We start from the raw sequence: 128143 nt of genomic DNA on the forward strand, positions 1-128143 counted from the left end.
GTGTATAGAATTTGATGTCAACTTTCATCCTTAATCGGATTTGCTTACTAGAATTTACAGGACACAATAAATGAAATGGTTTTTTTTTTTAGTATTTCCTACTCACCCCTCGACTCACTTTTATACCCTCTATACAAATTTCTGTATTCACTCCTGCATTATTCACTTAGTACAATTTAATAGATGGAATTTGATGAATGCTCGGTATGAAATATTAATGCGTCATATGGAAGGTAAATAGGGATGTTTGTTTATTCTTTTAGGGCGGGATTGTACACTTAGATGTTTGTGCTTCCTCTCATATATGTACATATATGAATATACTTATTTAACTTTGTGTGTTTCAATATAAATATACCATATAAATTTCAAATTTTGAAAGAAATTAAAATGCCACATATTGTACGCTTTCGTGTATAAAAACAGAATTTTGCATAAGTAATTGCTGCTGAAAAATGCTTTTCATCTGTTTATGCTGCCAAACAAGGACAAAATTTAAAGCTACTAAGGAACTATAGTCAAATACTGATGACGCTTCATCATTTTTTACTTTCCTTCTACCTAGAGAACTTTTAGTCCTCACCCTCATTACATATTTTTCGGGTAAATTTGAAAGCTTCGAGCTTTCCTCTGTCTTATGATTTTATATATGGGTTCACGAAAGTGTCTTTGAGTGATGTGGTCTTCTATCCCTTTTTCCCGCCTCACCACAGCTATTCTTTTAACCCTCGGAAAAGTGTTGAAATGATACAGTTTCAGAAGCAGCGAATTCATCCCTCGACTGTCCTCACCCAAAATTTCTTCCACTTTGACAATATTTAAATTGTTGAAATTGAACTCACGTTTCAAATTTTACTACCAAATATTTCAATTAGGGAGACATAATAAAAAAAAATCCATATTTCTTCCTCAATTTGCATGAAATTATATAAAATTTTTTCCATGAAATTTTTTATTATCCCCAATTTTACATAAAATGCGAGTCTCTCCAATTTTTTTTCATCAAGACACTATGTATTCTTCAAGAGCAACCCTCGACATTTTCCCTCCAATTGATTCTCAATCCAGTGAACTACAGTCGAATGGGAATCAGGGATTATAGGTGGGGGTTGCGTGTAGAATTTTGCACGAGAGTGTGATTTGAATAGGTGTGAAAATTCTCGTGGTAAAGTCTAGTCTTCACACCATTAAATATTCAAAACATGTGCATATGCTGTGAATGTGTGTTGTTTAAGGGAATCATCTCATTGGCACTCTCGAGATGGCTTCGCTCTTTTTTCTTCACCTCCATCCACACCGCGGATTTCCTTCCATCAATTTCCCTTTTGCCCGTCGAAGACGTGTTTTTGTCGGAGACGCAAGAAACTTCCGGCAAGAGCCGCACACTCGCCCACATTTTGGGAGTAGAAAGACACGGAGATGAAAAAGGGGGAAAAGGAGGAGATGAGGCAGCTAATCTCCGAAGAAAGCTGATTTTACAGACTCTCTGAGATGTATTTTCGCGCATAGGAATTGTGTACCTTCGCAAAATTGATGCCCACCAGGCATCTCGCCTACCATGTCATATTTTGCCTCATGGCCATTTATCCTCGATCGAATTTCACACAATCTCCGGCAACGATTTTCTACATCGGCTCAATATGACTCCACTCATTTGTTGCTGCGCGAGCTCCAACTGTATACACTCTGTATCATGAATATTCAGACAAGTATAGCAAAATGTTTGATCACAGATGCTAAAAAGAGACATTTTATGTCGTGGCACGTTGGAAAATATGTATTCATCCCCTCAAACTTAGAGGTTTGCTCCGTTTGCTCACACAAATTTATAATGTGCTCCCTGGAATAAACAAATCCTCCCATTTTCCCAGAAGGCTAGCGGAATTTTACCAAGATGCCGAGCAAAAACTCATGTTATTCTTGCTTTGTTGAATTTCTCTTCCTTTGTTCAGTCGCCCTGAAAGCAGTTAGCTTGACGACAAATCCCCAAAGCTTCTTGCCAGACAAGATGAGCTTTTGATATCTGTGAGACTTTGACAGGCTCGCAAGGATATTAGATGCGTATTGATTTAATCCAAATTGCCAATATATATTTGATTTCAGGAAGTTTCACCCCACGAACTTTCTCAAGTGTCCAATAGAGACTTTTGGTAAAGAATAATCATCGCCATCGGCAAGCTCATTAGCTCAACTTTAATGCTTTAAGTTCATACCGATGTAGTTTGAGTGATTGCCTCAGCAACGGGCTTAACCTATCGCCCGCAGCCCCCACAAAATCCATGCCCCAGAGAGCATTGCTGGTGATTCACAAAATGTGGCAGAGCGAATTTATGCGGTTTCCTGACATTTCCTCCAGCGTGCAACAAGTTCCCCAACATCCAGTGCACCGACCTCACAGCCCAGCAGAGCGACACAAATTTATTCAGTGCCAGATCAAATTTCACCTCCCACAGCGTCCGCCACGCTTTCCTGCCCCTGATTGATCATTTTCCGTCGTCGATGCTATGGTTTTGCATTAACGGCCAATATTTGGATTTTAATAGCTTTATACCATGCCAAAAATGCTAATCTCTGTTGCTGTGCAACGCCCCGAGAAGCTGTTGTGTTGATATCAATATTGGGGCCGTCGGAGTTTAATTTACTTCGCAACAGGTGGTTGATATCGATGCAATTTACAAGTCCTCGTCTTTCTGGGCCTCTGCAAACGCGTGAGCTTCCGTATGCCCGGGATGGTGGTCTTGCCAGCGCTCTTCACACAGCACAGAATGCCCTCCCGCCGGGATGTGTGCGTGTGAAATTGGGAGAGAGAGACAATGAATCCCCGACCAGAGGCGTCGTCACCACCCACCGTCATCCACCCCCAATTTAGTCATTCACCCTCGCCCTCCGCCCCAACTACACAGCCTTTCCTCCCTTATATTGAATTGTGGGTTAATAATCCCCGGATAATTGGATCTGAAGTGTGGATTCCCTCGTTTACTTTGTAACATTTATTTCTTGACACTCGCAACGTGGGATAAGATGGTAAAACATGATCTCCACCCTCGCCCAATATATATCCTTTCGGAATGCAGGTACGTGACGGAAATGTTGAACTTTATATTAATACAACTTCCATAGTGAATGATGTATGCTCGAGATTTACCCAGAGTTTACTGCTCAGTTGACCTTAGAAAGAGCACACAGTGCGCTTGGGTCTCATTAAAATCTCATACATCACACATTGAAGATAACAACTTTGCAGACTATACAAATTGTTTCGGATAAATAGAGTCTCAATATCACTCAAACGCAGATGTTTTGTACGCTTTTACACCCTCATTGAATGGTTTCGATCACTCCGTGGCTTTGCGTCAGTATTCATCACAGTGTCCTGTGAAGCATCGTCACCCAAGGCAATTTCGCTTGCAATTGAAAAAGAATTGCATTAGAAGACGAACTGCTCATAATCCAGTTACGAGTATGCAATTTAACAGCAGCGTGATGGAGACAAAAAGATGCTGAGAAAATATTTCATTAAGTGGTATTTTCCCCTCTTTTCAAGCCAATTAAAATGCTGCCATTCCGTCGAAAATATATTGTGCGAATGTATACAATAAAATTGGCTCAATAGAAAAAGACTACAGCGTGGTATAGTAATGAAAATTCCCTCCCCAGCTCTGACTAAATCCAACATACACACCCTCAGATTTATTATGGAGTCAATTAATTTCCTCTACGAGGCTTTTAGGGATTTCTCATTCTCGTCCCACACTCTAAAAAATCTCTGTTTCAAATCTAAAAGCTCTCGTCATTGGGAAAAAAGTGAGGAATTTGTATTGTTGAACACATCCCACCCAATCGATTTCACTTGTATACACAATGCCACTCCGTCGCTTTTGGTCCTCTAAACACTGCCGCAGCTAAGGAAGTCTCTTCGCCTTTGCCTGCGGTTTTTAAAGTACGAGCGCGCCAGATTACACATTTGAATGCAAAGCCGCAGTGAAACGAGGGAAGGCAAAAATAAAACACTTTAGTATTTTGTCAAGTCACTCTTCATCCCGAATTCATCGTCTATCCGCCTTTTTTGTCATCACCTCTCCCCCCCGAAAGACAATTCCCCCGGGCCGCAGTCGGGGTGGAAATAAAGCAAGACAGCCATTCAGGTAATAGGGAAAAAAGAGCCTCCGCAAAGGACTAATTTTGAGAGTTTAATTTCGCGCAAATTCCACATTTGACATGAAACGCGCCGTGGAGTGAGGGAACACGCAGTATTGGGTGAAAATCAGTGAAAAAAGTTGCTCTCCGAGGAGTGTGAGGGTGCGGATGGAGTGGTGGGCGAATCTGCTTTGGAAAGCACGCACTTTTACCCCCAACCACCGCGTGGAAGCGTGATTGAAAATTCGAGTGCGCCATCTAATGCTGTAAAAGTTGAAAGCACATCATTATGTACAATAATACATACATTATCGTATAAATTCAAATTGTTCCCATACTTTTTTTTCTATAGTGATTCGACAGGAACGTGAAAGTGCTCATAAAGATGTGCGGAGAATTGAAGGGGGATGAAGAGAGACACATTTCGAATCGAGCAACAGATAGACATGTTGTATATATCGCTCAACTTGTTAACCCCCATGCAGAAAGCATCTTCACCATCTTCACAATTGTGCGGAACTTTCACAATCATCTGGCATTATATTTGAGTCTTCAGTGCGTTTGATATTTCCATAACAATGTGAAACCATTTAAAATCTTTTCAGTACAAATTTAAATACTCGTAATGGAAAAACTTTCAAGCGCCAGTGCAATAAATCATTGGAAATTGCATGCTTTTGTAGGATTTTCCCTTATTTTCACATTTCCCACTTTCCCACCCTCTTTTTTCACTCGAATTTTGCATAACAAGCGAAACAGGAGATTAACAATAATAATGTGTGGATTGAATTCTGTAAAAATTAATACCATAATAGAATTGTTCATTATTTATTAGCATTATTAGACACTTTCCGGACTTCCAAATAACTCCATAATGCTTCATTTCATTTGTATTCTGACAAATATTTCATTTCAATATTATTTTTCAACACAATTGCGCAAACCTCCCTCTTATTGTTTAAACTCAAAATGTGATGGGATCAAAGCAAAATATTCTGGACATGAATTCTGCATGGCAAAAAATCCATCAAAACAAAGGTGTCAATAACAGGGTCACTCTAGCATTTTTAATATACTTCATATTCATCAAAATATTCTCGTCCTTGCTCAAATTCATTTTTCGTCAAAATGCTTCATGTAAAATATAGGGCACAAATCAATAATGAAACAGTGACAGAAAATTGATTCGTTTAGTAAGTTAAAATTGCCATCAAACTTTTTTATCCACCCGTGTTTTGGTATATTTGGGATTTGAGAAAATTTCAGTAAAACATATTCTCTGAAAATGCTGCGACTAAAGTATTCCGTACAACTTAGCATAAAGGAAAATCGTGACTGTTTTATCTCTGTTACGGAAAGGTGTGTTTGACGAGAGGGGCGAAAGAACAAAACTTTTCACATTCTTACTACGACACTGCGATGGGGGAGTGATTATTCCAATCATTTCTGTATGGATTCGACGAGAGTGACTCAGGCAAATGCTGCTCAAGTGGAAAAATCATGATCTTCATCGAGGGACAGGAAGGAGAAGGTGTGCAGAGTGTCAGAAGGGCATTTTCTCTGGAGTCATGGCGTCAGTGGAAAGGTGGAAGCAGTGGAAAACAGAGTGAATTGAAAATTTCACAGGAATTTCTGTCTCTATTGAAAGGCACACAAATACAGAGTGCGGCAATGAAAGTGCAACACTATTAATCATGCTCATTTACCATTTCACAATCGCTTTGGGGTGTTTTATACCAATTATATTATGATTACGAGAACTTATATTTCTCTCAAAATTTACAATTAGTGATTGATTGAGGGAAGTTTCCTCAGTCAATTCAAACTTTGTTCTGAAATTATCCAAGCGTTATTATGCATAATGTAGTAATAATATTATTTATGTGTTTCTGCAATTAAAATACGTCTTCTCAAAGTTTCCAAAATAAATTGATCAAATTGAAAAAGTTTAAAAACACTGGGTATAAAATGAAGAAAAACACAAAGTTGCGATCAAGTTGTCACACTCTGTATTCATAGCATTTTCCATTAAATCTAGGTTGGAATCTGAAGTGCAAAAATATGGAAGAAACGCTTACTGCAATTACTCACATATGAACTGATGCTCCGGAAAGCTCCGCTCGTTCCTACATCACTAAATCATATATTTGTCTTTTGTGAGTTTCGTCGCCTCGTCAAACTGATAACAAATGTGAGCATACGGAAAAACAGCTCCTTTGCATGGGGGCTCTCCCGCTCTGTCCTTCGCTTGGTGGGAAATTTATTGTGAAATCCTGGGAAATCTATTTTCGTTTCGCACACACACTGTTTCGCCGTCATCCACCAGCTAAATAAAAACTTTCACTGCTCTCCCGCCAGGATGAGAGGCACACGCTCTTGCCATATACTGAAATATGCCACCACTAGTTGATTTTCCCCCCGAAAAAAAGGCAGACACTCAGATGGAACGGAAGGAGGATCATTTCCTCCATGTTTCGCCACCCGATTATTTTGCACATTTTTCCCTCGACAGACAATTACTTCAACTTCCTCTTGACATTTTTTTTCCATCGCCCTCCAAATTTTGCGGGGACATCCAAAATATCGCGCACAATTTAATTTTCACTCTTGAGAAATATATTCACTCCCCAGTAAATGCCACGGGCCATCACAGTGCCCAGTCATGAGCTAAAGGAACCTCCCGAATTTCCCTCATTTCCGCACTGAGCAGAAGAAGAAAAATGCAGAACAGAAAGTGGCATGAAAATGGAAAATAAATTGAATTTACAAATTTCACAGCTCAAAAATGCAAAAGAAAAACTTTTCCCAAACAATTCTCTCAACTACAATTTGAAATGCAGATGCTTCACAAAAGAATGTCGCCATGTAACTGCACACTCACGAGACGGTACAAGGAGGCGTGAAGGGCGCAACAATTCTCACAAGAATCACTCCAATTAGCAAATCACTAATCCTCGAGTGTCGGCGGAAAAACACCCCCAGCGAGAGCTCAGCCCGTGATGCCAGGGAGCCAAGGCTGTCCCGGGAGAGAGACTTACGGATGCGAAAATTACCTCTTAAGTGCGTTCTACCGCTGTTCGCACACGACTAAAATTTATTGGAAATGCTGGAAAAGCGCGCCAGAAGCCCATTCGATTGATAAGCGACATACACATTGCGCGTGACAGAGACGACGAGCTTTCACAGCCCACCCCACCGCCCACCCGCTCTCTCGTCTACGTGCTTTCCACTCTGGGATTCCTCGCTCTGCTCGCGCTCTCTTTCCCGCCGCGCGCTCAACCACGTCAACCGAGCGCCAACTGACAAAATATCCCTTTGATTCTTTAACATCTCTTCTGCTCCACAAATTATATTTTGCATGCCACGGAATACCTCATTAAATTACAATTATGTCACAGGGTGTGTGTAGTGAAACTTTCTCTCTCACGCCGCTCTCAATGAAGAAGGACTTTTCTTCGCAGAAAGCGCGCGCGGAAGTTCAAAGGAAGGTATATCATGTTTTGCACATTATTGTGTTAGAAATATTCACCCATTCACGCTGGTCGATGGGCATAAACGGGGAGGGAAATAGTTGAGAGTGTTTTCAATTCTGTCTCCAGAAACTCTTTAGAGCTGAAGTGCTTTCACGGAATTTATGCGTGGTCAGGCGTTGTAATACAGCTTTTTATTTATTCCCGATCTCGTGTTTTTTATTCCACTGCGAATGGTGGGAAAAAAAGCCCTGATCAAAAAAGAGGTTGATATAGAGAAATACTCTTTGATTTGCTGAAAGCCACGGTGCATCATTACTTAAATTAAGCAAAATAGAGGCAAAGAAACAGAAGTGAAGCACTGTAAATAAATTTAAATACAGCCAGGCTCACAAGAAATATCTTTTCTACCCCCCTATATAGACATATAAATTCAGTATTACTTACATTTCTCCTCTTTCACGACTCCTCCAGAGTCGAGCTCACCCAATTTGCTAAATTGAGACTCGAAGGGTAGACGAGCAGCACTGCAATACGTTCATTTCCAAGATTCCATCGTAATGAACTCCTGCGAGTATCCCGTTGCAAGTGTTGAGTGGAAAATTGACGAGATTTTTCAATCTCTGCCTTTTCATCGCAAAAATTCCAATATCCGCTCTACCAATTTCCCCGGGAGCATAAAATGATGTTCACAGCAATAAAACTTCCTCACATATTTCCGCTTTTGATTACCGATCACACCATAAAAATCCATTTCATTACCAGCAACAGACCCTCATTGTGCATCGTGCGCTGTGCTCTCGTCATAATGCTCTTTTTGTCCACACTTTTCGAGGGTCCCTCGATAAAACAATCGATTGACAAATCCAAATAATTACCGCCCATTCAGACAGTCGACGCCAATTAAATGCACTTGTGTGCAAGCATGATCTCTAGAACAATGAAGGTAATGAGCGGTGAGTAAAATTATTACATTTATTTCGGTGAATAAAATTAGCATGAACAATCACATAAACATGAATAAAATTAAATCAAGGGGAAACTTTACTCAATAGTCATTTTCATATCTTCAACGGCGATTGACGAATCTTTATTTCACTAATATTTCCAACTCATGCTTGGTTACTTACTTAGGATTTCGAAGGACTTTCCACTTTGGCATGCGCTCGAGTCACGCGAGCAGGCGCTTCTCCGCTGTCCTCGTGATGGGCGAGGTGCTTCTTCAAGCCACTCCGGCAGGTGTACGCCTTGGGACAGTGCTTGCACTTGAAGGGTCTCTCGCCCGTGTGCGAGTTCATGTGGATCTTGAGCGCTGAATCCCACTTGAAGCGCCTCAGGCAGATGAAGCACTGATAGTTGGCCTCAGTGGTGTGAATCCTCTGGTGGCGCTTCAGATCGCTGGACTTGCGGAAGCCCATGCCACACTCCTGGCACGTGAATGGCCGGATGTTGTAGTGCATCCGCTTGTGGATGACGATTTGACCCTTTCTGGTGAAGCGCTTGAAGCAGATGTCGCACTCAAAGCGCTTCTCGCCCGTGTGGCAAATTGTGTGCTTCTTCAGACAGGATTTGTAGCGAAACTCTCTGCCACAGATCTCACAGGCGTAGCTGGCGGACGGCTCGCCGAATCTCGCTCTTTGGCAGCACAGCTGGCTCGAGCGATAGTGTTCGATGATCTGCTCGGTGGATTCGTGCGTGAAGGAGCATCCAGAGCAGCAAAGCAGGGAATTTTTTGGCCTTTCGTGGGTCTCGCCAAGATGCGCCTTGAGAGTGTCCACAGTGTTGAAGGCTCTGGTGCAGAGGTAGCACTTGAAGACTTCCTCAGAAGTCCCCGCGGCGTTTTCTGCACTCTGCTGAGATGTTTTCATGCACCTTTCCGAGGTGATGTGAATCCTCAACTGCTTCAGCTTGATAAAAGCCACATTGCAGTGCTTACACGAGTACACTTTGCCGATGTCCGACGTGTGGAGCATCATTGACTTGTCCAAGGCGTGCGTCCGGAGATGTCGCGTCAATTTGCTGGGAGATTCCACCAAAACGCCACAGATCGTGCACTGATGCCTCTTCTCGCGGATTCTCTTCTTTGGCTCCATTTCCTCATACTCCATCAAGTACTCTATTTCCTCCTCCTCCCCAAACTCATCTTCCTCCTCCTCATCCTCCTCTTCCTCCTTCTCCTCAACTTTAACAGGTTTCTCACTCAGGTCATCCGACACGTAAATCTCCTCCTTCACCAGGACCATGCTAATCTCCGGAATCGACTTCTCTTTCTCCACTCTTCCAGCCTGGGATTTGCTGCTTGTCACGGTGCCCAGGAGAGTTTTGTACGATGCCTCGCAGCGTTGCTTGAAGATGTGAAAATTCGTGAGTTGCGAGGCGCACATCCGGCAAATCGACTGCGGCAGCCCATCTTTGGGAGAGTACTGCAGCCAGGAAATCAAGAAAACCGTGAATTTCTAAGCATTTCTCGAGCATTCTCACCAATATTTACCTTTATGTTCGCAAAGCCAACAGCAACTTGCCAGTATTTCGTGTCTTTGGAAAGCTTGTCGTCCAAGTGAACATCCTGCTCCTTTGTGAGGCATAGTCGACACACTTCATCACCAGCTGAAGATTTATTGGTCATTTTCCGCTTATTTCTCGTGGACTTTTCCATTTTTCACAAAAACGAAACACGCAGCAGCCAAAACAAACCTTCCCATATTCGACGACTTCGACTTGCCTGTCAGTTTCCCCTCCACTCAGCGCCATTTAGACCACTTTCCACTTCGTCTAATAACGAAGTTTCCATACACATTTATGGCATTGTGATTTTCCTTGTTTTCCACCCCAATTTCTTTAACTAATTGATGTTTAACTCTTCTATGATCAATCGATCTTTGATGCTGAACAGAAACTATATTTTTTAACTCCCTCTTTGGTGTTTTTTCTCCTTTTCTTGTTCTTTCTTCTCTCACGCGCCCTAGTGGGATTCGTGATTTCCAAAACTCTGCAAATTTCCATCTGGCAATACTGCGCTGAAGCGTCAGATTCATTCGGAGTGTCTGCAAAACAAGTCATGAATTCCATGGTGTTGAGTGAGAAGCAAACAAAATTTTTGATTCAATTTATTAACAATGAGCCTTTATTGTGGAGAAAACCAGATGTGTCTTCCGGGAGAACAATTGAGCAGGAGGAGAAGTGGCAGAATTTGGCGACGCAGCTGAAATTAAGCGGTAAAACTCTTGTTCAATTACAAAAACCAATCCCAATTCGGCTGGCTTTTCGGAGTTCAGCTAAGATACAATATCATAGTATTCTATTAAAACCATTAAAATATACTTTCTTTTCAGTTTTGCGAGTCAAGAGCGAGTGGATGGCATTAAAGAGGTCCTACTATAATAGGAGGTCGAAAGAAAGTCTTAAGAGATACGTCACACGAGGACGATATGCATCGAAATATTTTGTATTCCATGATCGCCTGTCGTTCCTCGATGAAAATTTGAAAGAGTTTAAGTTAAGGTTTGAGTAAAGCTTGCTTACTCTTTTCATTCTTGGTGTACTAATTGTAATTTTATGTTTTCTAGACCAAGCGTCTGTTTTGGGAAGCAAAACCAGCTAAACAGAGCCGCCGAAGGGCTTTCAACGGTTACTGAAGACTCCACCTCTCCTGACCACCGAGGAGCTTCCTCGGGACCGTCTTCTGCACCACAGCAAACTATAAAATTGGGCAAGAGTTCAGCAGACCCAATTGTGACCGTGCGTCCAAAGGATTCACAGAAGTCTCTAGCAAACACAAGTCTTGGGAGACTTGAAAGTACTCAAAATTCTTCCAGAGCTTCTCTGAGGAGTCTTGATACCACTTCTAATGCAACAACAAGTGTAGGAAGTCAACGTGTGGCACAAAGTGGTACACCAAGGAGAAATCGTCTCGAAAATCGAAGGCATATTAGGAAGATTTTCGAAAAACTCGATAACGTCCTGGATTTTACACAGCGCACACAAGAAGCTCTTCTACGTGATGTCAGAGATTTGGAGGAGAACGACGGGGAATCTCCCAGAGACTCAAGTGTAAAGCAAGCGTTCCTCGAGTATATACGAGTTTTCATAAAATCTGTGCCGGATGATAAGTTTTTCGAATTCCAAGACAAAATCATGAGTGTTTGCAGAGAAACAATGCAGGAAGAACAGACTGACCAATAATAAAAGTTGCTGAATCTTCACGTGAAAGAAAGAAAAAACTGATATAATTCATATTCATAATACCTCCGTTGTATGAAGGCAAACCCCTTTATTGGTAGTTTAATGATTATTACATTAGTGATTCTAGTTAAATAAGGATGCACATGGTTTTTACAATTCTCTCTTTCCCCTTTTGCAGTGCAAATGCATGGTAAAAGCCGCAAAAGAAGAGCATAAAAAGTCACTAAAATTTCCACTTAGAGATCAAATCCGGACGCTCGCGATCAATTGCAAACCTCCACTTCGCCCTCGATGTCCGGATGGTTGGCGTAGTGCTTGATCAGACCGCTGTTGCTGGTGTACGCCTTGGGGCAGTACTTGCACTTGTACGGCTTCTCGCCCGTGTGCGAGTTCATGTGGCACTTGAGCGCCGTGGGCCACTTGAAGCGCCTCAGGCAGACGTGGCACTGGTAGTTGGCCTCTCCGGTGTGAATCACGCGGTGCCGGATGAGATTGCTGGACTTGCGGAAGCCCATACCGCAGTCCTGACAGACGTACGGGCGCAAATCGAAGTGCAGTCGCTTGTGGACGATGATCTCGCCTTTCCTGGTGAAGCGTTTGAAGCAGATGTCGCACTCGAAGCGCTTCTCGCCCGTGTGGCACACGCTGTGGTTCTTCAGGGAGGATTTGTAGCGGAACTGCTTATCGCAGATCTCGCACTTGAAGCGGTTGTCCTTCTCGCCGGATCTGGCTTCTTCGCCACACGATTGACTCACGCGATAGTGCTCGATCATCTCGTCCGCGGACTCGTGCGTGAAGGAGCAACGCGTGCAGCAGAACAGCGGATCACCGACTCTCCCGTGAACTTCCTTCATGTGAGCCTCCAGGCTCTCCAGAGAAGTGTGGAATTCGAAGCAAATGTAGCACTTGAAGCTCTCCGATTGCTCCTGATCGGTCAATTCAGGCGTCTCCTCAACTGCCATCATATCCACCACTGCAGGCTCAGAGACACTCTGACCAGCGACTTCCGAGGGCGCCTTGTCCTCCTCCGGCTGATAATCCTGATTGCCCGGCATTCGCTTGCATCTGCCGCTCAAGAGATGGATTCTCAGCTGCTTCGTCTTCAGGAATGCCATGCCGCAGTTCTTACAGGAGAACACCTTGCCTATCTTGGAGCTGTGCAGCACCTTCTGGTTGTCGAATACGTGAATCCGGAGATGCCGCGCCAATTTGCTTGGCGATTCAACCAGAACGCCACATTCGTTGCATTGGTAGTTTTTCCTACGGATTCTCTTGCCTTTCGGCTCAGTGGAGTCCTCCTTCTTGGGCTTCACCTTCTTCACCGGCTCCACAGGCTTCATTGGCTTCGCCTCCACAATCTCAATCAACTCCTTGTCGTTCAGGATGTCCTCGTCCGCGCCATCGCTCTCCGGCAGGATGTCTCTGTCGTCGAAGTGGTCAGAGATCATGCCATCCTCCTCCTTGACTAGGATTGTGCTGAATTCAGGGATAAACTTGTCCTCCTCGAGGTAATCCACGCCGAGGTCGTTGGCAAAGTTCGACATCAGAGTCTCATGAGATGCTTCGCAGCGCTGCTTGAAGATGTGAATATTGGACAGCTGCGAAGCGCACATCCGGCAAATGGACTGCGGCAGATCGTCATGTGGAGAGTACTACACCCAGAGACGCAGAAACAGTCAATAAAAGAGCATTTCGCGTGGAAAATATTTCAAGATGCTCACCTCAATGTTCGTAAAGCTGATGGCGACTTGCCAATATTTTGTGTCTTTCGCCACCTTCTCCTCCAGAAACACATCCTGCTCCTTGGACAAACACAGGCGACACACCTTGTTGCCCTCAAGGGAGCTGCTGGCCATTTTTCTGGGAGTTTTCACTGGGTTTTTCGCAGAGAACAATGCACAGTACCAACCAAAACAAACTTTCCCGTGACACTTCGCTATAATTCCCCTCCATTCCACTTTCGACCACTTCCGCGCTTTCAGTGCGTTCCAGACTGCAGGGGAAATTGGAAATTGTCAAAATAAACAAAAGGGACTGTCAGATTGTGGCGTTTTTTCAGGACGAATTTTCCTGGCTTTTTCCCAGCGAAAATGGATAGATTTGCTAAGCTGTGTCGCCTGTGCTTGTCCCCGGAACAGGAGGTGTCACTGTTCTCCGATCTCGACTACAGCAACCGCAAGTTCTACGAGGTGGTGATCTCCTTCGCGAATGTTCAGGTTGGTCTGGCAAGTTCCACCCCAGTGGAGCCTCTCTCAGCTCTAATCGCCCCCATGGGGACTCAGTTCTCCGTTACAGACGGCCTGCCACACATGATATGCAAGATGTGTGCGTCCCACCTCACAAATATCGATCTGTTTCGGCAAAAGTGCGAAATGTCGCAGAGGAAGCTGCTCATGGAGAGCCTGTCGCTGGCCAAGAGTGTTCCGCAGCAGGAGAGCCAGACACTTGATCCGCTGCTGTTGGGCAGCCAACTGGGCGGAGAGTTGCTGGAGGAGGATGCACAGACAAAGCCGCTCTACGAGGCGACGTATTCTGAGTCGAGCAGTACAAACTACCAACTGGAGTCCGGAGAGGTGAAAATAAAGTCCGAGGAGGTGGAGGCCAGCAAGCGAGTGAGACAGAAGAGCAATCCCACGCTGCGGGTGCGCCCCAAGCGATACAAGTGCATGCAATGCAACAAATCCGTGGAGTCGCCCAGCAAGCTCGTGAGGCACATGCGAACCCACGAGATCCAGACGCACATCATCGACTCCCATCGGCTCTACACCTGCAACTACTGCACCATCCGCTTCCGGAAGGTCAAGGACATGCGCACCCACATCAAGGCTTGCTCTCAGGCACACGGCCAGGACTTTCAGAAGCTGCTCAAGGCGAAACCACCCGCCGCGGGGCCCCCCAAGTGCGACTACTGCGATCTGCAGTTCAACAGCGACGTGGAGCTCAACCATCACGTGGAGAGCTTCCACGCGGATCAACGGGGCGGAGGGCAGCAGTAGTCGCCGGAGGAATGCGGCCGGGTAATTTTATTAGTCAATAAATGCTGCCCGCGAGATTTCATGCATTTTGCGCCTTCGACTATTCGCCATATTATTTTTATAGCAAATTGGCGGCGTTTTCCAGCGGGCACGAAATCTGAAACATGCGTGTTCACCACTGGAATATGTCGAAACATGTTTGATTTTCCACGATTTTCTCATGTTCATTTGTTGTGCATCGTTTTCTTTGTAATTATGAATGTAATAAAATTTTCAGAGCTTTTCAAGCAGTGCATTTTAACATATTTCTTCTATGTTTCACTCTTGCTGCTTCGTAGAAAAGCGGCTCTCGATTTCGCATTGACGAACCCCTTTGTTTCTGGGGTTTTGACTGTCATTCGGGCTGAGTGCTGTTGAAAATTTCTCGGGAGTGAAAATGGGCTTCGGAGACTATCCTATTGAGTATAATCCCAAGGTGCACGGTCCCTACGACCCGGCGCGCTTCTATGGAAAGCGTAAGTTAGCAAACTTTTCCTGGGAAGATGAGATTTTCTTCTCGGTGTGATTATATAACTTCACCGTCCGGGAGTTACTCAAGACTTCGTGGCCTCTTTCAGCTGACACTCCGTTCGGGCAAGTGAAGCTCGGGGAGCTGGGAGCATGGCTCGGGAGGCGCAATAAGTCTCCCCAGGCAGTGGCCCAAGCCATGAGCCGCGCCTGGTGGCGATGGCAGCACAAGTACGTGCAGCCCAAGAGGACGGGAGTCGCTCCCTTTTTCCAACTCACCGTGTCTGCGATGATCTTCTTCTACTGCATCAACTACGGAAAGATTAGTGAGTATCGCGCGTTTTCCTTCGGCCTCTCGTGGTGCTCATTGAACTTTTGGTACTTTTCAGAGCGTCATAGGAACTACAAATACCACTAAGTGGGGTCTTGGCCCTCAATTTCCCTCCCGGAGTGGCGAAACAGGATGGGCAATGAAATTTCAGTGAGTCATGTGCTTAGAGGAGGATGTAAAATGGAATAAATAGATCTTTCCTTGCGGGAAAAGCAGTTTTTCAATTTCCATCTACTGGCCCTAACCTCATTGGTCAGTGTCGTCATTGGTCGTCATAACCTCACATTTGGAGCAGGTGGAGGATTTGTTTGGGGAAGGAAATATCCAGGAAACCACAGTAGTAAGTGCTGCAGTCAAGGATTTTGTTTGATCAATAAGTCTGCAAATCCGTCTTTTCAGTGTCCACAAGATGACTGAGTCGTTCTTGGGTGATTTACGTGCAAAACTCGAGCAGTTTTGCACGGCGCTCACGAATCCGGACAGGAGAGTGCGTCAGAGGGCTCTTCAGGGATTGCTGGAGTTGTGCCAATCGGATGAAGTGAATCCGGAGAATGCCACAGACGTCTTCGACTACATCTATCTGCACATTCTCAAGTGCTACAGCGATAAGTACGAGAGTTGTCGCACAGTGGCAGTTTCTGTGGTCTCGGAGATGCTACAGAAGCTTCCGGAGAATGAATTCTATCTGTCCTACGTGATTCCCACCATTGCCAGAAGAATTGGGCAGAAGGAATTGGTGGAGGAGTCTGAGGAGTTGCGTTTGCAGCTGCTTGAACAAACCACTGGAATTGTCGGGAAGTATTCGATGCGAAATCCTGCCTTCGCCGGGAAGGATCCTCTCCTGAAGGCCTACAATGAGATTGTGGACATTCTCCTAAAGACCCTCACGGACTCCTATCCAAGCATTCTGCGTCAGAGCTGCGTTCTCATCGGAGAACTGAGCGTCGCCACGCAGAGTTTCCACTACAGAGCGGAAGTCTTGACGAATCCTCTGCTGGCACTTCTCAAGCATCGACACTCCCCCATCCGGACAGCAGCTGTGGAGACCCTGGGAATTGTGGCACTACATATCACCACGAATACCGACTGCATCGTGAAGATTATCGTGGAACTCAGCAGATTCCTCATGGATGACTCCCCGAATGTTCGTCGGGAGTGCGGCAGAGTGGGCTGTCGCATGCTGCTGGACCTCCGGGATCGCTATGGACTGTTCGACAGGATCCTGCCACTCGTTTTCGGTGGTCTGAGCGACGAGAGTCCCGAAGTGGCACTGGAAATTGCTGAACTGTGGGAAAAATGCGGCCAGAAGTTCTACGCTGAGAATGAGAAGGAACTCATGAGGATTGCTCTGGTCGATAGTGCTGGAGAAAACTATCCGGAGGAGTGGAGAAGACCCACGTTGGGATGTCGAGCCATTGCCCAGCGTGGCTTCAAGATGATCAACATCATTCTGCACGAGATGGAGGAGTGGAAGGAAGAAGTTCGTCTGCACGCCACACTCTTGCTCACCCAAACTGTCCTGCATGCTGAGAAGGCCATTCTGCCGCACCTGTCGGACATCTATCCAGTTCTGGCGAAGACGTGCATGGATGAGAATCGCTGGGTGGCTTCAGAAGCTGTGCGAGTGGCTAAATTGATGGGAAGTCTTGTTGATTACAGCGATTGGAGCTCCAGAGCGATGGAATGTCTGGAAAAGTGGCCAAATCTTGGGTATCTCAAGTGCTTCATTGCGATGTTTGTCGGCTCTGGGCCAGAGAAGTGGCAAGACACAGCTAAAATCGCTCAACTTCTCATCTCTCTGGCTATGAATCTCGACTACAACTTCCAAAACCACCTGCTGATGATCACCGAAATCCTCGTGAGAGAGTATCAAGTCCGTGGCCAAGAACAAGCTGAGATTGAGAGAAGTTTGTATCGAACTCTAGTCACAATTCTCGCCCTCAGCGAAGAGGAAGCCATCCAGGAGAAGATCGAAGATGCCCTGGAAGCCTTGGCGCAGCCATCTCAAGGGAATGTGAATGTCTTGCATGTGAAGCATCTCGAGAGCGTTGTGTCATCCATCGAAGATCTCGACAGTACAAATTCCGAACGAGCTGAGCCCATTCTCTGTCTGTACGGTCTTCTGGCGCACTGTGGCTTCCACATCCCAGCCTTTTCGGCACTCCAGGAAGCCGTGGAGACTGTGATGACTCTTGGATCTCCAGAGGCGAAGGTGAAGATCCTCTGTGGCGTGTCCACGGCCATGTTGAAGTGGCGCGAAACGATTGTCACGAGTCTGGAGGGAAGAGTGGCTCTGCTGAGGGGATTTCTCGACACCAACATCGTGCCTGGACTCGTGTGGAAGGCGGGATTCAGTGCGGAATCCATTCGTGCAATGTGCGTGACTGTTGTGGCTGCGGCAGCTCGTGGAGCGGATGAGGAGTGTTTCGTGATCATTCCTGAAATCGCTGATCATCTCATAGCTCTCTTGGATGACAATCTCGTTGTGATTCGGAAGTACGCTTTGGCTGCCTTGATGGCATCTGGGCCACTGCCTTATGAGCCACTGAGACTCATGGCTTTCGGCTTCCTGGCCAGATTCGATGATCCCAGTGCGGAGATTCGATGTGCCGCAGCTGCGGCGCTGACGACGTTGAAATTAAAGGCGGGATTGGAGATTGGTCAGGCGGATGCGTGGCGAAAGGTGGTGAAGGAGATCTTTGCGAAGATTCTCATCCATCTGGATGATCCGGATGAGCGACTGAAGGCTGAATTATTGGGTGAGTTTCTTATAAGGTTTTTATTTGATAAAATACATCGTTCTTTTTGCTCTTTAAACATAAATTTGTGGATTATTGAAATCACTTTACTTTAATTTGTCACCTGCAGAGACGGCGAAATCCCTGGGGAGAGATCACCTGGCGGAGTTCCATGAGGTCTTCGGTGGCATTCCAGAGAGCTGCGCTCATGCCAACGAAGTGAACGACCTTCGTGCGGCGATTGAGAAGTTATCACTGGAGAAGTGTGCTTGACATCGTGGTTAATTTGCATAATCCTCCCATCTGTGTTTGGCAAGATCGGTGGCAAGAATTACTGGGTGGTCTTCAAGTAGTCATTAATGGTGAGGATGCGAATGTCTCTCTTCTGGAGTGTTGTGGCGCAGTTTTCGTTCGCAAACTCCAGTCTTATCATGTGAATTGGCTCCAACTGAATGTAGCCATTCTTCGACAGCGAGTAACTCTTGATGTCTGGATTGTTGATTTGGATGTAGACAAAAATCGCCGGCGCTCGAGCCTTGACCTCGAGAGAGATTTGGCTGACGGAGAAGCTGCATCTGTTGGACGCCACAACGACGTCAATGTGTGGATTTACGATTCCCTGGGCGTCTCTCAGCTTCTCCGGGAAGATGAAATTAGTGGAGATCAGTCGACCTGAGGCGTCTTCGAGGAGGAAATAGAGAAAGCCGGATTTTTCCATCACTTCTGATCCGAAGATATCCACAAAGTTGAGAGTGTCCAGAATCACTGCAGTGTTTTCCTCCTGGAAGAGAGATTTAAATGCATTCGTCAAAATAGTGTGTTGAAGTTTTGTGAGTTTTTTGGTAGGATTTGGGGCAATTCGTGAGATGAAAATGCAATAGAAGAGTTCCACAAGTTAGGAATAAATGGAATTGAGAAAGACATTTGATGCATTTTTAGATAAAAGCGTGTGTGAATGAACAATTGATTGATAAAATTCCTGCGCTAATGAAGTTGTTTGATTGCCTGTAAATCGACATGTTATCTTTCGAGTGGTTTTTTTCAAATAAATTACATGACTCACTGAGAGTCTTTGTTGAAAGAGAGTGATCATATTAATAAAGACTAGAGATTCAATTAGAAAAAAAAATCGTCTTCACTTACCATGTCCAGTGACCATGATTTCTCCAGTTTCACATCGAATCCCGCCCAGTGGTGCAGATGCAATCTCACCGTCAGCTTCTGCGTCTCACCCAGAGAGTCTCTCACCACGTAAATCCGGAGGTTCTTCCGCGGATCCACCAGCGGAATGATGTGCAGCGGAGCCATGAATTGCTTCACCCAGTGCTGGAGAATCTTGTAGTTGCCGTTCAGCTCGATACTGGACCACGAAGGCGCCACCCAGACGTCGTTGAGCTGCCAGAAGAGCGCCCCCATGGTGTTCATGGGGCCAATGCGACCGGCGCGATACACTTCCGTCTCTGTCTTCACGGCCATCGCCTGACTCACTTGACTGAAGAAGATGTACGCTTCCAGGACTTCCTTGGGATCTCCGGATAGAGTCTCCAGCGGCAAGTGGCGCTTTATCAGTCCATCAATGGGAAAATTCCTCAGCGGAGAGTGTTGCCGATGATTTATCATCTCACTGATGTTGTCCTTTGGCGCAAGGATGCTCTCAAAGGCATTCAACGAGGGCAGACTCTGGAAGCCGTACTCGGAGACGAATCGAGGTCTTGGGTAGATTGAGGGATTCCACGCGTCCAGGTCGTAATTGTAGTAGTGAATATCGCCAAAATGCCAATCCTGAGGATCCTTGGATATCCAATTATCCGCCTCTGTCTGGCGTCCGTTTGACGGAGACGAGCTGAGACACTCTCGCCAGGGATCATGAATTTCCACCTCCTTCTTCACCACATCGATGTACAGCTGACGATATTCCCGCTCAAATCTCTGCCGATCGCCGCCTGTGTGATACCAATTCTGCACCAGAGCCACTTCATTCTCATTGTTAGTCGCCCAAATGGCCACACTCGGATGGCTCTGAATCCGGCGCACATTCTGACGCACTTCCTCTTGTACAGACGCCAGGAAGTCCGGGAAGACTGGATACATGGCGCAGGCGAACATGAGATCGTGCCAGATGAGAATCCCATAAGTGTCTGTCAGCTCATAGAAGCGATCATCCTCATAGAGACCTCCTCCCCAGACTCTGATCATGTTCATGTGCGACGTCTTCACGGCCTTCAGGAGATGCTTCACGTGCTGCATGCTGAAGGACTTCTCCGGCAGAATGCTGGAGGGAATCCAGTTGGTGCCCTTCATGAAGATCGCCACCCCATTGACGCGGAAGTAAAAGGACAATCCCTTGCCGCCATTGTCTGGCGTCTCTTCCTGCACCAGTTCGATGGTCCTGAAGCCCACCTTGATGCTCTTGGACACTTGCTCCTGCTGTAGCTGAACAATTGCATTTCCTCTGGTGCGTGGAATGTTTCCGGGATCGAAGATCGCTTGGAGCACATACAACTTCTGTCTGCCATAGCCATTTGGCCACCAGAGCTCAGCATCACTCCTGGGAACATCCAGAGAAGCGGTCAAGGCCAATTCTCCACTCGCATCCGTCTTCTCGTCCACCTGGAAAGATTTCTCGCTTCCTGGAAAGTCCACGAAAGTCAGTTTGAGCGTTCCTTTGACATCATTGACTCCACTGCCAGCCTCCAGATAAATCACCAGATGCACATTCCACAGATCCTGGGCTCTGTCCTCCTCCAGCTGCACTGTGATGTCTCTGATCACCACTGAGTTGTAGTACTCCAAGACGACGGGTCTCCACAGTCCGGACGAGGGAACGGCTGGTCCCCAATCCCAGGAGAAGCTCGCCTGCATCTTCCGCAGGAAGTTCATGTGGCACTCACCGTTGTACACGTTGGGCGGACATTCTGGAGGAGTTGTGGGATGTTTCCCGGCCAAGTATTTCGCATAGATCACAGGAGATTTTATTCTCACCGTCACAGTGCAGAAGCGCTCGAAGATGGATTCCACCAGCAATTGCTTCACATCGAATCTGTAGCGTGTGAACATGTTGTCCAGCTGAACTTTGCCATCCACTGTGGCTAATTGAAACCCATTCAAGTACACTTCAGCCACAGTGTCCACTCCGTGGAGGGTGAGGATGATGTGCTTGGCGGCCAGAACTTCATCGGTCACTGTAGAGAAATGTGAATGGGTGAAAATATCCTTCGATTGAATTAATCTGTGAGAACAAGAAACTTCCATAAATTCATTTCCATGTTATTTTCACCGGTTAAATGGAAATTAAATTAGGTATGACCATTGAAATTCCATAAATAGCTACACCACTTCATCATTCATTTGACCTTTCGTCTAGCAATCAACGCTTATGTGTTCTTTTTTGCAAGACTCACCTGTGAAATTGACTGAATATGCCCAATTATCCATCGCAGCCCACCTGAGCTGCACATCATTGTACGAGTGCAGGACGGAGTTGGTGTAGCCGGCATCTTGCAGTGCCGAGTAGACACCGGAAGGCAGAGAAATCCCATTGATGCTTATGCCTGCGAGTCGAGAAAGAGAGAGAGAGAGTGGGAATTGATTCACTAATAGGCGCATTGAACTTGAAGGCGCGCTTCTTCTTATCGCCCACACTCAATTCACTCTTGCACTTCAATTAATCCCCCCCGCGACAGTACTTTTCCAGCTCTGCACTCACTTGTGTTCTCGCTGTGCAGACTCCAGCCGGTGTTGAGGACGATCTGGCTGGAGGATGTGGACGCCACCAGGTACAGCACCAGCAGTGTCATCGTCGCTGCGGAGCTCATGGCCCCAAAATACCAGAGGCACGACATTGGGAAACTTCACTCCTTCGCCTTTGCCGCACAAGTCGCCACTGAATCCACGCTCTTCTGCCCATCGAGAGTGTCTCCTCGGCCACTGGAGCTTATCACACACTCCCTCTTGCGCTCTCTTTCTCGCTCTCTCCACTCACGAAGCGCGCAAAGTGATTCTCCGTGGGCATTAACACACTGCAACCAACGAGAACCTCCGCCGGCGACCCACACACAGCACGCAAACCCATCGGAAGCACAAATTCCCAGCTGTGGAAGCTCTCTTGCATCTGCCGAGCAACCGAAGGGCAGATTATATCGATTGTCCACCACCTTGTTGACACTCTATCAATAAACACTCCGCTATACATTGAATATATTTGTATATTCTCTCGCTCTTCGGCTCGCTTTCTTCACATTGCTCAAATACAAAGGATACAGCAGGCATTCTCCGCCCAATATTTGTTTCTTTCCATTATGAAATATTACGAAGATTTAGTGGTATTTAATAGTGATACAAAAAATTAGCAATTTTCTCGCTATTTCTCATTATTAAAAAATTATTAAATTTGTTCTGAATATATTGTCGGCATTGTAATTCCCTCTCAATGTTCTTATCATACCGAAATGGCAGAATCGCCGTATCTCATCTGCTCTCATTTCTCAACCTCTTTCGCGTGATAATCGTAGAAAATGGAAGGAAGGTTATTTTTGAAAGAATATTGTCGAAAATTTCTATGCCAACAAGTTATGCGCGCTTTCATCGATATTGCTCTCAATCTTCTAATCCAAGATTTTTGCTTCTTCTTTTTTTCATTTCACAATTTACAAAATATGCAATTACAAATTATCTTCTTTTTGTTTCAAATGTTCAGGCACTATTTGTAATCTCTTTTCAAAGTGCATCGCCTCTAAGTTAAAAATTAAGTCAAGAAATGAACAATTTTACTCTCTATCTTGTCTTTTTTTTTATCAACTACACAACAATTTGGAAAAAACGCTCAATTTTTCTTTTTTTTCATCAACTATTTGTTTAACATATTTTTCACTAAACCTTTCTTTTTTTCAGACTAAATTTATTCTTTTAATTTTTGACTAAACTCTTCGCGGTACTTCAGAAAGTGAATTTAGATAACGATTCATTTGCTCGAAAATTTGTTAGTTCAAATAGATTTTTATCAGTTTATGCGTCTATCGTAAGCGAGAGTGATTTAAAGGATTATATCGGAACAGTGTTTCTCAATCTCTGTGTAATCAATGGAGAGTCGCTATGATGCGAATATTGAATGAGTGAAAAAGTTTAGAAAAGTAATGCGATCTTCTAATATTTATGGATGTAGAAAACTAGAAAAATATATGCTTAGTATAAATTCTTTCATTAGATTATTATGTGATTTAAAAGGGACGTTTATTCGTACGTGACTAGCTTTGACAGAAGGAATATTTTCGGTATTCCACAGATGAAATAGACTTTTTCTTAACTTTTGTACGCAATGTGTAGAAAATTGATTAACTTTGATCCGTAATTTAGAAGGATTGATTGATATTTTCATAAATATATTGTCTTCAAATTCCTTTACTTTAGTCATACAGTGGAAATGTTTTGCCTTGCGCTTATTTAGATGTTTAGATGGTTGTTTAAATGCTGTTTTAGCGATTGACTTAGAAAATGTAATTTCAATATTTGATTAAAGTAATGTTTTTAGCAAATTGCTTCTTCATCATTCGCATTGATTGATATTAAGTCAAATATAATACTTATATTTTCGAAAATATTTGGCGTTCAAGAGTTCTTACGAATTTCTCACCACACATTCCAAAAGACAATTTCAAAAAGGAGTCGCTTAGCTACTGCTTCTTATCACTATTCTTAATCTTTGTATTCTGAATGAGTCCTAAGTGAGTCGGTAATGCGGTTGCTTTTGTAGAAGAGGTAAGGCCGTTTTTCAAGCTTCTTACAGTTTCTGCGACGCACAGTTTGAGAAACACTGCCCTCATGTGATTCGTGATGACGAAGAAAGTTCTCTAGATGATATGCATTCAATGTGAAGATTAAAATGTCCTCTAGATACATTGTTAGAATCGTGGTGGCAGATGATATCTAAATCTCACCACTTATTGACTATAAAATAGAAGATTATGAGTAGAGAAATTTGCTTATGAATCATTCTAAATATATAATGTAATTCTCTATTACAAAATGCAGAATATATTTTTTCTTGTATTTGTTTATCATTGCAGAGGTAATATTACTAGGAAATTGTGAATTTGATTAATTTGTTGAATTATAAACGCCTCCATCTCATATTCTCCTCCTTTTTTTCCAATTAAAATCTTGCGTATTTGTCTCCTCCTCAATCATTTAAATACCAGAGAATATATGAAATATTTTTCGTCTACGAACAAGTGATTGTAGCTGCATAAATTGTTTATAATGTCTCTCACTCCTCAGTACAGGCGAAAAATTATTTCCCTCCAAACAACGTGAGCAGGAAATGCCTATGTAAAGTGAAAATATTTCCGGCTCACTTTTTTCATCTTCTTCTTCCATCAAGTAGAAAAACAGAGAAACAAAACAAGTTTCGCAATTATTTGGTGTGATAACACATTCTGACCATGATAATGCTCACAAATTTTGTACACTGGTTCTCATTCCCTCACGTTTCACTGTTTCCCAAAAACACTTGTCAACACCCTAAATTCTAGTGAATGTAAAAAAAAGGAAGAGAAAAAAGAATAATTCTTTAAACTTAAAATCACTTACGCAGTCGCTTTGAGACAACATTTCACAGATGCGCGCATTTCTTAAGCGATATACCTCTCTCTTTCTCTTGCGGGAGCTTCTGGCCACGCCAGCATGACTGGTTGTCCTCCTCAGCGCTCACAGGAGGACTAAATAAGAAGTTCTTGTTATAAGTTCGTCGAATCCGCCGCGATGCTCGCCCGCGTCACGGCAGACGGTGGCGGCGGCGCCGGGATTTGCGGCCGCTTGATCTTCTGCTGCTCCCCGCGCGGCGAAGCCGGCACACCCGATCCCTCGGCGTCTGTCGGAGTGGATGGCTCTGGCTCAGGATCCGGCTGGGCGGTCGTCTTCAAGTGGCGTCCGTTGTTGGCATCTCCGCCAACGTCAATGATGGCCACTTGCTGCTTGTCCACATTGTAGATATGCGTCCTCTCGAGCGTCGTGGGATCTTTGCCCGTGCTCAGCCGGAAGCTCTGCGCCTTCTTCACGTCCGCCACATTGGCGCCCCCAGAAGGGATCATGTTGACCTCCTGAAGAGAGCCCTTGAAGCTGATGGGACGCATCAGCGTGGCCGGTCGCTCGGGAATGGCCGGCTTCTCCCCATGACTATTCCTGATCACAACGTCGTCCTCGTCGCTGCTCTTGCCTCTGCCCACCTCGCCCGATCCATTCTTCGGCGTCGGCACACTCGTCCTGGGCAGCGCGACGGGCTTCTGGGGCGTCACACCGGCCGCCACGCCCGCCTTGGCGCACTTGTACGCCATGCGATTGAGTGTCTGACACTCCGCCGACATCACAGGCCGCGGCGGCTTCTCGGGCTTGGCCAGGTTCTCCACGCTGCCCCGCTGCTGACTCTTCACCGCCGACGGTGGCGTCTGCGAAGAGCTCTCCTTGCGACTCCTTTGGTGATTGCTGTTCTCCGAGCGCTGGCGCTCCGCCCTCTGGTCCGGCGGCGTCGGCGCGCGCGGCTTGTTGTGCCGCCGCCGCATCGGCAACTTGGGACTGCCCTGCGGCGGACTCGACTGATCCGACAGCGAGCTGTTCGACTGGCTCCGCTTCACCTGATCCCCTAACAATATTAGACTAGTATCGTGACTGCTGCTGCGTGAGTGCGACTGGTGACCCGCGTTGCTTCCCACGCTGTTGCTGTTGATCGCTGCCGTTGCTGCCGCCAGAGATGTCGCGTTCATTGACTTGGACATGTTGTCCATACCTGGAAACACACGGACACACTTGTGAAAGTCACCATATCGTCATTTTTCGATCACTTTCATTGAGTGGTCATTGCGTAAAACACACTTTTTGGCACATATGGGAAATATTAGCATTTTACGGTTGCAATGCGACTTCGTAACCGTTTGCCGGCCGTTACGAACGGTGCAGTAATTTGGAAAGCCAGGTCAATTGATTACATCTGAATTAGGACGACGATTGAATTTGCAAATTACCCAGAGAAAGAGATGTTCGTGTTGACATTCTAATTACTAATATTATTTCAACATGGTGAGTTTATTGAACAAAACACACAATGTGAAAAATTCTGCTAGAAGAGCACAACTCACAAAGCATAACGAAAACAAGCACAAATCGCATGGGAAATGGGAAAGTGCCTTACTGAATTGTGTGAGTGTTGAGGAGAAAAAATCAATACAAGTTCCACTCAATTGAGAGATCCCTGAAGTGATACGAAAGCAATTATACTTCTTCCGCACTCACCTGAGTTCAAGACAGTCGCGGGCGCCTCTCGGTCACCGGCTGTGCCGCTATTCTCCGGGAATAGGTCATCCTTGGACATTGAATCGTAGAAATCGCACTCGTCGTTGAAGAAGAAACCCCAATCGGACACCAGCAACTCCACAATTGTATTCACAGCCGCTGTGCTATTCACCTTCTGGGCATAATCCGTCTCGTCCGTCTCTCTGGCCCACAGCAGATTCGGCGACATCACGATGGCAATATTCTGCGATGACATCTTATTCTGGGCATTCTTCTGCGCCAGACACGACAGAAATTTGGTGAGATAGAGCAAATTGTTGCGGTGACCATCGGGCAATTGATTGATCGCATTGAGAATTGCCTTCTTCCGCTGCAACTCCGTCGGACGCTGCGCCGCCGCCACGAAGTCATCGTAGAGACGAAATGTGAGCAGCGGATCCGGCAGATCGCGCAGGTATGACTTCAGCACGCCGGCAATCACATGGACATCTTGATACTCACGCGGCAGATGCGGTCCAATGACATGAGCGTCAAAGGCCGATCGCATTCGCTTCAATTTGGTGTTGCCTGACGAAGAGAGTGAGAAGAAATATACAACCATGAATGAGACTTTCTCACTTTCAATCTTGCGGAAGGTAAATAATAAGTGGAGATACGAAGAAGTCAGAAAGAGCTGAAGTCAATTTATCTGTTTTGATAAAGCTGCACACATAATTTCCTACAAAAAGCGCGAAATGAGGCACACACACACTTGAGTGGCATTTTCAATTTCATTGAGTGGTCAACAGCGTTACATCATGAAAAAAAAGGCCGTCTGAAGGAAAAATCATGACGCGCGCTCTCTTCAACACACATTTTTCACAAGTGTCGAGACATTGGAGAAGCTTAATTGTCTTCTCTGCGGCTTTGAGAAGGGGAGATAAATAAATTAATTTGGAGGCAAGCGAAAAAACTGAGAAAATTTCTGTGTGTATATACAATATTCCAAATGATATGTGAAACACTCATTTTCACACTCGAGCATTTCACATGTTGCGCTCGCTCTCTCAATCTCATTATTGTGATTATTGTGATTCACAAACAATCCAGACACTCTCTTAAAATAGAATGGGAGATGCAAGGCAAAATATTAAAATACATATTTCCCACTTCTCTCTCTTCGCCTGCCGTTTGCCACAGTTGTGATAAATTAGCGTTTTGGCTCTCAGTTAATCTCATTTATATGTGACTAATCCATCGCTTTATCAGCAAATGCGAATTGTAATTCCTTTCGAGATCGTTCATTGGTCGAATTCTTATGCATCGTGCTCTATGATAACGATTCTCGGACTTCTTCTGGAAAAATACGCCTGATAATGAAACACTGAGTAACTATATTTCTCTGAATTTAAATAAACTATCACGTAAAAGAGAGTTTAAGATTATATTCGTCTTCTAGAAAATCATATGTTCTACTGAAATGGGATGACTTTGACACACAGCAGTAAGTCAGAAAAGATCAACATAGTCAATCTAGTGTTTATGCTAATCTACTGAATAAATAAATAATCAATAATTCTGCAATTAATCCCTCTTTGAAACCAGTCAGCAGTTTTATGCACTATTATTTAGTGTCAGAGTGATTCATTGGAATAAATCTCGTATCTTTGCAACTCTTTTGAGTGGGTTTTGTACATTTTTTTTGCATCTTTCTCTCTTTTTAATCCTCTGCCCCGAGAGTCATTCCATTTTACACAACAGAGCGCCGAACAACTTTCAAAACTCTGTCTTGTGACGATTGAAATGAGTCGGTGAGTGCACTTCTTCGAATTTCCCACGTGAATCGCTGGGAAATGTACAATTTTGCAATGTTTGCCCACATGATTTTGGCACAAAATTTTTGACGAGGACGCTTCAACATTGAATCATTTTGCTTCTTCCATTAGCCATGCGAACCACAAAGGCATTCCCACAAGATTTTGTGCAAATGTTTTGCAGATTGTTTGATGCGATGTTTCGGCATGTTGGATTTATTTAGGCACAATGTTTGTTTAGATTCCGGCAAATCGAGATCAAATTGAGTCCATTGAGGTCAGCGAAAAATAGACTTGTGCACTTGGTTGGAAAAGAAATTTTCCCAATGACATCACATGGTATTTTCGCCGAAAAAGCAATAAAACATGGTCAATTCTCTCCTATCGCTCTCTGGCATGATTTAGAGCGACAGAGAGAGGGAGAGTGAATGATCTGAAAATTGATTTTATACTCACTACATCCCACTCGAAGCAGCCCCTCCTCGTAGAGCCCCTTCTCGAGCAGTGCACACACGCACAGCTCGATAACGTAGGAGATTTTTCGATTTGTCGCCGCCAAGTGCTCCTCTAGCGGTACCCTGAAGATCCGTTTGTTTTTGTTGTCTTCTGCAGAAAGAACAGGTGAAGAGAGAATTGTGTTAATTAGAAGCATTTTCGGCTTCGCGCGCTCAGCGACAGTTTTTTTTTGTTTCAGCACAGATGACGAAATGATGGTCAACCGAGTGACTTACTTATGAATCCATTAAAATCATCCAAGGCTCTCTCAATCTTGCTGAGGGCAGATTTATAGTACAATTGCTGATATTTGACGTAGTTGATGATACAGCTGGCAATATTCTCCTCCTCGGCGATCAATTCGAACATCTCTGCTGCCCAGATGTCGCGCTCCTTGTCCAATTTCGCCTCACACTCCGCCACATCCTCAGACAGTTGACTCGCCTTGGTGCTGTTATCATTCATGCGCAGCTTATTCTTTCCCGACTCATTTTCCTGCGTCAACTTCGTCACATTCCGCTTGTGCTTCTGGATTGAGGTGAGATTCGTCTCAAGGATTTCATTGAGACGCTTCGTCACCTCCCCATCGATGTTCGTCTCATGCGACACAATATCTTGGGCGATGTTCTTCTCCAAATTGGCTATAAATAGACAAGGAAGGCAAACACACAATGACCACACTTTAGCAAAATCGGTGTTTGTGGCCGAAAGTTTAGCACACTCACCACAATTCTCCAGGACCTTCTTCAGCAATCCATCGTCAGGCAGATTCTTCACGGACTCCTCCATCGCCAGCCCCAATCGGTGCTCGTGAATCTTCTTGAGGCGCTTCTCCTTGTCCGAATCCTGCACAAGATTCTTGCTGATCTTCTCGAGCACATCCTTAAATTGCTCCACATTCTTCTCCGCTTTGGCAAGGTCATCGGTGCTCTTGTCGGATTTATTCCATCTGCAATGCACATCATCTCCGGTCATACATTTGTGCATTGAGTGCATCTCGAGGGAAAATCGATAAATCACAGATTATCTCACTCAATCAATTCCCTCTCGCTTTTATTGCCTCTTTTTTCTCTCTGGTGCGTTTTACGTAAGACAATGGCCATCCACGATGGTCGTGATCGCAGTAGCGGAACAAAATATAAACAACTTCTTTCACCACCTCTCCACACACCCAAGCCACTCAGGGGCCTTTCTTTCACGAAACTTCACGCAGCGAAACTTATGAAGAAATATTCCATCTAATCAATTGGACGCGGTGCTGCCTAAGCCTGGAGGTGTGACTCTTGAGGACATCTCAAAGCGCTATTTCTCAATCAAATGCATGCCACATTTGGATCAGAACTAATTTAGATGGACTGGATGAAGGTTGAAGAGATTTCTCATTGCATTGAAGAGCTTATAAGACACTTTGTCGCCTCTGTCAGGTATTATTTGAAATTTAATTTACTTGACGGGGGGCAAAAGTGCCTTCCGTGATCCTGAATAAATCTCACAACACCCACTGAAATTGCCTCTGTTTTCCCAAGAAAATGATTAAGGCATAATATTTTTGAGTTAGTGGCAATATCTGTAGCTCAAATGCACCTTATGCTATTCACATAATGTACTATAATATCTATTATTACACTGCATTCCTCAATATTCAATACCGCGGGCATTATCTTGCACTCTCATGGGACAATTGTCTTATCAATAAGCTGTTGTGCTTTCCTTACTTTATCTCCAGTCTGCCCGGAAATAAATATGAAGCCAGAGAATTGAGGCTCAACAGAAAGAAATTCCCCAGAGATTGCGATAAGATTGATGGGCGAGAAGAGTGGGAAAAGTTTCACTCAACATTTCATGCAAGACTTCAAAGCCTAAAGTCAGCACTTCCATGGTTCAGGAAATTAAAAAACAAAATTGAGAATTTTGATTTCCTCAGTGAGCAATTCGCCCAGGAATGCTGGGAATTTTCGCCAATTCTGGACTGCTGAACGCCCTGAACCATGACCCGAGGCGCCCTGGCTCAGCGGGAAGCTGCATCTGAAGCGTGTTGATGGATCTTTTTTCTTGTCGCGAATCCGCGATTGATGTTTACATTGAGAGAGTCGCCCAGTGATTTGCCGAGCGAGTCTCGCGCATTAGTCATCAGGCGAGAGATATTCATAGAGTCACATCACGGCGATGGGACGCGAGATGTGGTCGTGACACGCCCACGGGGACCGTGAAAAGGGTCTCCCAGATGCGCTCTTTACCTTGAGAAATGGGTTAATTTGATCCTGTTGAACTGCTTCTTCATCATTCCCTGAACGTTGGCCGCCAGCTTGGTAGTTTTCACACACTCTCACTCCACTGACAAGGACACTTTATCATCTTCTCCTCCACCTCCTCAGCTCCCGGACGCCCTGCTGGCCAGTGCTGCGCTGCGCCCCCGGGACTCTCCTGCTGTGACTTCTGAGGACGCAACGAGACGGCCCACCTCAGGCGAAAAGATCGGGGCGCGCACAGAGGACAGGATGTGAAAATTGCAGGCAATTTTAGCTGCCAGATAATTCGGGTGAAGTCATCCAGTGATTGGGGCTCCACGGAGGTGACGGAGAAAAACTGCGAAAACACTCACTTTATCCGCGAAAATCACACTAGATTCACACTAAATCTACACTAGGCGCGAGTGGTAACGTTATTGGAGGTGTTGCGACTTTTTAGGTCAAGTGGAAATGCTGAAAATTGGCTCTTTTTTCACTAAAAATTACATTGCGTAAAAATCCTACGGACGACCAAAAATCACTGTCATATTTCCCCACTGACTGTGCTAAAATATACACTGAAGTTTCATGACATTCCGCGCTGAAACACTCTGTTTCATGAAACATTCGAAACATGAGCATCAATTTCATCAAATTGTTTTCTTTGCATTGAATTTCACACAGTCAATTCTCTGTTTATGGCAATACAATCAGATATTGGATGTAAATAAATATAAAACATTAGAAAGATGGTGCAACAATTAATTAAATAGTATTTTTCTACTCTTTCGCGATGAATTACAGCTCGCGCCATTCATCCCCTCTGTTCTACGGCGTGAAGTGTGTCGCGAAAGATACTTGCATGCGAGCAATAAACTCATTCAATTCCAAACGGATTTTCAACAACTTTTATTCCACAAATCCTTGCAAAATCCCTCTTCTCACACAAATCCACTCCAAATCCCTCCGTGCGCATCGACGATTGTAAAAAAATAGATCAGGTGAGAGGAGAAGGAGATTTCTACAAATGGAGACAATTGAGTTTAAGTACAATTATCAGACAATTATCACTTTGTGTGGGAAGGAGTCAAAGGCACAAATTCCCCATATTCTCCACCCCCTTCTGTGGAAGTGGCGCAAAATTCCCCGACACCGAAGCGAGAGTGAGTACTGACATTTTTCCACAATTTTCACTTTCCGCTCAACTCCACATTAGTGGTGAACACACAGCAGGAAGTGCTTCAGTCAATCCTATAAAAGGCACCTCGGGAGAGCGACTGATTTAGTTGTGCTCAGTGCTTGTTGCTGTACCAATACCCAAAGGAGCTGGTCCACAGAGTCTTCAGACATTACCAGACAGAAACCTTCCCTTTGACTTCTGCACTTCTCTCTTTCAAATAACAGCGATTTTTCGGGATTATTCAGTGATTTTTTCAGAGGACAAGGCTGAAAGTGTTGAGTGGATTTTATCAACGACAAGTTGAGAATTTACTTAAAGTAATCTGTAAGTAAAATTGTGTATTTATTTTAAAAGAAATCTTGAGTGCTTTTGACAGTGGAATTTTTAAGAAAAGGGAAAATCTGTGCTTTTGTTTATGTGTTTCAACACATTTTCCATAAAAGATTCAAGAATTTTCAGACTTTAATAGTGACACTGAAAATGGCACGAAAATGTCACAGAAACACAATTTTTTCCGTCACTCCTCATTATGATATTAGTTGATGGTGTTAAATTTAATGGTATCAACATTTTTATGTAAAAATCATGTCATCGCTTTTGCAACAATAATTGAATTACTAATAACATGCACCGAAATCCATTCGATGCAGCTTTCAATTCCGCCCCCAAAGCCAGAACTATCGAGACCTTGGCGAGGGGGTGTAAATTCTCAGACTTTTGCCGCGAAGATGAGTGAGAGCAAATTGGATTTTGCAATTTGAACCTTTGTTTGTTGTCACAATAGATGAAGGCACGTTTCGATAGATGCTGCGACACCACAATTATTCCCTTCGAGAAGTGGTAAAAAGGCACTTTGCACAAGTGCGAAAAAAGTCTCGTTGCGCGACACGTGAATATGCCTTGAGCCTTGTGTAAATTCAATTCTTTCATGTGTATGGGGAAAAACGAGGGTGAATATCTCACTGTGAGGATAAACATATTACTTGACGTGATAGTAACATAAAAGAGGGATTCGGGCAATTTTCCACGACATCCAGGAAGACAGTGTGAGCCAAGGCGGAAAGGCGGAAGAATGTGGGGCACAAGCTCAAGTTGTTCATCCCCTAAATGCAGCCTTTTTCCGCACATTCTCGCGCCACGGAGGAAAGCTGCGTGGCAAAGTGCGTGGCGGGCTTTTGAGGGTGTGTGAACCCCTTAATATGAATGTACTGTGTGAGCGAGGTGTCCCGCTGCGCCAGGATAAGTGTTTATCGCTGTTAAGCCCTCCTCCATATAATTAAGCCTGATAATAATTGCCACTCGGAGAGATTTATCACGTTGATTTGCCTCATGAATTCCTTTCTGCTGGCCAAACTTTAACCCATGCCGATTGCCACACTCGAGGATGCAAATCACACGACATGAATCCATCTTTGGGCTAAACACGCTCACAAGGGAGTTATTCTTGCCTTTGATACACGCCCTCAGTGTCTGAAGGAATCTATTTTCCTCTCAATCAGACGCTCAATTTGCTTTTCATCTGATGCATAAACATTTCATGACAAACTCTTCGTTTTCCTGAATCAACATCTTAACATCCTCATATGAAAGTTGGCAATTCGATATATATCAGGTATTTTCTACCCACTTTTCCTTTTCAAATAATGTCAACTTATCGCAAATATTTGCATTACCGCGGGACCGTTTCTTGTGACGATAATTTCCCAAAGACATTTTCGCGTGGGCCAGCAAATTGTGCGCAACTCAATTAGTTTTGCAGGCTTATTATTTATGAAAGAAGAGATTGCCTATGTTCAAAATCCTTTAATTTTCTTTTAGATCAATTTCTCTGTAGAAAATGAAATGATTTTGTTGAGTAAAGAAATAATGAAGAATAAATTAGTATGCAATTTATTCGGAATGGCAGTGTGAAAATGAAGCCCTAAATAATGCCAATAAATGTAATAATTTCTTCGTATAAATGCATACACATATTTTATAAATATCTGCACTTTGCGAGGCGCGAGTGTGATTATGCAACATTGCAATTTCCATCTTATAATTACACAGATATTCTGAGAAGTGTTCTCATTGATTGCAATCATTGAAATTCACTTGAAAATCGATGAATTGTGGCAAAGGTAATTCGTGTAAGAATTCAATTATCAAATTAGTGAATGAGATTGTTTCGAGTCATTCATTAGCGATAAATAAATTATTTGGGACAAAAGTTCGATTCGTCACGATTTCTTGATAAATTGAACACAATTTGCACCTCATAATTGTCTAGAGAACATAATTAATTCAGCATCCTTCCTGTGGCGCAAAGAGAAAATTATTATTTTCAATTTAACTCTTCCTGTTCAATTCTCTCTTTTCTTTACTCCTCAGCTTGTTCCCCTTCTTTGCCGTCAAGAAACTGATGAGTATGTCGTCTGCAACGATTTTCTGCGTTTTATCAATCTTCTTTGCCACCATTTACATAGTCCACGGGGGCGTTATAAGTCAAAGGGTGAGTAGATGTGGGTGCTTTTGAAGTGAAGGCAATTAATGGAATTTATGGTTTTCACCTCTTTCCAGCAGGATCCACGATCTTATCACGCTCAAAATTCACCAGACAACAAATTGGAGGTGAAAAAGCGACCCTTCTGCAATGCATTCACAGGTTAATTGCTTTGTGTGGTTTTACATGTGAGTTCTTGGCGCCAATGCGAATTTCTTTCGGATTGCAGGATGCGGAAAGAAACGCTCCGGTTCCACTGGCCCTCTGCTCTCGCCCATATCTTCGCGACACTTGGACAACCTCAATGACGACGACCAGCCGGACAACAGCTACTTCGACGACAATCTCGCCACTCTTCTCGATCTGAACTCCGAACCAGCCGTGGAGGATCTCATGAGGCAAATCATGTCCGAAGCCAAACTCTGGGAAGCCATTCAGGAAGCCAGCCGAGAGATTCATCTGCACAAGAGTGGACGCTCAATGTCCAACAACCAATTCCCTGTGGCTTTCAGTGCCCAGTAAGGCTTCTAAACTGTAATATTTAAAGTTCAGTGTCAAACTTTATTTCCGCAAGATGCCACACACACACACACATTATACATTAACATTGATTTATGTTAAATTGATTATCAAGAGTAAATTCCAGTGGGTGGAAAATACCTTTATCCCTTTCCATTTTCAATCTCAATATGGATGTTTATCAATTATAAAATTATAGTGAATACAAAATTAATTATGTACTGTGAAAATGTCATAATCGAACCTTTATCTCTTCCAGCTTTAGCCAAACAAATAAAGTAACATATTTTAAAATAATTAATCCTTTGTACCTTACAAAAAAAAACCAAATTAAAATACAATCCCTATAATAAAGATGTAATGTATGTTGGAAAAAGGTATTCAATTGAGTGTTTGCAAAGTTGCAGAAGTGTCCAACAAGAGAAAGATCATATTTTAAGTGTATCGTTCAAGAAATCATTAAATAAACCCATTAAATAATATTCCAGGCATATCGTGTACATTTCAACTCCGTCCTTATTCGTCCTCTGCCCAGAATTCTGCGTCGGTGGACCCAAAATACTTGAAAATGAATATCAACAGTGCCAGCCACAGTGTCAATATTTATTCTCATGCCTGAAGTCTGGGAATATCGCGCAGAACATTATTTACATTCCTTCCACTGGCTGCACTTTAGGCCTCATAGAGACGGGCCTGCTGTCCACTGTCCGTGTCCTCGAGAATTTTGCTCTTATGCATCGGAAGATTGTCCTCGTTGTGACCATCGCGACGTCTGAAGATTGCTGGGCCATCCCGCAGACGTCCGACGAATCCTGGTGGCAAATCGGACACAAAGGTATCTCCAAGATCATCATGGGCACCATCATCCATTCTTGGCCACAAGAGATACCTAATGTCTGACAAGGAGTCTTCGGGGATTTTAAGGGGCGGAAGAGAGCTCCTTTTGCGCTTCAGATAGTTAAAACAGCACGTTCTGCAAGTGAAAGGAACAAATGTAATCAATAACTTTTCTAATGATGTGAGCACTGTTTCCAAGACTGTTTCTTTATATTGGCAATGAACACAGAAATGTCTTTGTTAAAGTAAATAGTTACTTTTCATATCAGGGCAAAAACTCGATAACTTTTGCTTTAGGACATGAATAAATATCACATAAATTCTCTAATTGTAACAATTATTAAATTGAAGAATCTCTTGTGATTTTCTCTCAATAAAATTTCGCGTGAAATTAATATTGTGCATCTTGCGGATGAACTATTAGAAATGATTGAAGCGATAAACATATTGCAATTGGGTATTTCGCAATTTTTATCGTCACGAATCAAATTTGTTCTTTGATTAATTAGCACTTTTATCTTTTTTGTCGAGTTCATCGAATTGACTTTTTCACTTCACAGTTTTTCATTATAAATATTCACTGATCTTTTAAGGTTTATTGCTACACTTGATGGTTTTGCCTACCTGAAGTGCCTGGTTCCGCAAGCGTTGGCACACTCTCTTCCGCATGAGTCGCAGGACATTGCAACGGGGAAGGAGCAAGCGACCCATATAACGCAACCTAATCAATTATACCACCATGAGATTTTCCAGGAAATTTATGCAGAATGTATTCGGTCTAGACGACACAATCACGTCAATGGAACAACTTACATATCAGAATCATTGTAACGTAAACAGTTGAGTGCATGAACAACTTCATGATTGCGTATTTCCACAAAATCTGAACCAGAGGACTTCTCTCCTCTGTGAAAGGGTCGGAAATCACACTGAGAGCGAATACCCAGAATCCCTGCTTCCTGGGATGATTTGTGCTTCTTGGATCACCTCTCGAAGTCAGACTGAATGTGTGGCGGAAGAATCGCGCCAGATATATACTCCTGGCTCACCGTCCCATCCTCTCCATCTCACACAATGCTGAGCTTACAGGCAACAACATCAAAAGTTTTGCGGCAAGTTGCGTGCGTGTGAGATGTGGGATGTTATCTCATCGATACGCAGTGGTTGTAATTGGTGGCGGAGATAAGATGACCCACACCACATTCGCGGGAAGCCAACGCGTCTGCCAGAGACCATTTTACCCGATTCAGGGCTTCCATCTCATTGAGGATGCACATCCTCGGCAGCAATCTGTTGCGGTAGTCGTGGCCAATAAAAATGCAAATCTCCCCGTAGTATAAATGATCAAAGCTGGAGAAGATGAACGCAGAAATAATCGAGCAAAGACATTTGAATAAATTTCTCCTCCAGTAGGCGGGTATCATCTTGACGCCACAGCGAGAAAATCCCACATCTTCAAATGCAAAATTATGAATATGACAATTAATCCGTGGTGTTGAGACTCATTTGCAATACTCTCACATATCGTTCAGAGTCGAGATGCAATATGTTTTATTCAATGTGAGGGCGAGGCTCGAAATGGGGTCCATGAAACTTTCTCTCCAATGGAATTATTTCATTATCTCACTCGGCTTCCTTCGGATCGGTATAGGACATATGAGCAAAACTCTGTATTTGTGCTGTGCAATGAGGACCTTCTGCCGAAAAAAAAGCCACGAGAGAGATTGTGGACACTGGAGGACGGAAAAGGGTGGGTCGCGGCATTTATGATACAATCACGCGCATATCTGGATTAACTTTTCTGTTTACGTAGATCATCGGAATACCCAGAGAACAGGCGGTTATCATAAAAATAATTGGGTAATTGATTATGCTTCAAAAGTTATGCCACCAACTTTTCTGCTGCCCACTCACGTTCCATGCGAATCCATACCATGGATTCACATAAATCCGCTGCAGATTTAATTATTTGCTTATTAGTACCTTGCAAATGATTGGTATTTAATTGAAAGCGACACTGCACCCAAATGGAGTCTATTTCTAGTTTGACATAGGAAAGAATTATGGATTACTCTGATTGGCTCTGTCTATTTTTGTAGCCCCTATTGATCTAATATTTATTAGCGTTTCATATGTTTTGAAGCTTGAGTGGCATTTATAGCAGCAATCTTGATAGGAGGATTTTATTTCACCCATTTATCTAGCCATTCAGCAGTGATCAAGTGAAGACACTGCTTTAGAATCCCTGCTGAAAATTATCGATTCGGAGAAAGGAAAAGTAAAATACACAAATTGCATTGTATCAGTTTTATTATTTTACTGTAAAATATTTCATATTTTTCATTTTCTTTGTTCACTTTTCATTTAATAACTAGTCAAAAGATGATACATTTCATTATTATTCGAACAATTTTCTTTATGGTACATTTTGGATGCATATCTCTTAATGTGGTTGTGTAATCTTTCAGGATGATTAACACAGCTACTAAATAAATGTATTGTTTTTTTTTTCTTTGCAAAAATGTCATGAAAATCTTTATTTTCCTTTGAAATGACTCCCCATGTGTTGCACATTATTATAAGATTAACCGTCTCACTGGGTATCTTTAAGATTGTATTTCAATAAAAAATATAATCTAATCTGAAGTTTACAAGAAAAGTGGCATTCACAGAGTATTCACAAGTATACGCTCTGCGAAGTGCAGCTTCGAGAATTTCCACCACTGTTTACATATAGATTTCACAGGGATTGTATTGTAAATATCTAGGTTAGTTTCGAAATGAAAAGAGTCAAAAACGGTAGAGGAAAAGTAGAAAATAACGACAATTTAACACAACATTTTCACATTATTTTCGTTCCTTTCCGTCGTTCCATTGTGTCAAGATGCTATTAATTGGGATTCAAGGATATGCACTTTGAGGTAGGATTTGTGTCTTGCTGATGTGTGAGTTTCTCTGTCTAATTTTTTTTTCTTATGTCACGGTCTGTGCATTTGTATAGATTTCATGGAAGGAAGACAATAGAGACAGTTTTTCCAGAGAATGAAAATAGAAAAATCTCAACGACACAGAAGAGCAATCATTTTCTACATTTCCACACACACATTTGACTCACAAAATCACAACAATTAAATTTTTAAGGCGATCAGTTGATTTCATCAAGTTTCTTTCTCTACCGTCAACATAAACACTCTATTTTTATTCTCTTGATCCATTACAACGCCCCGATAAACATTTTTTTTCTCTATTTTACAAAAAATTCTTTAATAACACTATTCAAATATTTCAAATATTGGGCATCGGTTAATTCAGGAATCGCCTTAAGGATATATATATATATATATATTATAATAACATTTATTTCTCTTTTCATATTTATTCTTTCATTAAATTAAAAAATTAATTTAATAGAAATTTATACATAATATGTAGTTAGGTGTATAACATTAATCTCACCATCTTCAATTCTTACACAATATTAATATTAAAGACAATTCTAACAAAATATATAAACCTTTTAATATTAGTTAAGATATCATTTTAAGAAAAATTTCATCTTGACACAGTGATATTAGAAAAACATTCTGTTAATTACATAATACATAATACCTAAATACATCTCCTTTGCAATAATTAATTTATAGTACATCTTGCTATTTACGTTCTTTCCAAAAATGTCTCTTATTTTCTCACTTCGACTATTAGATTTGTTTTAACATGTAGCATAGCATCTCTCTTATCTTTTGGTAATCTCTTTATGAAGTGATACTTCATTTTACCACACTATTAACACAGCGTTTAAATTTTCCACCTTTTTTTGTATCTATTTATTTTAAGAGGATTTACATTTTTAAAATCTTTATCTTATTATATTCACTAAACTGGAATGAATCTCTGAATTTACTATTTTCTCTTTATTTGTTTATCAAATAGAAATCCAATATCTAAGATATTTTATTAAATTACTTTTGATAGTTTTTTTCTTTCCTTTTATTATGATTGATTTTATTGTGGTTCATGGAATTTTCCAAGTAGCTTCATTACATTTGGACGAAGATGAAGGAAAAAACTCGATAAGAAGTACTTGTTTATTCGAATGAGAAGTTTACAGCATTTTTCTTTTTATTTTTAAATATCTACAAGTGTCTGTGAGGAATGAGATAAAACTCTAAAAACATTTTCGTCGATAGTAATAAAAAGAACTTTAACATATAGTTTCATGTTTATAAAATTTTCAAAACTCAACAAAGATCTCTCGTTAATCCTTCATGCGGGTAATGCATGCATTCATGTTGGAGTTTGATCGACTAGAAATTTAGCAAAAATATTGAGAAGTAAAGACAGACCTCTGATACACATTCTAAATCAACAACTATCTAGAGATAACACAACATATTTCGCATGAGTTAATTGAAGTACCGTGATTGAGACTTAAGATAGGTATATAAATTTCCCTAAGATTATGTTTGTTGAAGGAGATACGCCTATTTCTGGTTTACAATAGAAGCTTGATTCTCTTGATAAGTCTGATAGTGATGTGATTTGATTGAAGTTCTTTTCTTATACCTTGTCTTTACTCTATTTTGTAACGTTAGAGCATCTCATGCTTCGTGTGATATTAATGCATTTATATCTTTTCTTTTTAAGTAATGGTTTTCAATTTTACATTCATATTTAATACTCATACGATAGTTATTTTACTTTGCATCTTTCTCTTTTATAAGTACATAACATGGTTAATGGCAAAATGTCCATCATTCTAAATAGATTTCACCTCTTTTTACACAATAATTCATGTTGGTCCAATTTATTTAATATGTTTACATTTTCATCGATCATGTGAAGAGGATCTGCATCTCTAATAAACTGTTAAATTTACACAGATGCTACCAAGTGGCAACTACCAGACGTAGTAGGTATTTTTTTTATCTTTTCAATGCTCCAAAAAATGAAAAATAGAAAATATGTCATTCCACAGATGCATTTCATGTACTACAGCATCATTTCATAATTTTTTTTCTCTTTTAATTTGTAACGATATGATTAGTTAAAGCTATTTGAATTGCGATGAGATACTTCTTTAAAGTGGAAGTTGTAGGCGTCAAATAGTGTTCTTCTTAGTAAGAGATATTTTACTATTTTTGCAATTTATTAATTATTAGAAATTTTTTATTTATTTATTATAAATAGTTTTTCTTGTGTGTGAATATTTATAGTTACTTCTTTCAGAGATTTCACTTTTCTGTGTTCAGCGCATTGACTCTCTGCATAAACACAATTTTGATATTATATTTTAATTTATATCTGTTTTAATTCCCTTCAAAAAATCTTTCTTATGTTGTGATTTTTTTTTATTTATTGTGGTAAATTCGTCAATTCCATAATTCAAAGTAACATTACTTTATAAGTGTGATAATGTGATTTTCAACTTTGTTTTTGCTCAGCATAAACTTACAAAGTGTTCTTAATGTCGTGTGTTTCATCACTCTTTTGTACAAGAAGTGAGAATTTACAAATCTTTTCGCGAAGATGGTTTAACAATAGTCGATTTTTAGCATGCTTGTCTACAATTTAGCAATTGACTATTGAAATCGAACTTGAAAATATCGCGGCGTCTAGCGTCTAAAGAGAGAAAGCGTATCCATATTGGCGAAAGCGACTTGCCTAGATCCCCTGCTTGAAACTGAATCCCCGCTCTACGAGGATGCATAGTGCAACACTCAGGTTTTCCAGGCTTTCAGCTTTCTTATGGACATCTTCTTTAGACGAGACACCGTCGACATCAAGTCCGTTTCCTTGATATCGTCATCACTGAGCGTCTCCCCCTCCGAGTGAACCTCCCTCTGCCTGGGCCGAGGACTGCACGTGGGCGTCTCCTTCTCAGAGTTGCCCTTAGCCCTGAAAATGCCTCGACCCATCTGAGAGTGGCCCGGTTCCTCGACTTTGGAGCGCGATCTCGATGTTGTCGGATCGCTCAACGCTACTTGGATGGGAGATTTGTTACTACTGAGAACTGCGGCTCTGCTGATGCTGAAACCTCTGCTGATCTTGTCGATGGCCAAGCGATGTCGTCGCATCGACGGTGTGGCCACACTCTTCTCCTGCAGAATGAACCGTCCGATGGTCTTCCAGTTGGCCTGCGTCAAGTAGACATTTTCATCATCGTGCAGCGAGCGCTGTTGTGTATTGGTTGCCGTTGAGCTTCCTCCGCCGCCGTACTCGAGCTCCTCCACCAAAACGAAATTGTTGGGGTTTTCCAGGCGTCTCGCCTTGATGAGAGCCTGCGCCAGAACATCCTGCGCTGTGGACCCTATCGGCACCTTCAGTATGGCATAGGGGATGTCCGGAGACACGTTGTAAATGCACACGAGGAAGTTGTCAGCATCGTCCCACGATGAAGGACCATCTCCACTCTCGCATATCGAACGCCTCTCACTCACGCTGCGAATGGAGGTGAGCCAAGCTCTGCTGCTGGGATCGTCCCCAATGCGCTTCAGGATGAAGCGACCTTCACCTTTCCAGAGACCTTGCGCCTGTAGCGGCTTCTCGAACATGTCTAACACGCGCTGCGTCGAAGGTAAGTCACGGTCCTTCTTCTCCCACCCCCGCCGCACCTCCTCCACAAGGATGTAGTCATTCACGTTGAGTGGCGACTTGCTCGCTTTCTGGAGTGCTTGCATGATCACCTCCTGCGTGGTGCTCTCTTGCGTGATTTTCAGTATCGTGTACGGCTCGTCCGTCACCACGCCATACACCATCAGGAAGAACATGCGCCGCTTCAGGGGTATATTGGCACCGACAAATGGTGATGACTCCACACGCCCGCCACCTTCGTGCACGCAACTCAGGGCGCTGTCGTCGTGGCAGCCGCTCATGAACTCCGCCGCCTCGTCAGAAGTGCGCTCTAGCGATTCCTCCTCAACACGCGAGTACACGAACAGGCTCGCCATGCTGAGCGGCTGGTTGGTCGGCGAACGCAGTCGGACATGCCGATAGCCCGGCCTCAGGCACTTGAGCGGAATGACTCGCTGCGACACCAAGTGATTGGAATCTGAGTCGAAGACACTGAAGCGCAAGAAGGCAAGGTCATGGAACATGACTTTGTAGAAGAAGGTGTCATTCCAAATGGGATTCAGAGCGTTCTTCTTGATAGTCTTTGTCTTCTTCTTACTGCAATCCACCGGAATGCCGATCATCTCCACTTCGACGTAGGTGCTGCACAGTAGATTTCCCTGACAGACGTACTGTCCGGACACCACGTTGATGACAATTTGCGAGGAGTGCAGGCCATCGAACTCCTTGTCCAGTGGATTGAAGCGCCTGTACATGAGGTGGGACTGATCCCAGAGCACGTCTGGTTTGCACACGAAGCCGCAACTGCCGTTCTCTTCGAACATTGCGGTGTTGATGTGCATCGGTGGGTCGTCAGTCTGATAATTGAGCGCCACCATTTGGATGCCGAAGGCCCAGAAGAAGGTGGGATTGAAGTTGGACGAGTCGATTCGCAAGCCCGCCGGATATGTCCGCATCAGCTGCGTCTGGGTGTGCGCTATGACGGCCAGCGGGTGCTTTCGGCACAGCTTCTTCGTGCTGGCCTCGTTGATGGATGAGCACTGGTAGCACGGATGGTTGACATTGGCGTGCATCAGCTTCCTGTAGCTGGACGATGTCGTGTGCTGCGATTCGGTCTCGGAGCCCGCCGAGGTGGAGTCCACGGAACTCGAAGGCGGTCCTGAATTGCCTCCGCCGCCACCTCCTCCACCGCCGCCGCCGCCGCCGCCGCTCTTCAGGATGCTGCCCACCGTGACGAGGGAGGCACTGGAGCTGGCTGTGCTCGGCGGCTGCTGCAGGCGAACAGAGTTGTGCGGGCTGATGGGATTGAGGCCACGGAACTTGATCGCCTGCACGTATATCACAAGATCGGAGAGCTCCCGTGCTATCTGGCTGCTCCGCTTCTTCGGCTGCTTGTCGTCAATATCTATCCGACGTGTTGGTGTCACATTGGAGAACGACGACAAGCTGTAGCGTGAGGATTTTTCATCGGTCGACCCGAAAATACTATGGAGGGTTTTCTCTGCAATTCCCAAGAATGGGCCGAGAAAGAGAGACAGAGAGAAAATTAGCGAAATGTCACGAGATTGTCAGGAAATTTGCAGTGCAAAGCAGGAACTTGGCAAAGGACAGTACGATAATTTATAGTTGTGTGATTTAATGCTGCTGCACGAGATGTGGCATTCCTCTGCATTGTCGCATTAATTTCCCGGAGAAAATTTCTGATTGTGTCGTAAATTTTGTGTTTCTCTTTCACTATATTAAATTGAATAAATACATCTCAATCCATTTTGTGTTATTTTTTGAAATTCCTATGACAAGGAATAGTAATAAGCCATTTTAAAGATCATCTATTAAATATTCTCAATTTTTTATGCATGCATGAGAGGCTTTGTGATGAAAACATGGAATTCATAGGAATTTTAAATGAAAATACTGCATTTGTTTCAAAAAGTTTTATATGTAACTGCGAATGTACGTGAATTTCAATGAAGGCACCGATTTTACAAATAAATTTGGTGTTTGGAAACAAAACGAAGCGTGACGTGAATAAAATGGATTGTAAAAAAGCTCATAAAATTGCAGTGAAAGAATATTTATAGACTAATTTTTCCATGTGTCCTTTTTTGAATGTCTCGTAATTGATTATCTATATGTGTGTAAAATGTCGGTTAATTTGAAATTCTCCTTTGCGTGTTTCCGTAATTATCTTGTTAGAATGTGCTGATAGAGTAGATATGTAATTTATCATAGAGGAAATTACCATCGATGTTATCAAAGTCATCGTCATCCTCATATTCATCATCACTAAACTCCTCGTTGACAGAACCACCACTCACGTTGCTGATGATGGAACTCGTCCTGCCCGACTGACTAGCCTGATGCTTGAGGCCCGCGTTCGTCCTGTTGGCGAAAGATCTTTTCACAAATCATAAAATTACATCAAATCCCAGCGAAGTAATTACCTCAAAGCCGGATTTGAGATGGTTGACGGTATGTCAACAATCAACTTCTTGTTCTTTATCAGAATCCGATGCTTGAGCTGCGACGGTGACGGTAAGACGGGATCCTCGCTGTAGTCCACATCATACAGAAATTTCGCCACGAGTTTCTCCCCAAACACACTCTGGAATGCGAAGGAAATTCTCAGTGTGTGGAATACTCAAGACCTCCCACACAGATTGTGGGCGGATTCTCACCTGAAATATGTGCGCCATCCTCGCCTGCTGCTGAACCGAGCAGTGATTTTCGATGGACAGAATCACGGGGTAGGGCGATGCCACAAAGGCTGATTTATTGATTGCCTCCACGACGGATTTGAAGGGGATTTTTGTGGTGAACGTGTGGCCATGGTAGATGACCGGTGAGCCGTCATCGCCATCCCAACAGTCCAGCTCGACACAGCGGCAACCAGTGAGGAGAACCTGCCAATCACACATGTTGCAAACCTCTCAATTGACTGATACTCGACATGCATATTTTCAATCTAATACCCAATGCACACTAACCCAATGAATCATTATATCCATTATGCAATTACTTCATATGTCACGTTTCCCCATTTGCACTTCACACAATTCCACCTCATGGATAATTTGGAGCCGCGAATTCGCGGCACAAAGGCTGCGCCCAGAACAATAGCGCCACTATTCTCCAGAGCTCAAATTTTACTTCTGCACACCCTCAATAATTCGTTCCAGATGAAATAAGGCAAAGAAAGTGTGCTGTATAAGCGAAGCTAGTGTTTATACATGAAACTTTAAAGAACTGGCAAAATTCTTGAAAACGCATTCAGAGAATAGATTGCAAAATTCTTTCCCAAAGGAGGAAAACGGAAAGTTTCGTAATTATTTTATTATATTGAAGGAAGAAAGTTTATTGTATTTTTCTTGGTATGAATAGGAAAAGTCAAAGTAATTTCCCACAGTAATAAGTTTAATTGGAAGTATTTCAATTTATAAAGCACATAGAGAGGTTATTACATTGCATCATTAGAAGAATGTATTAAAAATTCAAATATAGTGACTATAATTATGTGTATTATCAGTGACTCCTATGCAATTACAGCGCCTTGTTGAGAATTAATGGTGATGTGATGCATTTTTAATGTCGTGCCCACCTGTCAGATTCACACATTCTCAATTTTTGCACATTTACTGAGGAATTGTGTGACAAAGAGCTTTCGTTTCAACATTCACAATTTGATTGCCCATCGCGACCCATTTTTCTTCTATGAAAAATTAAATAATTTCGTTCCGCTGACTCACCTGGCTGTAGAGCTCGACGGAACTTTCACCCTTGAGCTGGTGACCGGTGAGGTATGTGTTGTGAGACGACGCCACGTAGTAGTGGGACAGCGGACGCTCCATATTGGACGTACTCTGAATCACCCTCTCGTTGACAAAGGCGTAATTGTCCTTGTCCATCATATACCTGGCGAATCCCTCGAAGCTGAGACAATTCTCCGCTCTGAGAGTGGGATCAGGCTCGTGTCGTTGAATGATTGCAATAACCTCGTCCTCGGTCTTCACTTCCATCTGGCGAGCCTCTAAGTACTTCCTCAGCGTGGACACGGTGATGACCTGCGTGTTGGACGTATCGATGCCGGCACAATTGGCCAGAATACTGGATGCGGCGATTGCGTCGAAAATCTTCTTCTGCGCACTCTTGGCCTCGGTAAACTCCAGGTCCAGCGAGCTATTGCGCGTCAGAAGACCTAGAACATGCATTTGAGCTGTAATTGTAAATCAAATGGCAAATTTCACTACACTACGCAGCATTAGAGGGTTAGGGCGGGCAAGCTAGGCGTGATGGTTTACCGATTTTTCGTTGTCTCACACCACTGCACAACTCGGGGGCGCTGCGACTCTTCTCCGGATTGAGGGTGGACTTGCTGCGTCGCGCCACGGAGAGCTGATCGAACAGATCTCGCAGGTCCTTGCGCGCCAGAAGACTGAAGGAGCGGAACAGGGCGATAAAGTCCAGGAAGGAGAGGTGCGTTTCGTATGTGATCGAACCCGCCCGCAGGTGCTTCACATTCTGCCACAATTGGTCACTTGACTCGTTGCGCTCCTTCCGCCGGTCCATGGGCTTCGTCCGCACATCCTTCGGCGTGGCATCCATCTCGAGGGATGCTGGCCCACTGCTCGAGGCGCCGCCCTGGGTCAGCAGATTCACCACGGAGCGCTTCTTCTTGAACTTTATGGACGCCTCGCGTCGCAGGGCGTCCGCCGCCTCGGCGGCCTGGCTGCTTGTCATGGTGGTGTTGCCCGAGAGCGCCCAATCGCGGCCGCCGAACACTCGGATGGCGTCCGCGGCCAGCGGTTCGTCGCAGCAGCCGTCCTCGAAGTACAACTGAATGTACTGCTCCTTGAGCCAGAACATGGACCGATCGGCCAGTCGTTGTTGTCTCTTGATGCCGCGGATGATCCAACTGAGTCCCACATACCACAAGCTGCAAAGAGCAGAGGCACTGATTAATGAACTATGCATTGTCCAATTGGGTCATTCTGCGACGGATTTGAGGGTGGACTTGAGCCACCAAAGCCTCTCCTCCCTTGTCCCGACTAATTCAATGATGAAAAGGTAAATGGATAGACTATGGCAATTCAGTTTCGCCCACAGAAACCACACACAGAGTTTCGGCAGACATAGAAGTTTTATCAATAGCAATTTCATCGCACAGACCATATAGAAGCTAAAAGAACCTCCGTCACATGTGCTCCAACTTCTACTAATTAATAGTGATTGCTCAAGTTTGCATATAGCGATGGTGCGTTACTTCGCGCATCACGAAGAATAATTATCTCGTATTATCTCATGAGATTGCCTGATATCGCAATGTGATGGAGTGAAATTCCCTCATGTTATTAATATTGTCTTGTCTCACTTCTTTGCCTCACATCTGCGATGATGAGCTCTTATTGCGAGAAATCATTAGTGGTATGAAGTTTGGGTGTAAGATTTTCCAAACACACACTCTTCACCACGTCGTCACTCATTGAGATCACGTTGTGAAATCCCACACAAAAATGATAAATTGCACTCAGCGATTTTAATAAAGTTAAGAAGCTCAAGTCTGTCAAATCTCAAGAAACTTTCGAGACATGGTGAAACTCTTGGGAAAATCTATGTGGTTTTACAAAAATACACAGAAGTTGGCGATTTCCCAGAGAAAACATCGAAAGAGAAAAAGGTTTAGACTTGTCTAAGGGAATTAGAGGAAAGTTCAGGAAATGACCAAGTTATTCAGTTTTGATGTTTTCTACAAGAAAAACCTCATACTTTTTGGACTTAAACATAATCTCAATCCGCATTGAGGGAAGATGTTTTTCGACAAAAAAAACTTTGTGCAAGAACAACCAAGATAATTCAAAGTTTATTTCAACTTGTAGTGAAATATGATGCATTTTCAACTCAAATATGGAGCACTTGTTAATATTTGAGAAAGATTATATCTTTCAGCATTCCTCGTAAGTCCTTTTTAATAAAGAAAAACATATTGCACTGCCAGAAAATGCTTACTCTCTACCCAATAAGAGTGCCTCTGCAGTGAAACACCCCCGGCATACTTCTCCCAATTTGCTGAGAAAGTCAAATATATTCTTACCGGCACAGCATTGGTGGGCAGAGGAGACACAAAACCCTATTGTCGTTGAGTGTGTTGCCGTAAAGAATTGAGACGCAGCACTCGACATGCGTCAGGCCGAATCTCTTTCCAGCAGCCAACAATTCCAAATCATATTCATGGTTCCGTGATCCCATTGTGATTTCTTTGACCAGCGTCAAGTCCAGAAAGCCCTCATCCAGCGTCGGATTCTGGCCCTCGATATCCATGGCGCTCGGCACTTGCTTCTGTGTCAGTCGTGGCGAAACTAATTCTTCCGGATTTATATTCATGTTGAAATCTGCATGAGAAAAGAGAAAAGTGGATGGCTCAGAAAAACTCCATATTTTGCATTTACTCAGGGGAGATTGGGTGGATCCGGTGCACTGAATTGAAATTCATAAGTGGGGCTTTTTTTTATTGCAAATTGCAAACCTTGTTGTGTTCTGAGACGTCGCCACGCCGGTTTATGCCACGTCACCATTGAACATGAGCGCTCCAGGCGAAAAAACACATAACAAGACCTATCAGATGGCGTCTCTGGCTCCCACAGAACAGATGTCGTGCCATGATGCAGGATCTGCTCGAGAGGAGAGGGATTTCAGTAAGACTCGCCCAATAACAAGGCGCCAGAGGTGCAAACCTGAAGGATGTGGTGGTCAATTTTGTGGTGACGCGACGAGATGGGAATCATGCAAATGCCATGGTCGTGAAAGAGTGGCTGAACGGGGTTGTAGTTGCCAATCTCCACCTCGTAGTCCTCCTCGAGCTCCTCAATTTCCGGCTGGTACGTGCACGCTGCCGCCATTTGACGGGGGCTCTGCGACGCCAGTCTCAGGTAATCTTGCAGCGTCGCCGCCGAATCCTTGCACAGCGTGTGATGATGCTGGTGGCATAGATCAATGTGATCCATCACGGCCTGAGTTCGATAGATTTGCTCCAGATTCCCCAAACCCGTTGACCCGATTTTGGTGAAGTAGTGGTCATCACCATTGTAGTCAGAGATGAACTGCAGCAAAATCGGAAAGGCAATTCAATTAAATTCTGCCAGTTTGTGATTCAATTAAAGCCCTCATTAAAACTGATTAAACAAAAACCATGCACATTTTTTCCAATCAATAAACCCGCCACAGGAGGTACATTTTTATATTTTTAATGCTCACTGAGCTCGCTTAATTGAATTGCGTATGATGGAAAAATTTCATTACTTTACCACCAATGTGAATATTGAGGTGAAAATATAATATTTTCCTATGCAAACAATACTTAATGATTGATTACTATTCTCCTTTTGTTTCCGGGACAAATACGTAATGTATAGGGACGTGGACAAGTGTGTATACATCTGGGGACTTTATGGTGAGCGCCATCGGGACATTTTGCAGTGCAAAAAAATCATTAAAATATTCCCATCAACGGCCGGAAATGTGACACAATTTCCAATCTGGCGTTGTGGGGCATCTATCTTGATGTCGTGGTCCTTCTGGGGCGCTGCAAAGACTCAAGAGCAATAATGTGAGCAAATTGATGTCGTGCTGTGGTGCGATTGAAAGTCAAGCGAGACCGCAATAATTGAAATTCTCCGAAATGGCCAGAATTGTTATTCCATTTGAAAGTATAATTAATTCCACTGTGGCTCTCCATTCCCCAAATACAACATATTCGCTGGCACTATATCACGGGCAAACAGCATATCGATCCACTCGGCGACCCACTGTAATTGAGGCGGCCCAATTATTTATTCACAAATACACGCACACGGGGACCACCTCAAATTGGAAGCGACGCCTTCATCTTCCCTCATCTCTTGAGCGTGCCACTCGAAAAAGGCCCCGAGGGGCGGCCGGGGGCGGGCGGCCTTTGAGTTGTGGCCGGAGCCAACTGTCATCATCTTTCCATTAATATGAAATGCTGGTGGATTTCAATGGCGCCAAGAGAGCCTTAATAATTGAAGGGTGCGCTTTTATGCATATTGTCGTGGATGCCACCGCCCTGTACTACACATCCACCCCAACATCAATCTCCCCGGCCGCTCTCCAGCACGCCCGGGAGGGTTGCTGATGAGTTGTGGGTGGCAGCTGCTCGTGAAGGGCAACCCGGGGTGTCTGCATACATTCAATAATCAGAGAGGGCATGTATAATTCAGCCAGCATCCAGAGTGGGATTGGGTCAAGGTCGGTGAGCGCTTGCATTTGAATATGGATTGCCATTCAACTGAGTAATGCCCGTGAATCTGAGTTGTAAGGAGATTAGCTTGATTAAAAATCCGGACGAAACTTTCTGCGGGCTGAACTAAATCCGCCAGGATTTTCAGTCAACTGCCCTCCTTACTTATACATGCTGTTAAATGATGAATGGCGCACATGAGAACAGCTCAGTGCACTCAAAAAAGGTGTAAAATCTCGTTAAAATGAGCATGGTGCAAAATCCTGTGAGATGATTTCAAGAAATCCAAGCTAAGCGCATTAAACCACACCGGAAAAATCTTCTGCTCAATTGGACACACTTCAAATTTCCACATTTTGATCCAGTATTTTCTGCTGTTGTGTAATTTAAACTACTTTTTGTCTGATCGATCTTAATTTAATTCTGTCTGCGAATGAAATTTTAATGTAAATGTACTGGCTGAATTAATATTCTAACTCTTCTGACATGTACTGAATACAGAATTGTGTTAGCCAGAAATCAATTCAATTATATTTGCAATCGAGAGTTGAGCGCATATCATAATTCCACCATCATGATATTTGTAATTCAATTGATCTAAATTTTGATTAAAAAGAGTGCTTATTTGAAATTTTCGCATCAAAGTGATATTTATCGTTAAATACTAACTAATCCTTTAATAACCAGCTATTTTAATAATGCAAATTATCGCAATTACACCGCTCAAAGTCTCTTCTTCATCTGGCAATCCCTCAACTCGGGGTTGTGCAGAACTGAGGGGGAAAGGGCGGCCGCTGGGGAGATAGCTGAATGATTACTTGAAACATAGTGGGAGACAGAAAAATGCGGAGGGAATGGTAATAACGAACCAAACAGGCAAACAATTGACGTGAATAAATTTCAGTAGCATTATTCGGGGGTTGACAGGACACCTCCATCACGCTCGAGTGGTGGAGCTCAGCGTCTCCGAGGACGCCGCCTCGAGCGCCCCGCGTGCGCCCCAATCGCAGTGTATAGAGATGTGTGCGGGAATATTGAAAAGTCTCTCTGTCACCCCTGTCAAAATAACTCTCGAAACGATAATTTTAAATCACCTTCTGTGCTTCTGTGCGTGTTCTGTGTGGAACACCCCCGAGGCCACCCTCATCGCATATTGATTCCACCCTTTCCACCCTCGTGGAGATAGCATCGGCGATACAGTAAATGCCACGGTGTCATGAGGTCGACGATGGAGGCAGGAAACTTGTTTGAATGCCACCTACTTCACTACTCATTCACTCCATTCTCGCCAACACACACATGGGGAATCTATTCTCTCGCCCGCATAGCTTGACTCCGGAGCGTCTCTGCGCCTCATAACTCTTTCAGACTGACCCCAGGTTTCCGTGCAATTAAAACTCACCACCTTCCGCTGGGGGCACTTGCCACCAGTCGCCGCGGAGACTTCCCTCCTCTGCTCTTGCGGGCTGCGCACGGACCCCGTCTGGACGCCACGGTTCACGCTGTCCACGGTGCTGGTCGTTGTGGCCGTGGGCGCGGTGCTGTTGCGCCCCACCGGCTCGATATCGATCTGAATGGGGTCGCTGGCCACTTGTGGTGGAACGCACGAGGAGTGCGGCGGCACCACGGGGAAACCTGTTGACATTATCTCCTTCAGCTCGCCGAGGAACGCCTTGAAGCACGGAATCACGCGACACTCCGGCATCGCCTGTGGGAATTCACAAGCATGATGTGAGGACAACCCTATCACTAGCACACTGCAAAGTGCTATGATCACATATCCCGAGCATTGTTAAGTCACATTCCGGACCGGGATATTCAAATGAGACTCACCAAGCCCCTCGCTAGAGCCCTCTCGTACTCGACAGACTCGAGGGCGGCCGACAGGAAGTCCAGCACGGGATTTTTGCCTTTCTCCACACTCGATGACCAAAAGTGTTTCGGTTTAATGGATCTGCAAGAAAAGGAAGGAAGGCGATTGTTGTCAATAATGGCCACTTGGTGAATCCCCAATAATGAGATAGACGAGCCCCTCTGAATACAGCTTTGTCCTCCCAACTTCCTGAGGCTGGAAGTTGGGTGGATTATGTGCCATAAAAATATACGCAACAATATCGCCACTGCCCAGAACAGCACATCGAGAGAGCGAGTGGGAGCTTCAGTGGCATCGACCGAGAAATGGGACGCCTCAGAGGTGAGCATGGGGGAGCTATTGAATCATATTTTAATAACCATTCTCTCGCTACTCTAATCACTCCAGACGATCTCATTTTGTCGACAGGAAGAATAAAAATAAATTCTCGCCTCTTCGGTCGCCGCCATTTGTTCCTGTGGCCCATCGTATTTTTCGGCGAAACGGCGCTATTGTGGGTGTCAGAGACTCTATGGCCGCACAATGCTCGATGTTTTGCGCTATTCTTTCTCGCATGGAGCATCGCCACCATTATATTGTTGCCTCTCGCATCCATAATTATATTTCAAACGCAATTTCGTTTGCTGATATAACGAATAATTCAATTTCATGCGACTTTGACTTTGAGAATCGTTCACCCCGCAGCTCAGGCTGGCATTTCAGCCACCATTGCGAGCTACAGTGTGGATGAGTGTGGCTTGATTGAATCATATTAAGATAGAGGCAGATCCAATTGAGTCTTTAGGTAAGTTTATTGATTGATTTGTTCCACCCACGCCATTCTGTGCGACACAATGGCACAAGGGAGAGACACTCGCATTGACTCCAATCATCCATATTTATTATTAAGAACTAATCCCATGATATGCAATCAATTTTTATGTACCCTCGATTGTATACTGAAATAAGGGCACCAGTGGGAGGGGCGCCCCGAGAAATCGATAGAGAACCTTCAAGGAATTGTCTTTGGGATTTATGAAAATTTCCTCCAAGCACAGAAAAATTCCGACTGATAGTGCTATTAGAAATTTGATGACGATGTTTTAATCTAGATCAAATACACCCACAAGTTCAGCAAACTCAGCCGCCGTCTTGGGGGCTCCAATTTAGCCCCAGCAAGGGCCGTTGGCAACACAATGGAACGTCGTTTACCCACACTCTGCATGCTCATATTTCTTCAGGAGGCACTTTTCCGAATCACATGGCGAGCATGTCGTTAAAGTGGGGCCCACTATTGTCGTGTCACTAATAAAATGTACATTTATTTTTGGAAATATCCGTTTAATACATTGTGGTTGAGAGGAGGGAGAGGGAGAGAGAGAGGAGAATTTTGCGATAAAAATAAATCTGATGGTCTCACGATATAATACTATTTAATAGGGATTTAATTGCATTATTTATGTAGTGGAGTTCATTTGCTGTTCAATCACACGACTCCACTTAAGCGGGATTATATTGTAATGCACTAAAATTGGATTTCTATGAGGTAACAAGAGAACACGCTGTAAAGTGTGATTGTTTAAACCTTTAGCTCCTTTATTGGATTTGTTGGAAAGGGTGTTGAAACATGAGGAAAAAATACAGCATCTCGCAAAGTCCAACATCTTCAGCTCGTCGGCGGCGTGTCTGCAGATGATTCACAATCTCGGGCAAGTAGTTTCCGCCGGCCTACAACCGTCCAATGCTGCTGGAGGCCGAAAGAAACCCCTTCCCGTGACCATGAGAGTCTAGCGCTGCTCCATTTCGTCTTCCCTCAAATGCTCCGTGCTTATAATTGAATTACAGAGTAATTTGTATGTCGGCATTGTTGTGATAATCTCGCCGATAGTGGTTTGGGCGCGGACTCGTAATGGTTCCGCTCCATCACCAACGATCGGCAATCAACGTAATTGTGGCGCGTTTGCGTGTCTTCCCCGGGTTTTTGCCCACAAACCCCGGAAGGATACATGAGACAGACATTTGCGGCGGAATTGATGGTGAACAAGGAGTGGAATAAATCGCTATGTGGCATCTATTGGAAGTGTCTGAATAATTTCGTATATAAATCGATGGTGTTGGCTCATGGCGTCAATATTGACAATGCTAAATTAAGCTCCGGGGAGAAAACCTCCTTATTCACTGTCTTAATTGACCACACACTTTCACAGTATTTTATTTTAATCCCAAATTGATTTCACCCCCGGTCGCTATGGAGAAATATTTCCTGCGGACAGAAAATGCTGTTGGGCACGAGGACCAAAATTATTCGATTAGAGAAGGACCTTTTCGATGTGGCTAATCAAGAGAATTTTGTGCTTCATTCAACAATAAAATCGCTTTCATCCCATCCTCTATTTTTATCATCTCTGTCTCCACATATTTTCTCTCCCTCTCCTCATGCCTTCCATCAAGTTCCATTGGAGTGCCCAAACTGGCTGGATCGGTTGTGTGACTGAAGAGTATGTCTCTTTCAAGCTTTCCTGCCTACACCAAGCTCTCGATATTATAAACTGTGAATATGAATTCATGCTCGATAGAGTAGAGATTTCATTAGAATTCCTTTTGATCGTCCCCACTATATCTGTCGTTCATGTGTAAAAAGGTGCAGGAGAGACGAAAAAGGAGGGACTAGGGAAAAACATCAGCTGACATTTTCATCCTTTCCCGAACATGTGTGTCGCTTCTGCCACATATAGTTTTCACTCTGGTGCGAAAGTTTCCAATTCATGGAACATTTATGCCCGATGTTTACGGCAGAAAAAGTCGAGGACCGCCGCACCCTTCCCACCCCTCCGTCCTGAATTAACCCTTACGCCACAGCATATTTGCATGGAATATTACAACATTTTCTCCCACCCACGCAGCAACGCCAAATTAAAGGTTTCTTGCTGTGTATTCAATCCACAAAGGGCCTCCTTGTCGACGAGAAAACATTATATTCAAGAGATAAAATTATATGGCAAAAGAAACATGAAGTCTGTAATTCAAATTCGCCAGTCTCGATGGTTCACCTATTGTTCAAGGGTGTAACAAATATGAATTATTCATTTTGCTTATTGATTTTTTCTCCTCTTCTTGAATTATTGAAATTTTCCCCGTGATTTGTACGTCAACTGTTTATCAGGTATTCAATTCGTTCTATTTGGAAGCACTTCTCGCCCTTCTGACAACAGCGTCACTTTAGTCTTGAGCTCCATTTATTCATGAGTCATCGCAATGAGCAATTTCGCACTGAAATTCTCAACTTTTTAACAACCTAACACTAAATTTATATTATATTATTTAGAAGCAATCAGGACCTTTTTAGTGATAGCTTTTGACGGGTTCGCCGTAAAAGTTGTAATATTGAACGCCTTGATAGAGTTATTAAATATCAAAGTGACATTCTTAATTCTTGGAAGTGTTTTCCCTGAAATGCTAATGAAAACACGTGCTTACATAAATAATTCGATTATGTACAGCGTTTCCGCTTTGTATCTCCTTATATTCTCCCTCACATAATCGCTTTTGCATGCAAATCCTGCTGCAAATTCACGCATATCCTTGCGCATCACCATGGGAAGAAAATTTATCCTTTGATACACTTTACATCAACGCCTCAGGTTTTAAGTTCAAAGGATTTCCTGTGCATTTTTTCTTCCCCAGTGTCTTGATGTCAAAGAAATATGTTTTCTAATAAATTATGTGGAATAAAATGCGAATTCTTAATTATGTCTACACGAGAATTCTCTCTAAATTTATTTATAGTTTTATTAAGTTGAATGGTTTGGCTAAAATTTTACTGTCTCTCTCGCCAGATAAAATTAATTTCGGAATGACAGTGGCAAAACGATGCTGTATAAAAGTCATAAATATTTACAAAATTGCAATGAGAGAGACTCAAAAGAATCCTCGGAGTGATTTTGTATTTAAACATCGCACCCCAAATTCCATTGTGAATTCAAATCAACAATTTTCTTTACAAAGTATTGGTGAATTCAAACACAATGTTAATAAATGAGAGTGGAAAGCGCCGAAATATTTATTTATCTCTCTCCAAGTATTGATTTTCATTGCGATGATTCTTGTGAAAGTACCAAGAGGGGACAAAAAAATTGTTATGAATAACAAATCTAGTAAATTGTTCTATGTTTTGAATCAGGATTAATATTTGTTTTCGTATGAGTTGAATTACAATATTTATTTATTGGAGAAATATATTCATAGAAGGGTTGCAGAAAAAATGGGATTCTCGTGTGATTTCTCGGAAATAAACTTGAAAATCCAGAGTCCGATTAAATTCTTTGAATTGAAAAATGCTGTAATCAAGATTAAGAGCATCCAGAGAATCACGAGCTCATCCCAGAAATATTTCATTACACCTCTTTATCACGAAAGGAGCTTTAAACACTTTCCTCGGGTTTTTCATGGCAACTCCTTCCATATCTTATCCACAGGAAATTTGCGGAGGAAATTGATAAGACGACAAAGTTTCTACTTTTGCCTTTGTCTCACACACTACACCCTCGGATGATGGGAACTTTATACCACTTCCGGATGTGGAATTTGATGTTTTCACTGTCGAACGATTACCACGAGAGGTTTTTAATCGCGCACCATCCATCGGAAGCGGATTGTCCAGTTTTATGTGCGTGTGGCAGACTGTCTTCTGTTTAACGATGCTGGCTTTTATAGACTTCATGAGTCACTTGTGTTGAGTCGCTCCGCAGCTCCAACCCGAGGCTAGGTGAAATGGCATTAAAGCCACAAGGGATATTCAACAAAGGCAGCACAGGGATAAATTGTTATTTTTCAGGGTGCTGCGCCACATGGAAGCTCCGCGATTTCGGGCTTGCCGGCGGTGTGGGTGGAAATTTTATGCAGATCCACCCACAAATTCAACATTTTCTGAAGTGGAAGAGCCACCTTGTGCTACGTCACTGCCGTGGAAGTGACGGAGGTGGATTAAAATCCACTCTTGGCCATTTTCTAATTTATGTAATGGACATTCGCGTGCACAGGGGTTGCTGGCACTCGAGATATGAAAAGTATTTAATGTCCACTTTCGCTTGAGTCCATTTTGAAATGTATACGAGGATATGTGGGTAATAGGAAAAGGAAGATTTTATCATCAAACTCACTCGCGCTGACCGCCTGACTGCCGTAAAAGGTGATTAGGTCGTTGGACAACTTCACTGGGCAGCTTCGAAAGTTCCTTCATATGTAGATGTTTGTGCGAAATGTGACACTGCGAGGATGTTATATCAATATTTTCCTATTATGCTAATTGCGGTCGTGGGAAGATGATATTTTGTATCTTCCGGAATTTTCCACTAACATCGGCAAAAGGTAAGATAAATACAGTGCAAAACCACTGTGAAATTGGAAGTTCCCCAGTGAGGGTAGATGAAGTTGCCAGTTTAAAGCATCATTTGACATTGAAGAACGGAAAGTGTCATACAAAATGTGTCTTCCTATCAATCTTACATGGATCCCTTTTCCAAAAGCATTCAGACAGCAGGAAAGAGGTCAAGGACTAACCTATTTATTTTACCTTAACACCAAATTTAGCACTCCTTGTGTACAGAGAAGACATAGAGAAGTTATAAAAATACGGAAATACTCCAACCCTCCTGTATTTAAAATTCAAATTATAGGACATTTCCATTGTCATAAACCATTTTACGGAGCATTTAAAAGCATTTCACAATGTGGTAATGTGAAAGGGTGGCTCTTTTATTTTATTAAAAATTTCATAATTGCCATGATGTTAGCAAGAAGAGCGCCAAGCAAGAAGGTTAACAGCACTTCATTACCATATTACCAGCGTATATGAGAATGTCGGAATATAATTGAATTACTCCTTCAATAAAAGGGAAATTAGGTATAGAAACCAATTTCATCATTTCAGCACTGTTGGCGAAAATTTTAGTTTTTGGCATGGGGAAATTTATAAATCTCTCGACTGAACGCAGAGCGACAGTGTTTATATTGAGCCATTTGTTATTGATGGATCTCATTAATTGAACCAATTTCGTATTAATTGCTCTGATAAATCACACAGAAGTGAAATCGGGGGTTGAGTGATGAAATGGCAAAACTATTTCTTTCTCCGCGCGCTGGTGATTCAGTGTCAAATTGTGTGTTTCACACAAAGTTTTATCAATTTCCGAGTGAAAAGGAGCGACGGATGGGGATTGAGAGGTTATAGCTTTGCGATGACTCAAAGTTTTCTCCCTTGGAAAATCATTCGGAACAATTCAACTGCGAAAGTGTTTAAGTTTGAGAATTAAAAGTTTCTCTCTTGACTTCAATTTCTCCCCGTGGTTTTGCTCTGGCAGAATGTGTGGATGATGGAGGACGTCATGGTACCGCAGAAGGCGACAAAATTCACGCGAGAAAGCTCACCTCCCCCGCCCACCAACTTTGAGCTTTTGCCAGTGGTGAAGGTGCATTGGGAAGAGCGCCAGCGGAGGAGGAATGAAAACCGGACAATAAGCACGATATCCAGTCCTAGTGTAATTTATGGCCACCGAATGTTGGTGGGCGAAAGAAGTGCAAAAGAACGAGGTTTTTTCCCCTCTTTCGGAGCATAAAAAAGTTTTTTCATCATCAAATACGCTTTATAGTGGTTTTGTGCCAGCATTTATGGCTATGCGAGGCGCACAAAAACCCACTGCCGCTGCGAGTACCGAGTAAATGCGATTCTCAGTTGATAAATGATTGTATTTGGTGTCAATTTAAATAGAAAATTCATCAATATCCCGCGAAAACTGCTAGTCCATGCAGAAATTTCACATCACTGCAGAGCTTCCTATGTGGAATTTTCATGTGAAAATCATTTCATTCACGTACAAACCCCTAATAAAATTGCACGAGAAGGGATGATATCGATGATTCAACAACAATTGAGATAGGTGAATTTAATTTATTTCCCCAAATGGTAATCCTCTTCATTCATCTCATTTGCATGTGACCAGAATATTTCAATTTCTCTCCTGTTGATATGAAGTGTCCCTGCAATGGAACTCATTGACAGTGGACGGATATGTGGAGTGCCACATTTTTGAGACAGATGTGGTTTTGAGTTAATTATTTTGTTGTAAAACTTTCTGTTGTCACGACCAAAAATGCTAAAAGCCAGCCATCGAGCCAGAAAACCTTTGCATAAAACATTCGATTATGATGAATATGATGAAAATGCATCTTACATTTTACCACCTATATTCCCTCAAAATCTCCCCCTTCCTGTCTATTGTGTGCAGATGCATTTGGAGGTGTAAGAGCTGAAAGTTTCTGAAAACTATTCTCATCTATGATAAAATGGAGGCGGAATATTAAATTTCCTCAGTGGCTCACCAGAGTCGAAATTTAAAGTTCTAAATTATACCCAGAAACACTTTTGAATGCATCCTACAAATTGTGGCTCCGAGTTGCCAAACTTTCATTCAATTCGTACACAAGGAGACGATCTCTATGAAATAATATCTCCATAAATTCCTTTCCTACCGTCATTATTTGTTCTTTTTCCATTGTATAGACTTTTGGAGTAATGCGATATTCGTATAGATATTTAATCTGACGTACGAGCCAGAAAATTCCACTAATTAGTGCAGACTTACTAACGTATAACGAATTCAATAGATAAAGACAGGTGGAAAATGATGACAAATTTTCAATTAAAAATTTATCGTTGATACACAAAAATTATATAGATAAACATGAAGTGAATTTTACACAAATCCCTCTCCACGATATCTTTCGCGAACTTGTGTAAAATGTGTCTCCATTAATAGAGGAAAAATTTATTTAATGGACATCAATCAATTTTAATTACACTTTTCCATCCGCTCTTCAATCCTCCGCAGGCGCGTCTCCTCGTGTTGCCATTCCAACTCATCCCCTTTGGCAAATATCAGGGTTCACCGTGGAACAACCCCATGGTTGTATAATTGGGAACAATGGCTGTGCTTCAAGTACAACAATAAAGTAAATGCATAAACCCCTAGAATGGTGTAATCAAATCAAAATACTATTAAAATTTATGATTATTTGCACACCCACAGATACACCAACAATGTACAATGTAAACGTTCAGAAATGATTTAATACTCTTGATGGATTGACGCTCAAAATCACATTTAATATTAAAGTATAGAAGGCGAAAGAAATTAAAGTGCCAAGGGTGAGAAAAGTGATTCGCTGGGAAAATCCTGGCAAAAAATCGAGGGGTTCACACTGTTTTTCTCCATCTCACAGCGTTCGCCAGCACATTTTATGACGAATGGATGAATCACTACTGACAGAGAAGCCAAAAAATACAGGTTTTCCCCAATGATGACTCCCCAATTGAGAATTGCTCTCAAGGGGAAGTGTGTGTGAATATCTTATTATTTCTCCGGCCAAAACTCACACGTCCCTTCTCGAGTCCTGATCGTATGGTTAAGCATCTCCATATATAATTCAAATTACTCAAGCCCAGTATCATAAATAACTTATTTACGTGAAGGGAGTTCTGAGGGAAGCTCGTGATACTTCTTAATGGGGTGGGACAGGGAGTTTTCAGCACACACGCACGCATCGTCCTCTTTCATATTGCACGATTTATGTGGGAGAATTACTTGACATTTCCCATCAAAATTGTCCCTCATCATCCTTCGATTTCGTCCCTTTCTGCACTGCAAGAAATGTGCTCGCACCCCGATAGGATGTAAATAGGAAGATCGTCACAGGCTGTTCGCATTGGATTGATAAGTGTGAATTTGTATCAGTGTATTTTAGGCGCTCTGCCCGGTGATTGTCTCATTTTGTCACCAAAGGCACTTCATCAGGACTCGCTTCACTTGCTCAAAAACCCCTGTCACAGATTCTCCTCGTGGAAAACAGGTAGGAGATGAAATTAAATTAAACACAAGTCAAGTTTCTCGAATTTTCATCAGCAAATATTGTACCTCTCTGTGTTTCCGCCCACATTCACTCCAGCGTGGAATGTTAATGAAATTTTTTTCGGACAGAAATAATATTTATCAGTGATGGCAATTCTCACGGGGCTAAAAGGTGTCCGTCTGCTGGTGGAGGTGCAAAAAAGTGGGTGGAAAATCGGCCAATAAAGACACGCGGGGCAAAAAGCCCTCACAGTCAACAACCCGCGAAGTTATGGTCCCATTTTATGTTCGAGAAAGGTACAACATAGCAATAAAAAGCTACATAATAGACTTTTCATTGTGATGGCAAATTGAGTAAAATTCAAATTAGTACTGTCGCGACCTACATTTATCTCACACACTCAACTTGAGCCACCCCGCGAGGGGTGGATTGAAATTCCCTCATTGCCGAGTCGACTTATTCATGCTTATTTATATGATTTATGACACCCAGCTTCATACATTCAATTTATATGGAGACCCGTAAAATTTAATAGTTCCCTCTCAGTCGACGCTTTTCCCACCATTCAACCCACTCAAGAAAGGCAAATGCTTCCTCTTGGCGCGCACAGTGAAACGCACTCAACTATATTTCCATACATTTTCACAGTCACACTCCTCTTGTATATCTCTCCAACATGCTGGCGGAATGTGCATATAAACTTGTTGGCACTTTACAAATAAAATAGGAATTATTTTAAAAGAAAATTCATATCTCCTGATGATTTCACGACTGCCTCATATTGTAACTTCACTTCCATTATTTTTTTCAACATCTCTACCCAGAGCAAAAAAGTTATCCGCGCTCTTTACGCGCCACTTCATTTTTTTCTCTCCTGCGTGAATAATACAGGCATGATTGCAGTCCCACCCACGCTTCCTCCCCGTACTGATGGCACCCTGTTCTGAGGATGGGGCTGAAGAGATGAGCCACAGACGGTGGAATGGGGCGGAATCTGCTCCGGAGGAAGAGGAAGATGAACTGATGGTGGAAAAATGATGTGAACGCGCTACTGGAAATGCGAAAAAATTTCCATCCAAATATACAACTTAAATTCACATATTTCCCAAATTTCAAACCACGTGCATAGAAGAAAACGAGATAGATAAACCGCGTTTCAAATAGAGCGGCAAATCAAACCGTTGTGCTGAATTATACTTTTGGTGCTTGGAAACATGTTCATTCGGTATTGTCGGGCGAACGAGTAAAAATTAATAAATCTAGAGAAATGTGTTTATTTGAATCATTCTACAACTTCTGCTGTGTCTATGTTGAGCTCTTGAATGCGGAGCCAATAATAATATTCATCTGTGTATAAATATTTTTGTGTCTCACCTAGTCTAACTGCCCCACTTTCCCCTATTCGAGATTGCGAGGGAAGAGAAGTGTCTGAGTCATATTCCCACGTGTCGAGTGAGTGAGTTTTTGGCGAACGAACCCCCAAATAAGTCAATTGCAGAAACAAGGATAAACACTAATCCATTGACAGTGACAGTGAGTCAGAATTTCAGCGGTAAAAGCTCGCAAAAACCGTACAAGGGCCAAATTGGTCGGGAAAGCAGGTGAAATTGTGTAGAAATAGAGTGTCTCTCTTGGAGACCTAAAACCACAATTGGGAGTCTTCGCGACTTCCATCTCACTCCACCAGTTTCTCTCACTTTCCGCCCTCCCACTCTGAACTTTTCCATCAGCGAGCGAAAGATGCCGGAGAAAATGGGTAGAAAATGAAAATGTAATCATTTTCAAATTGTTCTTGACACATAATAATAAAATGTATACGATGTGCACATAAAAAGACGAGACACACAATTGAATTCAATTCAAGTTGTGTGTTTGTCAGTGACAACCAATAAGACATCATACAGTTTTTATTGCACCACACCTCACTTGAAATCACTTTCTGTGGCAACTTCTCCTCATTTAGAGTGCAAAACTTTTGCCAAACAGCGCCTTGGAAAGTGTGACATCTTCAATAGACGAGCGAATAATATCAATTAAAACTGTCAATTAGCTACAGTCGCAGATTTCACCCCAGAGAGAGAAAGAGAGAAAAATGTCACTGAAATCCTCAGCGAAAGTTTCGAGACGAATCTTCCAATTGCCAGCAATGGCACTTTGCGCGGGAGTGGTTTGTCGGTTAATCCGAAATTTCGGGAGGGAGAAAGTTTTCGATTAACTTCCATACAATTTCCATCTCCACTTTATTCAGATTTCACCCGTTTTGCTGTCGCCAAAACTTTTCCACCCGATTCATCATGTTTTTCGGTGGGAAGCGGCGAATGAACTCCGCAAGAGTGATTTTTCTTCAGGGACGCCAGAGCGAAATCACCATCAGCGCCATGTAATTGGGGAAAGAATCATAAATTGCACTTTACATTTGCCATGGACTTGCACCGCCAGTGCGCCAACTATTTATAACTTCCAGCGTGATGAAGACCTGCTGGTAGTGAATGAAATATTTATAATTCATAGCTCAATATTACAAATGACGCTCACGTGGAGGTACAACGACCACCCGAGATGGGGTGAAGGCAATGACTTGTGTCTTTCGATACACAAATGACCCATAAAGCGTCCCAACGTCCATTTGCATCAAGTGCGTCTAATATGCTCAATTACACTCCTATAAGACACCCACCATTGCGATTACTTTACAACGAGCACGGAGACTCAAATGGGGTGGTCGTAATAGTGGCGGTTGAATTTCATGGGAAAATAAACAGACGGTGATGGTTTCCCCTCGTCACTCCATATCGGATTGAGATCACAATTTTCTCCGTATAGTGCCTGATTTTCCACATGAGCTGCTGGCAATATTTCACAAAGAGCGAGAAGCTCCGAAAAACTGTCAGTGAATGAATCACATGAGGAACCACGTGGACTCAATGAAGCAATAAAATATGTTTAAACTCGAGCCGGAAATCATACGAAATAATCTGATGATAGGAAGATTGAGTCAGTTCTTATATTCCATCAGCAGAAAGCTTGAGAAAAAGACATCAATTGCTTATGCATTAATAAAATTCACACGCGAAAAAGGAATCTCAAAGGATAACATATTTGATCAATCCATCAAATTTTATTGAAGACACTTCCTATATATGTGTATTTTTACAGTCTTTGTCAAATATTTGGTGATATTAAAACATTTTTGCGAAAATCTAAAATTGTGTCTTGGCTGTTTTGCATACAAACGAGCTTTCTTTTTTAAGGACAGAAAGTGGAAAAGAGCCGATAAATTTATTGCTGCGCCTGAGGCAGTGCTGCGAGGCAGGAAAAGCTGCTCTAAGCAAATAGAACATGAGGTGAAAATCTATCTGAGCCCCCAGTGAAACTCCATTGTACCCAAGGTGCGGCACTTTTCTTCACTCCGGCGCTACAAATTCACACGGATTGGTGTGAAAAATAGAACATGCCTCTAAGTCTTCCCTCCTCCAGCCACACGCCTCCCCAGCCCGGAGGTAGAAGGGTATTTTGCACATAGTTTAATCCTCACTCGTTTCCTTCCACTGCTGCCACTTCGGTGAAAATAAATTGCGTGCGAACATGTAGTCACGTCGTGTGATATGATGTACGTTGAATTTGGTGCTACATATTTGAAAATCTGCCTGCCATTGTACGGTGTGCTCGAAAATATTCATCGCATTTATGGGTGAAAATGCGAATTTAACTAAAAGGAGCTTTGGCAACAAGAACGCCTCCCGATTGAGCAGACAGTCACCCCGGCAAGAGGATCTCATCCCCTTGAGGGTTGAGCGTGATGTATTAAAGTGGTGGAGTCCTTGAAACAATAAATTCAACCATCCTCTCCTCCAGTATTTGTGTCTCTATGCAAATTACAATGTAAAATTGTTTCGGATTCAATTGAAATAATTAAGAAATCTCCTTTGTTCACGAGCCTCGCTCGGCGACAACAATGAATGAATTATCACTCGTAGTTGCTACCGCTAATATAATTTTAAAAGCAAACGACAGGGAAGATTGGTACATCTCCGCTTCAGCTTCCTCTCATTGTGCTAGATATATACGTGACTATACAAATGCGAGGCAATAATTCAAAATTCTGCTCTGTCCCGTACTTTTCCTCCGGCACACATTTTGACATCTCTTTCGCACTGTTTATTCATAGTAAATACGTATCAAAAGAAGAGAAAGATTTAAATTGTTCCAAAACAATCGAACGAACATAGATTTTTAGTAAGAAAATATTGAGATTCATGAGCAATTAAACTCAGAAATTTAGTTGTATTGATGCAAAAATAATATTCAGTTGCTTTTCTTCTCATCATGCAACTTGCTTAAATTGTCGCATTTCCCCCGGAGAAGTGCTTTTCCATTAGTCCTATGATTTTCTCATTTTTCTACACTTTTCTCCAATCTGCCTTAAGCAGGAGTTTGCGTTTTTCTTTCTCTCTCAGAAAAATCCTTTTGTGCGTCAAATTCTGTGAGTGATGATATATTTCAAATTGATTTATGGTAAAAATTCCCAGTACGAGAGCGTCTTTCTCTCCTCTCCATCTTGTTCAGTTTAATTTCGGTGTCAGATTTAAATCCAATCCCCCAGAGATTCATGCACGGATTCAGAGTTCCACAGCGATAGTGCATGCACTTAATGTGAATTGTAATTCTTGTCTATGGAAATCTGGAACAAAGCGTGTTACGATGGAAGATGGGAAAAAGATTTTCCTTCTCCTCCGTTGTCATTATACAGTAATTGAAGCTGGGGCGTTCTTAGAGTGCTGCACAGCGCAAAATACAGGATGTTGAGCAAGTTGCAGGCGCGAAAATAAATCTGTGCGATAATTTAAAAGTTAAATTCAAATTCATAGCCCGCCTCTATGAGTGCCCATCAGATTCATAATAATCTCCTAATCTCAAAATAATATCACTCGTCATACCATTAGTCTCAATACGACTTCCGCCCAAACCCATACCCAGGCACGTAATGATGACCAGAGTCTATTGAGAAGGCGGAAAACGAGAGGAAAAATCATGGGAAGAAACGTGCAGTGGCTTGAGTGGAAAAATCAACAATTCCTCTGGTGTTTCTCTTCTCGGTCAAACAAAACAATTGAGATGGAATTGCCAGAGCCCACGTTTTCTCGCTCCTGCTCGGTCCGGCTGTTTGATGAAAATTGCGAAAATCCAATCCGTCAGGAGGAGAACTTTAAATCACATTAGAAGATTTCACCTTCACACAGCGTACACCCACACACGTGCCATGGCTTTCTCTCCCAGTGGAAATATGATTTTCCAGTGAATAACAGCCAGAGAATGGAATCTCACTCACTGAGTATATTTGTGTGTAATTTGCCATGTAGCTTCATTAAAATTACAATAATGAGCAGTGCGAAAACCGTAGCTAAGTGCATAAGTAATAAAATAGCAGAATCACAAAGTTTTTTTTTTAACTATACACTCCGAGCGCTTTCACTGAGATTAAAGATTTTACTGGTAATGAAAATACCTCAATATTAAAGTATCCTTTATATGAATTTGAGAAATTTGTCTCAGTTTTGAAAAATTAATACACTTCTCAGATCACAAAAATTTCCATCATTCAACTGGAAACTATTTTCAGTGTTAGCAAACACCTCTAAAGGTCGACAATATTGCCAGGAAATTTATCTGACACTGCATTAGAGTACATGAGGTACAAAGTGGATAAATAAGTTGCAAATTATATAGAGAGTCACCCTCGAGAGCTCTGCATTTGACATTATGCCGTGCGCATAGGATGCTCCTTGGCATAGTTTATGTGCAAGATATCAGCGACTTCATGAATATGTGTGTCATGTGTAATATTAATGTGTAAAAGTTTAAATTTAATAAATGCACATAGTATTAAGCATCGCAGCAAAAACACACCACCAGTGAAGTTCTGGCAAACTCTTGCGCATCTCAGGCTCATTTTTTCCAATATCGTCATAATTTATGTAGGAAATGATATGAGAATCTTCAGGCACACGCTTTTATCATTTCCACCTCCCGCCCTCTTCCCTTCTGCACAATCACACTCTTTCTCTTTTTCATCCTGAACTCCCTTTTATCTGGGGTATCTCAGTGTTGAATTTCACTCCGAACAGAACACCTTGGGTGATACTGTGTGAATAAAGAACACCCTCAATAAAATACCAATTTCAAAGCCTAAGTACTCCTCGATACTCAGAAAGTTCCATATATAGGACCTTGGTAGGCATAAGAGGTGAATATTGTATTAAAAGAGCACGACTGAGAGGCGAAAAAGTGTGAAAGAATGGAAAGTAGAGGTTGAGTTTTTATTTGCAACATCTCCATTTTTCTCAATTTTTCCGCACGACACCCAAATTCCTCAGCAAATTGTCCTTCCTTTATTGGTCATATCCCAACAAGGAATTTCCTCACAATTCCCTAACGGGTCACTTTTAGTGCCAAAAGGTACAGATAGACTTCTCCTAGGGCTGCAATATGTCTAATACAGTTGCCACATCCCTCTATGCATAATGATTATATATCCTGAGTGAGGCGAGAAGGGAAAAACTCCTTAATTTCTTCATCTCCAAATTCTCACCAAAAGCTCAAGGGCTCTTTGCTCTCTCGCCCTTTGTCTGCGGCTTCATCCACTTACTTTGGTGCTAATACATAGCAGAGATATGTGGATTTACCTCTGCCTTTGTTGCCGCAAAACTGTAGATGAAACACACAGCACAATCCCTCCTTCAACTCTCAAACTTTTCAACCTGATTTACAGGACTGCGGTGCTTCAAGTATATATAAAGCATCTTTTCGTACAATTTTTTTTCCCTATTGCCACACTCCCGAATAGACTCAAATCGCATCTTCAATTTGCCACAGTCTCATCTATTTTTGGCCCCTCTATGGAGGGCTTAGATGAGGATCACGGAGTCTCCCGTGAAAAGCCACCCAGAGGAAAATCTCCCGGAAATCTGGGTGATGGGAAAAGAAGGTCACGATAATGAGAAATGCGTGGAAATTAAAGATTCCACTGCTGTGGGTGTTTCCCTTAGGCAATTTTCGTGCATTTCGATTATAAGCAGATTAACTTCTCTGCAACTTATCTCGCTTATTATAAAAGGATTTGCCATAATGACGCCGAGTGAGTCTCAACTGATAAGCCAACTGTATACAAATTATCTTCCGCCCCATGCTCATCCATTTCCGGCTGCAAACGCCTTCCCTTCCAACTCCCCCCATTTATTCCTACACGACCATCGGAGCACTCTCCTGGCATGTCTAACTCCCGATGTGCTGACTGCTGAGAAGTTGCTTCTCGGTTGCATATAAACTATTTTCCAAAAACCACCCCATTCAACCCCAGCAGCAAAGTGTGGAACTGATGCAAAAGTCGTGTCACTACAAAACGTGTCTCTTCGGGAATGTCTCTCTGGTATTATTTATTATTCGTGCGAGAAAGACTTTCGTCACACTTGGTTTAAAAGATATACACAGAATCATTCCTCCTGTCGCCATCTATTACGCCACATGACTGACAATACATTTATCTGCATTCATTGCTTGTTATCCACCCATTTTCATTTTTCATCGCCTTCCGCATCTACTTTCTCGCACTTGTCGGGTGGATGTAATCGAAAAAGTTAAGCTAATATGACTGTGGGTGAATATCTGTAATTCATTCTGATTTCCTTCGCTCTTTTCTATATTCCAAATGCATTTTGCATATAAATTCAGTACTATTCTTAACCAACCAAAAAAAAATATTGTAATCGTATTCCATGTGAATCTGCTCGAAATTCGTGATTTACCAAACACCTCTTGTGTCGCTCTGTCCCATTTCCCATCTGTAGTTCCCTCAGCAAAGCGCGCGTGATCCCTGAAATCACTATTGTCAGCATTTTGCCACATTTTCGCAATTTCGGCACAATGCAATTGGCAACTTTTAATCATCACATACACGTTTTCACACCTAAAGGGATGGCAAAAAAAAAGTCCACCGCCCTCCAGTGTTGAGCTTCTGATGTGCAACTCTTCCTGTCCACTTTAAATTCACGTGCAATTTGCTCTTGCCACAGAACAAAAACGCCCCGCACACGCAATGTTACACAACTTTGGGGTGGGATGATTTAGCAACACTGGCAATATGCAAACGGGGCGGGGCGGCGGTGGTATGAAAGGAGAGAAGCAACTCACCGTAGTCCTGTTGTAATTTCCAGAGCACCATTGAAGTTGCCAATGTTCCAGCATGTGAGAGCTGCACGCAGCAGGCACGCGAAAGCCGCTTTGCGTTCATCCTGCGAGCTTTGGGACACAATGAAGTGCGCCACCCATGAACAGACCTGGTGCAGATGAGAAAATATGTTATATAGTGTGTGCTTTATATGCTGATTTGCAATTTGATTGCAAGAGAGGTATTTGTGCGACAGATCTTTTATGAGATAGTTTGGAGATCATAAACGCACGCCTGAGAAAACAAAGCCAGTTTATGAGAATTCCAACACATCCTTAAGTATACACTAAATACTCCAAAGTGTATTGTATACTATGTATAATACGCCCTTTCTCTTCCCCTGCCGCAGTGTTGGGGCTGAGAACACGTTTTCGAACAATGTCCTCATCAGTGTCACTTGTCCGAGGGCTCTTGGTGGTGGCAAGGAGCACCGGAAAGGAACTCCCAGTGGTGCTGTGCCAGTGTATTTTCTCTGGTAATTTGACTCCACGACTATGTGGCCCACCCATTAGAATAATTTAATGCCACCTTGAGATCTAATTAAAAACACGTTTAAGCGCAAAACCATGTGGACTAAATGGCAGGAATATTTCTTGCGCCTGGCTAAGATACTCCCATGTAAATTCCATGCTCGATGGTGTATCTAAATGGGCCACTTGAAGTGCTCTGGCGTTCCTCCGGGGGGCGGCAGAGGGGCGAAGGACGCCACAGCCGTTTCCTGGCCGTTAGCATGACGGGGAAAGGGAGAAAAGTGAGGCCTCGATGGGGACGCCGGGTGGTGCGTGTCGACCGAATGATCCGTAAAACTCTAACTCCTGTTCCACTGTGGTGACTCTCATTCTCTCCCCCGAGGGGGAAAGTCTGGCTGGAATTTGTAAAATCGCTCACGTTGGTCCACCCACTCGCTGCTATATACACTGTCACGTTGGCGTGGGAAAGTGTATTGAAAAATATGCTTTCACCCATTTATCACAATAAAAAGAGAATCAAATGCGTGGTATAAACGGCATTTTGCCTTTGATTTAGGGACAAGCTGTGAAAGTCTAGTGAGAATAAATGACCAATTCCTCGACAGTGCTGAGATATTACGTAGATTTTAAAATAAATGCCCCAATTAGAATTTACTGAAACACCACCAATACATTCCTTTCAACCTTTCTTCATCTTGACTTTAATTCTCGTTCACACTTGCACAATAAATTCCGCAACGCAACTACTTCAATTTAACCCAATGCCCAGAAGTCTCGAGATTTTCCTGACTTTTTCCCAATAGAGGGAGAAGTATTGCGTATGTGAGATACACAATATACGCCCAGGATATTTATGCGCCCCCAGAGTAAGTGTTATGTGAAAATAGTCGCTCCCCAAAGCCACCCATCATCATCCTCCGAGCGCCACTCTCTCTGTCTCTCTCTCTTGTTGCGTTTGTTTTATATAATCGCACGCGGGGGCGGGTTGGAGACAAATGGAAGTGGGTGTCCTATTGAAATTCACAACGTTATACGGTTTTCATATCGCACACACCACACAGTATTGATCCGTCAAGAAGAAAATTAATAAACATGGGGCTCAAGTTTCAAGAGTTGGCTAGAGATGGAGAGAAAAAAACTGGGTGTATAAACAAAAAATCCCATTATGTATATATGTGTTTATGTGGGGAGAGAATTATTTTCCATCACGACTGAGCGATAAGGGCTGCAGAGGGCGGGGGAGGACGTCATCCTTTGCTGGACGACATGATCCGAGATATAGCAAGTGGAGGAATTTCTTTATCACTCACTCTCGACACAGCAATTTCGGGTGTTACTCTCGGCGTTCACGGATGGATGGAGATGAGGTGAAGATGGACAAAAGAGTTTGTCTAAAAATAAACACCTCTCAAGCAGTTGTGATCGGGGTATCTGTTGAAATTCGGCACATTCCCACAGCGTGACCTCTTAACCCCACGCGTGTCCACAAAGAGCCGCTCCGCGAGGGGCTCAGCGTTGGCGGCAAGAAAAGGCCAAATATGTTAATTTTGCTATCGTGAAAGAAACATGTTCACTTCGTCTTTGTGAGGGAAAACAGAAGCCAAAATTTTTCTAATAGATCGTGACAGTAAATATTGCGTGTCTACGGCGCGTAGCACGTGAATAGATGAAGGCATAATTTACGCACTTGGCAATATGTATACATATCCAGAGAACGGCTGGAGCAACTCCGAAAGTTACATTGTGTATTTGTGTGTGCGTGGAAAAAGTCTGATAAAGATTTTGATAGAAGACAGAAGAAACACTGGGAGAAAACCTATGAAAATGGGAATGTGCTTGAAAATTGTTTGTACTCTCTGGAAAGCAATTTGATTTAATAAATTTGTGGCCGTGAAGAAAATGCCAAATCTCGACAGACTCTGAGGCAAAAGTTTTCCCCAACTTTTTTAGCAGTGCATAGGAGAATAACAAAAAAATATCACAGCTTTGGTATCGCTTAACCGGCGACATGTGTTCCAAGTTATTTCGCACAATGCCAAATTGTTTGACTTGCTGAAACTTTTCCCTGTGTTCACGTTGAGATTCCTATATATATTCTCAATAATATATTACACACACACACACACATATTTCTCTCCTACGCTATGGTATAAAGCATCACACTTTTATTTCTTCCTCTCTTATTGTTGAAAGAAATGGTAAAGTGCAGAAAAGTTTCCTTTTTTTCCTCTCTTACAAGAATATTCTTATGGATATTTCGACCAACTTTCACTACTTCAAAAGGCTCGAACTTTCTCCCTATTTGCGAAAAACCGCATGAAAAAGATGTTGAACACAGTAAAAAAAAACGCAGTGTGTCTTTTGTTAGTGCCTCAAAGTCTGAATATCAAATTAATAAAATAATGAAAAGGTTAATTTATCTGAAAGACCGCGAGGGTGGTTTTCATGTGAAATTGAATTTTCGCAATTACCAAAGTTGAATGACGATTCATTTGAATTCATTGTGGACACGACAAAAGAATTCCATGAATTGCAGAGCAGCTCTCAATGAATTGAGTGCCCTGAGTGATTCGACACCTTGTGGAAAAGCATCCACAGGAGACACATTTTCACCTCTGGCACTCCAAGAGCCACACCGCAGAGCTTGAATGAGAAATGCTGAGAGTGGTGACATGAGACTGTGTCAAATTAAGTGTCACAATTTGTATATAATAAACACATTTGCGCCATTTGCGAGATTTTCACAATGAGAGAACTTTTTTGCAGTATTCAATGAATAAGCAAATTCAATTCAAACTATTTAAATCAATTTAAACAATTTAGAGAATGTTTTGACTTAACTTCAATGCGCGAAATCAGCTCTTAAGAGAATTTATGTATTTAAATTAGAGAATTTAAACAACATTTAAGCAAATGAAATACTTTTTAAATTAATTTGTACACGAAGTATTTAGTAAATGTTCAATGAGCTTTTGTAAACTTTTATCAGTAAAAATTAGTGCACTATAAAATTCTGTGTGAAATTACACGTTGACATAAGTTTTTCCGGTATTTTATCAAATTTTCATATGAATTAAGTATGCATTATCAGTGATAATCGTTTGTGCAATTTTAACTCGTTTCAGCACAGCAAAATCCGATTAATATTGCAAATTGTGAAACACTTGATGAAAAATATAAACCGAGATGGAAATCGCGGGTAATAACGGAAGGTTGTGAAGCGAACAGCTCTAATATTTCACTGAATTAATGATTGCAGACTGAAATGCTGAGGAGAAGAGCTTCTACTCACCTCATCGAATCGCTTTTGGAGGCCTCTGATTGACGATCGTGGCGGAGGTGTTGGTGGAACCGCAGCAGTTTCGCCTTGCAATTCTAATATCACATGTTTGAAGTATTCTACGGGAGGCACCTGAAAGAGAAATTGTCCACAGGATTGAGCAAAAGTGCCAGTGTCATCCCCGCAATAAGTCACGCAGTTAAGAATGTATTAATTTCACGTTCAACCGAAAATTGCTGTAATGCTATATTTTACGTGGGCTGATGGTCGGATCACGAGTTCTGGGGATGGCGCAAAATGCTGTGGAAGATGTGGATGGGGCGGTGTTTTCCGCACTGTGGAATTTGTATGGCATGTCGAGAGGAAAACAGTCTCTTGAGAAATGATAAATTAGATCTTGGGTAGCTTTGCCTTCTCACCCTCCCGCCCCCGAAACACGGGACACGAACACTCATTATTAAACGCCCTTATACGCTTCCTTCCACGCATACACTTTTTCGAGTGTCTATTTATTATGAATTTAGTTAGTGTGCACGTCAGTTGATTTCTATGTCACCTCCTCCATATTCGGCACTTTTTCTTTTTTTATTACCCATCTACAATTCACGGATGTGGAGCTTTTCTTCTGAGAGAGGGCAAAGTTCAGTTTGCGAAGCTGTGTGTTCTTTAATTACTTGCTCGAGTTCACCGAAGCTCTCTGCCAAATATAGACCCTCGAGATTACTTATTAAATCATATTCTAAATTTAATGGGTAAATATTTGTCTCATGGTGCGAAAAAATAATTTAAACGTCCCAATTCAATTTCTCGGAGAAAAGTTCGTAGGGTGTTTTTTTCCCCGTCAACAAGGAGGGAAAAAAAGTTTTGAAGATTTCGAGTAAATGAGGAAGTTTCGAAATTAATTTTTAGGATTTCTTGTTAAATCTCAGAATACCAATATATTACACGTTCATTCATTTCACTAATCCAGCAATCCTGAATGTACAGAAGCACTTTCACTCTCTGCCGAGGTGCGTTCATCCGTGAAACGTTTCGGTGTTACTTCAATTTTCACATCCGTAAGAACATAATCCGGAGTGAGAGTATTAAAAATGGAGATGGTATGAAAATTGTCTGACATCATCGTTCTGTTTAATATTGTATTTATGAGCTTTCTTGAGTGTTAAACTTAATTTTTCCACCCTTGGCAATTCAGCACTTCACTGCAAATGGACAAAATATACCTGATAAAATAGTTGATATTCCGCATCGGTAATTCTCAGTGCAACTTCCTCTGGAAAGTGTAGGACATGCTGCAGTTCCTCCAGATCTCCCGGATGGGAGGGAGCATAGTTAGTTGCCGTGGCACCGACAGATGTTTGTTTAGAATTACCTGCAAGGAAGCGAGAATTTTATTTACTGTGAAAGATGAGAGAACTGCAAATTTGTGTGCAGAAAAGTTGGGCAGAAAGTTTGTGACAAGGACGAAAGGGGTTATTTTCTCTCACTCGACATGCTAAATAGGCTCGTCCTTGGAAAATTCATTCATGGAATTGATTATCTTGTGCGGCTATAATGTTGGTCATCATCTCATCGAAAACTCTCCCTCTTGTTCTGTATATTATGTACACACACCCATGATGAAAGGGCGGGGATTGGAGAGAAGTGTGTGCTTGGGGAAAGTTCAACAATTCACTTGTCAAACTTACATAATGTACAAATCCATCCCCCAAATGGTATCCCGGAGAAATTTCCGATAGATTGCCCTCGCCTAGTGTGTACGCAATGCTCACACCCATCGACTCTTATGGCTTCTTCGAGGCCAATATTGGGACTGTTTTGATATCGGAAGCGTGGAGGGTGGAGAGGGGAGAACCATCCTTGAAAAAAATTGGTAAATTGTCGAGGTGTGTGTTGATTGTGTGCCTCCACGGGCCATGGAGTCCGTGACATCGATATAATGGAATTCTCTCTGCACAGCCACTTTATTTGGTGATCATTCCTCCTTTGCTCCCAGGTACGAGGGTCTCGGCTGTATTTCATAAATTCAATGATTTGCTACTTTCCAACCACACCCCAGCCGCTGCAATCTCACCGTGGGATGTGGAGTGTGTCCTTCTCTCGAAAAAATTTCCTTTTTTTCACACCCTGTCCACACGTTCTATATTAAAATCCCAGCGGGTGTAGCACTGTGGACAAGCGAACGAGGGTTCTTTCTTGCAGAGGATTCTCTTAGCGTTTGTGCATGAATAAGAAGTCACATATCTTGTCATCGAACTATAAGCGGAGTCAAGGACGAAATTCGGATATGGATTTTTTTCTCGAGGACACAGAAGAACTCATGAAAGTCTAGTTGTATTTATGATTCAAATAACAATTTTGCAAACCCTCTGTTTTTTTCAATTATCAATTGACAAGGATATGAAATAATAACAGAGAAAATTCTCGCCTAATCAGAACTCAACAGCTTAATCACGAAAGTCAGTGTCATCTCAGAAGAATCACATGCCTCGCAAGCTCAACAACTCATATCACTGATTTCTATCTCAACTTCTCTCCATTGAAAAGACATAACTTCACAGCCATCATATGAGGAATAATAATAATAACATGAGAGATAGAACGAGAGTGTTTGGAAGAGCAGAAAAAGAGACGATGACGATGTAAACGGTAAAAAATTTGATATTCTTCCACAATGACATTTCTCTATCTCCTCGCCAACTCAACTTTCTTAGAGCTTTTTCACTCCTCGTCCTCGAAAGCTCCTTCCTCTTGTCACATATAAAACACACCATATATCATCACTATACACAATCTATGCTGTGGAAAGTGACAATGAGTTTTCCACCCACACGAAGGAGAGCCACACACTATCCATTGAGAGGCATTTTTGGCGCACAGACATTTTTATTAATGAAAATTCCCAGAATATTTCTCTAATATGCAAAATGTCTCGGAATTTCCACTGTTGAAAATTTAATTTTGTCATGTGGGATGACAAAAAAAGTCAATATTTCCTTTCCATTCCCAGCATGTGTTCTAGCCAATAATGCACACGAGCAGACCCTGATCTTGCCTCAGAGTTGCCATCTCTCACACCTCCTCTCGGGCTCGACTTTGACACATTTTCCCACCCACGCGGGGGTTGTAATTTCGAGGTTCGTCCTTGCATTCAGTGGCCTCGGGATTGACGGTGAGTGCGCGCCCAAAAGACATGGACCGTGCCAAACGTGAAAAGGTTCAGTCAGGAAGATGTGATAAGTTGACAAGGACACTGATACACACACATTTCCCGGGGTCTCACAGAAGTGGTCTGAGCTCATTTTAGAGGATGAAGAAGAGCGGCAGCATGAAAGAAAATCTCAACTCAATTACATTAATGTCATTTCGCCTTTGGAACTCACCCCGGAAGCACCCACTTGAATGTGCGCGACAAAACAACGGCGAAAAATCATTCAGGACCTCCTCAGCCAACCTTACCTACACATTCTCCAGAGACTCTCCAGAAAGCCAGACAACTCTTGAATGTGGGATAGTGAAATTTATGTGGATAATTCAATTTAACACTCACAATGCACTGAACAAATTGATTATATCGGATATACTCTTCACTGATTCCTTTTTTGCTCATCGGAATGGCAATGAATGAGGAATTAATTTCCAATTGATCCGCCGGATACAACAATGGAAAAATCAGCTTTTTTCCCTCTCACTCTCTTTCTCTCTGAAAATATTCATCAGAATATGGAATGATATTTAAATTAAAGTCGAAATAACATTCCAAAGTCTGTTAAATTTTATCGTGAATATTTCATACGAATGTTTAATAAACATCCAACTCTATTTTGGGCCATTATCTGTAATTTGATGTCAGAACAAATTTGGATCGCCACACAATTGTATCTCTTCATAATTGTGAATGAAATTACTGTGTTTTCCATTTATTTTTAGTACATCAGCACGTCTATGTAAATCAAGTCACACCTCGCATGACTGAGAGGTTGATAAGCTTCATTTCTTTGAATGTGCGCGAGAATTTCTCTAAACAAAACCCAAAATTCCATATAATCACATGGAAGAGTGAGTTCTCTTGCGCAACAACACAGAGTCAAAGACACCTCGCACTCCTGTGTAATAATGATTAAGTGGCATTTCATCCTTTTAATAAACATTCAGCAACGTGTTTTGAAAACTACCTTCTCCGCATTTGAAAGACTAATGATACCACTATACTACCAATTTGCGGGATAAATATTTCAGTGCGAAAATGAAAACAGGGAAATAATATTCTCTGGGAAAAATACCTCAACAAAACATTAGGAGATTGTGTGAGATGAGCATGAGGTTTGATAAATTGCTGATATTTATCGTGGTGAAAGCTCAGGGGGAATTCCCGAAAGCTCGCTAGCGAATGAGTTCCCGGACTCAAGTGTCTTCTCCACAAGACGCTGACATGGATGGTGGGAGTGAAGCAAAAATGTTAATTATGATAATTCAGTTTGTGTCACTCTGGCAAGCATGTTAAGTGAATGAGGGTCTGAGTGTGGAAAGCCAAGTGCAGCGAAAGCTCTGAGAAGCTCCATAATGTCTCTCGTCATTCACACTATGTACAAAACATAATGTACATTATGGAGAAATTAGGTGAAAGTGATGATTTTCCTCTGTGTGGAAGCAACAAAAACAGCACCGAAGGTGACAACAGTAACAAAAATGAGCGCCTCACGCAAGCGGAAGTGTTGCTTGTTTGCAATTAAGGGGGTGTTTTTTTACGACAGAAAGCTAAGATATTGGCAGAGCGGGGGCCAACCTGGGCTCAATCAATTCCGTCGCCTGAAGAGGGTTGCAAAAATATGCCATACGACATAAATTTCACCCCTATCATGGCCAATAGGCGGTGGGAATGCGTCGGCGGAGGGTCGTGTAACAAAATATCGGGGTATAAATTTTTCAATGTGGGTCCAGGAGAGAACACATAAAATTAAAACTCATAATTTTCCATACATATTAAATTTCCAATTAAAATTCCCACCCCTGACGATAATTTGCCGCCATTCGTAGGCCAGTCTGGTGGTGAACATCTCTCTCCTCGCCCGTCTCCTTTGACCTCGAGCGTAAGGAGCACGAAAAATTGGGTAAACAGGCAATGCTTACGTGATTGTGGATTCCTCGAGTTACCATCTGAGGCATATCACCAGAGAAATACACCTTTCGCAATCCTTTTCAATAGGCAGAGCCGTCGTGAGTGCGCTGCGAGAAATCCCCAAAGTAAGAACTCACAGCAATCATTTTCTCTCGCCCCGAAGCTCCTTTTTACTACTTTCTCCAGTTACAATCCATGCAAATACCCTGGGTAAGTCTCCGACAGTCCCTTCTCTTCCGCCGCCCCCTTTCACACCCGAAGGAAACAAAAGAGAATTTTGGGAGGCCAGAGCACAAGTTTCCGCTACTAAGTGCCAATTTCAGGAAATTAGATTTCTAGTCACATACACTTTCGCCCATCAAAGGGAAAGAGCGGAGGAGCACAAAAAATACAAGGGGTCCGAAAAGTGGGCAAAACCTCTCCATGGCTCTATCAGAGGACGAAACAGTGCGCCCAAGTTGGGGGCATGGGGGGTGTCAGGGACCAAACCATTTACTCTCTCACGCCTGAGAATTGCCCCATTCTCACCCACGATGCGCAATCACCCTCCCACTGGGAGACAGAAGTGAGTGGCCAGAGGACATACAACCAATAAAATAAATCACATTTGGGCGATTGCAAAAATTATGTGATTTGATCAAATTACACGGCCGTAGCAGTCAATCTCATGGGGATTTACTTTGCAGGCAGAACAATAGGAATAGCCACCCCTAATCACCGTATTTCACCACCCCACGACGCCCTAGTCCAGAGCCCACCCATCCTAGGCGAAGCATCGTGGCGCCTAATTAAAATTTCATTATCGCAACCTTGGGAAAACAACAGTGACCTCATTTTTCCACATTAAATTTTCATCACACACTTCCTCCAACTCCGAAGAACACCCACATCCTCCGCACGCACTCACAATTTCGTCATCGTACTTTATTGTACTATTTTTCAACATGTCACAGTGTCATGATGGGGCGTGTGTGTGTGTAACTTTCTGCATCTTTTATAAATAGCTTTTCTCGAGTCGACCACAGAAAAGCAATTGTGGAGAAACTTTTCTCACTTCCCGCCATACCATCTGCCGAGCACGAGATTTTACAATTGGAGTCAGAGTTGAGTATATTAGCAGGATTTTACACTAGATCTAATGATTGGACAGATTAAATTGATGATTAAGGAACTTATTAAATTGAACTCAGCCATTGACACCAAATATATTGTCATTTTTAAGATGGGTCAGTGAATTTATCAATAAGAAATGACTTTTTTTTATACCAATTTTAACATCTAGAAAGCTTTACTGCTCTCGTTAATTGGGTTTATCTATTCAATTAGCAGGGAATGAAATTAATCTTAAATCTAAAATTTTTAAAGAACATAACGAATCTCTGTGCGGAAACGGCGGAAACTTATGCAAAACCCTCGAGAACATCTGATTTCATCTGTTAAATGGATATTTCATACGGGTTTGGATATTCCATAATACGATACGTGAATTTCTCAACTTCCCACAATACTGTAAAATGCATTGTCTTTGAATGCGCGCGAGAGGAAATGTGAGGATCTCAAATTTCCCGGGCGCTGCATTGCTGCTGTGAATCAAATATTCATCCTTCACCGCCCAGTGGAGGATGATGAGACAGGAGATGAGGACTGCAATTATCGTGTTTGCGTACGAAATGGTGATATATCGTAATGGAATGTGACATAAGTGGAACAATGGTGATTCCTATTCCCAATTTTCTCATTCCTGGCGCAGCGCACGAAGAAGTCAAATGACCCGTTTACACGAAAATTACACAATTCCGTGTCCTCTATTTGCCTTTTGTATTCATCGCGCGGGAGAAGTGGCAAATACCATGTGAGCAAAGCTGCTTCTGTAAATCACTTCTTTAGCCCACCCACACTTTTCACCGACTTTTTTCTCTCCATTTCCCGGCACACCGTGTTCTGGGGTGGCTCTCGAGCTTCCCGTCCGAGCCATACATGAGGGGATTTTTCCCAAGTGAGCGTCGGCGAAAAAAGGCACTTGTGCATGTGTGAGTCGTGAATTTTCATTCAGGTAAATTTTCCTCCATTGGAAGATTGTGTGAATAAATTTGCAGAGCAAGTGTGTGTGTGTGTGTGTTATGTTGGAGAATGATTATTTATTTGTGCCATTTATGGGCGCTAGTGGAGCAGCCGTGGAAAGGAAATGTGACTTTGAGAGCGCGGAAAAGGAACAATGACGCATTTGACAAACTCCTGGCAGAAAACACCCTCAACCGCCATTTCAAACTAAGCAAATAAGTACCACTCCATGCTATATTGAGCGGTGGCACAGTGTCGAAAAGTGTAGTGCTCGGCACATTACTCCCAGCACAAACATTCACAAATCACGTTGATTAAACCCACGAGGAGGATAATTTACAATAACAAACTTAATTTGAGCACTCTATGGCTTTCTCATCCCTCAAACTGTGGCCCAATACCGAGTGTTTGATCCCCGTGGAAATGGTGCGAGGCATCTCCGGGCCACTGGCTTTTGCCATGGCAATATTGCTCCATTAGATTGTTTGTTCTTGTACTCCAAGGGTGAAACTTTCCCCAACTGTGACAAAGTGTCGAGAATAAATCATGGGCTCTCTCATCTCGACCACATGCAAACACACACACGAGCACACACGTGAAATATTCGGTAAAAACCCTAATCGCCACAATGTCCCTCATTTCTCCACCAATTACACACGCACTGCCTTCAAATTACTCTCGCCAAACACCAAAATGTGCGACGCTCAATTATATATCAGGGAGTGAAGAGCAAATTTACTTCTCGATGGTAGTTTTCAATTTCAATCAAATGCGCGTCCATGAAGCTGCGTAGCCGCCAGCAAATTCATATGGATATAATTCGATCGTCAAATATTTATGGAAACAATCGCCACAGCTATGCTGAAAATCAACAAGGAAGCGGAAAAATCGTGCTTCACAACATCATGAAATCTCAATTCACTTCCCACGAAGTATACTGCCCAATGACAAAAAGATGATTATTTATTTAAAAAGGGGGTAATTTGTGAACTTTACGAAATATTTATTGCGCACTTTCAATTAATTTTATTCCAATAGAGAAAATTTTACTGGATGAAAACCAATAGACACTCAAAAATATCACTTTCCCTGCACAATTTGCGAAAGTTTCGAAATTAATTTTGAAGCTACGCGCTGAGAGAATGTTAGTCGGTGCTATTAAATTACTGTGCTAATATATGAAAGAGATTCCTCAGTGAATTCCGGATAAATTGGTCCCTTCCACAGAGATGCGCATTACAATGGGAGATTGGCACCGCAGAAATTTCCGTATCCAGCGCGAAAGCGATCAGTGTGAAAAGCCATTAATTAATGAAAGTCGAGAAAGCGATACGCTTAGGAAATTACAAGAACAGACCCATTGACTTCTGGGGAGGTGAAGTATCATTTACAATTGCCAAATTGCGTGAGAATTTTTGCCGGGCGGCTGGGGTGGAGTGGATGGGAAATCGATAGGGCGGCTGATGGGAGAATGATTGGACTCACCCTCAGCAGTGTCACAGATGGCGGAGGAGCCGTCCAGGGGGGTCTGCTCCTCTCGGCTGACGATGGTCGCTGTGCTGGCACTGCTCGCACTGGAGGCTGCCTGAGCGGCCGTCGCGGCGGACGACGATGAGGACGCCGATGAAGATGACGTAGCGATATTGTCGTGTTCTACCGTGCGATCACATTTGCCGTCGCGGCTGTCTCTATCCAAGCTCGGGGAACCAAACGGGAGGCTCGGGAAGGCCTCACGCATGGCCCCCTTGGTCTTAGGGCCGTTATCTGTGGCGCCGGTGCCCCTCCGTGGCGAATATCCCAATCCGACAATATCGGATGCTGCTCGACCCGGTGGAGCGGCCGATTTGCCGCGCTTCTCATCAGCACATAAACTCTGCAACAGAAGGTCAGGACAGCCACACATCAGCCTCTCTATATCACTTGATACACCCCCGAATTATGCGCCCAGGACCCACAACCTCTCATACATTATTCACCGTTCGACGTCGGGGATGAGCGTCTCAGTGAGAGAGAGAGAGAGAGGGAGAGAGAGAGAATGGGCAGGAGATGCTTCCCACTGGCAGATCAAATTGATTTTTCATATTTATTGCTGCCCAGCACTCGGATCGCCCCACTGGGAGCGAGGGCGCAGCGGGCGGCGGCCGTGGGGGCGGGATAGGAAATAGGGCAAAAAGCAAAAGGGGGTAAACCTAATCGGATTTGCTTTAGCCCATTTTCTTGATTACTTACATCCAAATATAATACATTGTCTTCTTAACTGTGTGAATTTACCATCTATTTTTCCAATCCTTCAGCTGTCTTGTGGCCACAGCTCTTCGGGACGCAAGACATAAATAATTCTCTCTCTCTCTCTCGGCACAGGAGAAAGGCTCAAGGAGAAAATTTGAAGTGACTCGTATTTAATTCATGATACCATATTAATCGACTTATTTCTCAGCCACGCACAGTAAATATATTTCTTCAGCACTTTTCCCACCGCCATGTAAGACGCGAGCACAGACTGATTACGGTAAGTACAGATTTCTGTATTGTCATGCTCATTACCTGCCGACACAAATTATTCAATCGAATTACTCCTCAGTGAGTGATTACAAAAATTATTATTCTCAAGTGCTTGAATTTAACCAGACTTTTTGTGCCTGAATTTTCATATAACTGAAAAATTGTTGTTTATTCATCATATGGTTAATTGAATATTGTATATCCCAATTAGTCAATAAAAACGGGTTTCACACCGAAATATTGGAGAATATTCAAAATTTTCCAGTGGTTTTTCACCCCAATATGGAGGGTTATTTGAAACATCAACGCTATTGATATAAATGGAGTGTTTCATGAGCAATTTAATGTCAATTTGTGCATATAGTCAATGAATTAATTAGCGATAATTAATAATATTTCATTTCTGGTGATGTAAAATGCAATTAAACTATAATTTGATTAGCTGGAAGAATCGTTCGGTGTATGAAACAATATACAATTTCCAGCCAATATAGCAAAACATTTCAATCTGAGGGAAGACTCAGAGAATTGAGTCATCAGGGAAATAATAAAGATAATACAGAGAAGTACCAATAGCGATCAAAGCTTCGATTAGTGTCCCATTAAATCGATAGCATCTGCTAATAGTTTGATAATGGAAGCACAAGTTGAAGGTGAAATAATGCGAAGTTATATCGAATCGTGGACACAAAAGCTGAAAATTTTCACCTTAAATGCTTTATAATCAGTTTTGCTGAGGTGAACTTACGTGAGACACGACTTGAGGGTATTGAAATAGTTGGGAGTCATCAGTTGAATGTGAATTTTAGTGTGTAAAACTTTTCACATCTGCACTCGTGAAGCTATTCGCAAAGTTTGATCTCATTGAGAATTATTACATTGCTGGCAGAAAGTGGATGTGAGAAGAGGGTGGCTTTTGAAGTTCACGGTATGTGCAAATGGAAAACACTTCACTTACACCGCATTCACTTCATCTTTAAACACTCCACGCGAGTGTAAATTTATTTGCGTTGTTTGTTCAAATTTAACATTAATTTACTCCACATAATGTTGAAGGATTGCAATGAACTTGCAGATAGTTCACGCTCGTCAATGTATTCAATCAAACTATGAAGTATCTGTTGAAGTAATTCATAGAAGAGATACTCTTTGACTGCAATGTGAACAGTATATTATATTTTAATTTAGTCTCTTCCCAGAATTTTCACAGATATGACGGAACATGACCAAGAGTTGACGATGAATAATTCTAAAAATTAAATCTGCCAACAGAGAACCACGAAACCCCGCTTTTATGGTCTCCGAAATGATATCTCGACAGCTCAAAACAATTTCATTCTACTTCCCTGAATAAATTCACTTTGAATGAAATTGTTTGCATATCCGTAAATCCACTTGTTCACGATGAATATGTTATATTAATTTGCTTTGATGTCGCACAGTTTAGCATGTGATTCATTTACTCCGCGTGCAATTTATCTTGCTTCACTGAGGCAATTTGCCAAGGAAGGAGAGTAAGTGATTTATAAAAGAAGCACATTTCATCGAATTCATCCCGCGAAGTCTTGCACCGAAAGCTCCGCATGGAGTTGCAGGAAAAATAATACAAATCATTATTTATAGACAGAGAGGAAGCACGAATGATACAGATAAAATGTGTATAATGTCTCGTTGTGTATTCGCAATATTATTTATTGGCTAATGTCTCACTCTCTGGGCCAAGCATAAAATTTGATGTAAATTTTAACACTCACCCATCAGTATGTTTATTGGTGTTACCCTCCATATTACACACAGCACGCTTCGGCCACATTAATGAAAAAGTTATAATGCGAACTCTGGGTGACTTGTGTGTGCAGTAAATTAAATATAATTTAGCCACATTTCAGCTCAACTTCAGCCAAAATGCTATATTTCAGTGAATTTTTCATCAATTGCCCGTGACCCAGTGCTCATCGTGCGGACGCCTGGTGGGCAGCGCTGCGCGGCGGAAAAAGCTCACGATGAGTATGGATATTAATACAGGAGGGAAAAGCCACGCCTATAACTTCCTTCCGCTCTCAAAGTCCCCTTTATTGCATTAATATAACTTAATAGCCAAGTCCATTTGCTAAAGTAAAAAATATTGAGGCAATTTTTCATAAGAGACAGCGACGCTACCACGATTGATGCTAGCAAATGTTGCAGGTAAATCGGCTTACAGGCCAAACTGGGGATTTTACAGTCAATTCTGCACACTACTAAAGTGTCCATTTCGACAATGAAATTGAGTAATACATAATCAAAGCATTCTAAGCACTATTTCAAATTTAATACCACCAATGCATTGAACTTTCAGTGAATAATTAGTTGAGGAGTAGAGGATTAAATAGCTGTTATGTTCAACTATTCCATTGTATATGGTCAATTTCATGTTTTCACACTAAATTCATCTATTCAAAATCAACAGGACCTTGAAACTATGGATGCACAGTTGTGAAGCCGCATACAAATAGCAAATTATTTATACTATATTGCAGTTTAAACTCTGAATCATTGATCAAAGTGAAAGTTATCAGTTCTGCATTCTATTTTCCAATAAATTCCCATGAATTCTCCCGAGAACTTATCTAATTTTATCAATTTTCACTTTCTCTCTGGATCACGATTCATGAATCATTTGAAAGTTTCCTCTCACTTGTCTGGCGAACTTTGTGAAATCGAGATAAAATTCACTTCTCAGGAGGCGCGCGCGCGCTCTTTTCAGTAGCATTGTGTGCTTGATTGGGAAAAGTTTGATTATTCCAAATTTTCGCTCTATTGAGCAATTTAAATGCATTCAATTAAAGAGGCAATATCGCCCTTTCTCAGGTGCTCGCATTTCTACAGGCAGCGACTGTGAATGAAACGATATAGTGGTCGATAAAATTTCAATGAACACACACTATAAGTGGAAATTATATCAATATAGACTCCCGTTCTGTGCCACCTTCTAAGGTCTCATGGAGAAATATAGTTAATAGGGATACATATATGGGGGTAATTGAATATTTCTTGTGATCTCGCTTTCGCTCTTTTTCGCCACGCCGCGCCGAAAAACTGTGTGTGTGTCTGTGGGGCGGGAAAAACACGGTGGTGAGGAGAAAAAAGGAGGGAAAGAAGTGGAAACTCAAGTGTGGTTTTAGAGAAAAAGTGTGATATATACATTTTCTTCGCTCTCTTTTGGGCTATAATACACCCCAGTGCTTGAGTGAAATAAAAAAATATGCTAATATCATCACAGTGTACCACATCACGATCATACAATTGTGAATTTCCGACACGAATTTCAATTCGGCTTCCCGTATCATGGAGTCTCGTTGTATATGTGGTGCCTGGATAAAAAAGGGATGCTACACGTTTGTCAGTGGGCTGGAAAATTCAAGGCAGAGATAGAATTCTCGAGTGAGAGAATAAAACAAATAGTCTTAAGCCCTCCACTTAATACATGGCTTCAGATGTTCACCATATATAACCAGGGTCTAGTGAGAAATTGTGTCGCTCTCTCCCTGTTCTCAATCTAGGGCTTCTGCCGTTCTTGTATTTCACCGCCGAGCTGTATAATCCCAATACCCTTTATCGCCTGAAATTTTGCTTATCGCATAAAAATCATTTATGTCTCAGTAAATATTCCGGACGCACTGGGAAGAGCTCACGCATCGGCCCCGAAGATTCGCACCCCATCCACCGCATCTAAATACACTTCTCATTTATTTATGTAAAGCATTACACAATATAAGAATCCCTATTTATATCGCCATACATAAAATGTGCCGAATATCTCGTGAATATATTCTTCCTCTATCGCACTCAATGGAGACGAAGTGATGAAGCTAGCGGCACAAAATGAGCCCAGAAAAGGGCTTCTTGAGATGAGGAGAAGCCTTGAAAAAATCCACTTGAAGCCCAACAGACCCATCAAACCCAAACTATAACAATTGCAACTCCACGCCAAAGCCCACAGTGTCAGCTCCAATCCAATTCAACTATATTTGTGTTTGGCATGCAAAAAAGGGAGAGGAAGTGCTCGGAAAACACAGACTCTGCGATACTGGGAATGATTTGGTGTAGTCTCGCAAAAATAGACTTTTATGTTACTGCAGGAGGGATTTGTAATTGTTTGAACATCACTCAATCGCGAGAATGCTTGTCATTCAGTCCGAACTCCAAATATTTGGCCAATTGCCAGAAAAATTCACACCATCATCAACTGCACACGCCGCCGCTTGCATTAGTACCTCCTCCTCCTCCGCCCTTTTCCCAACCCCCTCTCGCGCTCTTTTCCACCAACGTCTTTGCTCGTGAGTGAAAATCGAATTTCCCATTAAAAAGTTTCACGATCAAAATTGATGTAACACGGAATGTGTGTTTGAATATCAACTATGGATGACTTTTTGAACCCCATCCGAACAAGAGACATTTTCACGTCAAGAGCACTCTTTAAATATTCACTGGGTTTCTTTCTAAATTTAAAACACTCCAAAATGTCTCACTTTCTCTCGCCCAGTGACGGAAAAAGACACCCAAGTGTATAAATATAGATGGAAATTTTGAATGAATTTTGTAAAATACCAAAGGGTTTCGTCTTTTTCCTCATATAATTCCACCCCGCGTGATATCAATATGTATTTCATGGTGTTCCAGCAGTGATAAGGAGAGCCGAGTGATGTTTCTGTGTACATAATTCATGAGACTGAGCCATGGAAAATTAGATGAATTGACAATTCTTGGGGTCGATACATTGTGGCTAATAGATGCTTCTATTTCGGTAAAAACATCTACTATAATTTATTTTAATACGTGCTGATGCTGGGATTTTCACTTCCCGCTTTTCACACGGATTTTTTTGCACTCCTAACGAATCATCAGTCATCGGGAGACCACTTAAAAGTGACACAGATTAGTCGATAGCCCGCGGGGAAATAACCTGAGACACTGACGTAGTCAGAGCGTGGCCAAAAATATGGCTATAAATTCTTAAATGCGGCCACCATGGATTCAACTCCGCGCCACTGACGCCAGACGCATGAAATTGACCTTCAATCTTCAGTCCAGCACGCGCAGAAGAATTTCATAGTAAAAATGTGTGTTAAGCCATCAATTTCGGTCCTATCAATAAAATTCCCGCAATAAATTATCATCTAAATTCGCGAGTGGGTGTAAATTGTGGTTTATCATCGTTGTATCCTTTCCGCCAAAAAAAATTCTCATCATGGGGCTTCCTGGCCGTAAAATTTCACTGCATGTGTGCGCCTTTTACGATCCCGACTCCAAATCATGAGGATTTCGGGCATGGGTGGGCCCATAAAACAATTACAGAGTCTCCAATGTCGAGGGTGAATCCCGCACTGTCATCGGCAGAACACTCGCAGATGGAGGCGCCTGGTGATTCATTGGGCCGGTAAAGAAGTATATGTGGGAAATTAGTTAAATTGCGCCCCCGCTCCTTGGCTGCAAATCATATTTCATCGCAGTTGATAAATTGTTGGCATTGTGGGTGCCGCTGCCCTTATAGGCGCCTGCACTGCGTCTCCCACCCCCTCGACGCGTCACATTCAATTCACCCCACATGCAGTGCAAAAGGTGTATTACATAACTCTTAAGTGTTTTCTGCCAGGAAAGCACATCGGGAAATTCAGTGGAAGCATTTTTTCTCTTGTCTCCATCTAACATCGTTTTCCATTTCGCCCCACTTCGACTCCTCGAGACACTATCACACTTTTCAATTGCATTTTCACCCGCACATTTGTCCCATTTTTCCCTGATATACTTTTACAGCCAGCGCTGTTCGTCGTGAATAATGGCATATTTCATAAGAAAACCTTTTGTCTTGCAACACACTCTCACGCCCAGAACCTGACAGCATGAATCTGGCAATATTTTATACATTATTGCAAAATTGTTTCTCATAAAAATGTATGACAAATAAATTGGCGAAGAAAATTTCATTTCAAACCCGAATGGCTTTTTTCCCGCGAAATTCCCATGCAAATTATTCAACATGGATCATTTTCACCCCCAGAAGTGTCTTAGGCTCTCTCTACTGATCAATATTCTATGCGTGAACCACGTGAATTTGCCTATCTCTCATTCAATCACTAATATTTTGCTGGTTTTACTCCAAAAAAAGAGTATCCATAAAATCACAGGAAATCCCTAAAATTTCATTTCTTTTAACATGAAAAAAAAATCTACTCACTCGGCAATATTTTATTCTCCACCAGTACGAGTTGACTTAATATTAAAAGTGATCGCTGTCTTGCAACATATTGCCTGATATGGTGTGATAAAGTGAGGAAGTGTAGTAGAGAGCGAGTGTAGGGCAAAGCACCTAAAAGCCTGCCATTGTGCGGTGGATTTAACCTGTCATCGGGTATTTGTCGATGATTTATGCCAATTGTGAGCGAGGGCAAAATTCAAAATAAGCTCCCTCAGTCGTTATTTTTGCAATCTTGGGAATCTTGCGTGCTGCAGAAGCGACTGAGTGGCCCATCGATCGCAAAAGTCAGTGGCGAGAAAGCAGACGCGAGAGTCATTAAATTTAGATAGGAAACTATGTGAGCCATAAAGTGGAAGATGTTCGCCACGAAAGCGCGGTCCATGAGAACGTGGAAATATGTTTTGGGCCCCGCTTGAAGGAGCACAACACTTGAAGCCACCGCACGGCAAACTTATCGCGACAGTCATCTCACCAGCTCCGTGCTCACTCTAGTCAGGCACTTCCCCGGGTGCTCCTGGAGTGGAGCAGAAATACCCCAGAGCTGGCGAGTGCTGAAGTGGCGATATTCAACAGTGTATCTCATTAGAGCGACCACATCTCATTACTGTAAGCACTCTCGACACGTCACAAAGGTGGCAGGATGGACTGCACACAATTGCCGTGTACTATTTGCGTCATTCGCACCACTGAGGCTCAGGTGCGAAGTGGTCATGGCGAAAGGATGGAAAAGTGCTCAAGTGGCCACACATGACAACCAGCACTTCCTCCGAATTTGCACACAGCCCAGAGTGATAGTACGGAGCTCGGTTCGGAGTGATGGAATGCAATTCTTTTCCCACTTTTCCGTTCAGAAGCAAGCGACCAGTGGAGTTTCCCGTCCGAGTGCTTTTGTACTATTTGACTTCACTTCTGCATACCGCGCACTGTTCATTCTTACACTGACTGGTGACTTTTATATACTATGTATGCAAATATTCTAGCAGAAACTTTGACAGTTAGCAAGCTTTTTAAATACTAAAGCGTGAGTATATTTTCTGTAAATTCACACAGTTATTAATCAGAAGAAACCGCTTTAATTTGAATTCATTCTCGTCAATTTCTTTTTAAACACCAAACGACACGCTCTTAAAACTTTAAGAGCGTGTGTTGCGAAGTAACTATTAGAATTTATCGTCGATGAACTGCCACGGCAGATCTCTGCGCCAGCGTGTAAATTTGAGAGACATTTTCCAATTACAAAATCATTCACTCGACTCCCTGTAATTTTCCATTTCAGACGCCGACGTGAATTTTCTCCTTTTGATTAATTCCCGCTAAAGCAACCTGAGAAGCGCGCTTTTGAGCTCCAACTCTCGAGGGATTGGGCAATCCCGACGATTTATGCCCTGAGTGCAGCACTCTTCGTCTCTCAATTAACATGACAATCCACCGCGGAGCAAACATTTAATGTAATTAAAATTGCCAGCAAGTGTGGAACAAAAGAAAGGAGATGCTGGGGATTTTTTTCGCTAATGATGAACTAAATGAAACTTGTAGTCTGCTTTCTTCGGAACAAGCACTCCCACTGGAGGGTATCAGAAACTCATCAAAACATGTAATTGAGATATTAATTCCAGACGCAGCATATTACAGAACGGAGCCATTTCACATTTACGACTCTCCGAATAGATCATGGGTACTTCTCAATTATTTTGAGTTTATTTATTTAAAATTTCTTTAATGCACGCGCTCTGCTGATTTTCTTCTTGTTCATCGACGCTTTTGATGTTTTTAATTGCATCTCTCTCTCCACTCCTTGGACTCTTTGACTCACTTAATGGCCGAAATAATGGCTTGAGAGGTAATCTTTGGGTCCTGGCTGCAGTTTTTGTGGGTCAATTGGCATGATATACTTACATCTTGGGATCGAAGGTGACAATGATGTGTGGCCAAGTTGTATGTCTTGAACGTAAGATCCCGAAAGGTGGTCAAGGAGTGGTTCAACTGAAGAATTTTATAAATGAGTGTTAATGCCTGCAAAGAGAAAAGAGAATCCAATTACTCCACAATCATCTATTTGATTTCCGCTCAGCGTAGAGAGAAAGACGCTGTGGGAAGGCGAAAGAGCAAACATTGGCGCAGAAAGGAGTGCTTAAAGTGAAATCACATTCGGTCGAATAAATAAACATGGCCGGAAAATAAAATATATATTATGGTGAAAGGAGAAATAATATGAAGGAACCCCATAAAAAGAAAAGTGAAAATCCACTGGGCGGTACTTTTTTTTTGTTCATTTCTCTGCGGCGCAAGACAGAGGAGAATCTCACCATTTCAAAAATAGATGTAAACAAAAAGTCCATGGGAGATATGTCCGAAGCACTTTGTGTCTGACGATAACCACCAACGAAATAGCACCCAAGTTCAATGATTTGTTATTTTATGGGATAATGGAATGGTCAATTTCGAATTTCGTGGCTGTGCATTCCCTTCCTCTCACACCATCAATTACTGGGCGCGTCTTCTCTATTTTTGCAACACTTTTCTTTCTCTGGCCAACAAGAGAAACCTCCTCCATTATTTACCAGGACAAATTTATCGCTACATAGTCAGTTGGTCAAGAACCTCTCCGTTCTCCGATTTGACATGGGAATTGCATTGTTGAATCAATAAGCGATAAAATGACCGTCACCATGATTTTAATGGACTCGAGATATTAGCAACTATATCACTTGGATATCGTAGAAAGTCATAACAAATAAACATTTCGTCCCATCGAAGGCGACACACAGAGATGGAAGAAATGCGAAGGAACACACCAATAAAACTCACGATAATGTCCCAATAAAATATATTCAATATTTTCTCTATTTTCCCCAAAACATCCCCTTATCATCATCAGTGGAGGAAGAAAGAGGCAGAAATGGGGTAAATATTGAAATTAGGATTTTCACATGGAGTGTGGGCGACTTTTCAAGACACCACCACCAATGAGAGTGGCGACGAAGGAAAAAAAAGACCCCCGAAAATCATCTTCCATGGGATGAAAAAAAGGCTTTCGTGAGAGGCAAATGTGATGCTGAATTTTTTTTGCTTGACTGACATTTTCCAAATTGAAAGATTTATGTGTTTAAGTAAATTTTGTAGCAATATTTCCTCAATGGGAGAGCAAATTTATGAGCTTAAATTTACAACACTCGCTCATACACACAAATATTCATTCTTTGCGGGGTTATTGCTTCTTGAACGTCCATTCAGGTGGACTAATTCAGCCAAATTAATCAACAGAGAGATAATTTACACATCAACTCTCGTAACAAAGAACTTTCGGATCGGAGAATTTTACAAAGAATTTTCCTCCACAAGTAAAGACTTGTGCAGAGATTAATGAAATGTGTAAGACATCTTGCAAACTTCCACTCTTAAAAGTTTTGGTGTGTATTTTGCTCATTTACATAAACTATAAATTTTTTTAAAAGGTTTCCAAGAGGCTGAACAGTTTATGCACAAATAAATATTTGCGTAGATAATTTGGTTCACTGAGAATCTCGAAACTTTCCTTCAAACTCTCCCCCATAAAAATGTTTGAATTATAGCTTTGTACTTTATGTTACGTCGCATAAGCGCATTCTTCCTGTTTTCCCAATGCATTTTTCCAACCCGTATAAATTGCCTTCGTTGGATCACTTCAAAACTTACAAGACATAATTCTGGATTAAATCTTTGCCTCCAATTTTCCCTTCATAAATTTCCCCCATCTTAAAGCCCTGTTATTCGTGTTGGGAAACTATTTGGCATGAGAATTTATGAACATGTAAGAAAAATCGTTTATTTTTACACTGTAAAATCCTTGTACAACATCAAAACCTGCGAGTTGGCAATTGTTTCGTTTATTGATTATCATAAGTTAGCTTGAAGTGGTTCAGTTCTGCCAAAATGTATACACACACTAGAGCGCAAACATTGTTGCAAGAAGAGAGTAAAATATCATAAGCATAAATTATGTGGGACACGGTGGAGTGGGAAAGTGGTGAGAGATGGGAAAGTGCATGGTTGGAAAATGATAAGAGCTGAGAAATCTGAAGCCACAATTAGTGAAGGTGGTTGGAAGTGCTTTTAAATCTCCGCTATTAGACTTCAGGGGGGAGAAGAACAAATGGAGAAGGTCGCCAGTGATTGTGAGCAAAGCCATTTGGCTTCTGGTGGGGCGTGAGAGTGGAAAAAGAGCTGGAGGGTGAGAGCTTGGGAAAACATCTCTGATGATGAAATAGTGATGGAGGGGAAAAAGCACTCTTTGTTGGCTTTGAAATTCAATAAACCCGTGTGTTTTGTGAGCTGCTGGCGCTCTGAGACTATCCTTTGCACTAATTGTGTGTATAAACGAAAACATTCTTTATGCCCTCAACACTCCACTTAGCAATTTCCTCTCGCACTTCCTGCATCTCATTTGAAATTCCATTCGGCATGACCTTTGAGTTGCAATTGAAGTGCTTTCTTGCGGGCGGAATGGCTCTGTTCGAGCTCAGTGTCACGGAGTAATCCCCATTTTTACGATTTCACCACCGAACCCTTCGTGCTGCCTCTCTAGAGACTCGCTTGTTCCATGCGGGTGACGCACAATGAGGTATTTGATGGGGTTGGCGCCTGATAAACACAAACTGCTCCAACGTATGAACAATTTGTTGTGTCGCCCAGCCATAAAAGGAGCTTTCCTCCATCCCCAGTGCGACAGAATTTGACTGAAATGCTCGTGCAGCAGGAAAGCCATTAGGTAAAGTCTGTGAAGAATTTATTTTTCACTTAGTGTGTCTTCCGTAAAAATTTATTTATCTCAAACTTTTATTGTCACTCCGCACACTCACAATTTTCATGTCACACCCATGGCGAGAGCGCTTAAAAAGTGCATTTTCATGGGGGGTGGATGGAAAATCACTTTGTCTCCGTCGTGTGGAAAACTATTCAGCATGTCTTTGACGCTGTTGCCATTTTTACATCTCTCACATATGCCATCAATGTTGAAATCTCTCCTGTGGAGACGCTTAAAATTGTTTCCTCTCCTTTTATGCTGAAAGCCACCCCAAAAATTCCTCACATCTGGGTGATTTGGGATGCAATAAAAATCCAATTACGCCGTGACATATTGACCCAGTGAAACACACAAAGCAGGCGCACAGCATGCTTCAGCATCTTGCGATAGAGAATCACATGCTTGCACACTTGAGAAGGGAGTTGAACATAATTTTTGGGCGGAAACTGAATCACTCACAGCACCAGAGAAGGTGAGTAAGTCAGGTCTTGACCCAATTTGCTGTCAAGAGCAGATAGTTAAAATCTATATAGTGTGGTGTTTCTTGAATATTTTATGCTCTGCAAAGCTCATTTTCCTAAGAAGCTCTCCCAAGCCAAACTTTGGTCCTGGCGCTGTCGCGAATGCGATGCGTGCTCCACAATACAGTTTAATATCAGAATAGATTATGAAATTCCCGTGGTTTCAGTATCGTGTGTAAAAAGAGACCATTAACGAGATCAGAAGACACTAATGAGCTTCTGCAGAGAGTTTACACTGGGCGCTTCCTCGTGCTATAGCCAACCTTATAGGATGTTAATCGCACCCATAAGTTGCGATACACCTCAACATGGTTTCTCTTGCACGCCAAAGCGGAAGATTGCTCAAAAGTGTAAATATTTATGAATTAAATGGTTAGAGGGCAATTGGGGGCTGGCAAGTCTGCTGATTTTGTATATTTACACAAGAAATAACTATTGTTTACAGTGTTCACATGGGGACGCTCACGAGAGTGTGCGAAATCTCTTGGTGCTGGTGAGTAGATAATAATTCAATCATTTCAGCCTCAATTTTCTGACACTTTTATGACTATGTGATAGAGTTATGAGTCTATTGGTTGTTGATTGAAAATGTTATGACCCAACGCAGCGCATAAAAATCTCTCTATACGACACAGACCTCCATAGTCCTCAACGCATCTTCCATTAAAGCGATTAATGTGAATCGATAATTGAGTTAAAAAATGTTTTCCCATCTACCCTGCAAGCCGTCCGTCACCCTGACACTCTCTTTATGTAATTTTCAGCGTTCTGTCGAGAATTTCATGGTTAATATCGCCCAAAACTAATTACAAAAGCTGTAGCACACTGTATAGTCAGCATAGACATAGTTTATGCGTGATCGCATGAGACAATATGAAGCTTTTTTTTCTGCCATTCAACCGATGTTTTTCACAATCCTATTATGACAGTCTATGGCAACTGTCGGGGGTTTGGGTGATGATAATAAAATAAAAACACTCTGCCATATTTCATAAATCCCAGAGTAACAAATTTTGTGTTAATGTATCTCTCTGGAAAATTAATTAGGACACTGATAAAATTCTCAACTGTCAGGAAATAATTGATAAAACTCACTGAATTGTGGGTATTCATTCACGAAAATCACGATAAATCCCACACTATAGTTTCCCAATGGGAGAAAAGACCTTAAACACACACACACAGACAGTGTGAATGCATGGAATTCTGCATTGAATATTATTCATACGATGTTTTCACAGTAAACACTATCACTTCACAAATTCACAGACGTGAAAATTTGTTATTTTTCCCAAGAAATCTTACATGGAACCATCGTGCAAAAATAATACCCTCCATCGTACACTTTTCCACGTGATGACAAAAAGGAAGAGTAATGTAATTATTTGAGATATGTGCATAATTGGGAAAATGTGAAATTTCTCAACTACGGCGACATCGAATACTTTATTAGGTGACGAAGAAAAGGCCGAGAAAGCGCTGATGGGAGAGAATGTAAATTTTAATTACAATTAACACGCAATAGACACTTGTCAATTTACACCTCGAAGCTTGAAAAGATTAATTAGTGTGAAAATTCCGAGAAATCACCTTGCAATCATTCTCCCCTCAACACCATCATGGTCTCTCCTTGAGGTCGATGTATTATAAGCACCACAATTGTGGTCACAATAACTGAGAATGTAGATCACATCAGTTAAATTTGAGGGAAAAAATCGCGAAAATTCTGGAATATGCAGATGAGAAGTTCCAATCACGCTGAAATCGTGCACCATCTGTTCCTGATGGAATTAAAAATTCCCCAAAAAGCCTCAGACGGCAAAAGTCTGTGAAAACTTCTCATCGCATGGCACTTTCCTAATTGCAATATCTCCAGAGCTCATGGGAATGGCGGAAGTGTGTGCAAAGTGTGTCACATTTTGGGTATGTGCGATAAAGTTCGAGAATCGCTCACCGCAATGGAGATGACTTCATGTCGATGAGTGCGTCGGGGAAAAACACCAAAGCCTCAGGGGGTGAGGACAAAGTTAGGGCGCTCTTTAATATTCATAAGCTCCACAGTGAGGCGCGTTGATTAAAACCACTAAAACGTGCTCAAATCTAAGCTCTGGATAGCGAATGTATTAGACAGATTAGAGTTTGTACACTTATATAGGTCACAACATCAAAGAAGCCAGGCTGAGAATGACACCAGATGAAATCAACACATCGGAATTCACTAATTTGTCCCAACTCCTCAGCATAATCCGCTATATGGAGCTTAACACAGGCTGTTACCATGGAAGAAAACAATAAGATGAGTTTGATGAAGAGAGAAAAAAAGCCAATTTTCGAGACATTTTCCTGGAATTGATTATTTGGTTGGAATTGAGTGCGAGGATTTATTCATCAAGGGAAATCTATTGTTGTGGAATTCATCAAAATCCACAGAATCCTTTCCGCACATTGCAATATGTTAAAAAAAAACACTGTTACCGAGCTTTTCAGGTGCAATATTACGACAGGTTCATGATTAATATTGCAGTATGTTTCATTGGAAAATATACTTCATAGTTTTTTAATGAAAATTCCAATTAAACAACTCGTTTTTGCCATTACCTCATGTTTCAATGGGGAAAAAAGTCTTTTGCTTTTAATTAACTCTCTAATTAATTAAACAAAAAATGTCAAATATTTTTCATAAGCAAATGTTAGATATTTCAAAATAGAAAAATATCACACATTTTACGTCACTGTAAACAACACTTCCCAGACTCTATAATAACCCTAAAAAAAGAACTGTCAATTTCCCACAATAGACCATCCCTCTTCCAGTCACAGTACTTTTCCTTCCCCTTTTGAAATTTCCCTGACATTCCTCTCAATATTCTATTGATTTAATAGTGAAAATGGATATGGTATTGTGGCAAAAGAGCACACAAAACTGGATGGATATTGGAATCTCTGTGTATGGAATTCCGCAGACAATTCGCCGTGTGCTTCGCAGTCTTTCGCCGTGTTGAGCGTTGCAAAAAAGCTCAAATTGACTTTCAACTCACAGTGTTTGACATGATTTGAATATATCAATCGCATTTTGTACTTTCTTGCGCGAGGGTTATATTTATTTTTCCATTTCATTCCTCCTTTTCATCTCTCATTCAGCGTACCCACAATGTGTTACCCCATTGATTCATCTGTGCGGCTTTGCAGCCAATGGGAGCTTCTTGCGAGCTTTACGACATCCATGGAGAAGTCCTCGGGCGCCGCCGGGGAGGGTCTTCTGGGGATTTTCTCGGATCACTTTTATTCCAGGCCGTGTGATAGATTTCTGGGACGAGAGGCCTCACCGAGAAGGGTTTTTGTCTTTAAATTACTTGGGCGGAGAGGCGGAGATATCCGAGAATTTTCATATTTCGTTGTTTGGGAAATTAATACAATTCCATTTGGACTATTTGGGTTGATCGCATTAAAATTCAATTCATCATTAGACTGCTTTTCACGTCATTAAGCGAAAGAGAAAGTTCAATTCTCAACTTGATAAAACATATCAAATTTAATCCAAATCACCCTCGAGGATTGCGCTCCCTCTCAATCATCCCTTGTGTTCCCTCAAGTGCTTCTCAATTAGAGACTGAGCTATATGAAATGAAGACATTTTCTGTGACTGTAGCAGCATTCATGGCGACGCAGTTCTGCAATTTGTAAAGTTAATTTCATAGTGATGAATTTTTAACTCCCGCTCTCACACTATCACTAATGCTGACGCCACTTTCCAAGGAGATTTCAGAATGGAATAAACCCACTGGGCAAATATTTCACTACAAGAAGAGACGTGGAAGAAGCCATTTTCACCCTTATGCGAGAGGGGATAACTTTCAAATCAATCAGATTTAATTTCAGTCCTCTTCCTCCGTTTTGCACGCCCCAAATCCTGCACCACATGATTCACCCCTAAACCCCATAAACTAGCATGGATTTGAAATGTTTTGATTGTACCCCCTATTCGAAGCTCACTGTGCAAAGCCCAAAATTGATTAAATGGACTGCATTGTTGTTGAATGGCATAAGAGCTCCCTATTTGACTTTATAATGAAAATGCGATTAACCATACAAATATCCATAGTATTAATTCAATTGCCCATTATTCGACCATAGTTGAGCTTATTTAAGCGATACCTCCAGTATTTGCGTCGGGAAAATAAGCGCTATAATTAATTCTTTGTGTTCGTTAAACTGCATTTTTTCACCCCATCTAATCGAATGGAATTTAATACATCCAATTTAAATGATTCGATTTTTGCAGATGATGAAATTTATTGAAAAATTATGTTTTAAAAAGGGGTAAAACAAACAGACTTTCATTTTTGCACGGAATGCAATAAAAAAAACACTCATTGCAAGCTCCACAAATTCCATTTGTTTAACAATGCCGAGAAACTCAATAACTTGACGCTTTTCTCTGCAGAAGCGAGAGGAGAAAAAAAACTTCATTCTATGATAAACACACTTGAGTTTATTGGACACAAAAAAGACTGAGATCTCAAGGATAATCTCTTCAGTTGAATCATCAAATGGGAGAGCGTTTTATTACAAGCAAACGAGTGTAGTTTAGTATACTGCAGAAGCATTATTAGAACCTCTTTCCGCCGCCTCGGTAAACAAGTGATGGTGGAAGTGTTTTGGGGGTGAGTTGAAATATTCTCCGTCACGTAAAAATAGATTTAGTCTACAAATAGCAATTTAATGCAAACTTTGTACTTCCTCAACCAACCACTGAAGTAGTGTTTGCCTAAGCGGTGATTGTCTCTTCCGGGAAGTATGAAAACGTGGAAAATTGAGTGCTTTTATATTTGTGCGGAAAGCGAGAGTTTCCCAAGCGTCCTCCTGAGGAAAGAGAGGTAAAAGCTCTCTCACAATTATGTAGACTAGTCACATTGCCCGGACTATTCCAGGAAGCATTTCCTACACAGAAATAGTTCCCCAGTTTCGACACTGTTTAAGCATATACAGAAATTATGCTCAGAAAGAATTCTATATTGAATTTTTCAAATGCTGTCTGCCTTGCTACCGGTTGAATTTGCATTTTGCTGCAATTAGCCCAAATGGGTAGTCATTCTTTGTCCCATCACGTCCGACGGGGATTCCCAGTTGGAGAGATAATGAGAATTGTTATGTGAGAAAGTGCAAGTGTTGCTCCCGTGTTGGAGAGAAAAGCTCCGAGTGTGTCTGAATTATCAATTAAGCTGTCTCATTCTTTATCATCCTGTCCTCCGGCGCTAAATTGGCTAGAGAAAGGTGGAAGTTCATTTCCTTCCCAGTGTATCACACCGAAATGAAACACAGAGTATATGTAAATTTCACCGAAGAGCTACAGAGCGACGAGTGACATTGACTCCTTCTTGGCCTCGGAGGATGTGCGCTGCAAAGACGGATCACATTGCTTGGCTGATGAAGGCTGTGTAGAGTATTCTAAGCATCACAACAATTCATAGGATGTCACATTGTTCTGCATTCATCCTTCAGGGAGAGATGTCATAAACAAAATTAAGCGCAAAAGCTTCTTTTTGCCACCCCCTCATTGGGGGCCGCATTGTATGGAAAACAATCTCCCGCAACCGTGAAGACGACAGCAATATTTTACGCGTCTGAATAGAATATTGCAGGATGTGAAGGAGAAAAATCCAATGGAAACCCCTTGAGACAACTCTGCAAGCCAGTGCCAAAGCGTCAGTTCCCCACAGATTTGCAGCAGTACTTGAGAATCATCCACTGGAGCTTTCATCGCTCTGCAATGGTGGTTTTATATGTGCTTCAGAACTTTCAATTTGTGACACTGCAACACGTAATTCATTTACTTAAGTTAAATTGAAATAATAATAGACAATCTCTGCTGAGAAATTGAATTTCACATGAAGCTCCTTTGAAAAACAAATCATCCAACTTATTCGTGGAAGAATGGGGAATTTTTAAAGACAGCTTCATGACGAGACGTTAGTTGTGTTGTTAGATAAGATACATATTTATTTAAATTGATATCGCGCTGTCTCAAGGAGTGTAACTTTTGTCAAAAAAAGGAAACTAAGAGTCTCGTAAAATTACTCGTAAACAGAGTCATTTAGCATTAGTACAGTGAAACCTTCCTTTTTGACACCCATGCATGAGAGAGAGAGATTGAGCAGAGAGTCTGTTACACCCCCGGAAATGAGAGACTCAGGCGGAAATAGGGTGATCTCAAGAAGGCGGCTCAAAAGATACTCTCCTATTGTTGTTGACTTGAGGAATTTTCTACTGACTCGGCATTCATATCACATCTCGTTGCGAACTGTGATCCCCAGAAGCATATAAAAAAAAATCTAATTTTAAAGAATGAAGTCAGCAAGGTCCCAACAGGTGTTCCCGTCTCTTTTACAACGCCCACATTTCAAATGAGAAGAAAAAACCATCCTCCTGCGCACCTTCAAACACGCTGTTATTAAATCCTAACACGAAAGTGTTGTTTATGGCAATATTTTATGTTGTCTGAATCAAAATAGCAAGCAAAACAGAGGGTGAAAATCTTCCATATGATTTTCCTCGTGTGCAACTCCGGCTGCTATACATGCGTTGTACATACAAGTTAGGGGCGGATTGACTCTATGGGAAAAGAAGAGCGCGTGTCTGTCACTGAAGGAATTAATTAGCGCATCCCGAGGATAGTGCTTCAGCAGCTAAAAACTTGAAATTCTCCATTAGGCACCATTAATCATAGCACTTAGAGAGAATAATTATGCCGTCATACGGATAATCTCCCACATTGTAAATATGCCGCGCTTCTATATAGGAGAATCTGGAGGAGATACGTTCCACAGCGAAATACACTGAGTGGCAAAAACATTAGAAAAAAAAATCTCCGTGAAACTCAACACGTGCTATACTTTACCGATTTTCGTTCTTTACACCTGATTAAGTTTGCAAAATTTGCTATGATGCACAAGCATTGGACTTCTTCATTCAATATATTTTTGCACTTGAGACTATGCATAGTAATTCCTGAATATATTATCTGCTTAATTGACCTCTTCCACATGATTGAAATGTAAATTCGTCATGACTATCAAATTACCTCACACACATTCACTATTAACATCGCATTACCTGAACTGAATATGGGTGAATTCACAATCACGATGAAAGGGTGAATCTCATGGGTGTCCATCGTTGGATTGCATTGCGAGAGTTTGCCAGTAACGAGAAAACTTTCCGTGTGAAATTCCAAAACTTTAAAGAGCATAAATAGCAGGTTTACGAATGAAACTGAGTTTTCGAAAGGGGAATAATTGACGTTATCAGCGCAATTTACCACAAAGACTGCACTAAAGGCCGCTCAAAGTGCATAATTTTCTAGCTTTCCACTCACTATCAAACAAACTTACAATCTCAACCAACACATTGCGATCTATTCTCTATCACATAACTAAAATATCAACCTAATAAGACTTGATTTTTCCATTTTGCGGCTTCGACTTTGTCAACCTAACAATTTAGAGTGTAGAACTGTGATGTGAAAATTCAACTAATTTGAACACACAGCATTTTCACATGGAAGCTAACGAGAGTCGTATCTTTGTGTGGAAAACCGCTCAAGAGATTTTCACGTGAAATCACAGTTGAAACACTCACAATGATGGTTTCTTGTTCACTCTGTAGCCCCGAGGAGATTGTGCTTTTACATATAATTTCCTATTAAATCACACAAAACAATTTTCATCCGGGTATAATTAACGAGAGACACCCCTTCTTGAAAAACATTTCCACGCTCTCTCTCTCTTGCCATACTCTTCCGCGATTTCACTCTCACTCGGCGAAAAAGGAAACTTTTCATCTTAAGCGAATTTTCTCCGGCACTCAAACTTTGGGCAATTGGATTAAAAATTGCCGCAATTTCCCTTTGTTGGCCGCCACACGAAGCTTTTTCCGAGATGTTCTTCTTTCCATCCGCGGAAAAATCAAGGGAAAAGAATGTAGAAAACTGTTTCAATATATTGAGCACATAGCAGTGAATTCTCAGAAAATTATTCACAATCAAATGACTCCAAATGCAATTGTGTCACAGTAAATTGTGCTCAATTTCGAACAAAGAATCCAATCAAATGCTCAGAAGCTTTGCATGTAGAGAGAATTGTATTGGGAATTGTCATGAATTGTGGACAAAATTAATATCCGATTGCCAAGCATCAGCACTATTGAGACAAAAACGACCAATTATCGATCACCCCGTTACGAATCACGGCTTTGCCAAACTTTCACCCTTGGAGTCAATCCCGAGGGGGAGAAATTCAGTCACGTGTTGTACTTGATACAATTGAAAATGAAATTTTTCATAAATATCTAAACGATCCTAGATGGGTTTTTTTCCCCACTTTGCGGATGGTTAAAAATGTACGAGTGAAATGTGGACAGTGTTATGTGTAAAAGCTTCCGCTTTTTATGCAATCAACAACTCTATTTTGTTGTCTATAATGTCGTCGAACGGACGCTTCATGAGATTTAGAAAGCGTACACGTCACTTCCCAACGATTCTACCTATGGATGCTCCACCCTAAACTCCACCAATGATTCACATAGACTGTCTTTTTGGTGGCATGAAAGAACGAAAGGATGTTTGTTGTCGGTCCCAGACATTTTTCCGTCCTCGTGTGACTTTGCACAATTCAGTGAAATATCCCTGTGGCACGATTTTGTCGGTCGGATAATAAAACACGCGTCACATTATTTGGGAGGGTTGAAATGAAAAACGCCGCAAGAATATCGTATTAATAACGAAATGATATACTCCATGTTGAATGGCATTTTTGTATGCAATTACTGTTGCCAGTGACTCTTGTGTGTAGAGAATAGAGTGCGCCGTAGACGAGTGTGCACACTCAAAATTGCACTCCCACACCCATCATTATATCCAGCCCAAATTCTTGGGCTCCTGGCGTATTTACAATGTGCTATCGTCATGATGATGGCATGCATTTTGCCATTCCGAGCACAGATTGAGGCACATACGATATTTTGTGCATTTCATCCCACTCGCCCCTGGAAATTCCTCCTCTCATTTTCATATATGGCAGAGATGGAACCATCAGACCGACCATTTATATGTGTTGCAGATAAAATCCACACACAATACATTATATACATATCTTCCCATGCACCACGAGAGCCTTGAAAGTCAATACACAGAAGAGTATCGCATAGAATGGAACAGCCTCGTTCAACAAATCGATACAACTTAAAAGCTCTTTCTCTCATTTCTGGGTGCAGCTCGCCAGACATTCTTCTGCACTTTCCCCCAATGCTTTTGGACCATGCACTACACTCTCCGCGGGGGTGCCAATGCCCCATCAGCCCCTCCGGCTCCCCCACACTAAGTGTGGAGGTCGTGTGACAAGGTGAAAAACCACGATATGTTTACATTACAAACGGAACGGATATGCTGAGATATTAATATCGAATGATCCTTCCGAACAGGTACATTTATATTTGGCTGAATAAATATTCAATGCCTTCTCTAATGGGATTTTCAGTTTAATTTTCTCAAAGATACACACTTTCCATTAAAGTCCCCGGAGAGATATTTTCAGCTTGCTGTCACACCTAATGTGTCGGTTTTGTAGGCCTCTCTACGTTTTAGTGGCGGGAATTTTATATTTGTCATCTATTCTGATATAGTTTATAAATAATTAAAGGGATTTTCGAATGGAAAGTGTACAGCATGTGAAATATTGTTAGAAAACTTTTACCACAGCTTAGTGCATAAATGGCAGGATGAGGTGAGGCAACAAAACTATACGTATCGCTATTTAGAACACACCTGACTATAACTTCAGAGTTGATGATTTCTAATCAACACTCACTCCTCGTGCGGTATTCTCCCCTTCCTGTTCTGGCTCTTATTTACAGCTTTCCCAGAGAATTTCACTAAAAATGAGACATCCCCAGAGACTTCTCATGCTCAGACCAACGCAAAGTGACAGAGCGCAAGAGGACGGAGAAAAATAGGATGGTAAACTTTTGCCAATGTCACTTTTTTGCTCTTCTGCATTTTTGATAATTTAATATTTAAACTTGGAAAATTTGTTCTCGTGAAAACATCAATCACACCAATTCATCGGGCGTAGCTCAGGATCGCGAGAAGTCCACCACCCACTTTGGGTGCTCGCGGAGGCTCAAAAATATTTCCCTGTCGCCTCGTGTCAGGTGAAAACACACTGAGAGATTGCTACATGGAATTATAATATGTAAATATGTATTTTATGCTCAGTGTACTGCGAAAAAGTGTATTGAAAGAGGACAGGAGGGGGTGGAGAACTTTGCTCAGCACACCTGCCTCCATCGGAGGTCTGAGACCCAAGTCTCGAGGCGACAAGTCGAGGATGAAAGGTGCAAAAAGTGGCAGAATTGTCAGTGATAAATAAAAAGACGACCGCCGTAAATGTACAATTTCTCTTTGGAAATCCCCTTACATTTCTCGCCTTTTACTATGTATTTAATTATGATGCCAAAAAGTGATATAGCACGCACCACCGAAGAACACGAAGAGACGCAATGACTCCAATTTCTTTTCAGGGTGGAAATAGATCGTTTTGCTATTTATGTTACCCATTAATTTTCCTCATGCTGTTCTATCATTGAAGTAAACCGTGTAAAGTTACACAAATATTTGAAAGAAATATCCCTGCGATCGAAGTGAATTTATGTAAGAAAATCGACTCTAGGTAGATGCACTTAAAGTGAGAAACAAGACATGTATGACTTTATCAAACAACTCCCTGGTATTCCACATTGATTGAGTGTATGCTTGAAACATAAAGGAATATTTCGAGCAATCTTCTCAAAGCACAAAATCCTAATGATAAGCTTTTCTGTCTTCACAACATTCTTTGAAACATTGTTGGTGATTTAAAGGGGTGTCCTAAGAAAGTGGAATGGAATTTTATGGTAGCACAAGTGCTATATATTTTCCCAAGAAAACCAAATCAATGACCAACAGCAGAGCCATGAAACACATCTGACTAGTTCCCTTATCACCTCGTGATATCTCACCCAAGGTAATAGAATTTTTTTCCCCACAAGAAGCATGAGTGAATTAATATTCTAGTCTGTATCACAATAAAAAATGCACATCAAATTAAAAATGCTGCAAACCACCAGAATAAATGAAATGCTTCTCTTCACCCACTTTTACATCACGCCCCGGCCACACCTTCCACCGCTGCACGAAGGAGAAGCGAGTGGAAAAATCCACTCGAGAGCTTCCTTCACAGAAATAGTGAAACTTTCCCACCCAACGAAGTAAGGCATATAGAGGAGTTTCCTGCTTTTTAACTGTTGCTAAGATGATGGTTTGTTGAGCACTTCATAGCTTTGCTTTACCATCAGATCATGACCTAAATTTCTGATAAGTGAAATTAAAGATACACTACATATGCTGCTTAATAGCCTGAAAGTGAGGGATATTCATTATAATTAATAAGTGTATAGCATCTCCATATCATCTTCCGCCATGGCATTCAAAGCAAATTTACCAAATGAATTCCTGGCGACATTAATTTTCTTGGCAACATGGAGAAAGTTAATGCCAAAATCTATATACAATAATACCCTTATCAAAGATTAGGCTGAAATGAGTGGGACTTATATGGGTATTGGTATCATCTGGGTATCCGTTTAAAATCCCACCAATTTCACTAAGATGCGTGCGAGTGAGAGCGAGTATTTCACTGTCACAACGGAGCATCTCAATCCTCACATGGTGCCCGGGTGGATGGCACCCTCCCAACTCGCCCCCAATGACAATCACCCCGAGTATAACGTTCCATTAGGTGATGTGTTCTCATGTAATTTCATGTATGTGGCTGCGTACTCTGTGAAAATCCACACATTTCTGCGTGTGCGGCAAAACAGCAATACATTACGTACACTTTCAGCCTATACACACCAGTATATACATATTTATAAAGTTTAATAGAAGGCACAGCCACGTTTATGAGAATCTTACACGGTAGTCACACACCAGTTACCTTCTTGGCGGGATTACGAGATGTGGGGAATAATTAAAGACATTGGAACGTGACAGTGGCACTGACTTATATATTTACTTCATACGAATTCTGAGAAAATCCATTGGCGGAATTGCAGAAAGCCACCCGGCCACCCACTCTGGCTGATGAGGGATGTGCGGATGGTTAAATGCGTGCTACGGATTGGCGAAATCTGTCTCTTTGACTGCCTAATTGTTCTTCCATGGCGAGTCATAAATAAGGCAGAGATTGAATGTGAATCGGACTATAAATATCACCATGATTGATATACTGGTTTCAAATTTCCAAACTCTAAGACACACGCCAGTCGAAAGTCTTCCCTCATCTATATATCATGCTGGTGCTTTTTCGGGAGAAATTGACATGATATCCGTTTTTCCTTTTAGCCTATCTGACATTCCCAGAGTCAGTCAATTGGAAAGGGACTTGGAAGGACTCCAGCCATGAAAATAGGAAGTTTAACCCTTGTTTTTGGCATCGCCACTGAGCGCCTCTTGTTTGTCCAACTTCTGTCTGTGGAGTAATTAAATTATATATGCCACCAAAATAAATCCCACTCGTAATTCGCAATTCTTAATTGTACCAACGCAATGTGTAAGAGATTAACCCATTGAAACGTGATTTCGTATCCTCACCGTTTCCAGCCATGTCACTCAATATACAAACGATACACAAACAAGCTTCCTTGGAAAGTGCAGTTGCTCTATTGAAATTTTCACCCACTTGAAGCATTTGTAGACTTTGTGAGCTTCACCACAGCCCAGAATGTTTCTCGCATTGTTCTAGCAATTGTGCCCCAACAGAAGCATCGTTAAATATTTGTACAAAATACTCTAGTGGACTTAATAAAGCCCCTTTTGGTCTCAACTTGTTTGGCATCGAGAAAAGGCACAATGCTCATCGTTAATTTGCATCCTCGTCACTCTGTCAACAGGCTTCAACATGAGATGGAGAGCCTGTGAATATATAGTGCAACTCGTGCAATTAATACCCTCTTAGACGATATTACTCTTGCCTTCACCATTCTGGTAAATGCGAATAACATATGAAAAGAATCTTACATGTTGTACAACGCATAATTCTTGAAAAGGAAACAAAAGCGTTTTGCAGAGTACAGTTAAACTTTTAATTACACTCTCTGTGACTTTTAAGAATATCTTCCATGGAAAACTACAAATGCACATGTGAGTTTCCAGCATTCCCACAATTTTCCACTCACGAAGAATCCTCGAAATAAATTTCACAAGTCAAACGAAACACTTTCAAAAATGTTTGAGTTTGAGCTTTCTCACTGCAGAAGATGCAAAATTACCCACCATCGCAATCATGTCGATTCCTTATGCAGTTTCTGTATGTGTGTGTGCGCGATGAAAAAGTTTACCCGCATAGATAAGAGGAGGGATTAATTAGCTGTATAAGTAACAATCTATTGAGCTTTTGCTGGGCACATTACGCTCCTGGCAGGTGAAAAAGCACAGCATAATTCTTAAGCTTCACACCAAAAACCCAGTGCAAAAGAAAGTTTCCTCTTCAATGCAATAAATTTCCCGAAAGTTTTCAAGATGAGAATCCTATGTGAAAAGAAGATAAAGTGAATTGCCATCCTGAGATACACTGAGACATTATTTTCAATTAATTATCCAGTGATAAATGATTTTGATGCTGCTCAATGGTCTAACGTAATTTCTTCTTACAGATAATTCATCGATTTCGTGTGTCAAGCACTTCATGTTGTCTCTTAACTCCATGAGACATTTTATTCGCTACCCACCAGCAGCACACCACCCCATCATCAACTGCACCCACTCAATGCGAAAAAGCTCCCAGGATTACATTGAACAAGTTTTGGATATGCGCCAGTTGCAAGAAAATTGCTTTTGTCCCTCATCGTCCATTTGAGAAACTTATCTTTATACGATGGCGCGCTGCAGCCAAAGTAGTTGTATCACAATTTCACAAAGTAATTTGTTGCAGAATGCATTGACTTCATGGCGCAAAAAGTTCCCTTCTGTTAATCTGTGATACGTAAAATTTGAGGTCAAAGTTAAGTGTTAACGTTTAAACTTTCCCCAGAATACCATTTCGATAAATCGATGTGAATGTTAGAAAAAATCTTGTAAATAATTCATCCAAGAAGCTCTCATTAACCTTAGCTGTACCCTCTCTAATTCAATTACATTGACGAAAACTTTCCCGTCAAGAAATCTACATTATCCTTATTCATAATTGAAGCCTATTTAAGAATTAATTGCTTGACATTTAGACTGATGGAGACATTCGGATGGAGCAACAGAAAGAATATGTATAGAGAGCATATATAGAGCTTATTGCTCCGCAGAAGCCCCCGAAGATTGAGTGAAATCTCACAAGACACTTTCAGCTCAACAACTCAAAGTTGTGCTTCACCAAGGACCTTCTTCGATTTTGTGCAACACGAAAAACTCTTGAGAGAGAGAGTCGAGCATGTCCTCCACGTAGTGGCGCTTCTTCAAATAAAAGCTGACAACCAAGAGATGGATGGAGTGTGGGAATCAATATGGAAATGGAGGGCATTTTGTCCAACAATAGACGGTCAATGTGGTAATTATCTTAATTAGATGAGAACACCAAATAATTGATGGGAAAATTATATAGTGGCCAAGAGACTTAAATTCGATACGCCAGTGATTAGACCGAGCAGAATGTCCATCTCACGTGCCATTGAAAACGAAATCGATTCCACAGTGGCAGAATTGGCCGTGACGAGAAAATCCTCCTCAGCACTATTCTATGCCATCTCGGCCGGCTGAGCTTGGAGTAATGTATCAAGAAAGTGGGGAGCACGATGGGCAGAGAGGACAAGTCACCATTATCTCCATTCCTGGCTTGTCGCACAGATGAAAATGGTCTCCATGAGAAAGGGTGACTGCGCCATCCATCCAATTGATATTTCGCCCCCCTGGATGGCAGTATAAATTAGATTTGGGGAAGGCTTATACAATTTGTTACATGGCGTATGTCATTTGTCATGCTCTAATGTTGTAAATGGTGTGATAATTCCTCCCCTTTGGTCCATACCTTCTACTCTCTTCACAGGAGAAATTGAGATGTGCAGAAAAGTCACGTGTGTTTGAGGGTTTCACTGAGGGAAATTTTGACACTTTCCCTTGCCAAAGTGTCTGCGAGACTCTTGAGGTGGAAACTCAATCTCTGCCTGTGGAGAGGACTTTTATTCAAATTAGGTTGAGGAGCCTTGGTGACTCCGATCAATAAATCAAAGTTCCTTAACTGGAGCAACTGTCGTTAACCAGTTAGATTGGTCGCCCACGCTGGTAATTAAGTGACAAATCTACAAACTTCTTCGGCTCGTGATTTGCCGGACAATATTAATGGGAGGCTTTTGCACAATTAATCATTTGAACTATTAAACACGCGTAAAAATACATAGAATTTCAATTTCGGCTTCTCAACAAGGATAAAATGTGCATTAATCTTACCAAAATCGCTCTTTCGTCAACAGTTTTCAATAGGATTCAATAAAGAGAAATCTTCCTCTGAACATACCTGCAAAGATAGAGAAAGAAAATAACATTTATATAAATAAAAAAAACCCTTAATTTGGAGTTCCATTTAAAAGTGACAATAACACCTAAAATCACTTTTCTTTTAGATTCCGTCACAGTGACAAGAAGTAATCTGGCAAGTGACGAATGTGGGTCAAATTTATCTAGGCTCGACATGAGAATTTCTGTGGAATTTTTTTTTCCCATTTTCTAGTAACCCCTATTTTTGAATAAACCCCTATGCATAGTCCATAAGCACCTGATGCCTCTTTAGATATCTTTCTTTTCACCCCCTTAAGGTACGATTTCTTGCCTTGCACGAAAAGGGAAATTCCTCACCACCCACAAGTATCCCTCTTCCGTTTTTTCTTCTCTCCTCCGGATCCCCATGAAATGGCAAAATATCTCTTCGTGTGCTTGGGCAGAGATTTTCCCACGATGAGAAGAGAAATGTAGATCAGGGTGTGGCACAATTTCAACTGAAATATTCCATCAGCCAATTCCCCGAAACTTCCCACCGGCCAAAATCCATTTAATTTCAATACGAAATTAATTGTGAAATTAGTTCGGGCTTCTTGGCATGAACTCGAAATTGGCCAATCCCTGCCGAAGCTATTCTGTGTTTTTGGGATCTCCAAAAATATCTCCCAACGTGCACTCCACATACTAATTGTTGCCGGTGATACGGCAAAGTGCCTTCTGCCAGATATTGCCTCAACTTACACTTTCATTCACAAAACGTCCCTCACTGAACCAGCCTAATCCTCAGCTTTCCTTCTGGGCTCCGCATCTGAGGGACACAGCGTGGGTTGGGTGGGAAAATGAGGCGAAAAAACATGAGAAAGGATTTACAGAAAATTCTGCGAAATAAGCATTACATAACACCATTATTTCCATAATATCAATTCGATTGTGTGTCGTTTTGTTCTCCTTGACTTCAGAATTGCCATTCGACGCACAGATAGAGAGAGAGAACGGATGAGATCGGAAGAATATGAATGGGCATTTCAGGGGGAGGAACAAAAATCGACTTTCACGTGTGACTCACATTATGTATTCTGAGATACAGATGAAGAGGGAGTCCTGTTCGTGAGCTTTTTTCTGTCGTCCAAGCTCAATACATGTATGCATTTATGCTAGTGTGAGGTCACGAAGTGTTCTAAGTATGGGGAAAGCGGAAATTTTCAATTATAATAATTTAGCATAAAATGTCGACATAAACACACCATTTACAAGTATTTTTATTAAATTTGCATGGAGAGCCAGTGTGTGCATATCAAATTTTGTATCCGAGAGCTTTTCTCTTGGATTCAACGCGAGGGCTTCAAAGACAATTCTCGTGTGGGTTGTTCTAAAATATAATCTCGCCCACGCTATAAGGTACTTAATAAAATTCTCCAGAAACCCGCAGGGTTTGTATTTTTTGCATAACTATATATATGTATGCAAGCACAATTGTTCGCAGCACAGCGAAGCCTCGTTAATGCAAAATCTTGCAGACGCGCGATATGTATTTAAATATGAATCTTTATCAAAGCCCAGAGAATGGCTTGAAAGGAATTAACGCTGATAACATAGCAAGAAAACAATGGAAATGCTATCTCACATGTCGAAATGTAAAATTATTATCTTTACTTCATCGTCTTTATAATTCCACCAATCGCGGTCTGACTGTACAATTAAAGGCTTCACTACATATAGTTGTGCTGAATTACAAAATCGAGCTATCTTGTAATGCCTTTTACACCCTCAATATTCTATGCCCCCACTCTAGCCACCAATCTCAGAGTTACGTCTTCAATTGAATAGCAAATTCACCTGCGGTTTGCCATGCAAGACGCACATATCGAGTCAGCAGGGCTCAATGGTTTTCCAATGTAGCTGAACTTTCCCATAAAACCCCCGAATGGCGCACCGTTGGATTTATTTATATCGCCTTTTGCCCTCTCGACACGATAAATGATAAACAATCAATAAATTCGTTGGTCTCCAGCGTGATGGCAAGTGCGTCTCTGCAGAAAGTCTGTGACAAACGTGAGGCAGCACACGTGTGATCTCTCGTGGCTCGTTACGTGATTTTCACGTTCTGATGGTGATACAGACATGAGACATTTATGCCTCTTTTCCCTTTCAATTTCAACTTTTGCAATTCTCTGCCTTATTGCCTGGCAGGTGCAATAAAATGTGAGGATATTCGGCGGCATCATGGCTGTACTTCAAGGTGATCATCTATGCTCTTTGGCGCACACATGAATTTTATATACCCAGCCATTATGCTGTACATATTCACTGGGCCACTCTCATTCGCCGCCCACCTGGGAACGGCCCCGAGGGTGGCGCTGAGAGGGAGGAATTCGCAGGTGAAGGTGACAAAAATGTTCAGGATGTGACTGCCTATTGTTGGGACCAAGGAAGAATGTGCACAGTCCTCCAGCAGTTTGATTGAAGGCTGGAGCCATAGTGGAAATTTTCACGAAAAATGTCACGAGAGAATTTTTCAGTAAATTTCAACTGAATGGCCACTTTCCTCTCCATTTTTATGTGATATGAGCTGTTATTTAAATGGAGTGGAAAGACGATAGAGAAATTTCACATGATTTTATGCATGAAAAGGACTTTATATGAATATGAGATGAGCAGGAAATGTCATTAAAATGAGATTCAAACTTTCTTCCTAAAGTATTTCAATGAAAGTTTATCAGGGTGGAGATTTTATCAGGAATTATCGATGGTACAAATCGATTTTACTTCATTGGGAGGGCATTGAAACCCAATTACGCGTGAACTTATCCGGAATATTTCCCAACAATCTGCAGGTTTACCAAGCAAAACCGTAGCGGCACCACTTGAGTTTGTGTGAATGCTCGGAAAAAAAACATTCCTGGCCCCCTCTGAAGCTCCGAGCCTAATGCAATATTTCATTGATTTCACCGGAATTCCATTCATTTACGCCTCGAGGCAACAATAGTGAATGGAAGCTCTGTTGAACTCATAGTCTATCAATTGAATAAAGGTGTGAAGGAGCTAGAGAAAATGGAGTCCTCGATCGTAATTTATCCACCTCAGTATATGATTGTGCGTAATGAAATATATTCAGGAGGTGTGAATAAAGAAATTATTTGCCAACAAATATCCCCCAGGTCATGGAGATTTATTTATTTTGCAACACAAACATGCCCCTTGGGGTGCTCCCAGCCGCCCCCATCAGCCCCCACATAGTCCCCAGTAAAATTTCCTCTCCTACATACACTGCCACGAGATATAAAATGTAGATATTTGCTTTAATGTGGTGTTTCACTGGGGTGTATGAGTTTGATATTAAACCTTCGCCCTCCGATTCATCTCCCAGCGCTCACTGATGTCTTTCCCTTGTGTACGACACTGTCGAACATGGGGGACACTCTGAGTACGAATACATGTACATGAACGTGTAAAAAGAGAGCCATGGGGGGTGGCACACACACTAAATTACATATAGTAGACGCTTGTTTACATATCCAATCGATGGCCTTATTTTCTATAGTTAAATTGGTTCAAACTGGATTGGACACCATTCCATTCTCATTCACTACACAGCTAGAAATCGTGAAGCTGTGCACGCGCTCTCGAGAGTTACATGTGATCAATCTTCGTCTACTCTTGCAATAGATCTGTGAAAGAGCAGGACAAACTTATAAAGATTATAGTCCAGCACAGATGCTATGTTTGTCGATTCCTGTGTACGGAACAGTATAAGTTTTATGTGTATATTACTTTCAAGAAAGATTGTTCCTCTTCCAGTTATGACGCGCTTAGATAACGCTTAGTGTAATGTGTCTCAACACGGAATTTCTCATCGTGCACTGAATGTGCTGATGCTGAATGGAGGGATAAAAGCTCCCGTGTGGGCCTTCCCCTTCAATTCTACACATAAAGCTCTTCATGTAAGATTTCGATGGTGGTATGAATTGTTTCACTGGAGCTTATCATATACTCTTTTGAGTGGTTCGGTTACTCAACTCATGCTTCCGACACATTTGCCACCCGCCACAGGAAACATGTGCGCCCCAAAATCCACCCACAGACACAAACACACGCCCAGCACAATTCATTAATATCAATTCAAAGTGAGGCATCTGATTGATTGATTTTCAAATACACCACATCTGGATGGCTTCGGTGGGGAGATTATGGACGTTGGCAAAGTGATAAATATTGCACTTGGCTTCGTGTCTGCGCACAGCAGCCCAGCATGAAAGCTCTGTGCTCAAGAACAGCGAGCTGATTTCGGGTGATCGTGGATGGATTTAAGCTCCTGCGGATGAAAAATTACCGTCTTCAGGCCTGGAAATTGCTTTCGTCCAGGCTCCGCCATCGCCCGTTTGAGAAATTGAAATGCTATTTATCGCACACCAATTTTTCACAATCATCTCACAATTTTCTCCGTGTACGGAATAACCCTGATGATCAGATGCTTGATGTTGGGGCAAAATTGAAAACAATTGACTGCTAATTTGTATCAGAGAAAGTATATATTGCTTCTACAGAACACGCCTAAATAATTTAAGCAGGTAAAAAGGCTCTTTTATTGAATTTTTTTTGGTTACATGCTTTCCGCAGGAAAAATGGAATTGAAAAGGTATTGTGCGAGAACCACTCAATCAAAAACTCATTCACGGCGAGCTCTTACACTGCCTCTGATCGTGGTGAAGTAACTCAATTTTGAGCTTTTAATTGACCATTGGCAAACAATTTGCTTGGCAAAAGTTTGTCCATTTCATTTGGATTTCAATTTGAGTGGCTTTCCCCCGAAAAGGATATTTTGATTAAGTAAAATTAGGAGGTCAAACAGAAGCTTTCTGCGCCACACCAGAAAACCTTGATCCGATGCTCTATCATTTTTCACGTCAACCCAGGAAATTGCCAGGCTAATTGTAAGCGCACAGCAAGGACACGGTGTGGTCGGTTAATTTTTCCAGCTCAGAAAGCTTAAGCACTTTTGTCTCAATTCAGATGCTCAAAGTTGCGACTGGCGAAAGAATGGTCATACATGAGAGAGGATTAATGTGTAAATCCTGGAAAATATATAACCAAAAGACATAACAAATCCTCTCAACTCGCACTCCCCCATTCTCAACACCCTCAGAACCTTTTCCCAGTGAATTTGTTGCCACTGTTTATATGGGTGTTATGGAATAATTAAAATAATTTCAGAATTTTGCATTTTGGGTCTGCCCTCCCTCGAGTGATATCTCCGTCACGGGAATTGCGGGGGTGTGGAGGGTTGGGGTGGGCATTATAGGGGCAATATTTCATATAAATTTGAATGTATCACCACTGAAACCCACCTACAAACTGCCGTATCGCATCCGCCGAAATTCGGCATTTTATTCTGCACATCAGCATTTAATCCCTTTTATGAGGGAAATTCCCCGGAAAATTGATGGCGCATGCAGAATTTGGGGCGCTCGGAAAAAAACATCTTCATCACTTCCTAAAGTACCTCAGAAAAAAAAGAAGATGTGAAGGAGGTTGAAGAGAATGCTTCATGATCGGGAATGGTTTCAAGATATGAGAGACCTCCATGTTGAGAATGGTGTATAATGTGTACAATTTACATTATCTCGAACTAATGGACACATTCAACTCACACGTAGAATGCTGGGCCACTCTGTACCACGAAATTGCTCCTCAGCAGAAATCTTTCTCACAAGAAGTGGGAGGAAATTTTCAGCGGAGAAATTAAGCAAAAGAGGTGAGAGGCACAGCAAACAGACGCAGAAAAATGCTGACTGTTGATGTTTTCGTGAAATTAGGCAAAATCATAATCAAATAGACAAATTCGCCCTTAAATAAACAGCATTAGCAATTAGCATTCACGTCAGATATTGCTCACCGTGTACACATTTTACCTCACACAACTTTCTTGCGTATTTATCTATTAAACATGGTTACATCCAAATGGGAAACAGTATGAACTATGGCGCATTTGGAACGCATCACGCACGAATTTTCTATTTATTGCGCGAATAAATTAGAGGGAATCGGGATAATTTTATTAATGCTGCCATACATTCTCCCTTTCGTGACTGAAATTCCAGGAATGAGCAATGAGAAATGTACCGAGATTGAACTCATTACCATAGATCTGCACAATATCTCCAACCTGTTTAACATCCAACCATGGTGTGGATGGCACAATAAAAGGGCGAATGACCAGCAGAAGTGGCGAAAAGAACCATCGAGAAGCGACACAGTGAGTATTTTTGAAACTCTGTGGATTTCTCTTATTGCTCTTAAGCTCGCCACATTGAGCAATAAAAAAGCACAAGACGTGGGGCAATGTGAAGAAGTTGGGAGAAAAATGACTTTAAGTTGTGAATTAATTCGAGAAAAAAAAACTGATTTCATGGCTCAGCATAGTAGAAAATGTCAAGTTCAGAATGTATGTCATGTCATTTTGGGTGTATTACCATCTTAATTTGTCAAATGCCCGCATTCATCTCTCCTTAGTGAAAGTGTCCAAAAGGAAAATCCTCACGTTGAGTTTTATAAATTGGCACACTTAAAAAAAAACTGTGACTGTCTTCATTTCTGAGGAAAACTTCACTGTTTTCGTGTTTTGGCTTCACAACAATTCAGTGGGGGCGCCGGGTCGCATTCCTCTAGCATGAATTTTCTCGCCCATTTTCCCCATATTACGCAGCCCTGAATCCCCCAGAATTTTTCCTTCTGCGTGGATTTTTGCCCGGTGAAATGGCGCAAAAGAATTTTCGGCAAAATGATTACAATGGTGACCGCGACTTAACAGTAAACAGACGGAAATGTTTCGTATAAAACACATACAGAGAGCGTCGGGTGGAAAATCAAATGGTTTGTATATGACCAATGCCGTGACGGTGAGCCACATCAAATGGAGGCGGATGGTTTTGCCTCCGCCACAAATATACACGGAGTAGACAACAGTCACATGCAAAGTTCCGATAATCGCTGATGGGAAACTGATGTTCAGCTCAATTAAAATTGCATCCATCTCAAAGGTAAATCAATCGTAATATAAAAATTCCACCCACGCCATTCTCCGGCGAATATTGATTGCGATCAAAAGGTTTTCGCTGTATTCATTATATTTTTTTCGCATGTCATCTCGCAATAGTTTCTGCTGCTTTTCGTCTACATTTATATATAGCGAAATGTTATATTCCAAAATATGCATCTTTAAATTTACATTGATAATTTTTCCCAAGCTTTTTCCTGAAATTAAATTCATGGTTGTCTTTCAATCCTCAACACTGCATGTATGTTTCAATTGGTATTCAGAAAGTAAAAAGCGGAGATTACACTCTTCATATAAAAGCACAGAAACAAGAAAATACACACGATGCTTTGGAAAAGGTTTGCACTAATGATGAACATTTTTAATATCACATTGTCTAACGTTTAATGCAGAATGGAACATTTTTGCAGTAGGGAGAAGTGCAAAAAATTCTAGCTTTTTACAACATTTTCCCCCCACAAGAATGAGCGTCGTAAACCTTTTCCCGGAATTTTTTTGCACCGCCTCGGTGCAAATAACAACAGTATATTTTACCTTTTTCATTCCTCCGGTAGAGAGACTCGGTAAAATTGCGAGAAATATGTACATTTATATGTTGATATGTAGAGAATTCCGAGCATATTTTCTGGAACAAGCATGTGTGAGGAACCGTATTTTTTTCCACAGAGAGATGTAATGAGTTATGTGTGAGTATGCATAATCATATTGAGGCATTACATGAGAACAAAGATGAATTCGTATTTTCCGCAAAATTGAGTCACTCCCCAGCAATGTGTGTGTACATGTTTTCCCTCCGGGACAGCATCTCGACGATGAGAGGCTGATATACTTGGCATTTTGAATTGATTGCAAACAGGAGCTTTCCACCTCGCAAGTTGCGAGTGAAATTGGCAGCCCATGGCGACGGAAAACCTATCCGAAACTAAGCTGAAGAGAGCAAGGAAAAAGGCTGCATGACGCCCCCACATCGGTGGCATTTAATGAAGTTGGGGTGTAACTCTAAGAGTGAATTCTGCGTACCAAACAAGGTTGGAGAACAGAAAAAAGGAGAGTGAAATGGCAAGTGTAGTCCCACAATTTCCTGTGCAATGAAACACTTTAATTGCAACTCAGGTGAAATTTGATATACTCGAGGGTGGGAAAGTGGAAAACTCTGGAGGATATTGCATGTGCACACAAGTTGCCAGGGATTTGTTTACACTGAAAATGAATGTTTGTGCTTTTAGTGCTAAATTTGGAATGGAAATTAGGACTGCACCAAACCATAAACATTGAGCATTCGATACTGAATTGATATGTACCCTGTGCGATCGCACTGTGCAATTTATATAACATTTCACAGCATTGTGTCGATGTAAGCAATCTTGGACATGACCACCATTTAAAATTAGACCGACAATTCTCCACACACATCACTTTTCATGTCTGCAACCGATGAGAAATTCTCCTCGCGCTCTCTTTCATCGGGATTCACTGAGAAAATTATTCAATCTCAATTGAATAATGCCTCAGTGTGTTGCATTGACATCATATATTGAACTTCCCGTCGGACAGAGACGGATGAAATTCCACAATTCCCACTGGTGATTTGCTCAATATCCAGGATAATAATGAAATAGGTGAGATAAGTCAGATACATTATGTATTGTGTTTCCTATGTGGCATCAAATGTGTATTATCTTAATTAACGCCAATACACTTATCGAATAGCATCACATTAGTGTCCTCTGTTGTCTTATCACTAGATCCCTCCCAAATGAACTGTAATTGATGTGTGGCACATTCTCCAAAGACTCGCTCTCATTCACAGTAAATTCCTTAAGGTACCAAAGTGTACAAGTGTCATATTCCTATATGTAAGCTATGAAAGTACATTTATTGAAATAATAATTAAATCAGGTGCTCATTAAATCATACATTGAAATTAAAGTGCATTTTACATAGTGTAATGATAAATAAAATACATAACTATGATGCAAATAACGCATATTAATGGCTAAACACAATTAGATGAGCATTTCAAATATAATGAAGATAATGGAAATAATTTTCCAATTTTGCCACATTTGTTTGACACTGCTGATAAAATGTGTGGCCAATATTGTCTAATTTTACAATAAAAATGTTTTCAATTCCAGTGAATATTGATGGAATTTTATGCAAATGACTGAATGAAGGGTTTAAGTAATCAAAAACATCCGTACGAATTGGAATAGTGAGATATGAAATAAGAGTAGAAATTCAGTCAAAATTTCGCCGTGTTTGGCCCAAATTCCACGTGAAAGAGAAGTGGTGATAAAAAATGGGTGAGAAAAGTGTTCATAAATCACTTATTAATCACAGGCATAAGACCATCCCAAAAATACACCAGCAAAGCCCTCTTATGCCACATGAAATGTTGCCAGTGATAAATCAAATGGATATAAACTTGATATGTATTTCCAATCGAGATATCAGTCTAGTGTATATTAGTTTTTGAGCTCAAGTCATATTCAGAGCTTTTCCTACAGTCTCTCCATCAATTTGCACTCCGTATGGATAATTCGGTTTTGCCATCGCATGCGGATCAACACACAAATACAAATCAAATATCATTATCAGAGATATATGACTATTGCGATATAGGGAAATTGAAGGCATGTCTGTATGTGGATTTCGTGTCCAATGCAATTTACACTGATTGTTGTAAGGAGAGCCCTCAAACCCCATCAAATGTGTTAACTATTTTTTCAAAGCACCAGATAGAACATAGAGGATATAAAAAGCAATTACCTGCAGTGCCGAAAGGCGTGCAAGTGCACTGATTTCCCAGCGAGAACCTCATTTAATCGGATTATTTGAATTAACGCTCGTGAATCAAAGTTTTTTGCATTAAATTCACACGATTATCTCTCGCCAAAGTTCGCTCGTCTTTTGATTTAAACTGCAAATTCAGAATCACCTTTTTCGCGGGAAAATCGTCACTATAACGACCACAAGCAACTATTGCGGACTGAGGAAATGCAACTTAAGAGAATACTCGAGTAAATTGATAAGAAGAAAAGAGCAACTCGGAAAATCACTTCTATTCACACCGATTTATCGCACTTGATGCGATTGATTAGCTCGCTATTGCGATTAGATAGTTTAAACTGCAGATTGAAAGAGACTTCTCTCTGTAAAGTGAATAGCCTTCTCTCTATGAGCAGCCACCACTTGGAAACGGACTTGACTCGAAGAAAAACTCACGGACAACTGGAGTTGGTGGTTCTGTGTGACTTTCCGTTGGGCCTCCTAAAAGTTGGGGCAACACCGACGTTGCCCCGCTTTCTCCTATGACTCCTACGGTGGACTCTTTCGTGCACCCAGACGCCTATTGGTGAGCCTTCCCCTCATTCATGAGAAACTCCGTGAGAGAATGACAGGAAAATCGGGGGAAATACAGTGAAGTCGTCTAGAATAGCAACACACCGCTTGGAATATACATCATAATTGCACCAATTTTCTCGTCACTGAAATATTGCTCGCCTTCCAATGCCAAACTAATTACCCGCTAAATTTTCCCTTTCTATCAAACATGTTGCAATACTCATGAACGCCACTGTACTCCACATTTTCTCCAATTATATAGCTCTTTCACTCCCACAGATACCCAGAAATAGACCAATTTTGTGCGTCTTCTCTCTCTCGTGCCGTGTGCGGCTGAGAAAACTCAAGTACTCTCTCTCGCTCTCGTGAGAATCATAACATTTTTCCTTATCACCATTCCCACAATCACAATTTTGGGATTTACCTTACAGCTGTTCCACTGCGGCCGCTCTCACCACGGCGACTCACTGCCATTCCACCCACGAACCTCCTCTACGGGCTCATCTCCTTGCTGGCTCATGCAAATCGCTGCAGACTTTGAGAGTGCGTGAGTTTTCACGTGAGATATTCTTACGCGATGCTCTTTCCCTTTCAAAATCACGTGCGTGTGCCCGCGCAATTGGCTCAAGCGTGGATGAAAGAGAAAATTTTCGCCACACTTCTGCTTATTTTTCAATCACTTTCGCGTTTTGTGCAATTGCACAGTGAATTTGCGGAATGTCCAAATGAGCGTTAATTGCAATTGTCCGAAAAAAAGTATGTGCGTGAGTGTGTGTTGCAAGAAATCAAGAGAGTGTGTCCAAGTTGCGAATTTGCGAACTTCAACACTCGACGGACACGTGCAAACTGACGTCCAGACGCATCGCGACCTGCTTTTTTGGCACACTCCCCACCATATCAGCCTGCAATCAGTGCGCATGTTTACACTGCCTTCATATGCAGGGAAGTGTTCATCCTTTCTGTGTTTTATAGCTCCTCACGAGATTCTCCGGAACGCATTTTTATCACTTTTGCCAAGATATACGATAGAAAACGTAAATTGAAAAAGAGTTATGTGATTTTAGCAAAGGGTCTCACTTTGCTTACACTTGATATGTACAAAATCCTACCCATTGACACGTATAAGACTTTGTAAGTTTACGCTTACACAAACCCAACCGTATTCGCACACCCAAAGCATGAAAGGGTTGTGAAGGGCAAAATAATCCGCTAAGCTTACCCAAATATTAGTAATCCCAATTTTTTTCTATTAAATATTCTTGTTTTCAAGTGGTTTTGTTTTTAGGAAAAAAAAGAGGATAGATTAATTCTTTAATATAAAAAAAATATTTGTAAATTTTCTCATTGCATTGTTTTTACCAATAAATTTCAAACTGTCTTAAGTCAATTAAGTACCTAAGAAGAAAGTAAGATGGCAATGTTTTTTCTTCCGAAACCTCAAATTCAGAACTACTGGAAGAGTTAAGAAGGTTGCCTGATAAAGACGGCTGACCGAAATCGAAGTCTACACACATTTTCCTTGTGATTCAATACATAAAGAATGTCTCATCCGAGAAACCAAAGTCTTTGTGAGCAATTTAGTTCGAGGTAGGTCATTTAGCCATCCCTCTGCGCCCGATCCCTCCGATATCAAGGATGCCCCATGAATACGGAGGAGAGTCTGGAGGATATGGGAATGAATGGTCCGGCAGAGCATGAGGAAAGGAAAGAAAAAGCTCTCACAGCCATTTGTTCACTTGCATACAAAAGGAAATGTGAAAAGTTTTATCTGGTCTGAAGGGAACCCTTCTGCTTCCACCACAAGAACTTATTGATCTTCTCTCTCGTTGGACTACAATTTTAATAAGATATGCCTTTTTATTCGCCAATGTAGTGCTTTTTTCAGCCATGTATTCACCCACTATATTAAGGTTTATGCCCCAAAAGACACGCTCTTGCCGACATTTTTCGATTTGTCTCAATGTGGAGAGAGAGAAAAAGCGGGAATACATTGAGATTAATTCCCTTTTCTCGTTCGCACTGTGCTTGCCGAAATGCATTTTGATGGAAGTGCATGTGAAAGCTCCCCCCCGTTTCGTCTTCATGTACTCAAGGCATTTTCCTGCTGTATGAAAACATTTAGCTTCTCGACATGCACAGAACTGTGGAGAGAAATCACCACATCAAAAATTACAAAACTCATTTCGCCCATGAATGGCGGAAACGTTGCATCAATTTTTCTCAATGGTCTGATGAGTTGAATATTTAGCCTATCATGCAGTTCTTTAAAGCACAATCCTTGAATATCCTTCTTCCTGTTGAGGCTACAAATTTGTTTTTTACCACGAGTACATTTAAGCCGTTTCTTCCAATTTAAAAATTTTTATGACTATAAAATGATACATTTTATTTAAAAAGTTTTAACATGTTTTCATAAAGAGGCGCAAATATGTACATATATTATGTGATAATGAATAATGAATTCCCAGTCTTTGAGTACACGTCTTTTTTGGCAAGCCTATTCTCAGGGCTTCATTTGATGTCTTTCCACGAATAAATAAATAGGTCCCCACAACGCTTGTGTCAAGGGAGAAAGTGTTCCTCACCCGGAATGGTGATGATAAAAAATTCATTACCATATATGTATAGTCGAAATACATTGAAATTGAATTAGGAAAATTTAAGAAAAGGGAGAAAATATCCCATGTAACACTTTGGAGTGGAGAAGACACCCCAAGAACTTTTATATTTGCACATTTATATTACATATGTATATGGGCATATTATACATTCTCATCTAAAAATACCCTTGAAGTAAGGGTGGCGCAGGGAGGCTCACAGGACCCCTCAAGTCGTGAAGTGTGTGCGCACTCGTGGAGAAAAGTGCCGCTCCAACTCCGGACTTAATTCCGCGAGAATTATTTATCATGTGGATATTTAATTTTTTATTCATAACTGTTTATCAAGCAATCACTCAAGAGTCAAGGGGGGCGAGCAGAAATGAGATAACAATTAAGATGCAAAGGACGAGGGATATTTCTTTCACTTTCTGCACCCTCGCACTTTGTGTGGATTCGCCCACTTTGGCAATTTGCGGTGCCCCTTCGCCACGAATTATCCACGGGAGTCTGAAGAGGAAATGGATAATTCACTTGAGCATCACACAATTTTCCACCCTTGATTATCGTCAAACACATAATACGCTCTACGCGCCAATATGCGTAAAGATGGCCATTTATCACACATGAAAAACATGAAAACGTGCACTTTCCACGCGTTGGAATGAGGAAAAAAATTCCACCGTCGAGGGGAGCGAGTGGTAAAAGAATTTTTTAGATACACATCCCACGCACATTTCCTCCCAGAGTTGGTGAAAATTTGCTAATGATGCTCGTTGGGAAAGAATTTTTTGTATCTTCCCGAAGAAGTACAGATTGTGTACACCCTCTTTTGGCAGCTTTTCAACCCTGACCGTGCACTTTCAGGAAGTTAAGGTAATCAATCTAATTATATCATTCTCAACTCTGAAGAGCTTCTCGATTTTTTCCGGCCGTGGCTCTTAAAGTAAAAATTATCACACATGTGAGTGTGTAATTCGAAATTTCTCGCTAAATGGCTTTTATAATGTGAAAGTAGCATGGCGTAATACCTATGCTCTTCTCTGCACTCGTTTGCCCATCAAACTTATTAGGAAAGTTCCTCAATTACCCCGAAGAAGTGGCCTCTTCTCAGCCAAGAGAGAAAATTAAGCATAACTACTTGAAAAGATGAAAAGCTGGATGAGTGATGATGTCGAATAGAGGATGTAAAGTCACCTTTTCCTCTTGATAAGTATAAATGTGAAAACTGCCAAGTGAAACCGAATTTCATCCACCCTCATATCTACTAAATCACTCAATGGAATCTAAATGTGTCTCTCTTCGGTATAGAAAAGCCACCATTCCAAAAGTAGTGGCATCATCATGTTGGAATATATGCAGCAAAGGAAAAGAGGAACATTCTTATAATCCCAGAATATGCTTCACTTCCTCTCACATCTCTCTTCCTCTTGAGAGATTGCGGTCTGGCTCAGGGTATATTATTATATTAAACTAACTAGGACACGTACATAATTACGATATTGGTCATTGGTTCGTAATTAATTATTCATGCGAGATTAGATCGCAAAAGGATACGCCTATTTCTGTGATCTATTCTTGTATCCCATTTTAAGGCCGCTCCACTCTTTAGTGTCCTAATTTCATGACATACATACATAAATCCTATTACCCATCGCGATATCTGGAAAAGTGTGCAGCATTTATTTTCAAACGATTGGCATTTACATCGTGTCAAGATGCCTGGCAAGAACTCTACCTGGACTGTAGCACCTTCTCTTGTATCCCTTTTTGCTGTACGCAAATAGATATGAATAGAAATGCAAAGCATCTCAAAGGAAACTTTCTCGCGGTCCAAACTTTTACGCCGTGATTCTTTTCATGCAATCTACTAGGATTCTCCCCGAGCGCCAGTGGGCGTATCCGCTTTGGGCATTAAAGAGGATGAGGCCTTGTCAGCCAGCTAAGATCTTAAATTAATTTGAAGCATCTCCGGTGCCATAAGCGGGATTGTCCACTCCTGTGTGTAACTCTCACACCCCCCGCAGTCTCTCGGTTCACCTTTCAGCCCTTGAGGTCTGCCTATTCCAGGACAACAAAGTGTATTATTATGCTGACGGTTTTCCCCCTCGGCATCGGCTTAGGAATTGCTCGGATGTGCGAGGTAGAGGATGAAAGGCGAGAAGCTCGTTTGACCACTGAAACGGGTCGTCGGTGTCACACACTGAATAATTAATCCAATTGTTCACGAAGGTGTTGTCGCACCGGAGAAAATGCGTTCCAATTTCATTCGCATTTTCCATGCAATCGAACATATTGAAATTGCTCAATGGACACTCACTCGCGCAGAATAATTACATCATTATCGAAATTATCTCACTTCCAAGTGGGTGATAAATTTCACACTCTGCAACCCTCCTCTTTTTTCGCTCTCTCAACCCCTTTCAGCGGCAACCGACATCTATTGATGCCACATTTAGGGCAAACACACAACCCAGAGAGGCAACACTGCGAGCGAAAATATACTTTTGAAATGGCGCTCCGTCTGTACTACACGCTATCTCTACTCTAGAAAATTGCTATTGCATATGACTTTGACTCAGAACCTTGAGTTCTTGAAAGGTTTGAGTCATAAAGATCAAACCATTGAACAGGATTGATATCGATTCGCTTGGAGACTTTATTAACCTCAATAGAGAAGAAGCTAATAAGAGGTATTTTGCTCTCAGTACAGGAGTATAGTTGCAAGTAAAAAGCACTTTTATTGCACAGCATCTCTTGAGGTGGATGTCTTCCGCTTTATAGTGTGTTGGCTTGCGACATTTTCATTTCCTCCCCTGCTTCTTTGCGGATGTTTCATCTTTAATTTCTACCCACAGAGCTTTCTCCGGTTAATATCCTACATCTCAAAAGAGTTAGACACTGACCAATTTCTTTCCAATCTCTCTCTCTCTCCCTCTCTGTCTGTCTCCTTTTCATGTGAGATTTTCCAGCGCAAGAAGGTAAAGTAAGTGCAAACAATCAATGTGGCGTAGAGAAGAGAGTCCTTGCCAGCGTTTTTCTCATTTCCGGCAAAGACATGTTATCAACATCACTGTGAAACACGATATGACGAAAAACGAATGCGTGTAAGTGCCGTGAAGAAGGGTGAAAGGGATTGCCAAACAGATTATATTACTTATACACTTCCATTGACCTTTGGCATATAAAAGCGGACCTACAGCTGAGGGAATTCCAGAAACTTCAATCCCTCCTGACTCACAATTGAGAACATCCACTGAATAGAAATAGGTGAGAAATTACAGTGGAGGCAGAGAAAAGTATTCAGTGCATTGCGGAAAATGGTGAAAAGTAGGTATGTAGGAAAACGGATATGGAATAAATCATGTTATTGATTCAAAGTCCCCAGTGGATGCTCTTTAGAATCTCTCACATATTTCACATTTTCCTATACCATTTCAAACATAATTATTCACTTTCGGTGAGTATTTTATTGATTTCATTTTCCCAAAAGTGACTCTCGAAAATACTGTAAATTCACACAGAGCTGTTTGAATATTTTCCCTTGCGTGGGATGAAAGCTTTTCCACCCTCTTCATGGCCATCGCAAGAAGGTTAATCATTTCCAAATCCAAGACGACGAATCAACATATAAACCCACATTTTTGTGATTGAAATATTATCAAAACAACACAATTTATCTTCATATTTCTTCACAATTTCGCCTTACTAAATTACTAAATGTCTTTCCACTGATTCATTACTGATCAGCCCCACGATGAAGGTTGATGAGCTCTAGGAAACTCTCATTTGACATTTCCACTGAATCTCAATTGCCACCTGTCCAATACCTAAATTAATTAGTAAATTAATTCGCTTACAATCTATCAAAATGGATTTCTAAGCAAATAGACGAGAAAGTGAGCTTCTGGGTTGGATGTGAAGATAGAAACTTTGGGGTCACTTTTCTAACTTCCCCAGATAATTTATGGGACTTTTAAATTGTGTCTCATCCTCTGAACTCAATTAGGATTAATAGAAAGTGCGGCTGAGCGAGGAATTTTAAAGAATTAGTTGAAATTGAAAACAAATTTGAAGATTTTATCCATCTTATTCCATCAATTCTGACTGTCCTTTTGGTTTATGGAAAAAGTATAGTTCTTTTGTGGCAACTGAAGATGTTGAGGATGAAGGAAAGGAAAACAATAAAATAATTACCTTCATAAAACATTTATAGACTTTTGGGAATCGAACTTCACTTCAATTTTCCGAGCAACTTATCAAGCCGTTCGGCCCCAGCTTTCATGGATGAGTCTTCTCCGAAGAATTCTCATATTACGTATTTATGTGTGTGTGTACCTTTAAACAGGAGATATTATTAAGGGTGGCAGAGGCACTTACTTTTTCATACAGGCATATTTTATGTATAACAATAGAAGACTCTGCGCCTCACCCACGTATTTATGATTTCTCCCATGCTCCTTCACCCCTTTCAAATCTTTTACCACGACCTCTCACACTTCATCCTGTGCCCTAAATAAACTATCGATTGTCACTGTAAATTTGCCACAACGTCGTGAAATATCAAATACCCTGCTTTCAGCTCCAAAACACACTGTACGGCAGTCTTAGAGGGGGTGGCACTCCACTTTGCATCCC

General features: G+C 41.7%; 10 protein-coding genes across 12 annotated transcripts; 5 read left to right on the forward strand and 5 right to left on the reverse strand.

Moving 5' to 3' along the window:
• Positions 1-8591: 8591 nt before the first annotated feature.
• LOC132264914 (zinc finger protein 420-like) lies at positions 8592-13676 on the reverse strand. The gene is made up of 5 exons (XM_059765253.1): positions 13511-13676; positions 12061-13441; positions 10565-10651; positions 10099-10268; positions 8592-10030 (listed from the first exon to the last, which is right to left on the reverse strand). The coding sequence occupies exons 1-5, from the start codon at positions 13643-13645 to the stop codon at positions 8738-8740; spliced, it is 3066 nt and encodes a 1021-aa protein (XP_059621236.1). The 5' UTR covers positions 13646-13676; the 3' UTR covers positions 8592-8737.
• LOC132265064 (uncharacterized) lies at positions 10646-12054 on the forward strand. The gene is made up of 3 exons (XM_059765512.1): positions 10646-10822; positions 10940-11108; positions 11174-12054. The coding sequence occupies exons 1-3, from the start codon at positions 10666-10668 to the stop codon at positions 11787-11789; spliced, it is 942 nt and encodes a 313-aa protein (XP_059621495.1). The 5' UTR covers positions 10646-10665; the 3' UTR covers positions 11790-12054.
• A 65-nt stretch (positions 13677-13741) lies between the features above and the next one.
• LOC132265065 (zinc finger protein 184-like) lies at positions 13742-15011 on the forward strand. The gene is made up of 2 exons (XM_059765513.1): positions 13742-14005; positions 14072-15011. Exons 1-2 carry the CDS (start codon positions 13880-13882, stop codon positions 14783-14785), a joined length of 840 nt encoding a protein of 279 aa, XP_059621496.1. The 5' UTR covers positions 13742-13879; the 3' UTR covers positions 14786-15011.
• A 105-nt stretch (positions 15012-15116) lies between these two features.
• Positions 15117-15814, forward strand: LOC132265068 (putative ATP synthase subunit f, mitochondrial). Its single transcript, XM_059765516.1, has 3 exons — positions 15117-15279; positions 15382-15597; positions 15661-15814. The coding sequence occupies exons 1-3, from the start codon at positions 15201-15203 to the stop codon at positions 15687-15689; spliced, it is 324 nt and encodes a 107-aa protein (XP_059621499.1). The 5' UTR covers positions 15117-15200; the 3' UTR covers positions 15690-15814.
• Positions 15815-15856: 42 nt separating this feature from the next.
• On the forward strand, positions 15857-18613 carry LOC132265062 (dynein axonemal assembly factor 5). The gene is made up of 3 exons (XM_059765510.1): positions 15857-15942; positions 16002-18361; positions 18471-18613. Exons 2-3 carry the CDS (start codon positions 16012-16014, stop codon positions 18611-18613), a joined length of 2493 nt encoding a protein of 830 aa, XP_059621493.1. The 5' UTR covers positions 15857-15942; positions 16002-16011.
• On the reverse strand, positions 18355-22445 carry LOC132264915 (beta-mannosidase). The gene is made up of 4 exons (XM_059765254.1): positions 22047-22445; positions 21742-21891; positions 19484-21522; positions 18355-19235 (listed from the first exon to the last, which is right to left on the reverse strand). Exons 1-4 carry the CDS (start codon positions 22180-22182, stop codon positions 18672-18674), a joined length of 2889 nt encoding a protein of 962 aa, XP_059621237.1. The 5' UTR covers positions 22183-22445; the 3' UTR covers positions 18355-18671.
• A 1926-nt stretch (positions 22446-24371) lies between these two features.
• LOC132265063 (rho GTPase-activating protein 92B) lies at positions 24372-31886 on the reverse strand. The gene is made up of 6 exons (XM_059765511.1): positions 31146-31886; positions 29634-29857; positions 29145-29549; positions 28870-29019; positions 26621-27187; positions 24372-26117 (listed from the first exon to the last, which is right to left on the reverse strand). The coding sequence occupies exons 1-6, from the start codon at positions 31190-31192 to the stop codon at positions 25072-25074; spliced, it is 2439 nt and encodes an 812-aa protein (XP_059621494.1). The 5' UTR covers positions 31193-31886; the 3' UTR covers positions 24372-25071.
• Positions 31887-32441: 555 nt separating this feature from the next.
• Positions 32442-35326, forward strand: LOC132265066 (cardioactive peptide). 2 transcript variants are annotated; one of them, XM_059765514.1, is made up of 4 exons: positions 32442-32640; positions 34687-34807; positions 34876-34960; positions 35028-35326. In XM_059765514.1, exons 2-4 carry the CDS (start codon positions 34718-34720, stop codon positions 35318-35320), a joined length of 468 nt encoding a protein of 155 aa, XP_059621497.1. In that variant the 5' UTR covers positions 32442-32640; positions 34687-34717; the 3' UTR covers positions 35321-35326. The 2 variants fall into 2 exon arrangements, with proteins under 2 accessions (XP_059621497.1, XP_059621498.1); XM_059765515.1 differs by having other exon boundaries at positions 34879-34960.
• A 663-nt stretch (positions 35327-35989) lies between these two features.
• On the reverse strand, positions 35990-37220 carry LOC132264916 (uncharacterized). The gene is made up of 4 exons (XM_059765255.1): positions 37204-37220; positions 36968-37155; positions 36779-36875; positions 35990-36290 (listed from the first exon to the last, which is right to left on the reverse strand). The coding sequence occupies exons 1-4, from the start codon at positions 37218-37220 to the stop codon at positions 35990-35992; spliced, it is 603 nt and encodes a 200-aa protein (XP_059621238.1).
• Positions 37221-38452: 1232 nt separating this feature from the next.
• On the reverse strand, positions 38453-82460 carry LOC132264657 (1-phosphatidylinositol 4,5-bisphosphate phosphodiesterase epsilon-1-like). Of its 2 annotated transcripts, none has more exons than XM_059764928.1 (15): positions 82374-82460; positions 74932-75080; positions 73721-73840; positions 69922-70067; positions 52812-52932; positions 52381-52686; positions 49456-49821; positions 49248-49392; positions 48816-49113; positions 47026-47660; positions 46474-46922; positions 45406-45630; positions 45172-45332; positions 44970-45109; positions 38453-44228 (listed from the first exon to the last, which is right to left on the reverse strand). In XM_059764928.1, exons 6-15 carry the CDS (start codon positions 52681-52683, stop codon positions 41875-41877), a joined length of 5076 nt encoding a protein of 1691 aa, XP_059620911.1. In that variant the 5' UTR covers positions 52684-52686; positions 52812-52932; positions 69922-70067; positions 73721-73840; positions 74932-75080; positions 82374-82460; the 3' UTR covers positions 38453-41874. The 2 variants fall into 2 exon arrangements, with proteins under 2 accessions (XP_059620911.1, XP_059620909.1); XM_059764926.1 differs by having other exon boundaries at positions 46474-46940.
• Between the last annotated feature and the right edge of the window lie 45683 nt (positions 82461-128143).

This window comes from Phlebotomus argentipes, unplaced genomic scaffold (assembly GCF_947086385.1).
Source record: "Phlebotomus argentipes unplaced genomic scaffold, Phlebotomus argentipes genome assembly contig_2, whole genome shotgun sequence".
Classification (NCBI taxonomy): Eukaryota; Metazoa; Arthropoda; class Insecta; order Diptera; family Psychodidae; genus Phlebotomus; species Phlebotomus argentipes.

Coding starts and splice junctions, on each gene's coding strand:
- LOC132265062 (XM_059765510.1), top strand. CDS start 16,012: ATGACTGAGTCGTTCTTGGGTGATTTACGTGCAAAACTCGAGCAGTTT. Junction 18,362..18,470: donor ACTGAAGGCTGAATTATTGG/GTGAGTTTCTTA, acceptor TGTCACCTGCAG/AGACGGCGAAATCCCTGGGG.
- LOC132265065 (XM_059765513.1), top strand. CDS start 13,880: ATGGATAGATTTGCTAAGCTGTGTCGCCTGTGCTTGTCCCCGGAACAG. Junction 14,006..14,071: donor TCTCCTTCGCGAATGTTCAG/GTTGGTCTGGCA, acceptor ATGGGGACTCAG/TTCTCCGTTACAGACGGCCT.
- LOC132265064 (XM_059765512.1), top strand. CDS start 10,666: ATGAATTCCATGGTGTTGAGTGAGAAGCAAACAAAATTTTTGATTCAA. Junction 10,823..10,939: donor GACGCAGCTGAAATTAAGCG/GTAAAACTCTTG, acceptor CTTTCTTTTCAG/TTTTGCGAGTCAAGAGCGAG. Junction 11,109..11,173: donor TTGAAAGAGTTTAAGTTAAG/GTTTGAGTAAAG, acceptor TATGTTTTCTAG/ACCAAGCGTCTGTTTTGGGA.
- LOC132264915 (XM_059765254.1), bottom strand. CDS start 22,182: ATGTCGTGCCTCTGGTATTTTGGGGCCATGAGCTCCGCAGCGACGATG. Junction 21,892..22,046: donor TCTGCACAGCGAGAACACAA/GTGAGTGCAGAG, acceptor CTCGACTCGCAG/GCATAAGCATCAATGGGATT. Junction 21,523..21,741: donor ATATTCAGTCAATTTCACAG/GTGAGTCTTGCA, acceptor ATTTCTCTACAG/TGACCGATGAAGTTCTGGCC.
- LOC132264914 (XM_059765253.1), bottom strand. CDS start 13,645: ATGGCCAGCAGCTCCCTTGAGGGCAACAAGGTGTGTCGCCTGTGTTTG. Junction 13,442..13,510: donor TCAGCTTTACGAACATTGAG/GTGAGCATCTTG, acceptor CTCTGGGTGTAG/TACTCTCCACATGACGATCT. Junction 10,031..10,098: donor TTGGCTTTGCGAACATAAAG/GTAAATATTGGT, acceptor TCCTGGCTGCAG/TACTCTCCCAAAGATGGGCT.
- LOC132265066 (XM_059765514.1), top strand. CDS start 34,718: ATGAGTATGTCGTCTGCAACGATTTTCTGCGTTTTATCAATCTTCTTT. Junction 34,808..34,875: donor GGGGCGTTATAAGTCAAAGG/GTGAGTAGATGT, acceptor ACCTCTTTCCAG/CAGGATCCACGATCTTATCA. Junction 34,961..35,027: donor CTTCTGCAATGCATTCACAG/GTTAATTGCTTT, acceptor TTCGGATTGCAG/GATGCGGAAAGAAACGCTCC.
- LOC132264657 (XM_059764926.1), bottom strand. CDS start 52,683: ATGCCGGAGTGTCGCGTGATTCCGTGCTTCAAGGCGTTCCTCGGCGAG. Junction 49,822..52,380: donor AGTGCCCCCAGCGGAAGGTG/GTGAGTTTTAAT, acceptor ATTTTGCTGCAG/TTCATCTCTGACTACAATGG. Junction 45,110..45,171: donor ATCTCAAATCCGGCTTTGAG/GTAATTACTTCG, acceptor TTTCGCCAACAG/GACGAACGCGGGCCTCAAGC.
- LOC132265063 (XM_059765511.1), bottom strand. CDS start 31,192: ATGATGAAGAAGCAGTTCAACAGGATCAAATTAACCCATTTCTCAAG. Junction 29,550..29,633: donor GAAGGTCCTGGAGAATTGTG/GTGAGTGTGCTA, acceptor GTCTATTTATAG/CCAATTTGGAGAAGAACATC. Junction 29,020..29,144: donor TGATTTTAATGGATTCATAA/GTAAGTCACTCG, acceptor TTCTTTCTGCAG/AAGACAACAAAAACAAACGG.
- LOC132265068 (XM_059765516.1), top strand. CDS start 15,201: ATGGGCTTCGGAGACTATCCTATTGAGTATAATCCCAAGGTGCACGGT. Junction 15,280..15,381: donor GGCGCGCTTCTATGGAAAGC/GTAAGTTAGCAA, acceptor GGCCTCTTTCAG/CTGACACTCCGTTCGGGCAA. Junction 15,598..15,660: donor CATCAACTACGGAAAGATTA/GTGAGTATCGCG, acceptor GGTACTTTTCAG/AGCGTCATAGGAACTACAAA.
- LOC132264916 (XM_059765255.1), bottom strand. Junction 36,876..36,967: donor CGTTACAATGATTCTGATAT/GTAAGTTGTTCC, acceptor ATAATTGATTAG/GTTGCGTTATATGGGTCGCT. Junction 36,291..36,778: donor TGCGGAACCAGGCACTTCAG/GTAGGCAAAACC, acceptor TTTCACTTGCAG/AACGTGCTGTTTTAACTATC.